Source organism: Lonchura striata, chromosome 28 (assembly GCF_050655825.1).
Source record: "Lonchura striata isolate lonStrDom1 chromosome 28, ASM5065582v1, whole genome shotgun sequence".
Taxonomy (NCBI): Eukaryota; Metazoa; Chordata; class Aves; order Passeriformes; family Estrildidae; genus Lonchura; species Lonchura striata.
In genome coordinates, this window is record NC_140730.1 from 5,619,141 (window position 1) to 5,741,036 (window position 121,896).

The window sequence follows — 121,896 nt, forward strand, 5'->3', positions numbered from 1 at the left end:
GATCCCAAGGTCACCCCTGAGTCCAGCCCAGCAGGTAGGTGGTGGCCCATTTGTGAGGAGGAGGAGTGGGATGATGGCCCTCAGTGGGTGCAGGCTCAGCCTGGAGAGGCGCCCCATCACCTGGGGGTGGCACTGGCTGTTGGTGACCTCAGGAGCATCACCACTGTTGGGATCTGAGGTATTGATGATCCTGAGGTTGTAGAAAGTCTCTGTCTGTCAGCCCCGCTGCCAAAGCAGAAGCCAGAATTGGTCTGTGCTGGTTTCCAGGTTGTTTATTCTGTTTATCTCTCACATGTTCTGCTGCCCTGCCCAGCTCTGTCCTGCAGGGCAGCGTGTGGGGCTCTGCCCTCAGTGGGATGTGACAAACATTAAATACCAGAAACTCCCTGGGCTGCATTTACAATAACGTGCCAATATCTGTCACCTACGTTGGACAGTGTGTCCCCAGCCTGAACCAACAGAAAAATGCCAACACCACAGTGAGACATGGAGGGCATGAAGAAGGAGAAAAAGGACAAGGCACACCCAATTTCCTCCATCTTGTCCCCTTTGGACCCCTCATCTAGAATCCTAAAATTTTACTTTTGCACCCGTGCCACACTTAATTATTACTTCTATCAAACAGTCAGAGCTTGTAATTCATCCTGTAAGATTGAAAACTCTTTTCCATGGCCAGAGATCACAGCCAGTGTCTCTGGGGGCCCTGTCCAGGGGGGTTCCTGAGCCCTGCCAGGGTCCCAGACCTGCCAGGGGGCAGCCAGAGGGAAGCTCTGGATTCCCACAACCACTGAGCTGCTCAAAATGCTGTGTGCACATGAGCCATGTCCCTTTGCAGAAGGATGGGGACTGATGCATCCCAGAAATGCAGATTTGGGGTTAAAAGGCTGTTTGGGGCCATTTAGTGGTGCTGCAGCTATCGGATGGGATCTGTGTGATACTTTGGGGACATTTGGTTCCTCTCCAAGTCTGGGTGAAGCAGGGCAGGGATGGAGAGTCTGTCCTGCCCAAGTCATGGAGTCCCTCTGAGCATCCCTTCCCTCCCTCTCCTTTTTCCTGTTCTTCCTTCCTGGCCTGTGGGGTTTTTGCCTGTTTTTCCAGCTGGAGCACAGGGACAGTGGGTGGTGCAGCCCCCTTGGTTCAGTGTTGGAGGGTGCCAGAAGCAGCTTAATGAATTTTGGTTGGATGGGGATGCACTTATTCCTCCTTGGCATTTTCATTTCCAGGTGTGAAAAACACATTTTCCTGTGAAAATTTAAAGTTTAATATAGAACAATAGTAGACAAAGACAAGTAAAGCAAAAATTATGGTGTGTATCTTGGCACTCAGTACCTTTGGGGGCACCCCGTAAATACCTTTTCCTTTACATCAGCCTGTTGCATATTCATAGATACTTATGCATAGTAAGCTTTTTCCCCAAACTAGTTTACATATTCCAAGAACTGTTTAGCCTGGCTCCTCCTTGGGTCTGCCTTTTTAGAACATGCACATTCCTTGGTTGTGGTTTTAGTCCTTTTTTTATCACCTCCAGTTTGGGCCTTGGTGCTCACTGTCTTCAGACAGTGAGTGCTGATGGTTGGCAGATCTGTACAGGTGTCCTCATCCTGTGTTCATGGGATGTTATCCCATCCCAGCAGGCACTTTAACACAAGCACACTTCTATCAGCTATTTCACTAAGCTCAATTAACAACAGAAATAAAAACTATGTCTTTATAACAAAGTTACTTTAACATTACACATATAAAATCCATTTTAATATTTGTGAAAAGCCAATATTACAATATGCATCTATAGCACAGGGAAAGGCTGTGGGCTGTGCCCAGCTGATCCTCTGCTGCCCCTGGGCACAGCCCTGGTATCACCCAGGCCCAGATTTTGTGTGATTCCCCCTCAGTCCCTGCTGAGGAGCAGATTTCCTCCATCTCTGCACCTCCTGGAAATCTTCAGTTGCTGCTTTCCCAAGGCCCGGTGCTTTTTCTTTCCCCACTTTTCCCAAGGCCCATCACTTTTCCCAAGGCTCGATGCTTTTCCTTGACTGCTTTTCCTTTTCCCATGGCTTGGTGCTTTTCCTTTTGCCAGGCCCCATTTTTGCTTTTCCCAGGGCTCAGTGCTTTTCATTTTTCCCAAGGCTCAGTGCTTTTCCTTGCTGGCTTTTCCTTTTCCCAAGGCTCAATGCTTTTCCTTTTGCCAGGCCCCATTTTCCTTTTCCCAAGGCCCAGTGCTTTTCCTTGCCCTTGTGAAAAATGCATATTTTATGATTGGCTTTTCACAAATCTTACAATGAATATTATATGTGTAATGTTAGAAAGTGAAGCTGTATTAATTCTCTTACGTAGTGTGTTAAATGTAGTTTTAGGTTACAACATAATGTTAAAATAGAAACTCTGTGATGTAGGATTTGTTACAAGCTCAAGCCGGAAGATGAGATAATCAAGAAACTCCTCACAAAAAGATGGCAGCAAAGGGGGCCCATAAAAAGTTACAACCTCCTTATCAGAAAAGATGTTCTTCCACCTTCTCTCCGTCTTTGTAGAACCAACAGGATTAAGGAGAAGTTGACAAAAACCAGAAAAGTTCTAAATTTGCAAGGAATTTATGCATTGTGTATGAGATATATGAATATGCAACAGGCTGTTGCTTTTAAGGCTATTCCTTTGTTCACAAGGTGTGCTTTTCATGACTTAAGTGTCTGAGAGCATCCAGATGTCCATAATTCTTTGCTTTTTATTATCTTGTAATTGTCCTAACTCTGAACTTTATTACTCTACTTGTATTACTAACCATTTTATTATTATTATTAAACTTTAAAAATTTTAAAAACCAAGTGATTGGCGTTTTCCACACCCTGCTTTTCCTTTTCCCAGGGCTGGGTGTTTTTCCTTTTCCCAAGGCCCCACTTTTCCTTTTCCCTTTTCTCCTGCTTTTCCTGGCCACGTTTCCCTGCCCCTCTTGCAGAGCAGAGGGTTGGGATGGTGGAACCCCACAGGATGTGGATCCCAGAGCTGGGCTCTGCTCCCTCCTGACCTCCTGGGTCTGTCTGGTCTCGGTGGCTCTGAGGTGCCACCAACGCTGGCCCTGTGAAAAGTGCCAATCATTTGGTTTTAAAATTTTCAAAGTTTAATAAAAATAAAATGCTTTAAAAATATTAATACTAATAAAGCTTAGAGTTAGGACAATTACAAGACAATAAAAAGTAAAGAATTATGGACGTCTGGATGCTCTTGGACACTAAGTCACAAAAAGCATCCCTTGTGAACAAAGGAATCACCCTTCAACCAATACACTTGTTGCATATTCATACACCTTCATGGTTATACATACATTCTATTCTAAACAAGAAACTCTGTCTGTTGTATGGGAACTGTTCCTTTAATCCCCATGGGGTCTTCAAGTCTGAGCAAGGCCTGAAGAAATTAGCTTCTCATAAGAAGCCATAAATTCCTCTCCTTTGGAAGATTTAGGTGTTCCTCAAAGCAAGTATCTCATTCCTAAAAAAAAACTTCCCCCACATACATAGTCTCTATTTTAACATTATTTTGGAACCTAAAACTACATTTAACACACTACTTAAGAGAATTAATACAGCATCACTTTCTAATGTTACACATATAATATTCATTGTAACATTTGTGAAAAGCCAATCATAAAATATGCATTTTTCACAGCCCTGTGTCCTCGGCAAGGGCCACCAGAGAGCCAGGCAGGTGCTGTGGCAGGATGGGAAGGAGAGAAAAGGAGAGGTTAATGGGGACAAGGAGATGAGTGGGGACCTTGAGGGAGCCTGAGGGATGAGCAGAGGTGACCCTGACAGTCAGGGAGCAGCGAGGACACGTGGCCCAAGCAGCCTGCGAAGGGCTCAGACCTGTGCTGAGGGAGCTGTGTGGGAAACAAATGGCTTAATTGAGGCAAAAGCGATCATAATTAGCATGAACAAATCCAATTAGAAGCCGGTGGCGGGTTACCCTGGGCCTGGCATGGGCAGCAGGGAGGGCTGGGGGTCCCAGGGCTGGGACAGGGGGTCCCAGGGGTCCCCTGGGGCTCCTTAGCATCTTCTCCTCCTCGGGGGGCTGGCTCTGTGCCCTGGCCATAATTAGGCTGGAGTTTGGATTAGGCAGGCTGTGCTCAGCCAGGGGGGAGCAGCAATCGCTGGTAATGGAGAAGGGCAGGAGCCCCATTCCAACCCTGCCCCAGGGCTGGAAGGAGCATTTTCCTCTTTCCTATGAGGAGCAGAGGACAAACTGCTCCAGTCTGTCCTTTCAGGTGATGCTGGGGTCTGAGGGGGGATGTGCTCAGCTGCAGCCCTGGCACGCTGGAAATAGTGAGGTTAAATATTAACTGCGAGATCTGATGTTACAGCAGGAATTTCTTTTTTTTCCTAGCAAAAAGTGATCCAAAGGGTTCATTTCCAGCAAAATCATCTTCATGGGTCATGATTTTAATTAGAAAATTTTCCCTTGTTTTGGGAAAATATGAAACCACAACACTTGTCACTGGGTTTCTCTTTCCTTTTCAGTCTCCTGCTCCTCTAGGAGTTACTCCTGGAGGAATTCATCCTCAAATCCCCCATTCCAGGAGTGAGGGGCAGGCACTGAGCACCCCCTGAACCCAACCCCGAATCTTCCAGCCCCACCTTCTGTGCCCGACTGCTCCCACAATGTGGAAAGCAAAACAGGAGAGTGGGAACCTCTGTGCCTGGTGTGGTCCCAGTAAAACCAGTAGAGCCACCAGCAGGAGGAGCAGGCAGATGCTTCTGTCATTCCTCAAAAGCTTTGGGAGCTTTCAGAGCCAGGGAGCTCCATCCTCACGGGATTGGGGTAATTTGGGGTCTCTCTGTGTGTCCTGCTCAGCCTCTGGTGCTGTCACCTGTGTGAGGTTCCTGCCTGCAGCTGGTGACAGCTCCCAGTGATAATCCCAGCTTTATCTTCCCCCGTGACAGCAGCAGGAATGAGGGAGGCTGTGATGTGTCCCTGGGGAGCCCAGCCTGTGGGGAGCTCCAGCTGCCCCAAGCCCAGCAGGTTTTACAGCTGCAGGGGACAAACATCTGTCCCCATATCTGCTCCTCTCCCAAAGTATCACAGGTTCAGGGTGAGGTGCCCAGTCCTGGGTGCATGGGGAATGATGTTGTGCCTTTCTGGGGACACAGCACGGGGGTGGGCAGGGACAGGGCAGGTGCTGGCTCTGCTTCACTCAGGGACGTGCAGGAAGGACCAGCCCTGTGTCTCAAGCTGGCCTTTGGGGTTTTGCACATGCCAGGGAGGGATTTGCATCAGGGCTGACCCTGCTCCCTGGGGGTATCTGGATCTGGGAGCCCAAATACGCCTTGGACCAGCTAAGCAGCGTTTTACCCCTGAGGAGGGCTCCAGCCATGTGTGTAACTGGGAGCAGATGGTGCCCACAGTGACAGAGCACTCTGGCCATCCCCAGCATCTCTGAACATGGAGCCATCCCCTCAGAGGTGCACAGTTCCCAGCCCAGATATTTTTGGCCGGTGAGAGCTGTGGATGTTGATGTTTTCCAAAGGCTCTGAGCCCATATTTGTGTTGCTGCCCTCGTTGGCATCTCCAAGCTGTTGGTCACAGTTGGGTGGCAGGGAGGAACTGGTGCTACAGCAGATGCCACGGCTGGGCTGGCGTCCAGCTGAGGCCTGGAGATTTGTTGTGTCACACTGTGGGAAAAGTGAGGGAAAAAAGGATGGAAAAATGAGGGAAAAGTGGTATCCAGCAGGCCAGACCCCCCCTCCCCTGCAAACAGTCCTGCTGAGCAGAGCTGGGAGCTGAGCTGTGCCTCTCTCCCAGTGCCTTCCCAGCTCAAGCCCAGTGAAAGCTCTTGGAAGCACAGCTGGGAAGGGCAGCATTAACATGCACATACATTAGGTGTGACTCAGCCCACAAAGCAGAGTCATTTTCAAGTCTGATTACCCTCAGCCCTGCACTCCCCAAAACTCGCTGGTTTTGTTCATATTTCATTTAAAGATGCTGCAAGATATTCGCTTAGAAAAATGGGAGGTGACAGGAGAGCCTGGGAGCTATGGATGGTTCCCATCCCCACCCCACAGAGGGAAGGAGGGATGAGGTCAGTGCCATGGAGTCGAGCTGCTGGTGCCAGTGTGGGACCTCCTGGTACCTGTGCCCTCGAGGGGCCTTCAGGTGGGGGTGCAGAGGAGCCCCCAGGGGTCAAGGATGAGCCAGTCTGGAGAAAGGTTATTTATAAGAGTATGTAGTGACAGGGAATGGTTTTAAATGGAAAGAGGGGAAGTTTAGATGGGATATTGGGAAGGAATTTTTCCTTGGGAGGGTGGAGAGGCCAGAGCAGCTGTGGCTGCCCCTGGATCCCTAGCAGTGCCCAAGGCCAGGCTGAAGGTGTCTCTGCCATGGCAGGGGTGGAACGAGGTGGTTTTAAAAGTCCCCTCCCACCCAAACCATTCCATGATTGCACTGAGTTTCTTGGCCCTGGATCTGCCTGCAAGGGAAGAGGCACCTGTGGCTGGTTCAGGACACCAAAAAGGGTGGGTATGTGGATTGTCACCTGTCCCCTCCTTGCTGTGACACCCCCATCTCCCCAGGGACCTCCCTGAGAGCTGTGGATGCTTCCCTGCCCAGAGGAGGTGACTCGTGGTGAGTCCCCACATCCCAGCCCTGGGAAGGGGAACCCAGGCAGTGTGGAGAGGCTGCAGGTCACTGCTCTGTCCCCGAGGGACCCTGGCTGGCCCAGCATCCTCCCCTCAATGCCATTGCTGCTTCCAGGAGCTCCCAGCAGCTGCCCCATCCCTGCAGAGCTCAGTGGGCACTGCTGGGACCTCGGGGACTGCTGGCAAATGAGCAGAGGTGTGGCATTTGGTGACACAGGTGGGCATGGCAGTGCTTTGACTCAATATCTCAGAGGGTTTGCCAACCTTTCAGATTCTGTGACTTCTAGCCCCCAGCTTTATCACCAAAAATGCCTTTTCAGGAGCAGCCCCCCAGCTAAGGAGGCTTCATACCAGCCATGGAACTGTCCAGGTTTAAATCCTCTGCTGCACTTCCCAGCCAGGCCCCTCACAGGCTCCAGGGTTTCCAAGAGAAGGAATCCAAGGCCCACCTCCATCAGCAGCAAAGAGCAGCTCCTCCCACCTGGTTTCAGGTTTTTGATGCAGTTCCCAGCAGAGCAGAACATGATCTGCTGACACCAAGCCCAGCCCTCCCGCGCCCCCGGGAAGGAGGGGGCTCCTCTTTTGCTGCTTTCACTCAGGAGTGAGTTCTGTCCTTGGCTGTAACTCACTGGGGGATCAAAGGCTTTGCACAAAGGATTGAAACAATCCCATCCCTGATGTTGATCAGTCATGGAAGCTCCTACAAGGGAAGGGACCCCCAGGGATCATCAATCCTGCCCAGACCCCCCAACACCCCACCCTGAGCAGCCCTGAGAGCGCTGTCCAAACGCTCCTGCAGCTCTGGCAGCCTCGGGGCCGGGACCATTCCCTGGGGAGCCTGGGCAGTGCCAGCACCCTCGGGGGGAAGAACCTTTCCCTGAGCTCCATGCCAAGGCCTGGCACAGCTCCAGCCCTCCCTGGGCTCCAGGAGCTGTCCCAGAGCAGAGGTTGGAGCTGCCCCTGAGGACATTTTCATCTCCCAAGAGAGGCCACAACGAAGCCCTGTGACAGCTGAATGACCTGAGGGACCTTGTTGGTCCCCAGAACTTTGTAAATAAATGTCCAGGTGCTGCCTCTGGAGAACAGAATTGCTGAGGCTGAGCAGGAGCTGCTGTGGCAGTGTTGGAGGTTCAGAATGAGACAGAGTGGAAATTTAACAGGGTAAAAATCTATTTGGATTTAAGTGAAATGTGCCACTTGAAGCTTGCTAAATATGCTGTTTAGTCTGGTGACTGCAGCCCTAGAAAAACTACCCCAGCTAAGGAGAAAGAATGCAAATTTTCACATTGTGGGGTTTGATTTTAAATCGGCGTTTCAAGACCCTTCTTGATGTCACTGCGGCTGCTCTGCCCTGTTTTGGCTGCCCCTGCTCCTCCTGAGACTTGTAAAATCTTCCCAGAGCCGTGGAAAAAGGAGAGATTCCACTCTGGGCTGTGCATCTCCATGGGGCTGGGACTATTCCCTGTTCAGTGCCCAGCACCCTCTGGGGGAAGATCCTTTCCCTGGGATCTGGGAAGCCAGGGGGTGTCTCAGGGATTGGGATTTCATCCTCGGCTTGGAGAGGCTGAGGTGCACAGCGGGCTGGGGGAGGGAGCAGCCCCCATGCATTTCCCCTCCATGCAGGCAGCCCAGAGCAGATGTCCTCCCACCAGCCGTGCATCATTCATGCAAGAGTGCTCCCTCTCTGATAAATCATGTTGGAGAGACAAGACACAATGGGGCTTTTAATTATAGAAACAATTAGCAAGGATTAATGACAGCGGTGGTGTGACAGTGTTGTTACTCGCAAAGTTTAACCAAGTTAAACAGTTTTTGTCAGCTGTGGGGAGCACTGAGATGCTGCCTTGGGTGTTGGATGATGACTTCAGCACTCACCTCTCTTCCTCTCAGTGAGAGACACCTGGGGGCTTCCAGGGGCTTCAGTGGATGAAGCCTTGGGGGGGTTTTGGGAAGGGACCAGGCTGAGTGAGGGGACTGTTGCTACAGGACACGGGAAAGCATAACGTGAGCTGCTGCTATTTGCAAAGTAAAAAAGGAGACCGTTCATTTTCTGACTTCAACTTTTGTGCTTTTTCAAAGGTGACAGTGGATTGGAGAGTGAATGTGCCACCTCTCTAAAGACATTGGGTAAACTACTAGTACATCAAGTTTCTCTACACCTATGAAGGAATGCAAAACAACATGTTGTTTACAGAAAGTTGTGTGAGAAAGTTTTCTAACAGAATGTAAACTCAGAAGGCTTTAGAAAATCTTAAGAATCAGGGCAACAGGGGATGTTGTTCATGAGGGGACACCAAGGTGGAGCAGAGCTTGGAGGTGGCCCCGGCCCTGTGAGGGGGAGCAGGGACACTCAGCTCAATGTCACCAGCCCGTGGCCACTGTGGATGATGTGGATGTGTCCCCAGGCTCCTGTGATCTGAGCAGAGGTGCTGCTCCCCACAAACACCTTCAACACCCATGGTGGGCCCTGGTACAGCTCCAGCACCAGCATCTCTGCACCTTTCAGAGCCAAGGATCAGATCCCTGCTAATCATGGAAATTTTGGGTTGGAAAGGACATTAGAGATCATCCCATTCCACCCCTGCCATGGCCAGGGACACCTTCTGCTACCCCAGGGTGCTCCAAGCCCAGTGTCCAGCCTGGCCTTGGACACTTCCAGAGTCCAGGGGTAGACACAGCTTCCCTGGACCACCTGTGCCTCCCTATCCCCAGCATACAAAATTCCCACCTGCTTCCCAGACTCAGAAAAGCTCCCCAAAACCCCTTTTCTGCCTCCCAGTAGCTCCATCAGCTGATCTTCAGGCTGGGATCCAAGTTTAATCTGTTTAGAAGACACCACCAGACCCAATGGCTTGGGAAAACACAAAAGTCAGCAGTAGCTTCCCTTTGCCTGCAGCCCTGGCTGTTCCCCACAGAGGAGGCTGGGAGCAGGGACACAAACACAGAGTGACAGGAGGACAGCAGACACATTGGGGTCACCAGGGTGGCCACAGCTGTCACTGGAGGTGAGGTGGCACAAGCCGCACCAGCCTGGAGCCTCGAGCTGCCCTCCCTCCTCCCTCCTCTGCAGGATGCTGGGGTGGGATGCTGGAGGGGAATACTCACGGGGTGCTTGGATAGTGCAGGTGAGGCTGGGGGCTGGCAGGGGCTGCTCCAAGGGTTTGGCTGCTGGGAGGGGAGAGCATTGGCATGAGGGGGAGGCATTGTGAAGGCTGATCTAGAACAGACTAGATGGAATTAAAGAATAAAGTAGGGATTTATTAGGAAGCCTCAATAGATCCACCTTGGGCAGCACAAGAGCCCAGCCAGGGCTGCACCCAAGATGAACCAAAATGGTCACAAAATGCACAACTGCTCACGGGGTCTCTCACTTGTATAAGTTCTGCTCTATTTACATGTTTGCATTAATTGTCCAATTCCAGCTCCAGCCCAGGCAGTCCCATCCTGCTTGTTTTTCTCTCTTCATTCCACGTTGTTTGTGCTCTTGGGCTGAGATTTGGGTCATTTTTCCTTGGTCCCCAGCTGGAGCAGGAATTGTTTTGTCTCCCTGCTCTGTGCAGAGAGCTCACCATCCCCTCATGTGAAGCCCAGACCCGCACACTAAAGCAGCACAGAATGTGAAAAATACAAAATCTCAAACCTGAGGCTTCATTTCTTGAGTCTATCTCTGCCCTGCTGAATCCCCCTGGTACCTGCCCCACGCCAGGACCCCGTGCTGGGAGCTGGGCTTGGGTCCCCTGGGAGCACCCTCTGCTCTGCAGCACCCCCACCCTGTGCTCAGGCCTTTCCCAGGAGGACCCCAAGGTTTGGTGCAGGATTTACCCCCGGGCAGAGCAGAGAAACTGGAGCAGGGCAAGGGCAGCCCTGAATTCCACGTGGCTCGAGGGTGGAGCAGACAGGCTGGACCACGCTTGGCCCAGGTGCCTCAACCCCTGGCCAGTCCACCCAGCACAGCCTGGAAAGCCCATTCCCAGTGCTCCTGCCTGCTGGGGGATGGCTGGTGGGGAAGGTTTCCCAGTCCAAGCTGTCTCCTGCTGGATTAATAATTCACAGAGCGAGGCAGGGAGCAGCGACCTCCACCCCTCTCGCATATCCACGGATCCGGGAGCTGCTGCTGAAATGATGAGCAGGGACAGGATGATGGGGACCCTTGGACACTGCTGCCCATCCTGCCAAGGCCATGGGGTGCAGGGAGATGCACCAGGAGAGCGTCTCTGGATCCCTGTGCCAGGTACAGTTCTTGTTTCCAAACATTTTTTCCTTCCATGGAGGACGTGGGTGGATTTGTTGCCTGTGGAAGTGAGACACTAATAATGCTGGCTGGGTGCCAGGCCTGTTCTCACCTCCAGCACTGACAGCTCCCAAAAATCCTCCTTCCAGCCCCATTCCATGACAGTGCCCCCACCCCAGAGCTCCCCTGGGGATGTGGGAACAGCCAGGAGTGCCCAGAGCCCAGCCCTGAGTGTCTCCTCAAACCCCAAAGGCTGCCAGAGGGGCTGGAATTGCCTGCCTGGCAGCTGCCAGCCTGAGCCAGTTCCCACAACATCAAGCTGGAGAAATTCCTTCATGTTCCACAGCCACCTCCAGCCACATCCAACCCTGTTCAGCATCAGGGCAGCCAGAGCATTCCGGAACTTGCTCCTGGTCCCTGTGGAGAGCTCAAGGAATAAGGGTTCTTCTGGCAGGTAAAGCATGTCCAGCACTGTGGAGCTTCAGAAGAGGCTCTCAATATCTGGCAGCAGCTGGATTCCCTAGGAGAGAAACCATCATCTTCATCCTGGTGTTGGCCAAAGCCCCCAGAGGCTTTGGAACCATGGAACCACTGAGGCTGGAAAAGATCTGTGAGATCACCCAGTCCAACAATGAATGACGACCCAGAAAATTTGAAGCTGTTTCCTGAGAACACATTTCCTGTTTAAAACCTTTTCCCTAACCATGGCAGCCTCCCCATCCCAGCTCTTGGATGGGCGGGGAAATTAATGATGTGTTCAGCCAGGAAAAGTTTCCCAAGTCTTCCTGGTTACTGAATGATTCGTCAGCGATCCTCCCTCCCAAATTAGACCTTGTAGACCCCCCCGGCTGATGAATCAGCTCTGCCATCACTGCATCCCAGCATAATTTGTCTTTCAACCTAACAGCTCCCATCCCACTCCAAGGACAAGGAGCAAGAGTAGGCAGCAAAAAAAAGAAACCAGTACCCCATGTGTTGGACTGGGGAGAGCAGGAAAAGATGGGGACAGGGGGAACTTCTTCCCTTGCTGTTTGAGTTCATATGCTGGGTATGATCCATGTGAGGACAGGGAAGAAGCAGAATTTTAGGGACTGGCACCTCCTTGCCTCAGCACGGCCCTGAAGCAGGAAAGGAACTGGGAAGGGCACATCCCTCAAAGCAGAGGGATGGGAAAACCTTGAGAGCCTCCAGCAGGCAAAGGGACAGTGTGTTGTCACCTGGGCACAGCTGAGGGGCTGGGCAGCTCCTGCTGGGAGGTGACTGAGCCCGTGCTGGGGTGCAGGTGCTCTTCTCCAGTTTGCTGCTGTGGGTCTCCTCCTTCCCAACATGGGGACAATCCTGCTGGTGACGGGGGATGTGGCCCTGAGCCACTCGTGCCAAGTGGCAGCTTTTTTTCCCCAAGACAGCGACTGATGGGTCAGACACGCTGCCAGCTGGGAGGGAGCCACCAGGAGAGGCTGAGGGGGATGTCCCTGGCTGGTGGCCCCAGTGAGATCCCTCCTGCCCTGAGTCCAGCCTGAGCCATCCCTGAGCCATCCCTGGATGAGAACCTGGCCAGAGACAGGCACGGATTTGGGGGTTTTCAGGTGCAATCCTGTTCAGATTCCCTGGGGACAAGGAGCATTGCAGAATGGCCCCATCCCTGAGCAGGAACCAGCAGCTCCCAGAGCTGGGAGCTGATGAGGCCAAGCAGATGAATGAAGGGGATTAGAACGTGCTCTGTCTGCGGGTCAGTGCCACAGGGACGTGGGGACACGGGGACATTTCCATCTGGAAGGTGCAAATGCCGTGTTTGCCCTCGGTGGCACCGCAGTGCCTGGAATTCTAATTGCTCTAATGGTATTTGGAAAGGAGCTGGGAGCTGCTGGAGGGATGCGATGGCACTCGCAGAGAGAGGCAGGAGGGAGACGGGGGTGGCAGCGCGTTCCTTCGCACGCTGCGGCTCGGGGAGCGTGGGCTGGATTCCATCAGGAGCAATTTCCTCGCGGGGAGGCAGCGGAGTGGCCGCCCCCAGCTCCCCAGGAGTGGGGGAGCGCTGGGATCCCACCGGGAACGGCAGCACACGGATCCAGCCCTGAGCTTGCTGAGGGATGGGGAGGCGACCTGGGACCTGGTGAGGCAGGAATCGCCTGGAAAAAAAACCACAGCTCACTGTTCTCATCAGAGGAGAGACTGAGGGGAGGCTCCTGGGGGCTGCAGCTCCTCCCGAGGGGAGGCAGAGGGGCAGGGGCTGAGCTCTGCTCTGGGACAGCTCCTGGAGCCCAGCGAGGGCTGGAGCTGTGCCAGGCCTTGGCATGGAGCTCAGGGAAAGGTTCTTCCCCCCGAGGGTGCTGGCACTGCCCAGGCTCCCCAGGGAATGTGGGGTGTCTGGGTAGGGACAGGAGCTGGATTTGATGATCCCTGGGGGTCCCTTCCAGCTCAGGATATTCAGGATTTATTCCCCACACCTGATGATTTATTCCCCTCGACCAGCAGGGCCAGCATTGCCCAGTTATTTTCCCATCCTGGCAGCTGCGTAGTTTCTGTTTGCTCTGCCAATCCAGGAAGGTGCTGCAGGTACCAGGATCCACTGGCAGAGGAGCCGCTGCCAGCCCAGGTTCCCCCTCCCCACGGTGATCCTTGGCTCCACAGCAGGGTTTGCTGCTGCTGCCCAGCCAGGCAGGGTGGCAGTGCCACCTGTGTCCCCAGGGGTCCCCTGCCAGGCTGAGAGCAGCCCGGGGACAGTGCAGTGACAGGATTGGGGCTGGGGGAGTCCCTGGGGTGGGAAAGCCTCGCATTGGGACCCTGCTCCAGCCAAAAGCAGTGGGGAGCTGAACATTTCAGGCTCCAAATGCAGCTGCCCCAGACTGCCTGAGCTCAGGGGTTTTGGGGAGCGAGTGGCTGGGCTGTGGGGTGCACTCTACAGATGAACACCTCAGATTTTACCCCTAACATTTTCCCTTCTTGTCCACGTAATCTAGGACATCCACTTATTAATATCTTATTTTTATCAGGGCTGAGGTGTGCTTGGCACAGTAATGGGGACATCCTCGTGTGGATGGGCAGGACAGTCACAGAACCACTGAATCACAGAATCACTGAATCACAGAATAAGATGAGCTGGAAGGGACCCAGGGGATCATCAGCCCAGCCCCTGTCCCTGCCCAGACCCCCCAACAGCCCCACCCTGAGCAGCCCTGAGAGCGCTGTCCAAACGCTCCTGCAGCTCTGGCAGCCTCGGGGCCGGGACCATTCCCTGGGGAGCCTGGGCAGTGCCAGCACCCTCGGGGGGAAGAACCTTTCCCTGAGCTCCATGCCAAGGCCTGGCACAGCTCCAGCCCTCGCTGGGCTCCAGGAGCTGTCCCAGAGCAGAGCTCAGCCCCTGCCCCTCTGCCTCCCCTCGGGAGGAGCTGCAGCCCCGAGGAGCCTCCCCTCATCTCCTGTGCTCCAGCTGAACGAGCCAAGTGCCCTCAGCCACTCCTCACATGGCTTCCCCTCCAGCCCTTCCTCATCTTCCTTGCCCTCCTTTGGACACTCTCATGGCTCAATATCTTTCTTATCTGGGCAGTGAACCCTCAGCCATGGGCTCTGTGGGGCCGGGCAACCCTGGAGGGTGACACGAGCTCCATGTCTGGCCGTGCCCAGCTCCATGCCCGTGATCTGGGTGCTGTGCAAGCCCCCCTGATCCCCAGCAAAGCAGGGGTGGCCTTGCAAATGGGACCTGGGGTGGCCTAATTTGTGCAGCAGGAGAAATGCAGCCTGTGCTGGGCAACCAGAGATAATTTGCTTGATCCTTCTCTGAGCAGGGAAATGCTAGGCCGGGTTTGAGGGCTGCTGAGCCTTGCAAAGCTCCTGCTGAAGCCGGCTGGGGCTGGATGTTTCTGCAAAACTGGCCCTTAAAAAAGGGAGGAAATCCTTCTTTGGTGGAGTTTGTCACCTTGGGGTGACTTCAGTGCCAGAAGGGACAGCTGGACCCAGACATGAGGGCTCACTTAGGGGTTGCAGTGGGAGGAAGGGCAGGTGAAATTCCAGCACTGCTGTCGCTTGAAGCCCAGCAGTGAGGGAGGGGAAAGGTCCCTTTCCCTCCTGCTTGGATGAAAACCCTTCACCTGATGGTGCTTCTGCCTGGCACAGCTCAGAACAGCAGGTTCCTGGCCAAAGAAACTTCCATTGTTATTACCAAATATTTATTAAAAGTAACTGGGCTTAGTCACGGGCTCAGGCCGCTCACCCGGGGCTCTGGCAGGGAACACGAGGTGGGACTGTCCCCCCTCAGGGGTTCCTGCTCAGAATGAACAGACCTAAAGTGCAGACACACAGACTTTGGGGTCAGGGCAGAGAGGGAGGGAAGTAATGGGCTTTGGAGGGGGAACAAGAGGGTTTGCAGGGGGAACCTGGGACTTTGGAGGAGGAACAAGAGTTTGGAGGGGGAATCCAGGGCTTTGGAGGAGGAACAAGAGGGTTTGCAGGGGAACAGCCCCAGTTGCAGGGGAACAACCCCAGCTCTGTGCGCAGCAGGTCACGGATGTCACTCGTGGTGTGGCAGCCACTCTTCCCTGTGTCCCCCAAAGCCCACAGTGGGGCTGTGCCCCCCAACTTTCCATGCTTGACTCCTGCCAGAGTGCACAGCTGAGGAGAAGCTGCGTTTTTGGGTGTGGTGGGTGACCAGGCCAGAGTGAGCCCATGGGACCTCCTGGGCCCACCTCACCCTGTGAGAGGGTGGCTCCAGGCTGGATGGAGAGGACAACAAAGGGCGGTGTCCCTGGTGCCCTCCAGCTGTGCGATGTCACCCTCCAGTGATGTTTGGAGCACTGCAAAGCCTCTGGTCAGCACAGAATAAACCCCCAGCTCAGCCCTGGGGGCCAAATCCTGGGGACAGTGCTGTCCCCAGTCCCTGTGGTGTGGCTGGCTCTGCTCAAGGGCATTTGGGGCTGGGGGGTCTGGGCTGCCAAGCCAGGACTGGCTCCCTGGCACCCCCAAACCCTCGTGGCATCAGCCCAGCACCAAAGTGGGCTCCCCAAAACCCCAATTCTGCAGGACCACGTGGAGTGGGAGCAGCCAGCTGGATCCTTCGAGGAGCCCATCGAGGTTCCCATTAGGCAAAATGAATGGGCTCCAGGAGCCTGCTGTCAGCACGTGGCTCCCACTGCTGCATCCTGAATGGGGACAAAAACCTCTCGGGCTGTCACTGGAGCTGGCAGTGCTGGAATGCTGCATTTGGGCTGGCAGGGGACCAGGCAGGAGGGGCTGGCAGGGACCTGCAGGCAAGGAGAGGCTCTGGATCCTGGGATCAGCAGGGAAAGATCCCTCACTTCCCCACGGAGGGAAAACTGGGGGCAAAAGGGACTTTACTTCTCACTTTGTTGGAATTATTTTTCTCCCCTTGGCACGTTTCACTCAAAAACTCTTTGGGATTTTGAGCGTGTGCCAGAGCAGCTGTGATTTTTTTATTTCTCTCACACTTCTTTTTTTTTTTTTTTTTTTTTTTCCCTAAATCTTTTTGCTGAGTCTGTGTGAAAATGCCCCAGAAAGCAGCAAAACTTGTCAAGACACTCCCAGAGCTGGGTCACTTGGAACAGCATCTCCAAAGGCAGGGACCCTCCCTGGAGCAGGGGCAGCCCCAGGGTCCTGCAACTTCTGTGTGTCCCCCCAAACTGGGGCACAGTTGCACTGGGTGGTCTTGAAAGTCTCTTCCCACTATGATGATTATATGATTCCATGATATTTGTGTTCCCAGCTGGCCCCGTTCATCCCAATCCCGATGGTCAGCAAGATTTTGGAGATTTTTGGTGATTTATGGGTCCCCATCCTCATTTGTGGGGCTGCTGTCTTTGTTTAGGGCCAGGCTCTTGGGACAGAGGTGACAGATGGAGGTAAAGCTCCCTAAGGTGGGGTCTGGGTCCCATCTCAGCACCCCAAATGCCACAGCCCCTGGCAGGGACCTCCTCCCCATCCTGTCCCTGGCTCCTGGCCTAAGATCCCTTTGGATCTATGCTCATATTGAAGCCAATTTGAATTAATTGGAGCACAAGATCAAGGGCCCCATGGGATTCTGCAATGTCCTGTGCTGGACTCTGGCTTGGGGAAGCAGAACTGGTCACCTCAGCCCGGTGTTCTTCCTCCACAGCTTTGTCCTGTTCCTTCCTCAAAGCCCAAAATAATGCCAGAAAGGCACTGGAGTTAATGGGTGGGGAGAGAGCCCAGAGGGGGAGCAGGGCTGAGCCAAAACCTACAGCCCAGGCTTGAACCACAACCTGCCCACTCCCTTATCCAAGTTTGTGCCTTGGCTTCCCCCAGAATAAAATAATGCCACAAAGGGGGCACAGTAAGACACAAATAATTTGATTTTCTGGTGAGGTGCTTGGGGAGGGGACAAAGCAGCCTGCTCCAACCTGGGGCTCCTCCAGTGCATTTGTCAGCAGTCTGCTCCCCCAAAATCACCTCTAACCCCTGCCAGCAGGCAGGAGAGCATCTTCCACCAGGCAAAATCAGCTCCCAGCACCGGGATCAGGAGCTGTGGGGAAGCAGCAGCAATTCCCCCATCCTTGATTAAAACAGCGCAGCCTGAGGGGCCAGGGCAGGGGGGGACGCTGCTTAATTGACTTTGTTCTTTTGATACAGCAGCTTAATGATTGTGTTCAAATTAGCCAGAATCACCTTCCATCCTGGGGAATGGAAATGAGACGTGGATTGCTCCGGCACACCCTCCCCCCACGCCAGCCTCTTAAAAATCCATCCCCAACTAAACCGGCCACAGAAGATTTTTCATCTTTTCCTAAGGAGATAAGTTGATATTGTTTAAAACAGCAATGAAATTCCTTCCCAGCCACATAAATCTCCTGGTTTTAACCGCAGATCCAGGGCTGAGGCTGGGGCTGAAGCTCAAATGGGAAAGCCCGAGCTGCGTGTGCCTGCAATGAAATTATAAATCCACATCCCGGAGCAAGCGAGCAGCAGGAGGCACCAGGAACCTCCATCAGCAGAAGCGCTGGGCTGCAGCAAGGGATGGGAGTTGGGAGTGGAACTGACAGGCTGGGAGAGCTGTTGGCATTTCTCCTGACAAAATCCCGCACAACAGAGCCAGTCCAGGTGAAACCACGGCGCTGGACCCGCCTGGTGCTCAGTGCTGAGCCCCGTTCCTTCCCCCTGAGCTCTGCCCTCAGTTTCCTCAGCTGTAAAGTGAAGAAGATGCTGCCAAACCCTGCTTGAAAAGCGCTGTCAGACGCAGCAAATGTCACCGAATGGCTCAGGTGGTGCTTGGTCAGCTGGCACACAGCACATCAAGGGCACAGGACGCTCTGCATCAGCTGCCCACAGCCCCTGAGGCCAGGGACCAGCAAGGCTAAGGCCAGCCTGGACTGAGCGGTGATGGGAGAGGAGCAACAATTCCACCCTGGAAGTCAGAGCCAAGGAGGGAATTGGCCTCTGCCATCCTCAAAGCCCAATTACCCAAATCACCACAGCTCAGGAGGCTCCGGCAGGAGCGAAGGGGATCAAGAGGAGAACTCCAAGGAGGAGTAGCAATGGTGAGTGCTGTTCCCATGGGGAATGGGGATGCTGTGGGGGGCTCCAGGTCATTGTCCTGTGAGCCTGGCATCTCCCTGGCACTGCTGCAAGGGACAGTGGAGCTCAGTGTGGGGGCACAAACGCAGGAGCCCTGCTTGGGCTGGGGGCTGCGCTCATTCCTGGGGTCACGGCTCTGTTTGTGCCCCGATTGCCCCAGCTTCACATGGGATGGAGGGGAAATGGCTGTGTTCATCCACAACCACCTCCACCTCCAGTGCAGAGGGCAGCTCAAGGTGAGGTGGCCCCCAGACCCTGCCCTGGGAAAGGCAGGGGACACTGGACAGAGGGATGCAAACAGGTTCTCATGGGGATGGGATGGGATGGGATGGGAGGGTATTTGGGGGTGCTGCTAGGGGGCTGAGGGCCCCAGGCAGGGTGGCAGGTGGGTACCTGTGGGTGGAAGAAGCCCAGGCAGGGCGGTGTGGGGGTACCCAGGTGTGCGGAGTGGGGCTGGGGGAGCCCAGGCACGGTGGCCGGGGGTACCCCACGGTGCTGGCATGAGGTTGTGTACCCCAGGCGGGATGCTCGGGGGTACCCCACGGTGCTGACATGGGGTCAGGGACTTCAGGAAGGGCACTCGAGGCTTGAACACCCCAGGCTGCCCGGGGGAACCCCTCCCCTTTGCCCACGGCGGCGCGGGGAGGAGACCCCCGTGCCCTTCCCTGCGCTCTCTGCCCGGGGCCGCGCATCGCCCCCGGCCCCGTCCCTCCCCCGGCCGGGCGGGGGGCGCGGGGGGCGGCTCCGCGCAGCCCGGCGCGGCTGGAGAGGCGCTGCCGCCGCCGCGCCGCCCCCGGGGCCGGGCCGGGGCCGGGCCGGGGTCCGTCCGGAGCCGCCGCCGCGCCGCCCCCGGGGCTGCGGCTCTGCCCGCGCCGCCGCCGCGCCACGGGCAGCCCCGCCGCGGCCGCCGAGCGGTGAGTGCGGGGTCCCGGGCCGGGGAGGGTCGTGCCGAGCCGCACACGTGGCGCCGGGGGGCGGCCGCCGAGCCCCCGCCGCCCCTGGGGACGCGCAGCCTCCTCCATCCCTCCCTCCATCCCTCCCCGGCTGCCCGGCTGTGCCCACCGCCCGCGGCCGCCAGGCCCTCCGCAGCCCCCGGCCGTGCCCGGGGAGGGGGCTCGGCACGGCGGGCGGCGCCGGTGCCCCCGGGCAGGCTCGCACCGGGGGTGGCGGCGGTGTCGCCTCGGCGCCGGCTCCATCCCGCCCTTGCTCCGCTCCATCCCCGGCGCTCCCGGGGGTCCGGTACCCGCAGTCCCCCCCCGCCCCGGTAGGGCTGGGGCCGCCGCTCGCAGCCCCGCTCCCCGGCACAGCCCAGCGGGTCCGAGCATCGCCGGGCGTCGGGAAAGCTTTTCCCTTCTCCTCCCGCTCGCGTTTTCCCCCCGGCGCTGCAGGTCCGCACTCCTCGCCACCCCAGGGCCCTTCCTGCCTCTTCCCCGAGCATCCCGGATTTTAGCGGATTCTCCTGTCGAAAATTCCCAGGGTTGGTTTAGCCGCGGATGTTACCGGGTTGTGTTTCTCGGGGAAATGGAGCAGGCAGCAAGCGCAGCATTCCTGGCTCCTATTGCCGTGCTGGAATAGCAGCTTTTTCCTCTTCCCACTCTCCATCCAGAGTACTTTTGTGCCAGTTCCTTAATCCACTTGCAAAGTGGATTTCAGCTAAAACCTGACAAAAGGTGCTCCAATTCCCCCGGCGTTCACACAGGCAGCGGTTGCAGAGGAGCAGCTGCTTTTTCTGTTCCTACCCTGAAATGAGGTTTTTGGGAAGGAGAAAAGAGCAACCAGGAAGGGATGTGATGGCAGGAGAAGGCAGAGTGCCTGTGAAATAGATGGAGAGTGGAGCCGTGCCGGGCTCCTCAGCCTGGCAGCACCCAGAGCACGACCCCAGCCCTTGGGAGTGAGGAGAACTGGAGCCAGAGCGGCTGGAGAGGGAAGTGACCGGGATTGGGAATGTCTGGTGGCCTGGGGAACACCAGCCCGGGCCTAGCAGAGCTCCTGGCTGCTGCTTGGTTTTATGGATGGTCTCTCATGCACCCTCACCCTGCCTGGGGATTTGCAGCCTGCAGGATGGAGACCCCAAAACCCAATGCCAGTCCCACTGCAGGGGTGGGAAAAGCCTCATCCAGGCAGGGAGAGATCCTACAATCCTCTCCATCAAAACACGAGGCATTAAAACCAAAAAGCCTTCCAAGAGCAGAGTTGCCCAGCAGTGATGTGGTTGTGTGTGGGTTAAAATCCCAAATGCAGGTGTTGACCTGCATGGGAAATGTGAGGCCCTTGGGGTTCTCTGCACCCCAAAGCTCCATCACCCCTTGCAGGATGGAGATGGGATAAAATCCTGGCACCCTGGGGCATGGCAGGGAATGTGCTGCACATCCCTTAAATGGGAGAATAATTGAAAATGAGCAGGGGCCCAGCTGGGCAGCCTAGGGTGATCTGGTTTAATTTTGTGCTGATGTTTTTATCACCCCTGGTTGTGTGGCACTCGTGGAGAAGAGGCAGTGGAGCTGCTGCCTCGGGCTGCTGGAGGACAGGTGGAGCCGGCTGGGTTTTGGCCAGAGCGGCTTGGAGAGGTGGTTTTTGGTCCACCCAAGATTTCTGACAGTTTTCACATTGCAAAAACCCCACTCAGGTGTCTGCAGCCTTTCCCAAAGCACTTGGGTTTTGTGCTGATCTTGGGGGAAGATGCTCTCCCATGCCCATCCTCCAAAACAGCTGGAGGAGCGTCCCGAGGGCAGGGAGCAGGAGGCAGAGCAGCTTCAAAATCAGACGATTTTGCTTTTATTCTGCCCTGTTGGAGGAGGGAGCAGGAGGACAGGCGGAACAGGGGCTGGGTCGCGTTTCACCCATCCAGGGCATCGATGCTGAGGGTGGGATGTGGCTGTGCTGGGCAGGGCTGGGGCATGTCCCAGGCTCAGCCTTTTCTGCCAGGCTCAGCCTTTCGGGGGGGATGCGCTTTTGCTGATCGCTGGCTGAAGATAGCAGGGCCAGGGGCTTTTTTCCTGTTTTGTAGTGTTTAGAGCTCAGGAATGTCTGCTTTTATTAGCTGAGCTAATCCTGCCTCACCAGAGAACTCATTCCTGGCTCCAAGACCCAAACCTAGTCCCTGCTCTTCCCTCCTGGGCCCGAATTCCACTCTGGACTCACAGCCCGGTGGTGCAGACAGACTCGGCGCCGGCCACACTCAGCGTTTAAAGGTTTTCAGTCCACGTGTTTGGGATGGATTTTTCCCAACTCCTGGCTGTTGGATCACTCCTGTTAGGATGGATTTTTGGCTGTTGGCTCGCTCCTGCTTTCCCCCACCACAGCATCCCACCAGGGAGCAGGTGGCTCCTCATCTCTCGCTGAGGAGCCGGAGCTGCCATAAGGCAGAGGAGCTGGGCTGCTCCGGCAGCTCGGAGCCGTGCTGCTGCTGCGTTCACATCCCTGGGATGGGATGGGATGGGATGGGATGGGATGGGATGGGATGGGATGGGATGGGATGGGATGGGGAAGCCCCGGGGATAACGCTGGGAATGTGAAGCACGCGGCGATTCCCGTGGGCAGCCCGGTGGGATTCCTGGCACCAGCAACATCTCCCCACGCTCCCAAAGGCACAGCCCCGAGGGAAGGGAAGTGGGAGCCAAGTGAGGCCATCCCTGGGCTTGTCCCCAGTGGCACTGATTCGCCACGAGGCTCCAAAAGCCTTCGGTGTGCATGCCGTGCCTCAGTTTCCCTGGCTGCACAGAGTTGTGGTGTGGAGCCTGGCTTTGGAGGGTGGCACAGACCCTCAGGCAGCCAAACTCCTGCTGCCTGCATGTGGCTGTGGAGCAGTGGTGGGATCGTCTGAGCAGGCAGAGGGAGCATCCTGCAGGGTGTCTCTGGTGCGTGGGGCTGCAGGGAGGGTGGGAGGTGCTGCCTGAGCCCAAAGGGCCGCTCTGGGAGTCCTGGAAAAGCCCCAAAACAAACAGGCGAGGGCAGAAATGATCAGAACAGAGATGAGAGAGGAGATGAAAAGCAATAAATCCCACGAAAACACTTGGAAACGCTGCTGAGAGCCACAGTGGCTGTGGAAGGGAAATTGATTGGGCTTTGGGCACCCTCAGCTGACAAAGCTTCTGGTTGAAGTTTTTGTAGGGTTCACCTTGAAGCACAAAGCAGCTGCTTCCACGAGGTTTGGCTCAGGGGTTATGGGACCAGGGATAAGGAGTGGGACAGAGCTTTGCTCAGCCATTGGCAATGGAATGTGCTGGAATCTCCTTCGGATCCCATTTGAGCCGTGGTGTTTGGGGCTGCAGCTGGAACCCCGTGGGTGCCCCAGGTCTGTGGGGTGTCAGAGGGGCTGAGGCTGGGCAGGACAGGGGGGCAAAGTGGGGAAATGGCCCTGGTGGTGGGAGCAGAGCCCTCCCCAGGCTGGGCAGCAGCTGCCATTCCCTCTTTTCTGTGTAAAATGGGCATGCTGGGGACAGCACCAAATTCCCCCCAGAACAACCAAACAGCAGAGATTGGGGTGGAGAATTTGGGCAAACAGAAAGAGCTTTACCAGGGATGGCTTAAAAACAAAGCACAGAGGGTCTGGGCTGTGATCCCCAGGCTGCTGTGGTGCCTTGGCATCCACATGGGCACCCCAAGGCCGGGGCATGCCGGGGGCAGAGGCAGGATCCGTCTCTCCGAGCGTGCCCTTCTCCTTCCTCTGCCTCAGCCCAGCTCTTCCCTTGCTTCCCTGCCTTCCTCCCCCTGGAATTTTCATGCCACCACGAGCTCGACTGCGGCTTGCAGCCCCATCCATCAGGAGGGTTTGGTTTTCAAAGCTGTCCCAGCTCTGCCCAGCTCGGATCTGGAGCGCCGGGGCTCCTTGTTCAGCTCCCGATGTGCCAACCAAAATAGCAGCGGCCACATAGTGGAGTGGGGAGGAACAAGTGTTACTGGGAATTAAAATGACAGATCTCAGCATCAAGGTCTCCGAGGGTTTGTGCTTTATTAAGCAACAGTGAGTTCATGGGAAAGGACTTTGACTCAGAGCACCGGTTGTGTCTACAAGAAAAGAGAACCAGGGACTATATTTAGGCTCAGGCTGTGGTGGGGAGCCAGGGCCAGGCACCAAGGGAGGGGAGCTGGGCATCCTCAGCCCCGTGGGGATGAGCCCTGGCCCTGCAGAGCAGAGTGGGGAGCAGGAGGTGGGCACACCTCACCTTTGGGATCATGGAATCCCCAATGATTTGGGTTGGGAGGGACCTTAAAGCCCATCCAGCCCTGGGCAGGGACACCTCCCACTGTCCCAGGCAGCTCCAAGCCCCATCCAGCCCGGCCTGGGACACTGCCAGGGATCCAGGGGCAGCCACAGCTGCTCTGGATGACCTGTGCCAGGGCCTGCCCACCCTGCCAGGGAAGGTGGAAAAACCCTGTTTCTCCTCCCTGTGCCAGGGGCTGCTTGGGGGTCCTGCACCCGCAGCACCACATCAGCCATGGCCAGGGGTGTGTGGGGTGGCTGGGAGAGCTCCTCTGAGCAGGATTCACCCTGGCTGGGACTTGTACAGCATCCACTGGGTTCAGAGAAAAGGGGGACCACGACCCAGCTGTGTGGTCCTCACGTGGCTCCCTCTCCCTTAAATGTGGTTTTCCTGCTGATGATGGGGGTGATTTAACAGATCAATGTTTTCTCTTCTTGCCTCAGGGTCTGCCTCTTCCCACCGCCCCCTCCTATTAAAAATTCATTGTTTCTCCCAGATACTGTTGCTAGAGGGAGACAGGGAGAAATAAAGGAAGTTCTTGGAAAGGAGAAGAGAAAATATTCAGTGGGAAGGGAATTGAGGAAAAATTTAAGCCAAATATTGTCCTTCCCTCGGCGTATTTGAGCCCAAGCACTGTCCCTGTCATGGCACAGGACCCTGATGTTCCCAGGGAACTGGGGGGAGTTTGGGTGCTGGGGACAGTCCTGCTCCTGCCAGGGAGGTGGTGAAGTGTCACAGCACATGTTGTGATTGAGACAGCCACGATACACAGAGGATCATCAGACAATTTCAGAAATGTTCAACCCATCCAGAATAAAATCACATCGCTTCAGGGGGCTGCAAGCATCTGCCCTTCTTGTTCTTCAGCCCATCCTTTTATCCCCCTCATGTTCATGCATTGCTCCTGTGTGCCCTTAGTGATCAGCACCCCTGGGCACTCCATGGCTCATTGCTGGCAGTGCTGCTCACCTGCTTCTCACAGCTGCACCCACTGGGATGGGGCTCAGCCACAGCCCCATCCCAGTACCCCAAATTCTGTCCCTGCAGTGTCCTCGGTTTAAACGCTTTAAAGCTTTTAAAGGTTTTCAGTCCACGTGTTTGGGATGGATTTCTCCCAACTCCTGGCTGTTGGATCTCTCCTGTGTCCTTGCAATGAAGCTCTGCTGGTTTCAGGGCTGGGAGTGTGGGACATCCTGGCTGTTTCACCCAGCAAATCCCAGCAGGCACGGGAGGGAAGAAGGAGCAGGAACAGTGACCTGCAGCGGGGCTGTGCCTGATCTCCGACTCAGTTCCCATCCTTGGCATCTCCAGAAAGCTCCAGCAAGGCCTGGGCTGCTTTTCCTCTCCATTTGGCTGCTGTTTCAGTGCAGGATGAGGGGGTTTGTCTGTAGACTGAAGTAGCCACCAGGGCTGATGGCTCTGTGGGATCAGCTGCCCTGAGCACCCAGAGCTGTGGCTGTGACACGGAGCTGCCTGGCCAGGTGCCACCAGTGGGGATGGAGCAGGGACTGAGGGGGATTCAGGCAGCCTTGGGAAGGCTTTTTTCCATCTTCTGAAGCCTCCTGAGCATGCTCCTCACTGTGCTCCTCGCAGGGCAGCAGCAGCAGAGGTTTACAGGGCAGGGGAGCTAAAGGTGCTCTCCCAAGCATCCGAACTCCCTCAGCCACACTCCGTGGTGGAACACCTCACCTTAGGTGAGAGGATTTGTTTTCCCTCAGGAAATGATGCCTCAGGTTTGAGCTTTTCTATGTTTCAGGTTCTGTGCTGCTTTAGTGTGTGGGTCTGGGCTTCATATTTAAGGGATGGTGAACTCTCTGCACAGAGCAGGGAGACAAAACAATTCCTGCTCCAGCTGGGCACCAAGGACAAATGATCCAAATCTCAGCCCAAGAGCACAAACAACGTGGAATGAAGAGAGAAAAACAAGGATGGGACTTCATGCTTTAGCTGGAATTGGACAATGAACTCCAACGTGCAAATGGAGCAGAACTGATCAAAGTGAGAGGCCCCGTGAGCAGTTGTGCATTTTGGGACCATTTTGGTTCATCTTGGGTGCAGCCCTGGCTGGGCTCTTGTACTGCCCAAGGTGGATCCATTGAGGCCTTTTAATAAATCCCTGCTTTATTCTTTAGCTCTGTCAGTCTCTGTTCTAGAGCAGCCTTCACAAGGCATCAGAAGAGTTCAAGGAATCATTTCCAGCCCCTTCTCAGTGGTGCAGCCAGAGGAGCAAACCGTGAGGGTGTTTGATGCTTTTGGCCTCTTTTTCCAGAGGGTCACCTGGGCTGACCTTCCCCGTGCTCAGGACAGCTGGACACCAACCCTTCAATATTGGCACAAGGAGCTAGTTTGTGTTTTTCCATTTAAATCTCATTTGAAGGAAAGTCCATCTGGTTCCCTCTGTGCTGCCAGAGGAAAAAAGGGCTGTTCTTGGGTCAGTTTTCCACAGGGAGACCCAGCAGAGGCAGCGTGGCCCCGGACTTGTGCCTGGTGGGGGGCTGGGGCAGGGCCCCTGTAATTGAACTAATTAGGGATGGAAAAGGAGCAGAACCCTGCAATTGCAAATAAAGGTGGAGTGACATAAACGAGAGAGAAACTGTGACCTTTTTTCCATAAGCAGGAATATTAACCACGTGTGACTGATGGAGTGGGGAAAAAGAATCCTGCCTTCATTAGTCCTTACTGCTGGGCCTGATGAGGAGTAGGAGCCTTGGGCTGCTCCAGGGCAGTGCAGTGGGTGATGCCAACATCCCTGCCAGCCATGCCCAGTGCTCTGGAAGTCATTCCAGGAGTTATTGTGGGGTTGGACCCTCCAGCCCAGCCAGGGCAACACCCGCAATGAGCTAAAATGATCACAAAATGCACAACTGCTCACAGGGTCTCTCACTTGTATAAGTTCTGCTTCATTTACATATTGCAGTTAATTGTCCAATTCCAGCTCCAACCCCTGCAGTCCCATCCTTCTTGTTTTTCTCTCTTCATTCCACATTGTTTGTGCTCTTGGGCTGAGATTTGGATCATTTGTCCTTGGTGCCCAGCTGGAGCAGGAATTGTTTTGTCTCCCTGCTCCGTGCAGAGAGTTCACCATCCCTTAAATGTGAAGCCCAGACCCACACACTAAAGCAGCACAGAACCTGAAACATAAAAAGCTCAAACCTGAGGCATCATTTCCTGAGAGAAAACAAATTTCAGGGTCTTACCTCTTACCTTCAGGGTCACTTTTACATCAAGCACCAGCCTTGTGGCAAAGCAATTTGGCACTGCTGCCTTCTCTTACCTTGCTCAGCCTGCACCAACATCTGGAAACCTCTGGAAATCCGGGTCCAGGTTGTTGCTGTTGCAGTGACAAATGGGGCTGTGATCTGTTGGGTCAGGCTCATCCAGCATCAGACATTGCTGCCAGGTTTTTGGGGTTTCTTTCCATGCCCTGAGGTTCTCTCTGGCTCAGGGTGCTGCTGCCCCTGACTTTGTGCTGGGCAGAGCTGTCCTCGTTCAGGGATCACTCCATGGCCTGGGGACCTGGCCCTGCTGCCTCAGTCCTGGCTCTGCTGTCTCCACCTCAGTGACATTCCCAAGACTCCTAAGAAACAGATCTTTTATTCTCTCTGTTTGATTTTTTACAGCTCTGCCTCATTTCTCCTTCCATTTCTCTCCCTGCGGTCATTTCTGGCTGTGCCCCTAAAGCTGGGAGATGCTGTGTCCCTGTTGTGCTTCTGTGGAGCTGAATTCTTCCTCCTTCCTTGAACATTTTCCAAATCTTCCCATTTACTTTTGCAGAAAGAAACTCTTTGGGGGCCTGTCACTGAAAGAGGATTTCAAATGAGCAGCCTGTGACACCTCCCCGTGGTAATGTGTCATTTTTATTGTTGATATTTCAATAACTAAAGGTCAGCTGGAAGCTCAGCTGGCTGGGAAATCTGACATTAATTACACTAATGAGCAAAAGTCTCTGGCTTAATGCTCCTGGATACCAGGGCTGTGTGACACTGACCGGATCTGGGGCACTATCAGGTGTCCTGGGATCCATGGAATGATCAAATCCCAGAATATCCTGAGCTGGACCCCCAGGGATCATCAGCCCAGCCCCTGTCCCTGCCCAGACCCCCCAACAGCCCCACCCTGCCCAGCCCTGAGAGCGCTGTCCAAACGCTCCTGCAGCTCTGGCAGCCTCGGGGCCGGGACCATTCCCTGGGGAGCCTGGGCAGTGCCAGCACCCTCGGGGGGAAGAACCTTTCCCTGAGCTCCATGCCAAGGCCTGGCACAGCTCCAGCCCTCGCTGGGCTCCAGGAGCTGTCCCAGAGCAGAGCTCAGCCCCTGCCCCTCTGCCTCCCCTCGGGAGGAGCTGCAGCCCCGAGGAGCCTCCCCTCATCTCCTGTGCTCCAGCTGAACGAGCCAAGTGCCCTCAGCCGCTCCTCAGACCTTCCCCAGCTCCGTGTCCCTCCTTGGGACACTCTCCAACAGCTTTGGCTCCTTCTGACCTTGTGGTGCCCAAAGTGCCCCAGCACTGGAGCTGAGGCTGCCCCAGGGCAGAGCAGAGTGGGACAATCCCTCCCTGGCCTGCTGCCCCCAGGACAGGGCGGCCCTTTGGGCTGCCAGGACTCAGCGGTGCCTCAGATCCAACTTGCCACTGACCAGGACCCCCAGGTCCCTTTCTGCATCGCTCTGAGATGACGCAGACGTGCTGTGATGCATGGAACAGTTGCTGTGCACATCCCAAGGGATGTTCCTGCCTTAGAAGAGCTCAACTTGGGCACCTTGGTCTGGTTCTCTGGATGTCTGCTGATTTCTAGGACATCTGGGTCCTATTTGGCTTTGGGATTTGCTGCTGAATTTCTTTGTTCAAGGGGATCCCCTCTGCAGAACTGGAAGCTCCTTGATGGAGAAGCAGGTCCCATGTGGTACCCAGGGAGAGGAGAATCCTCTCCTGGCTCCTCCACTGAGTAGCCCAGAAAAGAGTTTAAATCCAAGTTTTGAGTAAAAAAACCACAAAGCACAGGAGCAGAAGGTGACAACAACCCTGGTGGCACAAGCATAGAGGGCCAGGGAGCTGTGCTGGTGTCACCACGTGGGACCAAAGGAGGCTTTAGGCACTTCACCCACGAGCTGGTGGGTCCCATTTCACAAGGATTAAAATGTATTTGCAGACAAAACCCCCGGAGGTAACCTGAGACGGAGGTTGCTAAGTGACCTGAGAGCTGCCAAAAACAAATGCCAAGACCATCAGCTCATTCCCAGGGCTGGGAATGACCGACTCACCTGACAAGCCAAGCCCAGGTGGTCTCTAAGTGAGCTTAAATTCCATCTTCCCCATGCTCAGGCAGGGCTGGGAGTGAAACCTCTCAGGGAGGGCAGGAGATGCTGCTCAGGGCCAGGAGCTGAGCACATTTGGGCTGACTGCAGTTTGCAGGTCTGCAGTAAAGACGTGGCTGTGTCCAGCCTGCTGGAAGTGGATTGAAATTTTACCTTCTCCATCCCCAGAGCTGGAGCCTGGCTGAGCTGTTGTGGGTGGGATTTTACCCTCGGGTGGGGCTGGTTCCGAGGGGAGCCTCCTCCATCCCTGCTGGAATATTTGAGTGTATGAGTCCCACACATGGTGCTGCAAGAGAACCAAACCCACTTCCCTCCCAGTTATCCCACCTCCCAGGACTGGAGCAGCCCCAGGGATCCACAGCAGGTCTGTGTGCATCAGCCCCTGGAGCCCCAGGCCCTCAGAGCACACACACTGCATCCCCTGGAGGCAAATTCCTTGTGAAATTGCACCAGCTGTCAGCTGGAGGTGCCACAAGCTCCCTCCTACAGGTGCTGAGGGTGGGTTCAGGTGTTTCTGGGTCGTTTCTGCATCTCAGAGCTTGGTTTGGGTCATTCTTGCTGTCATTTCAGGTGCTGGGTCAGAGTTACACCCAGACTGAGCTCCAGCTCCCTGTGCTGCAGGGCACGTTCCTGAGGAGATGGGATCCTGCTGGGATCCTGGGCTTGTCCATCCTTCTGGGATCCTGGGCTTGTCCATCCTTCTGGGATCCTGGGCTTGTCCATCCTTCTGGGATCCTGGGCTTTTTCATCCTGCTGGGATCCTGGGATTTCCTGTCCTGCTGGGATCCTGGGCTTTTTCATCCTGCTGGGATCCTGGGATTTCCTGTCCTGCTGGGATCCTGGGCTTTTTCATCCTGCTGGGATCCTGGGCTTTCCTGTCTTGCTGGGTTCCTGGGCTTTTTCATCCTGCTGGGATCCTGAGCTTGTCCATCCTGCTGGGATCCCTGAGCTGTCCGTGTTGTCCAAGCCCTACCTCCTGCAAGGGCTGGAGCATCCCCTGGCTCCAGCAGGAAGCTCTGGCCTGCCCAGGGCAGGGGGTTCCTATTGCTGTGGAGGGTTTAGGGCTGTTCCTTTATTTGGGAGCATCCCTGAGTTCTGTGTATCCCATGGGATTTGCATCCCTGCCACCTAGGGACTGGATGGGGTGAAGAACTCAGTGTATCCCACTGACACTGGGACATTTTGGGATCTGGAACTGTGGGTTCCTGCCTTTGCAGGGAGAAGTTTGGGTCCCTGAGGCAGAGCAGGAAGGGAAGATGTGGAGCAGGGAATGAGCTGGGCTTGCCAGGCACTGGTGGAAGTCCTGCACTGAACCCTCAGCACTGTCCCTGCACGGCAGAGCCCAAAAACCTGCAGGTTTGAAGGGAATCTCTCTGATTTTGGGGTCGTGCTGCTTTCCTGGCGGAATTTTAGCTTTTCCAGAAGCTGGGCACTGACAGTTCTCCGGGAACCCCAGAAGGGAGGATTTACCCAGCCGCAGCAGCCTGTGGACACCGCTGGGTTTTGCAGGAGCTCACGGGGATGGAGAGCTCCATCCCCGCGGCATTCGTGGCTCGGGGATGTGCCGGGGGTGTGATCCCTGTGCCCCCAGGGCCGGCTCCTCGTTCCTCTGCGTTCCCCAGCAAATCCCTGCCTGGAAAGCTCCTTTGCCTAAGGCTGCCCAAGCTCTCCCAGCAGGAGTTAACCCCTCTGCTGCCCACCCGAACCGCAGCTTCCAACCGGAGTGGGGTCCGGAGCAGGCACGGAGCTGCAGCCGCGTCTCTGCGGGGGTGTGCTGCAGACCCAGCCGGGGACGTTTGAGGGCTGTTAAGCAGGATTTCCGCACAAAAGGAGCTATTTAAATTCCCTTTTTCTTTGCAACAGGCAAATTGAGTTTGATCCAGAGAGCTCAAAGCAATTGGGTAAAGCCACAGCAAATCATTTGTTCAGCATCCGCTGCAGCAGGGCTGGGAGCATCTCCCGACCCCCCAGGTCCCCCAAAAAGCCCAGGGGGTGGGCACGGGGCTGGGGGTCCGGCCAGTGGCACTTCTGCTTCCAGGTTTGGGTGAAATCTCCCCCGAATCGAGGCCTCCTGGGCAGTGGGCACCACTGGGTGGGTTCAGTGCCCCCCTGCAGTCCCTGCACACGATTCCCCAAGGGCGGTGCCGTGTCTTCCCTGCTCCAGCCAGAGCTACCCACGGCAGGGCTGGGCTCGGGTGCTCTCCTGGTGGGGAGAGGATCCTGCAGGGCACAAAGTGTGATAGAATTTTATATTTATATAAAATATAAATCTATAATATTTATATTTTAAAATATAGAAATAATACAATGCTATATATTATATTATAATATATAATAATAATTGTAATCTATAATATTAATAGTATAGAATATACTCTATTATGTAATATAGTATATTATACATAATATATTGTATTATATATAATATATATTAAATGTGTATTATAAAATATAGATATGTAATGTTTATTAAATTATATATTAATATAAATATATATTATATATATAAATACATAATATGTATAGAGATAGAATTATTTTACATATAAAATATTTTATCCATATATAAATAAAAATATAATATTTGTATCTTTATAGATAAAACCAGTCAAGCTGCAATGGTCAAGTCACACATCCGGCTGGAGCAGCACTGAGGATGCTCCCTCTCTCTGGGAAGTGCATCCCTGGACTTTGGAGGGGTTTATTTGGGATTTCTGTGGCAGACACGGGGGGAAGGTGACTGACAGTGCTCTCCTTGTGCTCTCTGTGCAGAGGAGCCGAGGCTGCCTGTGCTGGACACTTCTCCATTTGAACATGGCCAGGCTCCAATGCCTCAGCAGATCCCAATGTCGGAGCAGCCCCAGACGTGCAGAACGGTGAGAACTCCCTGGGCTCCGGTGGGACTGGGGGTTGTGCACTGGGGCACTCAAAATCCAGCTCGTTTTTACCTCGTGGCCAGCCCTGCTTGGTGGCATTCTCCCCCTCCTCGTCCCCACCTCCTCATGCAGCAGCAGCCCTCGGCTGGACGTGGGTCCCTGGAGCAGCTGGGAGATCTCCAGCCTGTTGTCACCACGCAGAACGAGCCAGAAGTCACTCAGGCAGAGCTGTGCTGTGAAGCTCTGGGCTGCTGAGCTCAGGCACTTGCTCAGGGTTGGTGGCAGGCTGTAGTAAAAAAATGCAGCAAGCCCCGGATTCAGGGAAGAAATGATGATGTCTGGCTCCAGATCAGGAGGCTGAGGGATATTTATTTTAAATAAATATTTAAAACTATTTCAATTTTTAAACTTTATTAAAACTATGCTATATTACATTGATATACTATTTAAAGATATACTATCCTATTCTACATACTCACTTCTTACTTACCTAACTTAAACTCATTACTCTCTGCTGAGAGTCTAAGACACAGCTGGATCCCATTGGTCACTGACCCCAAACATCCTTCACCAGAATCCAGCCAGCAATCACTGCAGGTAAAAAATCTCCACACCACATTCCACATGGGGAAAACAAAGGAGCAGAAATAAAGATTGTTTTCTCTTCTTCTCTCTCTGCTTCTCCTGAGAGACAGAATTATGTCTCTGTGTCCAGAGGATGTGAATGCCACAGCAGGCAGCAGTGGGACCCCAGCCTTGGACACTGCTGGGCCCTCAGCCTTGGCCGTGCCAGGATCCGTGTGCAGCTGTGCTTTGGGGTTTGGGTGGATTTCCTGGGATTTGGGAGCTCATCAGCTCAGAGAGGAGCTCTGGAGGCTTTGCCCCTGCTCTGCTGTCCAGATGCCAGACAGGGAGTGAAGGCACATGGCCCTGCCATCCCCTTTCCCTTCCCCCGTGGAGATTTTGGCTTTTGGGATCCTCTTGGGGCTGCACATGGGAAGGGAGCTGCTCTCCAGCTGCTCCGGCCCCAGCTGATGCCCTGCAGCCGCAGATCTGGGGCCTGACGCCAGCATCTCGCTCCAAATGTCACTGCTGCCATCCTCCAGCCCGGGGGTTTTGGGGGTGGCACAGCTGGATCCCCCCAGGCTCTGCTGGGCCCCTCTGGAATCTGAGCAGCGAGGCCAGGAGGGATCTGGGGTGAATGCCCCTGTCCCCCTCCCCTCTCCGGGGTTATTTCAGGGGTTGGTCCGGCGCGGCAGGGATGGATTGGGATGTCACCCCTGTAGTGGCATTTTGCTCTCGCTGCTCCCATGATCATAATTGGGTTGGCAATAAAATCTCCAGTGAAGCAGCAGCTGTAGACAGGTCTTAAAAAATGCTCTCAGCCCGGGACTGATGCTGAGCAGAGCTGGGAGGGGGAGGGAAAGCTGTCACTCCGTGCTGCTCCTGGCTGGAATTCCAGCAGGGTTTCCAGCAGACTGGGGGCTCCACCTCTGCCCCTTTCCCCTGCAGAGCTCCGAGCCGGGTTCTGCAGAGCTGAGCAGTCCTGCTGGGACCAGGCTGATTCCCAGCCACGGCTGCCTGTCCCTGCTGGCCTCGGAGCAGGCAGCTGTCCATCAGTCTGGCCTGTCAGTCTGCTCCTCTGCCCACATGTCCAGCAGTCCAGTTGGATTAAAGCCTCTGGAATGATGGATCACCCTGCCGAGGTGCAGGGAGCAGCCAGGACTCCAGGCTGCCTCTCCTGAGGGCAGCTGGCCCTGCTGGGCACCCCTGCCATGGATGAAGGCTCCCATGGGGCTGAGCCCTCAGGAACAAGGTCTTCCCTGTGGGTCAAGGCTGCAAAGAGCCATTGTTTTATCCAGGAGCTCGGAAGGCTGGCAGGGACTGTGTCACCACAGCTCAGGTGAGGGATTAGGAGGAGATTTTGCCATCAAAGGTCCAGCACTGGCAGGCAGTGACAGCGATCAGGGGGTGATTTATGTGCCAGCCCCCCCAAGGGGCTCAGGCCAGCGTTCCTGAAGCACTGAGCTTAATGAACGAGCTGATCTAACGAGGGCTGGCATGGTTGGGCCCGCTGGACAAACGAGGTCGTGTGCTGGGCCAAAGCCCGTGGGAGGCAGCTGGCACTGAAATCACCAGGAATCACTGTCCAGCAGCAGGGCAGGGCTCTGCTGGGCACTGCTGGCCAGCCTGGGACCAGTGCTGGCACTGGGGGTGGCTGCAGTCAGCATCCCAGCGCCCTGCACGCCCCCGAGCAGCAGCATCATCCATCAGTGCTCTGAAAGGTGCCTAATGGTGCCTCTGCTTTCCTCTTCCCTCATTCATCCTCCTGCCCCAGCACCTCCATTCTTACCGAGCTGCTGGGCTGGAGCAGCAAAGGCACAGGGTCCCTTCCTGTGACAAGGTCTCACGTCCTCCCTGCTGCTCAGAGCCCCTGGGGGTGATGTGTCCCCCCAGCAGGAGGGGACACCTCCGGGGGTGCTGTGCCTGGGGATGTCCTGCCTGGCCAGACTCTGGCACAGTCCCTCTGTCCCCTCTCACATGGCTTCAGCCACGCTGCCCTCGGTTTGCTCCCAGGCTGTTTCGGTGCAGAAGGTGAGGGATGAGCTCAGGAGGGGGAGGCAGCTGCAGGGGAAGGAGCAAATTCCCCTCTCTCATTTAATGCTCTGTATTTGTGTCTCTTTGGGGGCAGGAGCCCTTGCCAGGAGCGTGGCCCTGCTTTTTCTGTGCCTGGCTGTCACATCTGTGCTGCTGGGGCTCTTGTGGGCTCGTGGTTTGTACCTCCAGCAGCAACAAATGTCACATGGACACTACAGCTGGGGTGCCAGGACAGCTGCCAGGGGTTTGGGTTCCTTGTGCCCACTCCCAGGCTGGGGAGAAACCTGAGACTGGGTAAGCTTGGCCACAGGTTGGTTTGGATGGGCACCTTTGGGCTTGGATGGGGACCTTGGCAAAGCCCAGCTTTGGTGGCAGAGGACAAAGCTGGGTTGGCAGTGGGAGTCTCCTAGACCTGGGCTGGCACCCTGCTGCTGGCTGGGTTGGTGCTCAGGGACAAGGACACCGTGGGGGCTGTGGCCAGCACCCAGTCCTGGTAACAGACTGGGATGGGACAACACCAGGAAGTCCTGGCACTGTGGGACATGGGCAGTCACCCTGCAGCTGCCTCCCAGCCCCTCCTCATCCTGCCCCTGATGTTAATGGGCTTCTGCAAATTAAAACTTCTCACTTGAACCCTCAAAAAAGGAGCCCCTGCTGTCCATGCAGGGACCACAGCCCTGTGTGGGGTTCAGCTCCAGGGTTCCTGGTGGCATTCGTGGAACAGCTTGGTGGCAGCTGGGTGGTCTGGGATGCAGCTGAAGATGGGGAGTCAAGCTCAGCCTCTGCTCTGGTCCGGCAGGTTCTGAGGCTGTTGAGATCCGGGTCAGGTTCACTCTCAGCCACCATTTCCCAGCTCTGACTGGTGGTTCAGCCAGCCCACCTTGGGTGGAAACGAGCCCAGCACCCACCTGCCCTGCCCCCCTCCCCTACTTTTAGAAGTGTTATCCACTTTGGTAGAGAAATAGAGATGCTCATGGAATATTAAACACCTCCCTAAAGCCCCTGTTGCTGATGAGTGGCTTTGGCTCCTCACAGCCTGGTGCAGGCAGTGACCTTTCAGAAATGTTGTGCGTTGTGGTCGTCTCTAAATGTCTCCTCTCCTGGGAGCATCTTGTGGAGATAGAGATTCAGACATGATGTCTGTCAAGAAGAAAAGCAGATTGCGGCCAATCTGGGGCTGCCTGTGCAGTGTTGCCTGGGCCACGTGCTCAGGAATCATAAGGTTGTCTCTAAAAATAAGCCGTGGCTTCTTTCGGGTCGTCTCCTTGGTGCCATGGCTCGTCAGGGAATCCTCGGTTCTGGGGTTTGCGAGGGCTGGGAGTTCCCACGTGGGAGAGGAGTGGGGAGTCCTGTGGCCACAGCTGCTGGGGACTCGGGATGGGATGCTGGGATGGGAAGACACCGTGGAGACACCAGGTTTGCTGGGAAGGAAGGGCAGATCCTGCCTCCCTGGGAGCTGCTCCAGCGCTGGCTTGGCTGCCCCAAGACCTGGGGCTGCTGAGCAGGAGGAGCCTCGTGAGAGGCAGCAGCTGCCACTCACCAAAATAACTCCCTTCTGTGGAAGCTTTTCATGTTCTCGAGCTGTCCCTGGAGTCACACCCGGGGACGTTCTGTGGTGACCCAGCCACCGCCTGGCTCCTGCACAGACAGCTCCTTCCACGCTCCCTCCCCATTCCCATGCTGTGCCAGCAACATCTGCTTCTGCCTGAGCAGCTTGAGAGGGACACGAGGGTGACAGCAGGAGCATGGACACCACAGGGCTCTTGGGGATGGCCACTTGGTCACCTGCTGGCCTGAGGACCCTCAAGGTGTTTGCCAGGTCCTGCGGGGTGGCAAGATGCCCTGGAGCCATTGGTTGTCCCTTTGCTCCTCCAGCCCTGCCCTCCTGCCTGCCCAGCCCAGCCCTGACCCAGAAAAGCGTGCTGAGAGCCACAGAGCCAGGAGAATTTGTTTCCCAGCCAGCCCCTGATGGGATTAGGAATAACTCTCTCTCCTGGATAATTCTCCATTAGGTCTGGTGATTGATTTCCTTCCTTCTTACTGCCAGCTCTGTCCTGCTCTCCCTGTTTCAGCTGGATTATTTATTCTCATGCTTGGCTTGCTAATTGCCTGATCACCAGAGCTGAGGCTTGGGCACATCCCTGGCCTCCTTTGACCCTCCAGTTTCTGCCTCTTTGTTTCTGTCTCAGCTCTGATTTAATCCCCTCCACACCCCAGCATAAGCCAGGATGTTTCTGCTGCCCTGTGCAGAGGGAGAAGCCTGCTGGTGTCACACCAGGAGCCAGAGAAGGTCCGAGGGATGCTCCTGAAGCTCCTCCCCATCATCTCTCTCCTCCCCATGCCCCCCTGTCTTTTCTGGGCTTTGGCCAAGCTCAGCGTGGCTCCAAACCCACTGACTTTGCAGACTCGAGACAAGGGCTAAAATAAAGCTGCAGGAGCTTTTGGTTTGTTTTTGGAGGGTGGCCCAGGTCACCTTTGGTCTTCATTTCAGTGCCCCTGGAAACCTTGCTCTGCTGTGAGCTGCAGCAACAGCTGGGAAAACACAATTGGATTCCCTGAGCTCACTTTTGGGCATCAAACTGGGCTCTGCCAGCTCTGAACGATGCCAAGGCACCCCCAGGGGATCCCCAGCACCCCTGGTGCCACCATCAGTGTGGGTGGTGTCACCAGTGAAGCTGAGCATGGAGCAGACCCCGGGGACCCTCATTTTTTTGCCATTTCAGGAGGAAGGGTGCTTTTGGAAGGTGTGACTGAGGGCTCGGGGTTTTCCAGCAGGGAAGAAGAAGCAGACGTCTGGAAGGGCTTTGGCACAGGACTGGGGCCTGGGCTCCTCTTCAGGTCTGGAGGAGCTCTGTCCTGGGGCAGCTCTGGCTGCAGTTTTCCCTTCCCCATGGGCAGAGCTTGGAGCCAGGGAATTGTTGGCATCAGATCCCGAGTGCCCCATCCTCTGCTCCGAGCCCCTGCCAGCAGCTCGGGGAGGTTCAAGCCCATGGAGCCTGCTTGATCCAGCCAAGTCCTGTTCCTGGCAATCGAGATCTCCTCCAGGTCACACCCCAGGACAGGGAAGCACAGGGGCTTGCTCTGAAGGGGAGTCCAGCAGCAATCCTGGCAAGCTGTCAGTGAGCTGGGGAGAACTGCAGGGGTGCCTGGACACTGCATCCCACCCCAACCCCAACCCCAGGCCAGGGCCGAGCAGGGTGACAGTGTCTGTGAGGATGCTGGCACAGCCCAGCATGGTTGGCATTGCCTTCCCTGGCACAGAACCAGGCTGGGGACAGCAGCCAGGGAGCGAGGATGGCGCGGGGCACTCGGCTGCCAGGCAGGGCTGGGCAGCGCTCGGGGTGTTCCCAACAGCACTTGGCTGCTGCTGGTGTTTGTAGGAGCCCTCTCCTGTCTCATGCCAAGTTTGGGACACACTGGCACAAGGCACTGGCACTGGCAGCTCCCTGATGCCCATGTGACAGAGCACTGGGGTTATCCCCCTGTTGATGTTTTCAGGGTGGACATCCCACCGTCACTTTCTGCTCCCTCCCTGCTTTGGGGTCTCCATCCTCTCCCGGGGTTCCCTGCATCCCTGGAAAAATGCAGCAGCATCCCCTGGTTGTCCCTGGCCCCCACCATGGGTCTGGAGCAGCAGCAATGGGGTGCTGGAACGAGAGGGGCTCAGCAGGAGCATTTTACATCCCACACGTCATGGGAAGGATAAAACAAGACCTTGCTCTGACTGAGATGTGTTCATGTGATGTCTGAGCAGAGGAACCTGGAAATGGCAACCGGGGCTGATTTTTTGGTCTTTATTCACAAAAAGGGAGAAATAATGGCCAATGAGGAGCAGCTGCTCTTTGAGGAGCTGGCAGGGCCAAGCTTGTGGCAGAGGAGCAGGAGCTGTTTGAAGGGCGGAGGGGGAGCCAAATCCCACCTGCAGGAGTCATGGTTTGGGATGGAAGGGACCTTAAAAACCATCTGATTCCACCAACCTTCCACTGTCCCAGGCTGCTCCAAGCCCTGTCCATCCTGGCCTTGGACACTTCCAGGGATCCAGGGGCAGCCACAGCTTCCCTGCGGAGCCCCAAGCCAGGGTGGCTGGAGAGCAGCAGTTCCTCTGTGCTGCTGGTGGCTGGGACAAAACAAGCTCAATAGTCACAAATCTTGGTGGGGAAGTAGGGAATGAAGCAGGGAAGACTCCGGGGGCTCACAAAATTGTCAAATTGTCCCAAAATTGCTCTGCTCTGTTTCCCCTGTCGCAGCCCCTCAGCCCCGGGCTTTGCTGGCTCTGTCCCCAGCGCTGCATGCAGCAAGCTTGTTATTTTTAAAAACAAATTAAATGAGGAGAAGAGCCTCTATCTAGGCCTTGCTCTGGATCCTAATTGCCCTGACTCCCCAGGGGCCGGGAGAGCCCGGAGAGCGCTGCACAATCGCCGTAATGAGCTATTAATGAAGAGCCCGGCTCCGCCCGGCTCAGAGAGGGACCGGCTGTCCCTGCGGGGACACAGGGGCTGTGCTGCTCCTCTGCAGGATGGCCGGGGGCCAGCAGAGCCAGCCTTGCTCCTGAGCTCGGGTCTGCCTGGATTTGCAGGGAATGGCTCATCCAGCTGTGGGGTTTGCTGTGGGGTCAGTGGAGCACCCATGGGTGGGGCTGGGGGGCTGCAGGGCTGGCTGATGGACAGGGAAACTGAGCCCAGGACTGGGGGCTGCAGGGCTGGCTGATGGACAGGGAAGGGGAGCCCAGGACTGACTGATGGACAGGGAAGGTGAGCCCAGGACTGGCTGATGGACAGGGAAACTGAGCCCAGGGCTGGGGGCTGCAGGGCTGGCTGATGCTCTGGCTCTGGAGAGGGAAGCTGAGCCCAGGGCTGTGGTTCCCGCTCTCCATCTGCCAGGGAAAAGCAATTCCAGTGGGGCTGGAGCTTTGCTTAGAGGATCAGGTGGCCAGAGTAGGAACCAGGAGTGGAGTTGGGTTACCCCGGGCTCATCCATAATGAACACGGGGCAGAGCCTCAGGCAGGGAGGGGAAGGGCTGGATCCCCCCAGTGCTGGCAGGGAGGGATGGTGGGCACGGGGGCACCATTAAAGGTGTACCTTTATTTAGTGTAGAGACACTGAATAGGATGGAAAAGTGTCACAATAAATGGGGAGGGTTTTGTCCTGTGGGTTTGCAGGCCATGCTTGGGGGCATCCTTCTCATGCAGCCCCAGGGCAGAGCAAGAGTGGGGCCTCCAGAACCAGGGGGACCAAGAGGAGCTGCCCCACCTCACCCCTGAACCAGCTCAGGTTCCTGGGGCCACCAGCCTGGCAGAACCTTCACAAAGTGGCTCTCCTGGAAGGCAGGGGCTGCCAAGCACCTCCAGTGTCCAGGTGGCATTTGGGGTGTCCAGTCCCCAAAGGGGGTTTGGTGCAAGCAGTGAAGCTGAGCAGTGCTGGAGAGGGGAGAAAGGGGCAAGGGCAGCAGTGGGGTCGGTGGGCCCACCCCCCTCTCCCCCAGCTGCTCATGCTGTGGTTGTGTGAAATGGTGACGCTTCCCTCTTGGTTTGATTCGTTGGAAGAAAAAGGAGAATGTGGCAAAATTAAGACACGCACAGAGAATGAAGGAAAAAGGTGTCATAGAATCAGAATAGAAATGGTGAGAGTGGAAATCCCTGTAAGATCATCGAGGTCAAGCCCAGCACTGCCAAGGACACCATTTGTCTCTCAGTGCCACATCCACACATCTACAAAAGGTCACAGAACCCTGGGATATCCTGAGAGGAAGGGACACTCAGAGATCATCAGTGCAGCCCCTGTCCCTGCACAGACACCCCAACAGCCCCACCCTGAGCAGCCCTGAGAGCGCTGTCCAAACGCTCCTTGAAGATCATCTCCCGTCCTTCCAAAATTGCACTTGAGCAATGGGTTTAATCCCAGAGATTGCTGCTCTGGGATAACAGGATCAGGACAAGAAATTATCATGGAGATTGCCTCCTTCCCCGAGACCTGAGCACACAGAGCCAGTGACAGCCCCCTGAGGCTGTGCCTATGTGCCACCAGCCCATGGGGACAGGAGGGAGGGACATCAGCCTTTGGTGTCCTTTATCAGCACAGTGGGTGTGAGGAGCAGGAGATGCTGGGCTGCTGACCCTGCTCCATCAGTGTCACCTCTCTGTGGGATCTGGGGTCCCCATCGCTCTCCTGTCACCCCCTAAACCAAGCAGCAGCCACCTCAAGATGGGCCTTTTGGGGATCTTTAGGCACTGAGGACCTGCAGTGGCACTGAGGTGGAGCACTGCTCAACCTCGACGGCCTGGAGCAGCCACAGATGTCACATCGTCCTCTTCCCTCACCCCACATCCTGCTGGGCTCCCACAGACAGGTTTGGGGTGCCCCGAGGGGCAGACGGGAGTGTGAGAGGGGCTCCCTGGAGGTCAGAAAGGCTGGAACCACCCCTCGGGGTCTGCACCCCAGTTTGTCCCAGTGCTGTGGGAGCAATGGGACAAAGCCCCCCATGCTGGAGGTGTCAGTGCCACTCCCTGCACCTCCCCAGGGGTGGCTGGAGGGGCTGGCTCTGCTCTTGGTACCCCCAATATCCTCTTGCCAGGCTCAAAAACACCCCACAGCTCCCCAACCGAGCATCTCTGCCACTTAATTAGGTTAATGACTGTGCTTCATTAAGGAAAGGTGGCTGAGGAGTTTGCGGTGGCGTTTCCAGGCAGCCTGGCAGATTTGGGGCACGGCTGGGGACAGGGAGTGGGAAAGGGGAAGCAAAGAAAAGGGAAAGCAGCAGCGAAGTGCTAATCCCTAGAAAGGAGGGCAGCCAGGGCACGGCGCCGCGGGATTAATCCTCCTCGGCAAAGATTGTGCTGGGGCCACCCTAATCTGCGGGGGCCACCCTAATCTGTGCTCCCAGACCAGAGGGCGGGGCAGGGACAGGGACAGGGACAGGGACAGGGACAGGGACAGGGACAGGGACAGGGACGGGGACAGGGACGGGGACAGGGACCAGGCCCTACATGTGGCACCGAACGTCCCCTGTCCTACAGGACCCCTCCAAGCCGGGGGCCTGGGGATAATTTGTGCCACTGGATGAGACCTCACACCAGGAGCAGAGGGAACGGGGCATCCCACCTGTGTCACCAGAGGGAATGGGACATCCCACCTGTGTCATCCCACGAGTTGGCAATGTCTCTGCCAGCACCTCCTTGCTCCTGCCCTGCCCTGGGGGTGTCTGTGCATTATCCCGGGGTGCTCACCACCCCCTCCACCCGTGCCTGCACCGTCAGGCGCACAGGGAGGGTTGAGCCAGTGGGAGCAGAGGCTCTGCAGAACTGGCTTCTCTCACAGACCTCTCCCCCTGCCTCAGTTTCCCTGTTCTGATGGAGAGTGAGGCTCGTTTATCCCGGCTTTGCGCAGGGCAGGATCCCCAGGTTGCACGGTAGGTGGAAGAGATCCAGAGGGTTTCATGGAGGGACTGGGGCCTTGTTACAGTGAGCTCATGGGCACTCTATTTCCCCTTCCCCGGGACCCTGTGGCTCTGATCAGATAACCCTGGACCCTCCGTCCTGCCCTGACAGGGCTGGTGGAGAGCCAGGGAAGCCCACCCTGTCCAAAGCCTGGATAAACCCCTGACATTTCCTGTTCGTCCTCTGCATCGCTCTCCCCATGGACATCACAGAATAAAGAGAGCTGAACCAACATATTTTGGGGTAAGAGCCTCTTTTGGGAATCTTTGCCATCTCCTGATATTCCTCCCCTCACAGCCTCAGACCTCTGGGCTAGCCTGATATTCAGGGGGCTGTGCGAGGGGGGGAACGTCAGGGCCTCCCCAGCCCCACGGGCTTGGGGAGCAGTGCCCAGTCTCAGCTCCAGGACAGGTGATCTGGGGGGCCGGGTAGGACCTTGCCCCGCTGACTCGGCTCTCTCCCTGTCACAGGCACAAGGCAGAACAGCAGTGAGCCCCTAGACCATGCCCCACACCATGACATGGTGGCTCCCGGTGCTGGCCCTGCACGTGGTCCTGCTGTCCCCGCGGGCGGGCGCCTGCCCCGCGCGCTGCGAGTGCGCCCCGCAGCTGCGCTCGGTGCTGTGCCACCGCAAGCGCCTCACCGCCATCCCCGAGGGCATCCCCACCGAGACCCGCGTCCTGGAGCTCAACAAGAACCGCATCCGCTGCCTCAACCCCGGCGACCTGGCGCCGTACCCGCTGCTGGAGGAGCTGGATTTCAGCGAGAACATCATCTCCAATGTGGAGCCCGGCGCCTTCAGCAACCTGTTCAACCTGCAGACCCTGCGGCTGCGGGGGAACCAGCTCAAGCTCATCCCCCCGGGGGTCTTCACCAAGCTGACCAACCTGACCCTGCTGGACATCAGCGAGAACAAGCTGGTCATCCTGCTGGACTACATGTTCCAGGACCTGCGCAACCTGAAGAGCCTGGAGGTGGGTGACAACGACCTGGTGTACATCTCCCAGCGCGCCTTCTCGGGGCTGCTGGGCCTGGAGCAGCTGACCATTGAGAAGTGCAACCTGACCTCCATCTCGGCCGAGTCGCTGTCCTACCTCCAGAACCTGGAGGTGCTGCGGCTCCGGCACCTCAGCATCTCTGCACTGGAGGACCAGAACTTCAAGAAGCTCTACAATCTCCTGCAGCTGGAGATCGACAACTGGCCACTGCTGGAGGAGGTGTCCCCCACCAGCTTCCAGGGCCTGAACCTCACCTCGCTTTCCATCACCTACACCAACATCACAGCCGTGCCCGCCGCTGCCTTGAGGAACTTGGTGTACCTGCGGTACCTCAACCTGTCCTACAACCCCATTAGCACTGTGCTGAAAGGCTCCTTTAAAGACCTCATCCGGCTCCAGGAGCTCCACATCGTGGGCGCTCTCCTGGTGTCCGTGGAGCCACAGGCTTTCTCCGGCCTGAGACAGATCCGGCTGCTCAACCTCTCCAGCAACTTCCTGTCCACGCTGGAGGAGAGCACCTTCCACTCGGTCAACACGCTGGAGACGCTGCGGGTGGACAGGAACCCCCTGGCCTGCGACTGCCGGCTCCTCTGGATCCTGCAGCGGCGGAAGACGCTCAACTTCGACGGGCAGCAGCCCATGTGCTCCTCGCCACCCGAAATCCAGGGCAACGCCCTGCGCGACTTCCCGGACTCGGTGCTCTTCGAGTACTTCACCTGCCAGAAGCCCAAGATCCGCGATCGGAAGCTGCAGCACGTGACGGCGCGGGAGGGGCAGTCCGTGTCCTTCCTGTGCCGGGCCGATGGAGAGCCCGACCCCTCCATCGCCTGGGTGTCCCCCCAGCACCGCATGATCACCACCCGCAGCACGGGGCGGGCCACGGTGCTGCCTGGGGGCACCCTGGAGATCCGCTTCGCCCAGGTGCAGGACAGCGGCACCTACATCTGCATCGCCAGCAACGCCGGTGGCAACGACACCTACTTCGCCACGCTGACGGTCAAGGGGCGCCCGGCCGACAGCGCCCACCACGCCAACCGGACTTTGTACCTCAGCGACTTCAATGACACCTTCCACAACAACACCCAGGTCTTCTTGAAGTTCACCTTGGACCTCAAGACCATCCTGGTCTCCACGGCCATGGGCTGCATCACTTTCCTGGGCGTGGTGCTCTTCTGCTTCCTCCTGCTCTTCGTCTGGAGCCGCGGCCGGGGGCAGCACAAGAACAACTTCTCCGTGGAATATTCCTTCCGCAAGGTGGATGGTCCCACCACCACCACCGGCCAAGGAGGGGCCAGGAAGTTCAACATGAAGATGATCTGAGCCTCTCCCAGAGGAGAACCATTTTCTGCAGCCCTGGGCACGGGGAGCGGGGCTGGGAGGGCTGTGGGAGCACCGGCCGTGTCCCGGAGCTGGCAGAGTGACTTTGCCATGCTGGGACATGGCTGGAGACAGAGGTGCCACAGCCAGCAGGGTCAGAAGCATGGGGACCTCAGGGTCAGGGAGGGATGACCCCGATGTCTCAGCCCTGTGGAGAGCCCTCAGGGCTCAGGGGCTGTCCCAGGGGCTCCTGATGTAGCGAGGTTTTTGCTACCAACTATGCATTTCTTGAGCCAAAAGATCAACAGTGTTTGGGCCTGGGAGAAAAATGCTTCCTGTTTTCCCACCATCCTTTCCCTTTTTTTGTAAGGGACTCTTCAGAAAACTTTCCTGGTAGTTGTTTGTGGTTCTTTTCTTGTTGTTGGTAGGGGTTTTCGTTCAATTTTCTTTTTTTTAATGAATTTCCAAGAGAAATGTCTTCCGGGTGATGCGGGACTGGGGAGGTTGTGCCAGGCTGGGGGGAACCCCAGCCCCTTGGCAAAGACAGACCCCCCCCACTCCCGGGCACAAATGTGCCTTGAGAGCTTTTCATCCGTGGATTTAAGATCCAGCATCTGTCAATGTGGGTGCCTGGGGACACTTCTGCACAAGCAATAACAGTCCTCCAGGGCCAGGCTCTGAGGAGGTGTCAGCAAGAAAAAAAAAGGGGGGAAAAAAGGCAAAATGAGGCCAAGATCATTAAAATCAGGAAGAGCAACCCCAGGGCAATGCAAGGTCCCCCCTGTCTCTGCATCCACCCGATGGGGGGGGTTGGGATTCCTATGGGTTCAAAAGGACTTTTGGGTTAATTTTCTTGGAGTTGCAAAGTCAGAATCTGCAGGAGAGCAGGACCTGGCTCAACCTGTGCAGGGAGGCCCTACAGCCCAGGAAAGAAGAGGAGAGAAAAGCTGGGAAGAAGCAATCCAGGAGAATGTCCTGGCTGACACCTCCATCCCAGATCCTGCACCCTCCGGCACTGAGGACCACGAGTCCATGTCCCTGGGGCTGCTCCTGCTGCCTCAGGAGGGGTTCCTGCCTTCCCATCCCACCCCTTCCCAGCCTTGCCCTGGCTTGGCCTCAGGGCGTGGATTTTTGTGTGTGGGAGAAGGAATGAAGCTGGAATGGAAGAGCCTGGATGTGACCTGGAGGATCCAGGGAATTCATTGCTTCCTCCTCCTCTTCCTCCTCCCATGTGCACCCTGGGGTTGCTGCAGGTGCCACCTCTGTCCCTATTCCTGCAGGGATATTCCCCAGCTGGATGTCCCTTCTCCAGCCAGTGATGGTCAGGCTGGGAGCTGGAGGGGGCAGCTGCCCATTCCCTGATGGGCATCCCGGGGTGGCACCGGAGCATCCGAGGGGTTGGGAGCTTTGTGGGGCACAAGTGGCTGCTCAGAACATCCCCCCAACCCTGTTCTGCTGCCACGGGGTGACCCCCATCCATCATCCATCCATCATCCATCCATCCATCATCCATCCATCCATCCATCCATCCATCATCCATCCATCCATCCATCCATCCTCCATCCATCATCCATCCATCCCTGATCTCCATCCGTCCATCCATCCATCCATCCATCCATCCATCCATCCATCCATCCATCCATTCATCTTCCATCCATCCATCCATCCATCCATCCCTCCATCCATCTGTCCTTCCATCCATCCGTCTGTCCGTCCATCCATCCATCCATCCCTCCATCCATCATCCACCCATCATCCGTCCATCCATCCATCCATCCATCCATCCATCCATCCATTCATCATCCATCCATCCATCCATCCATCCCTCCATCCATCCATCCATCCCTCCATCCATCCGTCCGTCCATCCATCCATCTGTCTGTCCGTCCGTCCATCCATCCATCCGTCTGTCCGTCCGTCCATCCATCCATCCATCCACCCATCCATCCCTCCATCCATCTGTCCTTCCATCCATCCGTCCATCCATCCATCCATCCATCCATCCATCCATCCATCCATCATCCATCCATCCATCCATCCATCCATCCATCCATCCACCCATCCATCATCCATCCATCTGTCCTTCCATCCATCCATCTGTCCGTCCATCCATCCATCCATCCATCATCCATCCATCCATCCATCCATCCATCCATCCATCCATCCATCCACCCATCCCTCCATCCATCCATCCATCCATCCACCCATCCCTCCATCCATCCATCCATCCCTCCATCCATCCACCCATCCATCCATCCATCCCTCCATCCATCCATCCATCCCTCCATCCATCCATCCATCCATCCATCCATCATCCATCCATCATCTCTGCCGTGGCCCCAGCTGTCCCCGTGGCCCTGCATGCCTGGTGCCCCTCGCCCCCAGCCGTGCATGCCGTGTCCTACCAGGGTCCTGTTTGGTGTCTGGCGTTTTTTTAACCTTGGGAAGGGGGTGGGAGTGGGGTGGGAGTGGGTCGGGCATGGACCCTCACAGTGGGAGCCAAGGGCAGTGCAGACCTGGCACAGTTTTCTATGTAACAAGCATGTGAGATGTATTTGTGAGCAAAACAAAAACAAAAAAAAAAAAAGGAAAAAAGGAAGTTCTGTGGCTCATTTGGGTTTTTATCCCCCTTCTCTTCCCCATATGCCTCAATAAGAAAAGGCAAAATCAGTGGGCAAAGCCTGAGCAGGAGCTGGAAAGGGCAGGAGCCCCCTAATTCACACCTTGGAGCTCTCCAGACCTGCTGCAAGCTGGGAAGCTCCTGGAATTCCAGCAGACCTTTCCCCCTTCCCGGAGCTCTGCTGGGATTTGCAGCCCCTGAGTCCATCCCCACCATCAGTCCCACAAACCCCACATAAACAATTTGAAACCACCTCCTCAAGGGTACCAAAGTCCATATTAATAACTAATAAATGATTAATGCACGTGTGCTAACAAACTGCTGCTGCTATTAATCAATTATTAATTATTAATTCGGTGTTTAGAAGGGTGTGCTGAAAGTGGAGGGTGCAAAGGCAGAACCTCGAGTTGTGCTGGCAGGAAAATTGGGATTTGGCGGGGTTAAAAGGAATCACATCCACCCCGGAGTGCACAGATGTGCACAGGCACACACAGGCAGCCAAATTTTTGGACGGTGCTGGAAAATTGGGCATATGCCAGGGGAAACTGAGGCACGGCGTGGGCACTGCAGTGCGGCTGTGGGGCAGGAGCCAGTGAGGAGGGGGAGGGAGGGGGTTTCTCCTCCACAGAGTGACCCTTCCAGTGCCCTGCCCATCCTCCCAGCCCCAGGGCACAGCCTGGCCCCCCAAAAGCCACCCCTGCCCTTGGCACGGCTGCCACTGCTGTCCCCACCACGGGCTCAGCCAGCCCGGGGTGCCCTTGGCCAAAGAGAAAGAGGAGCTGGAAAAAAAGTTGTGAAAACGGTGCCTTGGAGCATCCAGGGCTTCCAAGAGATTACAGAAAGTCCCGAACTCAAACTGTTCCCATGGACCAGATCACCCATTGCAACTGCAGGAACTACCAAAAAAAGCAGATTTTTTTTTTTGGTCCCTCTATATATTAACACCATTTTGCTTGGAAACTCCGAATAGGAGTACATCCACACTGAAACACAGATATTTTAAACCATTCCATCCATTGTTTTTTGGGGTAAAAACATCATTATTTTAACCTGCTACCCTTCGGAGATGCCACATCTCCGTGAGCTGCACCTGCCATGGGGTAGGGTTATGTTCGCACCAGTTTTATGTTTGAGGGGGACACGTGTCCCCCCCAAAGGGGTCACTGCCCCTCCCCAAATCCCCCCGTGTCCCTTTGCAGGCTCAGTGCCCGCCCTGTCCCCTGCCAGCCCCAGTCCCGGCTCTCGCAGGACCGGGCTGGCACTGGGAGCAAAGCAATGCCTCCATCTGCTGGGGAAAGGAGCCCTGGGCCGCTCCAGCCCGGGATCCCATCCCTCACACACCCTGGGGCCGGGGAGGCTCCCGGCTCCCTGCCCATCACACGAGGAGCGGCGGCCTTGGCTGCCAAAACCCCCGCGAGGCTGCAGCCCCCACGGGCCGGGCGAGAGCTGCCGCGGGGGGAGGGAGGAAATTGGGGTTTTGCTCTCATTTCCTGCTTCAAGATGCGTTTCGTGGCGCAGGGTCGAGGTTACACGTCCTGCCCGTGCCCGGGGTGTGGGGGCACCGTGGGAGCCGGGGCTGGACCCCCTGCTCCTTTTGGGGGTGAGCTGCAGGATGGAGATGCTGAGAGAGCGCCCGGGTGGGTTCAGTGGACCAGGGATCAGCCCAGCCCACCCTGAGCTGAGCTCGGAGCATCCCCACAGCCCCACGGGCTGCTGAGTGATGTCATGGAAAAAAAAAAAAAAAAAAGAAAAAAAAAAAAAGAAAAAAAACCCAAACAGAAAAAAAACCTCAGAAAAAAAAAATAAATAAAGGCAATTAGAAAACTGCCAGAAAATTTTCCAGTGGCTGCGTTTAAAGATCCTATCTCCCACTGGGAAGAAAATCCAATTTCCTTACAAACTAAAGAGGCTGGAGCTAAGAAAAGCTTCCCTGCATCAGTCCCCCAAAATCCAGTGGGGAAAGGGCTCAGCAGCTCCTGGACCAGTCTGCAAATGCTGTCAGTGCCATCAGGACCATGTCCTGCAGCTGATTTATCCACCTGGAACAGGCAGCAGAACCCACCAGAGGACTCAGGGATGCTCCATTAAATCCGCATTTTGCACAGTCCTGCAGAGGTTGGCAACAGGAAACGGGTGTCCTTGTTAAGGGCTTGGGTGGCTTTTCAACTTGGCATTTTCTCCTTGGTTGGAATAAGACAAATGAGGAATTTCACAGCCAAAAGGCAGTTCCTGGCTGTCCCTCTTTCCCTGGCCGCTTCTGTCCAGCTTGGCAGGGTCACAGGCATAGCAGGAATTCTAGAATTTTATTCCTACCATTTTCTGGTGCTTCTTAAAGGTAATTTTATTTATTAGGGAAAAAACAGTGATGCTTCTAACAAATTTTTTTGTGAGGGTGGGGAAGGCCTGGCACAGGGTGCCCAGAGCAGCTGTGGCTGCCCCTGGATCCCTGGCAGTGCCCAAGGCCAGGCTGGACAGGGCTGGGAGCAGCCTGGGACAGTGGGAGGTGTCCCTGCCATGGCAGGGTGGCACTGGGTGGGCTTTGAGGTCCCTCCCAACCCAAACCAGTCTGGGTTGCTGGTGCAATGTGGGGTGGACGTTGTCCCCTCCCAGAGCCCTGCTCCTCCTCCCTGAGCTGGATCCAAGCGTGACTCAGCCCCACGGAGTTTTTTATCAGCTCTCACACACGGCCTCAGCACCCAGAAACAGCCCCAGCCCCAGCCAACAGCCACAACCCCCCTGGGAAATACAGAAATAAATACAGGGGGAGGGAGCTGTGGGCTCCCGGCACCCCCCAAATCCCACCCCGGCCCCCAAAGCCCTGCTGAGGTGTCTGGATCCGGGGTCCTGCTGTTCTGGGGCTCAAGCAGTGACATTTTCCACTTTCCTCGTGGAAACCCACATTTCCCACGTTTCTCATCCCAACCTCGCTGCCCCCCAGGAGAAATCCTGCAGCTGCCTTCCCACAGCACCCACAGTGGCACCACTGATAACTCAAAAGAGTGACTAGAAGGGAGGAAATATTGAAATATTTTGGGTTTAGAGTGTTTAAAAAGTGACTTCATGACACCAATGGGACGATATTTTCCAGCTGAGTTGGGTCACTTGGTGCACTTTGAGCATCTGGGAGACAAAAATAAAGGTGTTTTCCAAGGGCTGGGCTCCTCTTGTGCAATGGCTGCAGGAAACCCCAGCAAAAAGACAGATCACAGATAAGGAATATTCTGAGTTGGAAGAGAAGCACAGGGATCATCAATTCCAACTCTAACAGGAACTGAACCCACAACCTTGGTCCGTGGAAGAAAACAAAAATATTCCTCCTTGCCAACCCACCCAGAGCAATAACCTGGAGGAAGGGGAATTAATTCTATGACTTGAGGGGGGTTTGGGGGGAAATCCCCTCCTCAGAGCAGCTGCCACCCTTAAAGCTGTCCTTGGAGCCATCCAGGAAGGAGGAGCAGCTTGAGGGACACAAGTAGCACTGATGGTGACACGGTGACCATGGCCAGGGCCGCAGCGATGCCAGGGGGCTCGGGGGGCTTCTGGGGAGTGAGGCCAAACCTCGGCTGAGCCAAACCCCAACTGAGCCAAACCCTGACTAAACCAAACCCCGGCTGAGCCAAACCCCAGCTGAGCCAAACCCTGACTAAACCAAACCCCAACTGAGCCAAACCCGGCTGAGCCAAACCCCAGCTTCCTTCAGCCACCCGAGCAGGTGTTGAAAGCACATCCTGCCCTGCCGAGCGCGGGGCGAGCCCCGAGCGCGCCATGGGCAGCGCCAGGAGGGGCTGGGATGGGCAGCGGGAGCTGCTGCGGCTCCGGGATGTGGAGCTGGAGCCCCGCGGGACCCCCTCGCTGCCAGGGACACCACACAGGTACCGGGGGGCTCTGCAAAGGGGCTCAGCACGGCTGCTGCCCCAACCCAGCGCTTCGTGGGGTCCCGGGGGCACTGGGGATGGAGTGGGGGCGCCGGCTGGGGTTGCTCAGCTGAACTTTGGACGCTCCGGCAGAACGGGGAGGTTTAGACAAAGCCACCATGGTTTCGGTATCGCTGGTGGCACCAAAGCCGGAGTCCAGCGCCAGGACAGGGAAGTGAAACCAGCGGCTCCATCCCAGTGCCCTCCTCCTTCGGGCTCCCTCTGCTCCCTCCCTGTGCCCAGACCCCTGTCCTGTCCTCCAGATTTGGCTGGGGGTGTCAAAGGCTTCTCCTGCTCTTGTCCCACACCTCTGCCAGCGTTGTGGCCTCCCTGGGGTCACCCAGCGAGGACACATCGGGCCCTGGGGACACACGGGTGTGTCCCATGCAGGTGGAAACCAGCGCGTCTGGAGCCCTCGGGCCAGCTCCCACCCCCAGGATTTCCCAGCGCAGCAACTGGAGTCACTGGGCCACCAAACTCCCCGTGTTTCTCCCCAAAACCACCCCGCCAAGGCTCCCCAGGCCGCTGCTTCCCCTTTTCTCCGCGTTCTTCCTCCGAGCCGGCACCGGAGGCAGCGGGAGCCGCGGGGGTGACGCTGCCCCCGGCTCCGTGCAGGGCCCCCGGACTGGGCACTGCCATGCCCGACACGCCGGGGGGCTGCCCCCCTCGGCCCCCCGGCTCAGCCCTCATCTACAGCAACGTGGGTGAGTGACCTCCGGACCCCGCTGTGCCCCTGCCTGCCGAGGTGTCACCTCGGCCAGTGGCACTGCTGTCCCTGTCCTCCCCCGGTGTCACCCCTCTGGCTGGTGTTGGGTGTGGCTTTGGGGCTGGAAATATGTAGGAGGCAAAGAATAACGTGGTGTACTCCCATCCCATCCCATCCCATCCCATCCCATCCCATCCCATCCCATCCCATCCCATCCCATCCCATCCCATCCCATCCCATCCCATCCCATCCCATCCCACTCGTCTCCTCTGTCCTGTCTGTCCTGTCACGTCTGTCCCTCCCTCCCCAGGAGAGCTGCGGGCCCACCTCGTTCCCCGCAAGGCCAGCCGAGGGGAAGGTGCCGGGAGACCCCTCCCCCAGCCCGGGCCGGACCCCCTGCCTCCCCCGCTGCCCAAAAAGCAGCTCCAGCGAGCCGAGTCCCTCCCGGAGCCGGGACCGTCCCAGCGCTGCCATGAGGACCCTGAGGCACGGGCTGGCAGCATCCTCTACAGCATCCCCCCGGCCCAGCTGCAGCCCGGGGAGGGGGCTCCCCCGCGGGACAGACCCTCCTGGGCACCCAAGAAGCCCCTGACCAAGTCCCAAAGCCTGGGGGAGCCGCTGGCCCGAAGCAGCCCCCAGAGAGCCCCCCCAGCCAGCCTGAAGGAGCTGACATTTGGGACAGCAGACGGGGAGCTGGGGCAGCTCCTGGAGGGCCCGGCTGGGGTCTGTGGGGTGGTTTTGGGGTGCCAGGAGGCCTCCCTGGCCCGGCTCTCGGCTCTCATGCAGGAAAAGCTGGTGGGGCCCGAGGAGAGGCAGCAGCTGCTGGAGGCAGAGCTGGTGGGGAAGCGCTGGGCAGCGCTCAGTGTCCTGGACCCCCAGCCCTGCTGCCAGAGCGGGGACGCCTGGTACTTCAGGGTGGGCTTCACCTTCGAGCACAGCCAGCTGCAGTTTGCAGCCAAGGTAAGGGGGGAATCGGGGTGAGAGGCCTGGGTGGAGCAGAGGGAGCCAGGAGACCCAGGAGCGTTGGCTTTTCCACGGAACACGACACTGGGGCCACTTCCCCTTCCTGCAGCCACTTCTGCATTTGCTGGATGACACGGTGCTGGCAGGGCATGGGTGATGAGGGTGACAGTTCCCCTGGGGTCAAGGGACACGTCAAAATCGGCCCTTCTGGGGGACATGTCCTGCCGACTCAGCCAGAGGGGCCAGCACGTGCAAAGGAGAGGCTGGAGCAGAGCTGGCTGCCCAGGAGAGCCCAGCCCATCTGGGGGCTGCCCCACCCCTCATGTCCCAGCTCTTGCTCAAAGCCATCCTGGCTCCACTCCGGGGTTCAGAGGGTGCAGGGGGACCCCAGCGCCACGTGTGGGTCACAGCAGGGCTGGTGGCCCTGAGCTGGCAGGGTGGCCCAGCGCAGATCAAGGCTCTGTCCTTGCACAGCTGGCCCTGTCCTGTGTGTCCCTGCAGGTCCCCAAGCCGTGCTGCTCCAGCCTGAGGGTGCAGAGCTCCCTGGGGACACACTGCAGCATCCAGCGCCTGCTCGGCCGCTTCACCGACCACCTCCCTCGGGAGCTGGTGCTCCCAGGAATCCCTGGAACACAGAGGCAGGGCCCTTCCAGAGAGGAAGCAGCCTATTCTGCCCCCCAGCCCGTCCTGCAGGTGCTCCTTTGTGCCGAGGTTCCTCAGCAGACCCTGGCAGATTTTGTGAAGGGCTCCCACGCTCTGCACAGGACCAGCCCTGGGCACTACGAGCGCCTGAGCTGCCTCCTCCTCCTGCAGCTCTGCATGGGGCTGGAGCACCTCCGGGGACAGAACGTGGCCCAGGGGGACCTGTGCCCCAAGAACCTGCTGCTGGTGCAGTGCCCATGTCCCCCCCAGAGCCAGAAGGAGCCGCTGGGACTGTCCCTCCCACGGCTGCTCATCAGCAGCTTCTTCAAGGTGCAAGAGAAGCAAAGACCCTGTTCCAGCAGCCAGGAGCAGGACTGGAGCCAGGCTCTCTCTGCACCCTCCCCTCCAGCAGCAGCTGAGCTGAACGTGTGCAGGCTGATCTATCAGATCTTGCACATGGACATCTCCCTGGAGAACATTTTGGGCTTCAGAAGCAAAAGGCTTCCCGAAATCCCCTCGCTGTCCATCTACTCGGCGGGACTGAAGCGCTTGGCCACGCTGCTCCTGCACAGGGAGCCTCAGCAGAGGGTGTCCATCCAGCAGGCCAGGGGCATCCTGCAGGTGCTGCTCTGGGGGCCACGCCAGGAGCTCTTTGCCAGGAGCAGGAAGAGCCTCGAGCTGCTCCGGAGCTGGCTGCAGGTCAAGAGGGCTCTGCTGCTCCTGAGGTTTGCAGAGAACTCAGCTGGGGCCAGGGTCAGCCCCAGCCTGGAGGAGTGGCTGTGCTGCCTGTACTTCCAGGGGGTCACTGAACACACGCTTTACGAGGTCACCGAGGTTCTCTATGCTCCCTAAACCAAGCCCCAGTACAGCCTACCCAAAGGTCTCCTCAAAGCCAAGAGCTCACAAGTGCCTGGCCAAACCTGTCCCTGCCCATGGCAGGGGAGTTGAAACGAAATTATTTTTAGGGTCCTTTCATAGAATCATTCCGTGATTCTATGAAATCCACGAGTTCCTAAGAAATCCCAGCAGGTCTTTGCTGGGAAAGCTCTACAAACCTAAACCCACTCCCCCCATAGGCCATGGATGATGAAGTGTGTAAAACCACTAAGTGTGGGTTTATACCCTCAAACAATTTTTGCTTGATACTCTAAGTCTGGTTTATCAGAACTGGAGAAAGGCAGCTGGATGGGAACCCCAGGCACCAATTTAGTGGCTGATAATCCCAAGTTTATGGGGTTCAGAATTTGAACAAAACCTCCTCAGAGCGTTTTTGCAGCCACCAGGTTTTTGCTGTTTTAAATAATACTCTAAACCACCCATCACAGCAGAGGAGAAACAACAGCTCCTTCAGCCTGTGCTTCCCAGAGACAATTTGTGGCACAGTCACTAATAAATACGACATTTTAAAGGGAAAAATACAGCTTCAATAAAACCTGGAGCTGAGCCTCTCAAACCCTGGTCCTTTATGTGCTTCTCTGCCAGCATTACACAGTGCAGGGATGGCTCCAGAGGGGAACACAAAGGCAAACTGCCCTTCCCGGTGGTGATTACCCAGGACAGCCTCCATGGGCTCTGGTGAACAGCTCAGGTGAGTTCATGGGCACCAAGGCAGGGCTGTGGCATCTGCTCCTTGCTGTGAAACACCTTGCAGCACATGGGACTTGGACTCAGTCCCCAAATCCACACGGATGTCGAGGGAGCAGCATGGTGAAGGTCATTTCAATTATTCCTCAGCAATTACTAATCCACTCACAGCCACCCAGGCTGGGTATCAGGAGAAATTCCTTCACTGAAAGAGTGATCAGGCATCAGCACAGGGCAGTGCTGGAGTCACCATCCCTGGAAATGTTCCAGCAGTGTGTGGTGTGGCACTTGGGGACATGGTTTAGTGTGATGGGGTGATGGTTGGACTCGATGGTCTTAGGAGGCTGAACAGTTCCATGATTCAGTGACTCCATCACCTGCCAGCAGCAGGGCTGTGCACACAGTGGGACAGAGCCTCCCCAAGTCTGCTGTGCCCACGGGACAGTCAGCAGAGCCTGGGGCATTGCTGGAGTGGGGAGGATTCCTCCTAGGAGTCCCTGAGCTCCAAGAAACAAAAACAAACCAGAGCTGGGACCCTGCAGGGAGCAGCTCAGTCCCAGCTCCAGGGTTGGTTTGCTCCCACCTGGAGCAGCACCCAAATGTCCCAGTGCAGTCTCCCTGCCCAGGCTGGAGCCCATCAACCCTGGCACGGGCACTGCCAGGCACAGAGATGGGGCTCAGATCTCATTGCAGGCGCCCCGGGAGAGCTGCCCCTGCTGTCCCAGGCTCTCCTGCAGTGTTTGCCGTGGCTCCTAGAGGGCAGTAAAGGCCACGGCACAGCCCCTCATCCCGGGGAGACAAAGCCAAACCCGCTCCCGTGGCTCCTGCCCAGCCCCAGGCCGCCAGCTCCAAGGATCCACAGCCCCCCAGTTCTGGTTTCCAGCGTGGGTGACCCCCTCCCCTTCTGCAAGGAGCATCCAAAGTCACCAAAACATCCCTTGGAGGCAGGACCAGGCACATTCCACACTCCTGTCCCTGTGGAGAGCAGAACGTGGCACAGGTACCACATCACAGAGGAGAACAGGGATTTTTCCAGATAACCAGAGCAGAAGTTCTGCCCTGCGCCAGCCTGTTGAGCAAAACAAGGACACCTTCCCTTGGTCATGCCACCACCAAGAAATCCTGGAATATCCTGAGTAGGGAGGGACCCCCAGGGATCAAATCCAGCCCCTGTCTCTGCCCAGACCCCCCAACACCCCACCCTGAGCAGCCCTGAGAGCGCTGTCCAAACGCTCCTGCAGCTCTGGCAGCCTCGGGGCCGGGACCATTCCCTGGGGAGCCTGGGCAGTGCCCAGCACCCTCGGGGGGAAGAACCTTTCCCTGAGCTCCATGCCAAACCTCCCCCAGCTCAGCTTCGTGCAGTTTCCCAGAGCCCTGTCACTGGCCTTCCAAAAAAATCCCTCCAGGATGAGCACAAATGTAGGGCCAAGAGAGAATTGGGAAGAGCCAATTAACGAGCCCAGCAAGAGCCCCCAGTTTGCACCACACCACTGCTCACACAGCCCCAGGTTACTCTGTGCTGCATCTCCACGGAGTTCCAGGGGCTATTTCAGTGTATTCCATGGGATTCTAACACTGCTGAGCCCAGGGATGGGCTGTGGGGGAAACTTTAGGGCCTTATTCATACATTTCACAGCACTCAGAGAACCTGGTGAAATAAACCCATGCCAGGGGCTCCCTGCTCCAAGGTCTTATAGAGGAAAGATTCATCAGCTCCAACAGTGCCAAACAGGCCTGCAAGCACTGAAAAACATGGAAATCATACACCTTAAAGCTCAGCCCCTTTGGAGACTTGCTGTAACTTCAGTTCAAGGTTGTTAATTCCAGCATTACAAGGAGCCCCTCTGCCCTTCTGCTCACCATCCTGAACACCAAGGGGTGTCTGTGGAGCCCCAGCACAGCCCCCTCCTCACCCTTCAACCACAAACCCCAAGAAACCTGCCCAGCCTCAATGACATTGAGCTGCAGGAGTGCCACAAACCTTCCCAGCTCACAGCCAGAATTCCTGGAGTCACCTACACACACTGGAAAGGCTGCGCTGTTAGGGAAACACTGAAATTCCAGGTATTTAAGTTGCATATTTGGTATTTAAAGCAGCCATGGGTTGAGCTGATCACATTCCACTTGAGGCTTCCCAACCAAATCACACCCTGGATATCCTACAAAACATTGGCAGAGTAGGCAACTACTGGTCCTAATTAGCACGCCTGCTAATTACTCACTAAAAGTAGACCTTTCCAGGATTGCTGGATTATTCCAAGCCCTGTCAGAGCACACCCACGAGTTCCAGTCAAGCAAAGAACAAGCAAAGCCTTTCCACACCTGCAACTTTTAATGGTTGGGGCAGTTCCAGAGCCACCTCTTCAAGAGTGCAAGTCTTTAAACAGCTTAAAACCAGCAATAAAAAGTAAAATATAAATTTTTATTTAGAATTAAAGCAAATACTTCAGTATCACAAACACAATATTAAACTTCAAGAAATATACTGCTAAATTTGGAGGGAGCATTTATTTTTGCACAACCACAACATGCGCACAAAATCCAGAGAAAGATGTGGAGTCTGAAATTTTCAACATCTCACCACCAAAGCAGCTGGGTCACACAAGGTTTCGTACAGGAGTTAAGATAGACTGGAATAAGATGTTGACAAAATTTCTACAGAATCATCTTTATAGACAACAAGAAAGCTCTAAAGAGGCAAACATTGCAATCTAGTCTTCTTCTGCTGAGTCTCTCTCAAACGTGTAGGCCATGAAGCAAGCATCTGGTCTCTTGGGGACAAGGGGATGCCCTGGTCTCACAATCTCAAAGCCCAAAAAGCTGAAAGTACGGAGCAGTGCAGCTAGAAAATAAAGCAGGAGACAGGTTTCACCCACGGGATACTGAAAAAAAACCTTTAAATTTCCACCAAAAGGTATTTTGTGTCTCTGGAGGCGCAGGGAACACCCACCTCTGTCATCTCTGTTCTTGTGGAAACAGATGAACACATGCTCAACTCGGAGCTGTTCTTCAGCAAACTCGAGAAGAACTGCAAAACTGCAAGAGAAACACCAGGGGCTCAGTGCCTGTGGAACAGGGAATGTCCTGGGATGGGAGGGGGACCACAGGGATCAGCCAGGCCAACCCCTGGCCCTGCACAGGTACCCCAACAACCCCACCCTGAGCATTGTCTGAACAATCCCAGAGTTCTTGCAGCAAGTGCTTCTTCAGAGGGAGTTAGCAAGGTCCTGAGAGCCAATCCACACAGGAATTCCTAGGGGAGGCTGGAGCCTCACACCTCCAGATCCCTGAACCCCAGGCAGAACTCAAGGGCAGACTCCTCAGTGGCACAGAAAAAGCTGAAGGAGCTGCAGTGACGGACTGGAAGCAGCCTGGAAATCTCAGTGCCTGAAATCCCAGACTCTGGGCTGGTCCTCCCTGAGACCAGGCTCACAAGAGAGCCTCAAGAACTGAAACTAAACATTCAAACTACAAAGAGCAAAGTGTTCTCCCACTGCCCTGAGAGACCTCGTGCTAACCCACAGCCAAGTTTTCCCTGACCCACCTGTCCTTGCTCCCCTCAGGCAGAGCACCACTGGGAATTTCAATGTAGAGGTTGTTGTTGTTCAGCACTGCTCTCCAACTGATGTGTTTGGCATCTGTAAGCCTTGACTGGACATTGAGAATTCTTGTCCTGTTGTTAGGTGTTAGTTCTTCTGTGACATTCAGCCGATTATCCTGCAGCAGGGAGAAGGGCAGAATTATTTTCCTGTTCATTTCCAGAGGAGGGAGTGAGGCGGGGAATGCTGCCAAGCTCACCACGAGCTGTTTGCACCTCGTACTCACCGAATAAAATAAATTAGCTGAAAGATTGTGATCCCTCTGACTATTCCCTCGCCCACCTGGGATCTTCAGGGGTGGGTGAGGGACATCAGGAGCACCACCGAGGCCCCGGACCCAGGTTACTACAGCAATTGAAGGGAACCCTGGAACTGCAAAGGGAGCATGGTTACACAGGCAGGAAGGCTTGGACAAAGCCCTGGGACTCGCAGGATTTAAAGAGTGTTAAAAAAACCAAACCTAGGCCAAAGGACTCCTCCCACTGCAAGAGGGAGGACAAAGGAAGCTCCACACCAGGGACACTGCCCAAGGAGCTGCCACTGCAGTATTTTGAGTGAAAACTCAGGTTGAGTGAGCCAGGTGTGTTTCTGTGCCAGGGCAGGCCTGCTCTGACCTCAGGAGAAGCAGCTTTCTGTAGGAATGTGCTTTTTCCTGCCCTCCTTGCTCTGAGGCAGCACAAACCCCCAGCCCAGCAAGGCAGGGATCACTTTTCCCTGGGGTATTTCCCAGACCTTCCCAGGGAATCATCTCCACCTCCAGTGTGGCCGAGGCCACACCTGAAACTCTGCAAAACCTCCAAAAACACCTCCAAACCTCTTTCCACTGAACTCCTCAGAGCGATTCCACAACGCTCAGCACTCGAGGAGAAAAATCTCGTATTTTTGAAGATTCGAGGAAGATTTTTAAGTTTCTCCCCATCCTTCCCAAGGCTGTTTCACTCCTCCCGAGGCAGAGCAGCGCTGGCCCCTCCCTCTGCACCATCCTTCACCCGCAGGCTCCACTCTTGAGTTGCGTCATCTCAGCAGATGCAGCAATCGAGGCCCTTGGGGGAATTTTCACAATCGTCCTGTCTCCGGGTGCCAGCAGCAGCCACTGCAGCCATTTGCAAATCCGAATAAACAGCTACAAAATAATCCACCATTTTGCACCCGAGTTGCGGGGTTTGGATTGGTTTGGGGTTTTCTGTTTGGTTGTTTTTTTGGCAATTTTTTTTAATGATCTTGAAACTTGTGATGAATAATCCTTATTAGAAAGGCTGGGAATGGGCAGAGGGATTAAATATTACGTGCTGGAAAGTAAATTATATTTTTATATGAAGCAAGATAATAACTGCGAAGTTTTATTAAAAAATACAAAATCTGTGCTAACTGAATGCGTTATTTTAATTAAATGAGTATCCAACCCATTATTTTAAGCTCTTTGAAAGGCATATTTTTCTTTAGTACCAACATTATTTATTTTTATCTGAGAATGACTGTGAACTGTACGTCTTTGATTTCCCTTACAAATAAACCTTAAAAAACCTTTTCCAAAAGTGTGCTGTGGCAATATTCAATTATTTCACCTTTCTTCCCCAAAAAGGTGGTGCAGAAGGAAGGCTTGCAACCATAAATATGTTTTAGCGATATTTACATGCTCTTAGGGAGGAAAAAAAACAATCTTTATCCCGCAGTTAAACAGAAAAACGGTTAAAGAACTCCTTCCACAGTCCACACACGAGGTGGAAAGGGCAGATTGATGTCCCGAGCATCCACTGCTCCACGCCAGCCACCTTAATTCAGGTATTTTCTTTCTTCCTGTGGGGGGTATTTAATCTTTTCGGCTGCGTTTTTAACCAACAGCTCTCGTAACACTCTTACCCTCGATTAGTTTTGCGAAGTATCCACGGTTACGTAAGGGGATAACAGGCTCCAATCCTTCGATATCTTTCCTTAATTGCGGTTTTCCCCTCGGGTCCCCTCCAGCCCTGCCCGGAGCCTCTCCCAGCCCGGGGGTGCCCCTCCCAGGGCCGGGACAGCGCCGGGGCCTCAAAAATCACCTTTTTTTGTGTTTTTTCCACCCTCCCCGACCGCCTTTCCCCGCGCGGCGGGGCCAGGCCGCCCCTCCCCCGCGGGCCACGCAGCGTCCCCCGCCCCTCTCCGGCCACCAGGGAGGCGACAGCGAGGACGAGGAAGAGGAAGGAGGCAGCGAGGGCCCAGCGGTGCGAGGCTGAGGGAGGCCGCGCCGCCTCACCTGCTCTGTCCGGTACTGAGGCTCAGCACAGCGGGCATGATGGTGCTTTTATTCCCCTCTTTCTCTCTAGCGAAGCAGTGGCTGTTGAGTATCCGTTGCAGGGAGGATTTCACCATCCGGCCGCTCTGGTCCGAACCCCGAAACCCTCCGCCGCCTCCGCCCCCCGCTCCCCAGGCGCTGCTTACACAAAATGGCACCGCGGCCCCACCGCCTCCTTATATAGCCTTCCTCTGCCACGCCCCCAAAGAGACCACGCCCCTCAGCGCGCGCCACACCCTCGCTGGGGAGACGGCTTCTATTGGGCAGTTTGGGTGTCTATTAGAATATCTCGCTTTCTATTGGCTGAGCGGAGCGCGGAGGGCGGGATATCGGCTAGGGATTGCCGCGCGGGAGGAGCGGGGGAGCGGCGCGTGATTGGCCGCGCGCGGCGCGGGCGGGCGGGGCCTGGCGGGGCAGCGGGCGGCGGGCGCCCCGCGAGCCCTCACTGCCCTCGGAGCCGCCGGTTCGAGTCCCGCGGCCGCGCCCCGCCCGGCTGAGGTAACCGGGGGGGCCGGGGGAGGAGCGCGGTGTGAGGGAGCACAGGGAGGGAGAGACGTGAGGAGTCATGGAAAAACACGGATGGATGCGTAGGGTGCAGCCCTGGGGCTGCAAGCGGCGGAGGGGCGGCCGCAGGACCGCCTGTGGGACGGCATCCCGCCCTCACGGAGCTGGGTGCTGAGGGAAACTTTGAATTAAAAACTAATAATAAACCCACCGCAAGTAGCGGGGAGGTTCCCTGAAAAGTCAGGGTGGGGGTTGTGAGCTGGTTTTGTCGGGGGTCCCCTCTGGCCTCGCTGTGGTTTATGGATTTATAGGGAAATAGGGATGGGGAGGAGTTGGTTTGTGGATTTGGAATGGAATAAGGATGGGAAAGAGCTGGTTAATGGATTTATAAAGGAACAGGGATGGGGAATAGTTAGGTCAAGGATTTATAGGGGAATAGGGATGGGTAACAGTTGGTTTATGGGTTTATAGTGGAAAAGGGATAAGGAATGGATGGTTTATGGATTGACAGGGGAATAGGGATGGGGAATGGTTGATTCGTGGATTTATAGTGAAATAGGGATGAGGACAGATTGGTTCATGGATTTATAGTGAAATAGGGAAGAGGAAGGGTTGGTTTATGGATTTATAAGGGAGTAGGCATGAGGAATGGGGAATTGATTTATTGGGGAATAGGGATGGGGAATGGTTGGATTGTGGATTTATAGGGGAATAGGGATGGGGAATGGTTGGATTGTGGATTTATAGGGGAATAGGGATGGGGAATGGTTGAATTGTGGATTTATAGGGGAATAAGGATGGGGAACAGTTGGTTAATGGATCAGTCAGGGACTAGGGATAGGGAATGGTTGACGGTGATGATCTTTTAGGCTAAAAAGGATTTTTTGCTGTGCCTTCATGAAGAAGTGGGTAAAATCTGGTTATTTGCACAGCAGAAGTTGGGCTTATCCCTGTAAACCCATGCCCTCTGCTTTCCATCTCCTGCCAGGGGCTTGGAAATCCGAGGCTTGGGGATGTGGTTGGGTCTTTCTGCAGTCTCACGACAAGAACAGTCTGGAGGAAAGGATGGGAATTTGGAAACAGGACATCCCCACTGCTCTTCTGGATGGGACTGATGGAAACAGAGCTTCATGCCTTGGGGGTGAGGGTCAGTCTTCAAAATCCATCTTAAAGTAGAAAATGTGCACAAAAATAGGTCGTCATTCCCTTGGGTTTGGGAACTAAATCTTTGGTTGAGCTATTTCTGATGGTTTCAGCCTGAAAATCGAGGCAGAGGCACATCCAGGGCACATCCTGAGCTATGGATTTTATCCTGTATGGAAAGAGAGCTCAAAATAATGGTGCAAGTGATGGTGTTTGCAGGCAGGGATGCCTTGTAAGTTAAATGGGGAAAGGTGTTTCTAGAACAAAATAAAACTGCTAAAGAGACATTGTAATGGTTTAAAAAAATCATAGTTTTCCATTAAAAGAACTTGTAGATGGCTGCATTTCTTTTTTTCTTCATCAACTCGTGCCACAACACACCTGTTTTATTGCCTGCAGCTACCAGAGCTGCATTTGGTTACTTCTGAGGGACTTTTATTACTACCTTATTTTTATTTGCTTGAAAATATCCTCATCCAGGAGCTCTGAGCACAATGGATTGATCAGCTCCTCTTTGCAGAGGGGTCATTGTCTAAAATCTCCACCCACCTTTTGTGTCCCAAAACTGCTGGGATAACCCAGGATGGAACAAAATGTCAAATAATAAAGTGCCAAAATAAAAGAGTGTTTGCTCTCCTGCAGCTCAGAGGAGAAGGCTGGCCTGGCCAGCAGCCAGGGAAAAAATCTGGGAGTCCTGGAAAGTAAAAGGGATGAGAAGAAAGTCCTTTTCCTGCTGCAGGCATCTGCCCTTAGCTCCCAGAACACGACATAAACGGAGCTTGTGCTCACCTCACCCTCGAGGGTGATGATTTATGGAGGGGAAGCTCTTCTGTTTAATGCATTGCCCAGAGTCCAGCCTGAAACAATGGGATAGCTGCAATTCCGGAATATCCGGACCACACAGAACACAGCCGAGGGGATTTAACAATTCCTGGTTTGTGTGTTGTGTCAGGAAGGTTTTCCTGCTGGGCGCTGAAGGTGTCAGGGGGTGGAAGGGCCACATTAGCATTCGGTGACAGATTTCATTATTTCCAATAATGGCATTTATTATTCTTGTAATAATCCTGTAGTAACTTCTTATAACGGCTCTGTGTGAGTGGAATCAGCACTGCAGCTGTTTCCTCTTCCCTAAGAACTGGGAACAGCTTTGCCCTTCGAATCCCTGTCACCTCCATGGTCCATCACTCCATTTCACAGCTGAGTGCCTGGAGAGCTCCAGGAGCTCTGCAAAAGCCCAGCCAACCTGTGCTGGGTTTGTGTTAAACACCACGGGGGATTAGTTCCAGCTGCAGTTTTGCTGAGATAGCCCAACTTCCACTTTAGCACGGACACTGATTCAGAAATCCTCACACAGAAGCCTCTGACTCACAATTTCGGGATTAGGCTGAGGGATGTTGCCATCCCCAGCTGGTTTTTGCCATGACTGCCCCTCCTGTGGCAGGATAACTCTGCAGCAGTGTTGTTGCTCCAGCTGCATTCCCAGTTTGGCATCGCAGTCCCTGGAATTACCTAATTCAGGGGGCACTGAACCCTGACAGTCTGAGCAGCCCAGCACAGCAGCTTTCAACACACAGGGGGGATTCACAGAATCCCAGAATATCCTGAGCTGGATCCCCCTGCCCCTCTGCCTCCCCTCGGGAGGAGCTGCAGCCCCGAGGAGCCTCCCCTCATCTCCTGTGCTCCAGCTGAACGAGCCAAGCGCCCTCAGCCGCTCCTCAGACCTTCCCCAGCTCCGTGTCCCTCCTTGGGACACTCTCCAACAGCTTTGCATCCTTCTTTATTTCTTTATTACATTGCATTTTTACAACCATTGCAAATAGAATCTCATCCATCACCTTCATCCCAAATCCTGTGCAGGTGTCCTCAAACACACAAAGTCCTCCTCATTCCATCTACCACAGCCTTCCCCTCTCCAACAAGTGCATTTCCAAGGACTCTCCCAGTCCCACAGCCAGGAGCTGGTGTCAGTTCTCAGCTGTTGAGGGATCTCTCCAGAGAGCCCCAGCAGGTCCCAGTTGCTCTGTGCTCTTACCCCAAGCAGGTCACAGCAACTGGGCTGCCTGAAACCTCCTGGGAAAGAATCTTGTACAGCCTGAGTTACTCAATAACCAGAGCAGTTACTGAGGAAAGGACAGAAGAACCAACAAACTGATCTCTGTTAGCGATCTAAGTTGAAATTGTTTCAGGCTGAGAAAAGCCAAGGTGTTGATTTTCCAAGATTCTCCTTTCTTAGTTTGTTTCCTTCTGCTTTTTACCCTCTTTTCACAAAAGAGGTCTCAAACAATAGCTCAACTCACCAGTCAGTGATTCTTTGTCAAGCTTTTATGGGTTTTACTTTGTGAAATAGACTGAAAGATGAATTTTATGGCAGCACAGGAAGTAAAGCAGATTCAAAACTGTTGTTTTTATTGGAGCAAGAAATGGGTGTGGGATAAGTAACTGTCTTCCCTCTTCCCTGTGTTTTCAGGTGTGCAAGTGTTTGTGATCAGATTGCACAAGATCAGTGCTTAGAAAGATGTTCAGGAGCTGAAACACTCATAAATCTAAGGTTCTGAAATCCTGCACGTTGGAACCACAGCTCTGTAACATCATTTATTCCAAGAAGGAAAGATAAACCCTTCAGTCATTCAGGTGATTAAAGCAGGATTAAATCACGCAGCTGCGAAAACTGCTGCTTCTGCCTGGTTTTCTGCCACTGCTGGAGCTTAGGCTGCTCCTGCATCTGTGTTCTAGAGGAGCAGCAAAGCTCCAGGGAGGGGGAATGGGACAAAAATCCTTTGTGAGAGTAGCAGAAAGCCCTGTGTGTTTTGTGCTTTGCTGCCTCACGCTCTCAGGGCTCTCCTGGAAGGTGGAAATGGATGTTTGTGGCATTTAGCAGCATCAGGGGAATTCATCCTGCTTCAATTTGCTGACGAGGGAAGAACATGAGAGAAAAACATGAGCTCCCTTCCAAAGCATGTGCACTCCATGCATAGCAGTGCCCATTTAGTACCTCCCCCAAAATGGGAATAAAATATATTAATTTATTGATTTATTGAAGCAGCCTTTAAAATCAAGTAGATCTGATCGCCTTCTCTCTCTATTCCACTGCAAGAAAACTCTGCTTATTCTTTGTTTTGAGAGGTGTCTGGAGATGCAGACAAGCACCAAAACAGGACAGAGATGTCCATCAGGACATGTTTTCATAGAAATCATTGTCTGTGATGACTTCACCCTCTCATTTAGTCATGGAATAATTTAACTGTTCCTGTTGGTCAGCTCTCTGTGGAGACAAAAGACAGCAAAAGCTTGTGAGGCTTTATCAAAACACTGGAGAGTAATATTTCTACACTTATCAGACCTATATTTTATAAGTCTTAATAAAAAAAATGGCTCTTAAATCTGCCCCTCTCCTTCCTTAATACTCTGGTTCATCTCCTCACAGGTAACAGTTAAGTATCAGTTATCTAATTTTAAATACTCCCCCACTAAATCACTCTTTAGTGTGTCAGAATCTATTCTGATCTTTGTGGGACAAGTAATTAGAACACCTTTTCTAGCTGGAAATTCTAGCTGAAAATTATCATCCCTGTGAGAATGATTTCATTTGAAGGTCAGGTTTTCTGCAGACCCACTTGTGCTGGAAAGAGACTCTGCCAAATGAAGCCAAAATTTTCAGGTGTTTACCAGCACAGGGAAGAATTTGTTTTTCCAAGATCTTTGTGAGATACTGAACTAGAACAAAACAGTCATCAGGCCAACAAAAAAAGTCTGTGCTCTCACCAAGAAAAAAAAAAAACAAAACACCAAACCTTTGGATCTCTGTTTTTCCACTTCAAAACAGCTGGCATGAAGAGAGATTGAATGCAGATGAGGTAATAGATGTTTAAAATGCTGTAAATTCTCATTTATCTGAATTAAGGGTGGAATCCAACATCACCTGGGCACCTGGGAAAGACTGAGTTGTTCTTTTTGAGTTTGCAGGATCCAATGGACCAGTTTCCACATAAAAATAATGTGGGGGGAGAGGGGGGAGGTTGAAGTGGGACCAGGAAATCAGCTGGAAAGGGCCTTGGCCAAGAGCAGGAGCCACAAGGAGGGCAGCACCCTATGATTTCTGGGAAGCGTGCTGGGGCACTTTGATGTTATGGTTCTGCAGTTTAGGGATAATGTTCCACACCACTGATTCCTGTATTGATTTTTCTCTAGCTGTTGCTGCCAGTTATGAACAAATGGCTCAGAGGAATTTGGAGGTGGTTGCAACACAATCGAGTGAAAGACGTTGCAACAGCCTCCCTTCCCCACCCCATTTTCTGTTTCGTTTCTGCTGGGCCAGAGGCAGCTCGGCTTCAACCCCTCTCTTGAGTTACCCAGAGGTGATGAATGTTGGATGATGCCCTTTTCTGAGATTTTTTCAGATTTTTCTGAGATTTTTCATGCCCTTTTCTTAGTTGCCCAGAGATGGGGCATCTGAGAGGCGTTTTAAAAACTTTTATTCCATTTTCAGTCTCATTTGAAAGGTGAGACAATAGAGGTGTTATAATTCACAGCATCACAATGAGAACTTAACTATTTCCTAATTACAAGAAGTGTTTCTTGGTCTATCTGCTACACCATGCTGTAAATGCCTTAAGGCCAGTCATCTAAAATTACCCTTTGTGGGTAAATTTCTTCATTCTAAGATTTTTTTACAAATCCGTTTCCCACATTGGAGCTCTGGTTCTTGCTGAGGAGTCACAGAGGGGAATTAATTCAGGGAGGGGGTGAAGCCTTGTCCCTCCTGTTTGCATGGAGGGGGCACTGGGGTCCTGAGCAAACCCTGTGCAAACCCTTCCACAATCGATCCCATCATAATCAGCATTTCAGCTTCCCTGGAATTCCTCCATGAACATTTTCCTTCCCCTCTCTTGCTTGCTGGAGCCTGTGTGGTGGATTTAGGAGTTTATTTTTTGTTTCCATTCCCCCCCTCCCAGAATCCAGCACCATCCCAGGTTTCCCAGCAGGACAATCCCCTTGCCCAGCCCGTGCTGGGAAGGGGAAGGGGATTGGGGCAGCCTGGCTTGTTTTCCTCCAGTTCCTCTTGTGCTTGGCTCAGGCAGCCTCAGGGATGAGGAAGCGCACGGTGCAGCTCTGCTTTTGTAACCCCTAATTTCGTTTGGAAATGTTATCCAAACAAACAGCTGCCAGCAGGATGAGCGTTAAGACCTGTGCAGAGGCTGCTCTGTCAGAGCTCAGAGTGAGCTTTGCCTGCTGGAACATCTCACCCAGCAGCTCATTAACGTGGAGATACTCAAAGGAGACTTCCCCCACCCCCCCACCCCCCGCCCCCGATTAGATCCTGCCCGTGATAAGAGCATTAATGAGCATATTTTCCCATAAATAAAATGAGCAGGCCTGGAGGGCAGGGAAGGTTATTTTGCCTGGAATCAGTTCTGTCTCACGCTCACCCCTTGGAGAGTTGGGGCTGAGGGAAGCAGTTCACCCTGAGAGCCAGCCAGAGACCAACGGGCAATGTGATTTTTTCCACCTCTCTGTGCTCCACACTGCTTTATTTTGGGGATAATCCACGTGGATTCTGTCACTGGCCAGAAATCCCTGTGCTCGGGGCTAGGGCAGCCCTTGGGGTGCTGCAGGAGGAAGAGGAAGGTCCAACTTTGGTGAAAAGTTTATTTTGCCAGGCTGGTTTTTGGGCTGCAGGAGGGACAGGAAGGTGCAGCCTGGGGAAAGCTGCTTTGGCCGGGCTGTTTGTTGAGCTGCAGGCGGCCTCGTGCTCTCTGCATCCGTGTCTGAACCAATATTTACTCAGGGCTCTGTGTGCTGGGATTGTCAGCAATCCCTGCAGTGAGAGCAGGGCTGGAGCCTGCCCAGCTGAGCAGCTTCCCTTGTTTACATCTTTTTTAAAAACACTCCTGACTTCCAGTATGGGGAGAGGTGGCAGCGTGACAGGTCTGGTGAGCACGAGCCCTCCCTGCAGCAACCTGCCCACCCAGAGCCTCTGCAGCCAAAAATCCCCTCTGGAAGGGGGTGGGCAGCAGACCCTCAGCCTGGACAGGCCTTGGCATCTCCCCAGGAAGTGACAAACCTCCTCTGGAAGTGACAAACCAAAGTCCAAAGACTTGGTGCTCCCTAAGGGACTGGCAGCAAACTGCCACCAAAGAAGCCCCCAGGCTGCCACCACACTCAGGAGTGGAGGCTTTGAAATGAAAGCAGCTCTAGTTCAGTGCCAGAATTTTCCAGTTTTATTTATGGAGCTGTTCTAGATACAGATTAACTTCCCCTGCCTCCTGTTGGCCATTAACTCTGGGAGAAGCTGAGGTTTGAAGGGTTCATTGCTCAAGGAGAGGGGTGAGCAGTGCAGTGTTTCACAGCCACACTCCTGTGGTGCCTGTCCTGCTATTTCCAGAGGAACCAGACTTAGGGAGCTGTTTATTCCCATGTGTCCTGCTGTGTGTGTCACACACAGACACCCTGACTCCTCTTTGGGAGGGCAAAACCCCACTTCCAACAGAGCTGAGCACGTGCCCCGAGCTCTTAATGAGACCAGCAGATTTCCTGAGGTGCTGGAAGATAAAGAGGTGGCATAAGGAAGGTAAAGACCCTTGAAATTACTGCTCAGGCTTTGAGCTGTGACCTACTCAGTTTGATTTCCTGCTCATGGTGACTTTTGCCAGCTACATCAGTTGATGAGCTGAAAATCTCCCTCCTCAGAGCTGTATGGAAGACTGGGAATGGCTGTGAGTATTGGAAATAAACTGGACAGGAGCTGAGATTTCGTTGTGAAATCTGTTTTCTGGGGTATTTAGCACATTTCTGATTCCCCTTATAAATGTTTGTCTGGTTTTGGGTCAGAGTTTCCCTGTTGGATTGTCCAGTGAGTAAATCCTTCCAGATTCCAGTGGTGCTCTGCCTTTCCACTGCTTCCCTGCTCTTTTGTCCCACAGCACTTTCATTTCTCAGCTCTCAGTTCCTCCTTCCCCTCAACGTTCCTGTGTTTGTTTGGCTTCACACACAGCCTCATCCCCGGTCCAGAACCATGGACTGGGCACTCTCAGCCCATCTTCAGCCTCGCTGGGCTCTTTAGGGAGGAAAATGTCACCAGGAATCCTTGAAGGAATGGGATGTGGAAGAAGCAATGGGAGTCAGCAGCTCAGGCCGTAGCAATGTGCCCAGGGCCACCACTCTGCAGCTCTGCTAAACCCAGGCTTGGGCTTGACATTAAACCTGATCTCTGCAGGGTGGATCCCACAGCATCCCTGGGGCCTCGGGATTGTTTTTTGTTTTTGTTTTTTTGTTTTGTTTTTTTTTTCTGGTTGGTTGGTTTTTGGTTTTTTGGGGTTGTTTTTGTTTGTTTTGTGGGGTTTTTTTTGGTTTTTTGAGGTTGGAAGAGACCTTAAAGATCATGGAGTCCAACCTGAGACAGGGAGCCTAGGTTTGTGTGTTTAGGCTCTCCCTGTGGCACCCTGCCACCCCTTTGGAGCTGTCACCACCCTGTGTCCCTGGGGATTGGGAAGCTGAGGGTGGGAGAAGGCAGAGCTGAGGTGGGAGCTGATCTCACTCTGCTGCTCCCCCCCTTCTCTGTGGAAGATGGGCTGGGAGCAGTTCTGGAAAGTCTCCCTTGTAAACAATATTCCAAAGCAAAATGTTCCTTTCAACCTAAATTATCTGTCCTAATCCTACCTCAACTCTCCTTTTTTTTTTTTTTTTTTTTTAATTTATCTCTTGTCGACTTTAAAAGTATGGGAGATCACTTTGGCAGTGATAATCATGTTTAATTCTCTTTTCTATCATACTTGCCTTATTTTCCCGTAGTTTCCCTGCTGTTTGGCATTGTCAGGTTTATGTTCTGCAATTTTAAGGTTTTAACTGTGGTCAGGGATATTGCTGCTGGGAGCAACTGGATGCTTTTCCCCATGTTATGGATGTGGCTGCAGGTTATCAGTTTATAGAAAAATTGATTTATTTTATCATTCTCAATGATGGACAGGAGCCACTCCTGTCATTGCCACATGACACAATGGCACCAAAACTCTGGTTATTTCTATCATTGCTCTCAGTGTCCCTGGGATTTAGAAAACTGAATTTTAACAACAAGCCTTTCTTGAAGCTTCCATGCAAAGCAATGCAAATAAAGTTAATTAATATGATTAAGCCTTTATCATTCTGGTGCAAACTGTGATCCCAAGGCTGGGACCAGAGTGTTCCAGCTGCTTCGGGAATGGTGGGATGGGGAGGGTCCCTGCTGGCAGCCAGCAGCAGTTCAGTGTCCAGCTTTGGACAGAGGGGATCAGAGGAGCCCATTTTGGCTCACAGGTGGTGTTAGTTGCCATTGTAGGATAAATAACCCAGATCCTACCCTAAAAAAGGAAGGGATTTTCAGGAACCCTTCCTGACAAAGCTGTTCAGAAAACCCTTTAGAGAGAGGGAGGCCAACCTTTCCCTGCACAATCCCTTCCAATACTTTGCTGTTTTTACCAGTACAAAGCACTTGGGGTTTTCCCCCTTCAGCCCATGGCTGCTGTTCATCCCTCACTTCCCACAGGCAGGAGCAGTTTCTCTCCAGTCTGTCCTCACTGGATTCAGCCAGGACACATCCAGAGTCTTTTCTTTCATCCAAAATACTTACTAGTTCCAATGAGGCCTTTTTTTCCATGACTTTTTTTTTCCCCTGACCTCCAGGTAGAACAGCTCTGACGCATTGGGAGGAAACTGGGATTTGGGAAAACAAGTTGTCCTTCATTTTTCTTGGAAATCAGCTATTGTTGTGGCTCTCCCAGATCCTTGCTTGTTAGAATGTTGTGAAAAGCTCCTATTCCCAGGCATTCCCAGTCCTTGGACTGACTTTTCATCTGAGAAGGTTTCAAGAGCTCTTGGTGCAGCTTTATGAGGACATTGAGCATTCTCCACCTGCAAGGTTTGGCTTCCCAGTTTGGAGACCTGGATGTGGAATGTGTTTGCTGTTGGAGGCATAGGGCAGGGAGGGACCTTCTGAGCCCAATTCTGCTGTCCACGTATGGTCCAAGGATTCATAAAGGCACAGAGCTCCCCCTTCAGCCCCCAGTGTGTCCCTTGCACATGCTGGGAGCTCTCAGAGTTACAAAGCTCCATTTAATTCCAGTTTTATTTATTTTAGCCTTTTTTTTTTCACCAGTTGGTTTCATGCCAGCATTGTCTTTATGCTTAAATTGGCATCTTGGCTCTCTCTTGGTGCTTTTGTGTGTAGCAATCCAACCCTTTTGTTTTGGTAGGCAAAGCAAACTGAGACTTTCCTCTGTAAATCTTCCTTTCTTCTTTCCCTGCTTCTTGTCAAGGAAGCCTCTCAGCCATCCAGAATCGTTCCCACACAAGTTATTTACAGAAAGCTTCTCTCCACGACCACCTAAGCGCCATCACCTCTTAGGTAAAACCCAAATGTTTCTAAATTCATTTGCTGGATGTTGGAAACAGAGCTAAAAAAGCACAAACACCAAGCAGAGCAAGGAGGGAAGTGTTTGGTACATCTACATGGTAGGGTTATGATTTGACAAGGATCATGGAATCATGGAATGCTTTGGGGTGGAGGGACCTTAAAGCCCATCCCATCCCATCCCATCCCACCCCTGCCATGGCAGGGACACCTCCCACTGTCCCAGGCTGCTCCCAGCCCTGTCCAGCCTGGCCTTGGGCACTGCCAGGGATCCAGGGGCAGCCACAGCTGCTCTGGGCACCCTGTGCCAGGGCCTGCCCACCCTGCCAGGGAACAATTCTGCCCAATCTCCCATCTAAATGTTGCTATTGGATCCTCACACTGGATCCTGTGATCCCTGTGGGTCTCTGCTTTGATGTTCTGTTGGAAGCTCCTCCAGTGCTCTGGCAAAGGGATCCAAACCAGCCCTGGCTGAGCCCCTGGCTCGGGAGGATGGAGGTGGAAGGAGTTTGGTGGAAGGAAAACCTCACTCTGCACCACAAAAATGCTGCTTAGAGATCTCCCAGCAGGAGTCTGAGTCTGTTTAGCTCCTCTGCACTGATCTTTGATAAGGAACTAAGAATTCTTGTGGGTTTTTTTGTGGAAAATTAGTGCTTTTCATATTTCTTCACAGCCAGCACTAAGGATCCTCTCGACAGGATTCCCACAAGACCAGAGGTGTTGTCCCTTCAGCCCTGAGTGCTCCCAGAGGGTTTAACAGGCACACTCCAGGGAAGAGGAGCCAAAAGGGGCTCAGAAATGGTGCCATGATTTGATGTGCAAGAGCACCAAAGCTGCCACACCAAACCAGGCCCTCTCCTGTCCTGCAGGCCCCAGAGATGGACATTTCACAGTTCTTTTTGGTTCAGAAGTTCTGAAGCTCTTACTTGGGGCAGGTCTGGGCTATAAAAGTTGATCTTTTCACAGGCTTGACACATGGGGAGGGGATTTCTGAGGACCCTTCCTCCTGGGGGGACTGAGAGTGCTGTTTGGAGCCAGAGATGAAATTCCTCCCTCCTTTTACTGCCAGAGGGCAGAGCTAGATGGGATATCAGATGGGTGAGGGTGGGCAGGCCCTGGCACAGGGTGCCAAGAGCAGCTGTGGCTGCCCCTGGATCCCTGGCAGTGCCCAAGGCCAGGCTGGGCAGGGCTGGGAGCAGCCTGGGACAGTGAAGATGTCCCTGCCATGGCAGGGTTGGCACTGGATGGGCTTTGAGGTCCCTTCCAACACAGACCATTCCAGGATTCTTTGAAAGGAGTCGGGATGGGAAGAGAATCAGAGACCAAGGAGAAAAAGGATCCTGGCATGGCTTTGCTTGGCTTGGAGTTCACCCCACTGTCCTTCAGGACTTGAGCCCACTCCCAGGTCCTGCCTGCACCCCGCCATTGTCCAGCCCCTTTGGGCTGTCGGGGATGGTGCTGAGGCTGCCCAGGGCTCCTTGCTCCCCTCTAAATCCTCCCCCCAGGTGGTGCCAGGATCCATCCTCAGCACCAGCACCCCCTGTCCCCAGGGAGCAGCCCTCGGATGGGGCAGGGAGTCTCCGTGTGAGTGGGGGGGCTGGATCCCAGGGGAAATCGGGCACAAGGCTGAAGCAAAAGCCGCTGTGAAGTCACAGTGGCCTCCTTCCTCCCCCAGACTCTCTCTGCACCAAGAAGATGCCCCTAAACCGCAAACCCTAAACCCACGGGTGCCTCCTCAGTGTGCCCCGTCCCCTGTGCCGTCGCTGGGCCGGGCAGGGGCCGTGCCCGGCCTGCCTGAGGCTGACTCAGAGCCGGCTCCAGCCATCCCCTGCCCAGGGAGCCGAGCTGGAGCATCTCCCCCGCTCCTCCCGTCCCCCGCACCTCGGCACCGGCGGCTGGAGCAAGACACGACCGGTCCCTGCATGCGCATCGCCTTTGTGTGCCGGGGATGAGCGCGAAGTGCTGCAGGGAAGCATCTGAACCAGAAAAACCATGCGGGGCTCGATTGTTCCCTGCATCCGTGGAAAATTACTCCTGTTCGCTCTCCCCTTTGCTCCAGCAGCTCCAAAACATGCGGGGAGGGGAGGGGGAGGAGGAGGAGGGAGGTGTCTGTGCCTTTGGGGTCGGAGCTGCTGCTTTTTTCTCTCTCTGCCTCTAAATGATTTATTCTGCAAGGCTCCTGCCTTGGTGTCACTGGGGCAAGCAGAGCAATCAGAAAGCGTTTTGGGGCCAGATGCTTAAATGGCACTGGGAAAAGAATGGGAAGAAATGAATCCCCGCCATCCCAGCGATGCGGCTCCATCCCCCATCCCTCCCTCCCTCCCTCCTCCCCTGCCCATCTGGCACAAGGAAAAGCAGATGGGAGAGGTGCCCGTGGCTGGTCCCACTCCCGCGGGGGCTCTGCTCCATCCCTGAGCTCCTCTGGAGCTTTGGGGACACTTCCCTGGGCAGGGGAAGGCAGGGATGGACAGGGACAGGGACAGGGACACACTCCAGCTCCCAGTCGCCATCCTGCAGACTGTGGGTCGGTTCTCCAAGGCTGCCTGGGCTGCTTCTTCCCCAGGGTTTTTTTGTTTTGTTTTGGTTTGTTTTTTTCTGGGCTGCTCCGTTTTCCGTTCATTGCCTTTTGCAGACCCTGCTTTTTTAACCCGAAGTTTTGGCTCGTTTGCTCGCCCACGTCCCCGATTCTTTTCCTTCTTCCTTTTGCATTCCTTCCTCCCTCTGCTCCCAGTGCTGCCCAGCTTTTCTCTTTACCTCCCACTCTCACCCTCGTTGTATTTTCTTGGTGGTCCTGCCAACAACATTCTGGGATGTAAGAAAAGAAAAATCTCAGGTCTACACAGCTGAGAAGCTTCCTTAGGAACTGATGCTGGCTGGGATGACTTTTTAACTCCCTTTTCTTAAATTCTTTTTAAATTATGCCTTCCCTCGCCCCTGCATTCCCAGCTCAATCCCTGGTGCTGTGGGACACACCCCGACCCCAGCTGCACTGCAGGGATGGAGGTGGGAAAGCTCAGGGCAGAAACAGGAGCTGGCTCTGTCCTGGACCTGGTTTTGTCCCTAAAAACAAGGGAAAATGAGATATTGAAGTTTTGACTGAGCAGTTGTTGACAAAGCCAGGCACTTGCAAAGGAGGAAGGCAGAGGCTTGGCTGGAGTGCTGTGAAAGAGATGAAGGTAAAGGAATGGAGTTACAGGCTGGGTGGATCAAGGATAACTCTTGCTTGTGGGAATGCAAACACTGGATCGAGGATGATTCCTGGTTGTGGGAATGTGAAAGTGGATCATGCTCAGTCTGGCTCCTGCAACATTTTTGCACCTGAGGAACTTGGGTTGGGCTTTATTTCCTTGTATTTGCCTTTCTGATTTTTTTTCTTCTGCTTTGAAATCCTTCTTGTGCCCCCTGGTATCTCTGAAACTTGGTGAGAGCCTCTTCCCAAGGAGGTGGAACATCCCAGGTCCTCAGCTGGGGCTGTGGGATGCTCCAGGGATGTGACAGGAGCCACCTGATGCCATGGCAATTCCCTACACTCAAAGCTTTGTTGCAAAATCCTGACTCTGACAGCAACCAAAGGAAGGAGGAATTGTAGAATCATGGAATGTCCTGAGCTGGAAGAGACCCACAAGGATCATCCAAGGAGCTGGAGGCATCTGCTTGAACAATCAGGGAGCTGCTGCTGACATTCTTCTATATTTGTTCACCCTTTTTTCCCAAAACCTTGAGCTTTGAGCTTCCTCTGCAGTGCCCAGGCCTGGTCAGGCCATCAGGGAATGGTGTTGAAAGTGTTTTATTTCAAGTTCTTTAAAGCATTTGTGAAACTGCTGCTGAACTGGAGGAGCTCTGCGGTGACCTCCTCTCCCTCCTGGCCTTTGAATTCCTCATTTCCCTCTTTTCCCTGGTAGTGGGGAGCTGCTCCATTTAGTGGCTGGTGAATTCCTCATCAGAGGCATCCCCAGCAGAAGGTTTCTGTGGCTCTTGGGGTCCCAATTCCCTGAATTCCCAATTTGCTCTGGAATGGTGTGGGGAGCCAGGCTCAGCTGAGCTCTCTCCAAGCCAATCTCGTTTCCCAGCAATCTCTCACTGCAGCCTCCCTGCTCCCTTCTGCACAAACCCAGCAGCCTCTCCCTCCTCACTTTTGGAAATTCTTCCACTCAGGGATCAAGAATCGTGAGCTGAGCTCATGGGACCAGTTAGTTCCGGGACTGAAGCAATCCCACAGCATTTTTTCCATGTGAATAACACCGAGAATCCCTTTCTGGGCACACGTTGCCTCCCACCGTGGGCACTGTTACACTGAGGGAGATGAGCAGGGCAGGGAAACCTCAGCAAAACTGGAGGAAGGTTCCCCTGGCAATGGGAGGGGTGGAAATGTGTCAGTCCAGAGTCATTGTGTCAGTCCCACCAGAGTCAGAGCTGTGACACTTTTCCATGTGGGATTCCAGCCTGAAGGACACAGGTCATTTTAGCAATAGGGAATTTCCTGGCAGTGACCTTCATGCCAAGAGGAAGAACTGAGGGTAGGAGCAAAGAGCAGTTGGAGGCTGGATCCTCCTATCCTGTGCCCAGGAGTTTATTCCCTGTTTTCTTGCTGCACTTCCACCTTTGCCTTACTTAGTTTGTAAATCCCCTTCCCTTGGCACATCTCTGTATCCCAAATTGGCAGAAGTTCCTCGACTTTACCACTTATGCCATTTTCTGGTCTGTTTATGCCCCATAAATCAAGTCAGGGATGAGCTTGGCATGGGGTCAAGAAGATTTTCACAGCGAGATCAGTTTCTCCCCTTTAATTAAATATTACAGGTTCCTCATGAATCTTTCCCCTGTGAAACTTTTATGAAAAGCCTTAACAGAGTAATTTATGGGGAATCTGTTTTGATGTGCAGATCTGGGCCCCAGTTCTAACCTTGCACACAATTCCAGAGCTCCTGTAAACCTTCTGCCTTTGCTGGATCTGCCCTGGAGTCAGGGAGTAAGGCTGGGCTGGGCAGAAGAGTGACCAGCTTTCCCAGCTTTGGGATCTGGAGTCTGAATTTGGGCTCTCAAGTACAAATTTGGTGGTGAGTTGATGGTTGGACTTGATCTTAAAAATCTTCTCCCACCATAATGATTCCATGGTTCTCCAGTCCTGGTTGCTGTGGGACAGAAGATCCCAATGCTGAAGATCCCATCAATCTGCAGACCAGATCCCAGAGTCTGATTTCACAGAGCCTTCCTCCAGGTGGGTTTTTAACCCTTTCCCAAAGTATGGAACACTTGGCTCCAGCCACATCCCACAGCAGTGGGACCCAGGAGTCTTGCTATAGGACACGTGAAAGCACAATGCAAGCCGCTGCTATTGCAAGGTGAAAAAGAAAGAGTTTATTTTCTGACTCCAGCATTTATACTTTTTTAAAGGTAACAGTGGATTGGAGGGTGCAAGTGCCACCTCTCCAATGACATTGGACAAACTACTAGTACATCAGGTTTCTCCACCTCTATGAAGGAATGCAAAACAATAGGTTGTTTATAGAAAGTTGTGTGAGAAAATTCTTTAACAGAATGTAAACTCAGAAGGCTTTAGAAAATTTTAAGAATCAGGGTGACACAGGAGTCCCTTCTGCAGGCACTGAACTCTCTGGGACAGCTCCTGGAGCCCAGCGAGGGCTGGAGCTGTGCCAGGCCTTGGCATGGAGCTCAGGGAAAGGTTCTTCCCCCCGAGGGTGCTGGCACTGCCCAGGCTCCCCAGGGAATGGTCCCGGCCCCGAGGCTGCCAGAGCTGCAGGAGCGTTTGGACAGCGCTCTCAGGGCTGGGCAGGGTGGGGCTGTTGGGGGGTCTGGGCAGGGACAGGGGCTGGGCTGATGATCCCTTCCCATTCAGGATACTCCAGGATTCTATGAAGAGACCTTTGCTGGATTTCAGCCTGTCGCTTTCCAGTTACATCTGGACCCAAATTTCCGTACTTTGTGGATTAGAGGGAAACTGCTCCTTCTCCAGAGCTCCCTGGGGTTGTTGTTTCTCTTCCAAGCTGACATTTCCCTCTCTTCAGCCTTTCCTCCTGGGGAAGCTTTTCCACTTACACCATGTGCTCCCACTCCCATCCCTTTTTCTTCCTTTTCTGTCCCTTTCTGAGGTGACCAAGAGCTGCTGGCAGAGATGTGAGGGTGCAGGGGCTTCCTGCAAACACAGCATGATCTTTCCAAGCATCAGCCCTGCACCACAGCAATTCCCTGGCAAGGCTTTTTGCTGCCTTAAGCCCCGAGCTGACATTTGCACAGTGACATCCTCTGAGGCCTCTGAGCAGCTTTGGCTCCTTTACAGCCCAGTTCTGCACAAAAGTTTGTCTTTCTTAAAGAACCAGAGTGGTTGTGGTTATAAATTGTGCTGTGACTTCACCCTTCCTTCTGATAAATGTAGCAGGTAAACTGGAAGGAAGGATAAACATCCCTGGGAGGGATGACTTTCCCATGGGAGTGGAAGAGGGAGATGCAGGGTCTGTGCCACATTGGCAGCAAGGCCATGTCCCAGGGACATGGGAATGGGGGACAAAAATGGGAAAGGAAACTCCTCCAGTTCCCTTGGGCACAGAAGAAGTTGTCCCATGTGATGGAAACCCCAAATTGCACCTCCTGTCCTGCTGCTGCCTTGTCCCAGCCACAACATCCAGGGACAAATCCCACATTGCAGCAGCTCCCAACAGGCACAAGATGCCCCCTGAGGGGTGCACCGAATTTGTTTTTTAATAAAACCCCAAAATGCTGACACATGTATAGGATCTGTTCTGCAGAGCCAGCCCATGTCCAATCCCACCATGGGTGTCAGATCCTTCCCAACCCTTTTCCACATCAGGTTTTTTTGCCTGTTATTCCCACTGCTCTGCCCACTTCATCCTATTTATAGAGCGCCTTTCATTGGAGTCTCCAGGCTTTTAACCTTTATTCTTGGAATATTATTCACTTCTTGGACCTGCCACGGAGCAATTACTCACCCAGGCTCCTCCCCAGCCTGAGTTTAAAAGGAATTCCCACGGGGCAGCTCAGGGTGTCGAGCTCCCCACAGTCAAAATGCCAGCTCTTCCTTGTGCCACGGCCTGTCCTGGCATGTCCCAGCCTGGCTCTGCTGCTCATTCACCTGCAGAGAGGCTTTGGTGCTTCTCTGGTGAGATCATTCACCTCCCAGTGCAGGAGCAAAACACTCCCAGGGGGATTCTGGCGCTGCTTTCTCCAGGTTTCTTCCTCATTCTCCGGGTTTCTTCCTCATTCTCTTCTGTCTTGGTTTGAAAAGACAGGTGTCTGCTAAGGAAGGCAGGAGCCTTCCTTGAAATGGAAAATGTAAACCCCCTCCCTCCAAATTATTATAATTTTAAAATTCAGGGGCTCTCAGGCAAAGATATGGAAATAGGAATAACAGTTCTTTATTAGGGAAAACTGAAAATACAAATGTAATAGTAAAAAAAAAAGAAAACAAACCACTAACAGGGTCAAAATAGGACCCAACACCCTGTGGGTCAGGGAGGTGGCTCAGCCCCATCCCAGGGGGGCTCAGCCCTCCTGCAGTGCCAGCTGTGCTTCTGCTGGAGCAGGATCCTGCACAAGGGGGGAGTTTTCCTTGGAGCTCCAGGGCTGGGGGAGATGGGCCTGGGCTCCTCTGGGAATGCAGGGGGAAGAAAGCTGCTCCTCTGGGAATGCAGGGGGAAGGAAGCTGCTCCTCTGGGAATGCAGGGGGAAGGAAGCTGCTCCTCTGGGAATGCAGGGGGAAGGAAGCTGCTCCTCTGGGAATGCAGTGGGAAGAAATCTGCTCCTCTGGGAATGCAGGGGGCAAAGGTTGCTGTGCTGTTCCCAAGTCAGATTGGATCCAGGTAGGAATGCTTGGTTCCTTCCCTGGGCGGAGCCTCTCCCAGTGGGATGATGGAATTTTATCAGCCATGCAGGGGCACTCACTGCCATGAACAGAAGATAATTAACAATTAATGGCTCATTAACAGAAGAGATCTCCTGGAGGGAGGATTGGTTGTGGAAGAGATAAAGAAACCTGCCCAATGAACAGAAGAGAACTGCTCCTCCTCTGCCAGATAGGAATCAAATACAGAGCCCCATTTCCAACCTGAGACACCTTCTCATCACCTTCTGGGCCAGCACAGTGTCTGCCTGGGAGTGTTCCAAAAAAGTGTGGATATGGCATTTGGGGACGTGGCTCAGTGGTGGCCATGGTGGTGGCTTGATGGTTGGACTTGATCTTAAAAATCTTCTCCCACCATAATGATTCCATGGTTCTCTGGTCCTGGTCGCTGTGGGACAGAAAATCCCAATGCTGAAGATCCGAGAGATCTACAGACCAGATCCCGGCAATTTGTGGGGATTTTCTCCCCCAGCTGGGTTTGGATTTTGTCCCAGCCATCTGGGGATGGCTTCTGTGAGTATGGAAAGGAAGAATTGCCCCTTTCCCCACAAATTCCTGCAGCACCTTCCTGGCATTGTGGAGGGTGGGAATAACCAGCAGGCTGTTGGAGACGGGCGGTGTTTGGCATCCACCAGCACCACAAGGGGCTGGTGGGGATGGAGAGATCTCATGCCCCACTTCTTTGTAGGGCAGAGGAGAGTGGGGGGAGGTGATTTCTCCTCTCCTTACTTTTGCTGTTGAAATCCTTGGATATCTAGAGCAGGAAACCACCTGCTGCACTGCAGGGATCTGAGCGTGGCTCGGGGACCGTGTCCTGCAGGACCTGGCTTCTCCCTGAACCTGGCAGATGTGGGGTTTGGATTTGGGGGATGCTGATGCCCGAGACTCCTGCTGCGTTTCCTATGGAAAAACCTCCTCGTGGATTTCAGGCTCTCATTTGGGGCCTGGCTTGGGCCTCAAGGAGGGAATTCTTTCAGGCTGTGGTGGATATTTTAGTGAAGCAGTCAAAGAAAACAGCAGAAGGGTTCTGCTGGTTTTGGTCTGGTCCCCCCCAGCTGAGGCAGACTGGGCACAGGGGGGAGAGGAGGGAATGGGGGAAGTGTGGGTAGTGATGCCTAAACACTGATCTTGGAGACTTAATGTCCCTTAATGTCCCTTAAAGAGCTTCACTGGAGCCCCACTCGAGGGCAGCTGAGCCAAAGTGGGGCTGGGACAGGACACAGAACTCCTGCCAAGCCCTGCCAAACCCCTTCCAGCTGCTCTGCCTCCATTTCCTTCCCAGGATGGAGCCTATACCTGGATCCAGGTCCTTGCTCCTCTCCTTGGGATCTACAAAGTCATGGAATCTTCACTGGTCACTTGAGGAGTCTGAAGACAAGAGATCACAGCAACCAAAATGGTTTGGGCTGGGATGGACCTTAAATCCCATCCTATTCCACTCCTGCCATGGCAGGGACACCCTCCACTGTCCCAGGCTGCTCCCAGCCCTGTCCAGCCTGGCCTTGGGCACTGCCAGGGATCCAGGGTGGGCACCCTGTGCCAGGGCCTGCCCACCCTGCCAGGAACAATTCCTGCCCAATCTCCCATCCAGCCCTGCCCTCTGGCACTGGGAGCCATTCCCTGTGTCCTGTCCCTCCAGGCCTTGTCCCCAGTCCCTCTCCAGCTCTCCTGGAGCCCCTTCAGGCCCTGCCAGGGGCTCTGAGCTCTCCCTGGAGCTTCTCCTCTCCAGGTGAGCCCCCCCAGCTCTCCCAGCCTGGCTCCCCAGGGATGTGAGGGTTCTCTCAGGGACAGATCCTGGCTGGCAGGGGCACTGCCCACCTTTCTGCTGGGAGAAGCCTGGGCAGCAGCAGCTCCTCTCCTGCTCTTCTGCCCACTCCTACACCCGTGTTTCCATGTTTTAATAATTCCATCATCACTTTCAGGATTGTTTCCACCAGAGCCTGCAGGCTCCTGTCTCAGCTCCTGGGCACGCTGCCCTTCTCCTGCATGTCTCTGCACCTTCCTGCCCCATCCTGGGGCACATTTCATTCCTTTGTGCCTTTCTGCCAACAAATACCAGACTGGTGTCGTATCTGATCATGGGAACCACTTCAGTCTGTGTTGAACTCTGTGATCCAAGGTGTGATCACAGCCCTGCCCAAAGTGCAGCACAGGCTGTGTGGGAGCGAGGGTGTTTGGGCAGGAAGGAGAAGAGAAGGCTCAGAACTCACATCTCCATGTGGCATTGGTGAGAACACAGCCTAAAAACCAGGCCAGTGCTCCAGGCTGGATGATTGCTGAACTTGGGAGCTGCCTGGGTGGGGGTGCTTGTCCAAATCCCTTGGATCACCTTCCCCCAGCCAGGTGGGCAGAGCCACTCGAGGTTCATCCCTGAAACCTCTTCTCTGTCACTCAGTGAAAGATTCCACTTGATTTTGTATTAATCCCAAGTTGGTGGATGCACCCTGGCTTTTGTAGGACATTTGCTTTCCCCTGGTGCTGGCAGGGAGCTGAGGAGGAGGAACAGTCCTAAAGCTGGGCCTTTTTGATGCCTGTGAGCTCTGTGATTCCATTCTAAATCTCCTGTAACCCCCTGGAGAGCTGGGGGTGCTCCCCTGGAGAGGAGAAGCTCCAGGGAGAGCTCCGAGCCCCTGGCAGGGCCTGAAGGGGCTCCAGGAGAGCTGGAGAGGGACTGGGGACAAGTCCTGGAGGGACAGGACACAGGGAATGGCTCCCAGTGCCAGAGGGCAGGGCTGGATGGGAGATTGGGCAGGAATTGTTCCTGGCAGGGTGGGCAGGCCCTGGCACAGGGTGCCCACCCTGGATCCCTGGCAGTGCCCAAGGCCAGGCTGGACAGGGCTGGGAGCAGCCTGGGATGGTGGAAGGTGTCCCTGCCATGGCAGGGGTAGAATGGGATGAGTTTTAAGGTCCATCCCAACCCAAACTCTGAGTCCCTGACTCAGTGGAGCTGCCTCAGATGTACCCAGCACCAGTCCAGCACCCAGAGCACAGCCCTGGCACCCGTGGGTGTTAGAGTGACCCTGACATCAGACACAGCCACGTCCCTGCCCTCAGTGCCACACGGATGGGCCCTGCCCAGCTCTCCCAAGGGTTTGTGTTTGTGCTCCAGGGTGGAGGAGACATTTCACTGCTTGGCTGCTGCTCCAGCCCAAACCGTGCTGTCCCTGGTGTGGTGGAGCTGGCTCCTGATGTGTGGCCAGGCTGATGGCAATCCAGGATCCGGGGTCATGGCAAGGAGGGTGAGCCTCTGTCCATCTCTCCCTTCCCTTCCAGTCATACCCTGGCTTTCCTGCAGGTCACTGGTGCCTTGAGGAGGCTCAAGCTTTATTTTAAACACAAATCTTGTGGTTTGAGCAGGACATGTCTTAGGAACAGGTGTCCAGCAAGGACATATTGGGGAAGAACTGGAAAACATTAAAGATCCTGAGCTGTGGCATCTCCTCATTGCACTGGAATGGCCAGCACTGGACAAAGCTTGGTCTTAAAGGGTGGTGAGCAAAAATGGAAGAAAACTGACTCATTAAGAATGTGGCTTTGGAAAGGGAGTTTCCTGCTGTTTGGAGTCCTTGCTGGTTTGGTTCTTGCTTGTTCCCATTACATAATATATTACATTTGGCATTGCTGTGTGAAAGTAAGAAGAGGGAAAGCTGGAGCAGAAGGGGCTTCAGTGGAAAACCTCATCCCCAGGACCCAGCCCTTTCTGTCCCACAATAAATACAGGAGTTTGGATGCCAGCTACAATTTTGGAGAGGTAAAGTCATCATCAAAGTTTCCAGACCTCAGAGAGATGACAAAGCCCCTCCATGAGGACCCCAGCAAGTGCCTTAGAGGGACAAAGAGGCCCAGAGCACAGGCCTGGTCTTGGAAAGGGCATAAAGAGGGAACCCAAACCCCTCCAGCCTTCCTAGACTGTCCCAAAGGAACTGAGAAATCCATGGTGTGAGGCAGGGAGGGGACAGCAGAGGGTGAAATCTCTGCCCCTGGTTTTTGGAGGCTGCTAAGTTTTAATTTGGGAATTTCTGGTCTGATAACAGAGGAACAGGGTGGGAGGCCCAGAGAAACTGAGAAACCCCAGCTGAGGTCTGGAGGTGGGTAGGAAGTTCCTGCTATTTCTGCTGTCCCTGCAGGACTTTCTGCTGTACTTTATGGTGAATTTTGTACTTTTATGACCCTTTTAAGATGGGAAGCCTGCCTGGAACATCTCCTCCCTCCCCATGTCCCACAGCCCAGCAGCTCCCAGCGCAGCTGCCAAGTCTGGGAGCATCCCCACGGCACAGGGATGTTTCTCTGGACATGGATTTGTTGCTTCAGAACTGGCTCCTCAGGCCTGTGGGGCCAACCTGGAGCCCTGGGAAAGGTGTTAAATCCACCAGGACCTGCTCTCCAGTGGGTGCCATCATCCCAAAGAGGCTGGTGGCTCTGTGGGAGGAGCTGAGGAGCAGCTTCTTATTTTCACAGGAGGCAGAGCCCTCTCATTCCTGCTGCCCTGGGTTGTTTCCAGGTCTGTTCAGAGCAGAGGGAAGCAGCTCCTTCGCTGGGAATGATTTGGGATCTGCAGCCCCCAGTGCCAGAACCCGTCTGGGTAAATGCACCAACGCTCCATCCCTCAGAAAAGCCAAAAAAGGGGAGGATTTGTGATCATTGGGATATTCAATATTGCCAGGCTGTTCCACCCAAAGCTTCACTTCCCCTAAATCTCCCCTTGCCTCAGTTTCCCGTGGCATGGCTGCTCCAGACTGAGTGTGCCACAGCCCCCAGCCCTTGGTGGGACAAATATCGTGGCCACTTTCCCAATCCCCAGTGGCACTTCCAGGAGTAATTCCTTGGAGTGGAGTCATGTCCTGGGAGTGACAGACAGCTGTAAATCTTTAAGGAGAGCAGTGATCAACCCTGAGTGGTGCTGAGCTGTGAGAACAGGGATCATGGAACAATTATGGAAAGGAGCTGAGGCTAAAAGTAGGATTTCACAGGATCTGGATCTTCTGTCCCCGCTGACCTGAATGAGCTCCTTCTGCCAGGGAAAAGGAGCAAAACCTCTGAGATTTGTGAATTGGAGTTTTTAGGGCACACGTGGATTCCAGGGTGGGCAGAGTGGCTTTAATGTGGAGCTGCTCCAGATAGCTGCGGGTCATTCCAGGGGGTGATGGGATGAGCCCATGGAAGGCTCTCCCTCCACTGTCACTGTGGTGTTCTGCCCTGGCTGGTGGCTTGGGGGTGTCTCTCACCCCTGTGTGGTCCCAGGGACATCCACAAGCTGCAGGAGGTCCTGGAGCCATCCCCGGGGCAGGATCCTGTGCTGTGCTCAGGCTCAGACACCGATGTCACAGCAGGATGTCCCTCTCTGTCACCTCTCTGCTCTTCGCAGAGCCCTGCCAAGCTCATTTCACCCAACAGCACATCCACAGCTCCTGACCGGTGACAAAGGTGTTCCATGTGTGGTTTGTGTCATCGCCAGCCTGATCTTGTCACCATGCTGGGTGACAAGAGCTCCAGCCAGTCCTGGGACTGAGATCTGCAGCTGGACCACCGTGACCTTCAGGGACCAGGACCAGGGAGCAGGACCTTGTCCGCTCCTTGTCCTGCCCAGCTCTGCCAAACCTGTCCCCAGCAGGATTCCTCCATCACTGGGGGGGATTGTGAGACAGCCCCGACCCTGAAGGTGACCAGGACACTGCTGCCAGGGGTGGGCGTGTGTCCAGCAGCACTGCTCCAAGGATGGATGGAGGGATGATGGATGGATGATAGATGGATGGATGGATGGATGGATGGATGGATGGATGGATGGATGGATGATGGATGGATGATGGATGGATAGATGGATGGATGATGGATGGATGATGGATGGATGGATGGATGGATGGATGGATGGATGGATGGATGATGGATGGATGATGGATGGATGGATGGATGGATGGATGGATGGATGGATGGAGGGTGGATGGATGGATGGATGGATGGATGGATGGATGGATGGATGGATTGATGGATAGATAGATGGATGATGGATGGATGATGGATAGATGGATGGATGGATGGATGGATGATGGATGGATGATGGATGGATGGATGATGGATGGATGGATGATGGATGGATGGATGGATGGATGGATGGATGGATGGATGGATGGATGGATTGATGGATAGATAGATGGATGATGGATGGATGATGGATAGATGGATGGATGGATGGATGGATGGATGGATGGATGGATGGATGGATGATGGATGGATGGATGGATGGATGGATGGATGGATGGATGGATGGATGAATCCAGCTTGGGGCTGGGAAGCCAGAGGTGACATGGGAGAGTTTTTCTAAGAGATGTTTCCCCTTTTCCATGCTCAGCTGGTGGAATGTTTAGTTCCAGCATCTGCTCCCAAAATCCTGTGGTGGGGTGTCCTCCCTACCTGGGCCCCTTCCCTTTAAACAAAGAGCCATCATTTCTCTGGTTGCATACCCTCCAGGCTAAAAGGGTAAAAGGAAGAAGATCCTCCAAGATCCCAGAATTCCAGACTCATTTAGGTTGGAAAAGACCTCTGAGACCATTGAGTGCAACCTGTGCCCGATCCCTGCTTTGTCACCAGCCCAGAGCACTGAGTACCACCTCCAGGTTTCCTTGGTGACTCTACCACCTCCCTGGACACCCCCTTCCAATGCCTGACCACCCTTTCCATGAAGAAATTCCTCCTGATGTCCAGCCTGAACCTCTCCTGGAGCAGTTTGAGGCCATTTCCTCTTGTCCCATTGATGCTCCAAGGTGTGGTTCATTAAACCGAGGTGGTACCAGCCCAGAGAGCTCCCATCTTCCCTCACCAGTTCCACACCACCTGAAACCCAGGAGAGGAGACAGAAGATCCCCTTGGCTGTATTTTCCATCTTAACCAAATCCCTGAAGCCATGAGGAAGGTCTGAGATCTTGATCAGAACTGGCATCAGAAGCTTTGCCAGGCCCATGATGTGCAGTCAGCCCTCCTGGACACATGGAGCCTGTCCAGGTATCAGCTGTGGGAATCAGCTCATGCAGAGGATGCTCCATCTCCTCCTGGCTCCCTCCAGCCCTGCTGCAACACCTGGGGATGTGGAGCCACAGGAACATCCAGCATCCAAACTGCTCCAGGCCTTCCATTATCCACACCTCTGCAAGGAGATGGCTCAGCTTGGCAGATCTGAAATCTCCGTGCTGACAGATGGGATCTGACAGGAGCAGCACAGCTGCCAGAGAGGAGACATTCCTTCCTTTCCTGAAACTCCCAAGTGCTCCTCAATAACCCCAGTGCTCAGAAAGCTCTGTGGCTCCTGCAGGAGTCATCTCCCAGGTGGACGTTTTGTTCCTCAGAGGAAGGAGGCAGCAGCTTTGTGTCAGCACACACACACATTGCACAGCCCACTCCCCCCCAGCTGGAGATGATAGATCCAGCTGAAAGAGGAATTTTGCTGTCAGCACTGGGCTGTGCCCAGGTTGCCATGGGGACACCCATGCCTTTGGGGTTTGGGTTGTGCAGGGAATCAAGGTGCTCTTTCACCCCATTTCCTGGAGAATTTGGTGTTTCTGTGATCCTCTCTTCCACCAGCCCTGCTCTGGATGCATCCCCAACCACATCTGAGGGCAGGGTGGAGGGCTGGGAGACACCAAGCTCCTCCAACAAGTCCATGCAGCACCTGGGTGAGCTCCACGTGCATCTCCAGCGGGTCGTTGGTGCCAGCAGGGGACCTGCTCTGTGCAGCCTCAGACCTGTGGCCCCCAAGGGACAATGCCAGCGTGGGGGTGACACAGCTGGAGCTGGGCATTACCTGCAGAGCTGTGCTGTGCCCAGGGCACTTGGCTTGGCAGACAACATCCAAATTCCCATCTCTAAAATCAGGCCCAGAGCCCAGCTCTGCCCAGGGTAAGGGCTCCAAAGGCTGGGAAGTGTTTTGGAGTCACAAACCATGGGAGCATGGTCAGGCAGGTTCTGATGGAGCCAGGGATGAAATCCAAGGGGAAACCTGCAGGCAGCCTGGTGAGCAGTGGGAAAGCCACCTGAGCAGCCAGCTTGAGCATCTGCCACCCCTCGTACCTGTGGCAGGAGGAGACAGTGTCAGGCAGGGGCTGGGAGCTCTGGGGAGAGAGGGAATTGTGAGAATTGAGAGAAGATTCATCCCCAGAACCAACCTGTGCCAAAAATACTCAGTGACTAATTTTATGCTTTTCTGATTGCCTTTTAACTGTGAGTTATTAAAAACGGGGAGAAGGGAGATGATGTCTGGGTGGGAGGAGAAGTGAGCGTTGCCATGGCAGTGAGGGGATGCTGCAGCACAGCCCGGACCACAACTGGTGAGGACAGAGGCTAGGGGACAGCCCGGGAAGCCGGGGAAGAGGGGCTGTGTCATCCAGCCGAGTCCAAGGCCGCTGTTTGGCCTGGACGCTGCTCCACTGCCCTCCCCAGCTCTCCCACCTGGCTCTCTCCTCTGCTCGCCCAGCCGGATCGGGTTTCCCCCTCCTCGAGCTCACCCCTTCCCAGAGACATTTTTACCAGGCTCCGGGCACGGAAGAAGCCGGGATTTGGGGGGGGTTCAAGAGATTAGGAAAGAATTTTCCTCCCGGAATCTCTTTCCTCCATCTGCCCGGGATAAATTGTGCCATTGAGGTGGAGGCTTTGCAGCTCCGCGGGGATCTGCTCCGAGCTACGCGTGTGGAGGCAGAACCGCTGCCGGTCCCTCCCCGCTGCGGGAACGGGGTGTTGAAAGGTCCTGGGGAGGCTGAGGAGCGATCTCTATCCTGCGGCTCCATGTAAGGATGAAGTGGGAGGGTGTTTTGCCGGAGCTCTGCGAGTGCAGACGATGCCTGCTCAGCCCCTGGCATCTTTCCTGGAAGGACCAGCTCACCCACGGGAGGCAGGAGCAGGGAACAGACCCGGGGGCAGCATGGGAAACGTGATTAACTGAGAGGAAAAGGGATTTTATTTGGCCTGTTTATGATTTTCTTCTTTCATCACCTCCCTATAAAGCAAATGCCGTGCCAGTGAACAGCTCTGACCCTGCTGGAATGGGAATACAACCAGGAAAACTCTCCTGAGGGTGTGCCCACCGCTCTGGCCGGTGTGGGGGCTGTGTGCAGCCCCATCCCTCCTCCATCCATCCGGCTTCCACGGCACATTGTTCTTCCCTCCGTGTGCTCAGTCCTGTCCCTGCCGGAGAGGGCAAATCCCTGCCCTGGGGAGCAGGGGCTGCTCCTGAGCCCATGTGCTGAGAGCTCCTAAAGCAGGACCTGGCTCCAGCCCGGGGAAAGGCAGCGCCTGGTTTATTCCTCCCTTAGGTCTTGCTAAAGAAAAATGTCACTATCACAGGTGTGAAATGTTGCAATTTCAGGGCTTGGGGGCTTTTTGAGCCTGAAGCCTCTCCGTAAGAGCGATGTCCTCAAGGTGGGGTGTGCCAAACTGGTCCCAGGCACTGCTGCACCACATGCCTGGCACAGGAGCTTCTGCCTGAGGCTGTTCCTGCCCGTGCTGAGCTGGGGGCTCAGGATAACCCCCGCAGGCAGGGCCAGAGCCCGAGGGTCTTTTGCGGCTCCCCAGATGGGATTCTGACCCTGCTGGAATGGGAATACAACCAGGAAAACTCTCCTGAGGGTGTGCCCACTGCTCTGGCCGGTGCGGGGGCTCCCCAGATGGGATTCTTCATCTGGGGAGCAGATGAAGAAGATCTGGATACATTCTCTGTATCCTGGGAGTGGGCGGGATGGGACATCCCCTCTCCCACCTGCCCAGGAGGTGCCTGTGGTACCTGGGGACAGGAACGGGGACATCAGAGGGGTGGGAGGGCAATGGGCCTCTCCAAACTCTGCAAAACGGGGTTTTCACTGGGGTTGTCTGAGCGCTGCTGCCCCCAGGGGGATTTCTCGTCCTCTCTCTTTACCTGTGCCTGGCTCCACCTCTGCACCCCCAGCACCCACGTCCGTCCATCCATCCGTCCGTCCGTCCGTCCGCCCATCCATCCCTCCCGCAGCTGCCTCAGACACCCGGGGCCGGGGTCCTGTCCTCTCCCCGAGCTCGCCGGGAGTGTCACGGAGGGACAAAGCCCCTCGCAGGTGCTCGGGGCCGGGGCCGAGCTGCCTTTTGCGGAGCTCGGCCCGCGGTGATTGGGCGCTATTTTGCTCCGGCTCCCTCCGGCAGCTGTTGCTGTTCTTTACCCGGCAGAGCCGGGGCCGCCCGGGGGCTGCAGCCGAGGAGGAGGCGGCGGCCGAGCCCAGGTACGGAGTTTGTGCCTTTTAAGCCCAGGTGTGGGGCAGCCCCCGGGCAGCCCTGGCCGCAGCCCGGCTCTGTGCGGCCGCGAGGGAGCGGGAGCCACGGGGCCCGTCCCGGGGCGAGGGTGGCAGGGAGAGCGGGGCAGGCAGGGGACTATTTTTGGAAGTGTCTTTGATGTGAGTCAGCGGTGAAAGCGACCTCGGGAGCCCGTGCAGGAGAGCCCAGCGGCAGCAGAGCGGAGCTGATTATTTGTTAAGTGCCTGCGATTTTGAGCCTTTACGGGCGGATCTGGCGTGCGGGGCGTGAGTGCCCGGAGCGGGATGAGCGGGCAGGAGGGACGGATGATGGATGGATGGATGGATGGATGGATGGATGGATGGATGGATGGATGGATGGATGGATGGATGGATGGATGGATGGATGGATGGATGGAAGCACTCCTGGGCAGAGGCACTGCGAGCAAGGACTTGGGGGCTGCAGGTGACCAGCCTTGCCATGGGCAAAGTGTCCCTGGCATTTGTTGGCCATCCCTGGCATTGACGGCTACCCGTGGCACTGTGGCCACCCCTGCCCTGCTTGGCCTGGGCAGTGGCCGTGCCTGGATCACCAGCCCAGGACGGCTGTTCCTGCAGGTGACACGGCCCATCCTGCCTGGGGACAAGGATCCTGCGTGGGCTGTGGAGCCCTGGAGTGCATCCACCTCCTCCCAGGGCATCTCCTGCCCAGAGGGGACAGAGCTGGACATGGATCTGGTCAGCTCTGGGGCCGAGTTAATGCCTTTGAGGCACTTGACAGGGAAGGACACCTGCCTGCCCCCAGGTCTGGAGGCTCTTCAGGCTCCTCCATCAGGGTGAAGCCCAAGGGGTGGAGATGTGGAAGAGCCTGGCACTCTGTGACAGGGCACTGGGCCCAGCTGAGGGCTGGGGAGCCCAGCAGGGGTGTGCTGTGGGCACAGTGTTCGATCCCTCTTCATTTAGTGAGGGTGCCTCGAGGTGACATGGTCCCTGTGCAGCATTGGAGAAAGACTTGGGATGCCCTGAGGCCACCAAAGGGCTGTCCAGGTGGGCAGGGAGAGCTCAGAGGTGGCCAAGGAAGGACAGGAGAAGAGGTTCCTTGTTCTCACCGTGAGCCATGGCCACTGGTGAGGTGTGTGAGACTCTGCAGGACACAGCTCAGCCTGGCAGAGATGGTTCTTAGTGGTGGTGTCACTTCACAGGGTGACCTCGTGCACTGAGGGACACCTGTGTGACACCAGCTCCATGGGAATGTGATCATGGCCAGGGAGAAGAGGAGCAGAGGCTCAGGCCCTCCTCCACCTTCCTGGTGCTCATCTGTGCCCAAACCCAGGGTGAATGATTGAGAAGCTCAAACACAGGGCAAGCACGTGGGGGGGAACACTTTGAGGAAAAGTTCTCCACCTTTTGCTTCCCCTGGGTCTGGAACCTCCCCAGGGCCCATGAGAGTCCTGGGGCAGCTCCGTCCCTTCCCGGCACAGAAAGGATCAGACTTACATCACTTAAACAAACCAAAGACTCATTTTATTTCCTCTTGAGAGCAAAGATCTTTCAGATCACGGTCAAAAGGTTTCCTCTTATTTGTCTGTTTTGCTTCCAACATTGAGTTGTAGGTTTCATCCTGGGTACTGGTATCTTTTTCTCAGTGTTCCACAGGGGGGAAATAAGCTAAATCTGGCTCTCAGGGGGCAAAAATTCTTCCTTCTGGGGAGGATGTGGCACCTGAGGCACTGGAGTCAGAGCTGCCAAGAGGGCTGAGGCCAGAGCTGCTGGGGCCTTGTGCTGCCTTCCCACCCCTGGAGCTCTCCCAGGACAGAGAAACCCCTGGACCCCAAGAGCCCAACGCCTCCCCAGCCCTTCCTGGTGCCAGAGCCCTGGGCTTCCATTTGCTCTCTCACTTCCCAGCTGGGACAAGGTCTGGAGTCCTCCCTGAGCTCCCTTGAGTTCCTTTTGGGGGTCTGGTTGCTCCATGGTACCTGGGATTTCTCCTGCTGATTTCTCCTGGCCTTCCAGTGCCCAACCTTGTGTTTTTGGGGTGTCTGAGCACACCCTGGGCTGTTGGACCCCCACGTGCCTTGGCAGGGAGGTCACTGTCCCTTTGGCTGCCACTCCCCTGGGACATCCAGGCTGGTGACATTTTGGGGCTCAGAGCTCCCATTGCACCCCTCGATGCCTGGGGGGGGGTTTGCCTGACTTGGGACACCTCTCTCCATCCACGGGTGACACGGCAACACCAGCGGGGGGACCAGGGCCAGATGTCCCCTCTCTGCAGGCTGGGGGTGTCACTGAGGGCCCCCAGTCCTGGCAATTCCCACCTGCCCAGGTTTGTCACCGCAGGAGCTGTGCCGTGCTGGTCTGTGACAGACGCCAACGCTCCGGCGAGCAGCGACAGCCTCGGGGAGAGCCGTGGAGCCCATGTGAGTGCCAGGGCAGGGCGGGGGTGCCAGGGGATCCCTGTGCCAGGGCAGGGTGGGGGTGCCTGGGGGGATCCCTGTGCCAGGGCAGGGGGTGCCAGGGATGGATCCCTGTTCAGAGCAGGGGGTGCTGGGTTTGGATCCCTGTGCCAGGGCAGGGGGTGCTGGGTTTGGATCCCTGTGCCAGACAGGGGGTGCAGGGGATGGATCCCTGTGCCAGAGGAGGGCAGGGGGTGCCTGGGGGGATCCCTGTACTGGGGCAGGGGGGGCCAGGGATGGATCCCTGTGCCAGGGCAGGGGGTGCAGGGGATGGATTCCTGTGCCAGGGCAGGGCAGGGGGTGCCTGGGGGGATCCCTGTGCCAGGGCAGGGGGTGCTGGGTTGGGATCCCTGTTCAGAGCAGGGGGTGCCAGGGATGGATCCCTGTTCAGAGCAGGGGGTGCAGGGGATGGATCCCTGTGCCAGAGGAGGGCAGGGGGTGCCTGGGGGGATCCCTGTACCGGGGCAAGGGGTGCCAGGGATGGATCCCTGTGCCAGGGCAGGACAGGGGGGTGCCAGAGATGGATCTCTGTGCCGGGCCAGGGGCCGGGGGCCGGGCTGGGGCTGTCCCGCAGTGACATTCCGCCCGGCAGTGCTGCAGCACGTCCATCCCGGGGCAGCCCAAGGTCCCCCAGCTGTCGCTGTCACTGATCCGTGCCGGTGGGCAGCTCTCTCTGCTCTCTCTGGTGGCACTGACCAACGCCCAGCCCGGCCACCAAGCCGCGCTCAGCCCCGAGCCCGGAGCGCAGCGCGGCTCCCGGCGCTCCCCGCAGCCCGAGCCTGCCCTCAGCGGGTGCTGCAGCCCCGGTCCAGCCCCGAGGGCTGCCCCGGGGGCATCCCCAGCACGGCCCGGGAGCCTCAGTCCCAGCCCGCCCGCGTGTGCCGGGGCTAACTCGTGGCTAAATCCAGCTTAAATAGCGTAAAATACACCCCACTTTTAAGGCTGTTGAGGTGAACACTCAGCCCAGGTGCTGCGGAAGCCGGGCTGGTGCCTCTCGCTGGGGCAGCACCGGCTCAGCCCCGGGGCACCGCAGCAGCGTGTCCCCGTGCCCCGGCCACGCTCTGTGCCCTCCCCGCAGGGAATAGAGGAGAGTCCCCGGCGCGGTGTCTCCAGCAGGACCCGGAGCAGCCCGAGGCAGGGACAGGAGCCGGACATGCCCGAGCCAGCCCCGCTCGGCGGGGACAGGAAAGCGGCGGAGAAGAAGCGGGGGGAGAAGGTGGGAGCCAAGGGCAGCGCTGCCGGGCCGCCAGGTGGGTGTGTGGGGAGCCCTTCCCTGCCCCAGAATGGTCACCTGGCCCCAGGTGGCCACAGAGGCACAATCCCGTGTGTCCGGGAGGCGCTGTCTGGCCATGGAGCAGTGACAGGAGGAGCTGGGGGGAAATCAGGGACACGGGGATGGAGATGGGGCTCCTCAGCCGCCTGCCAGATCCTCCATCTCCTCCTCCTCCTCCTCCTCCTCCTCTCCACCCTGCTCAGATTAGCTGCTGGAGGAGGAGCACGGGCAGCGCTTTTCCCAGCTTGATCGCCAGGATACTCTAATGCCACCATGGCCCAAACCCGGAACACTCTTGTCCCCACTCCTGCAGTGCAAAACGTGGCAGGAGCAGCTCCTGCCCCTGCCCTTGTCCCTGTCCCTGTTCCTGACCCTGCCCCTACCCCCATCCCCGTCCCTGTCCCCGTCCCTGTCCCCGTCCGTGCCCCTGTCCCTGTCCCTGTCCCTGTCCCTGTCCCTGTCCCCTGTCCCTGTCCTGTCCCTGTCCTGAGTGGGCGGTGCAGGAGGATGTTAAGAGCTCTTCCCACCCCCCAGCTCAGAGCCCTTTGCCTCTTCCCAGTTCCCTCCAGTAACATTTTTCCCTGGGGGTCCCAGTCCCCAGGACCCTCCCGGTGCAGAGCAAGGTGGAGCCGCCCAGCCTGGACCCTGCGGAGGAGCCGCTGCTCTGGGAAGGGCTCACCCTCAACAAGTGCATCCTGGTGGCCTCCGTGGTCGCCCTGCTCAGCGTCACCTTCCAGGTGCTCCAAGGTGAGTCGGGAGGCGGACGGAGCGGGAAGGGGAGGCCAGACCGCGCTGCCAGCCCCTGGCTCCTGTCCCCTCCTCTCTTGCAGCTCCATGCTCCAAGGAGGGACTGGCCCGCGGCCGGCAGGAGCCTCCGCCCCCTCCCGTTCCCGGTGGGTCCGACCCTCCCCGATCCCCCGGGCCCAGCCTGCGACAGAGCCACATCCCAGGCTGGGGTGGCCCTGGGAGCCCCCGGCTGGGATATGCCACAGCTGACAGTGGCCTGTCCCTGTCCCTGTCCCCTCCCAGAGGCTGTGAGCCCCAAGGCGGAGATCCCAGAGGCGGTGACCGCCCAGGCTGAGCCGCCACCGGAGAGCAGCGCGGTGGAGGATGATGGTGATGATGAAGACGGTGACGATTACGATGACAGCGAAGCTGACAGCAACCTGGTACGGGTCAGGGTGGCACCTCCCGGGGCAGGGAGCATCTTGTCCCCAGGGCAGGGCTGGACAGGGGTCCCAGTCCCCTGGGCTGCACCATCAGCTCCCGGTCCCCTCTGTCCCCACAGGCAGAACCCTGGATCTTCAAGAAGTGGTTTGGCCGCGCAACACCAGAGGATGAGGACAAAGATGAGGACAAGAATGGGGACAAGGATGAGGACAAGGATGAGGACAAGGATGAGGATAAGGATGAGGATGAGGATGAGGACAAGGATGAAGAACCTGCAGCTGTCCTCGAGGTGCCAGTGGCTGTGATGGAGGGGAAGAAGAGCCAGGAGAAGAAAGTGGAGAAGGAGGAGGAGGAAGAGGAAGAAAAAGAGGAGAAGGAGAAAGAAAAAGAGGAGAATGAGGAGGAGGAGGAGAATGAGAAGAAGGAGGAGGAAGCGGAGGAGGAGAAGGAGGAGAAGAAGAAGGAGGGGAAGAAGGAGAAAGCCCGGGAAGGCCGTGCTGTCCATGTGGAGCGGAGCAGCAGGAGGGAGGCACGAGCCAAGGACAGGACAGCGGGGGACAAACCTGGCAGAGCCCCCAGGGCCCCCAGGGAAGCCGAGCAGCAGCCCCAGAAGAAGCGAGACCGGGAGAGGAAGGAGAGGAAGGAGAGACGGCGGGAGAGGGATGAGTCCAGGAGGGACGGGTGGAGGGGCCGTCCCGGCAGGGCTGAGGGTGGCCGGGAGAGCCCGAGGGAGAGCCCGAGGCGGGACTGGAAGCAGCAGAAGGGCAGGAGGCCCTGGGAGCCGGCGCCGGGCAGGGACGGCAGGGCCAGGGAGGGCAAGAGGCGCGACTGAGGCCGGGGTGGGCGTGGGGCTCGATGGCGCTGGATCCAGGGGGATCCAATCCCACCACTGCCCCCGGCAAGGGACCCCCGGCCCTGCCTGCTCTCCAGAGACACCCCTGGGCACGGGCAGCACACCAGGACCCCCGAGCAGCAGCAGAGCAGCCCAGGAGCCTGGCATGAGCCTCCCTGGGGACTTTGGGCCCCCCTGGATCAAAGGCGACCTGAAAGGACTCATGGAAGGAGCTTCTTCGGGACTCCTTACTTCTCCATCCCCACCCAAAACCCCTCTGCAGCTCTCCTCCACTCGTGGTTCCAGGGTGAACAGAGTTGTGTCCAGACTGTGCAGCTCTTGGTTAATGGTTTTATTGAAAGCAAATCAGGAGAGAAGAATATTCTGGGTTACGGAAGCAGGCTGCAGCCTCCTCCGAGGGACACCAGGGACAGACCCCTGACCTCACCCAGCCCAGTGCCATAGCTGCGGGGTGGCCCAGAAGGTGACAGAGCAGGGCTGGAGCCCTTCACCCGGGGATCCCTGCGGGCCTCGCCTTCTCCGAGTCGCTTTTAGGAAGGAAACACAAGAGCAATATCACACAGCCAGAGTTCACAGCCCCGACCCATGGCAGGTTTCAGTATTTGCTAAATCAACAGCGGTTAAAATAAACTATTTTCATTTTTAATAAGGTATTCAACTGAATGCTTTTTAAAAATAGCGGGGGAAAAGGAAAATGAGAAAAGCCCTTGTCCCTGGTTATGTGTTTTGTCCCTTGTTATGTGTGTGTGTGGTTTCAGGGTTAATCCTGCAGGGCTGTGAGATGGGACTGGTGGGTACCAGCCTCCAGCCGTGCCTCCCGTGGGGACACTGCAAAACCCGAGGAGGTGTAGGCAGGACAAGCCCAGGAGCTGCTCCCAAGGGCTTGGCTCCCCGCTGAGGGCCGGGCTCAGCTGGAAGATGATCTGGGGCAGGCGGACGGAGCTGACGCCGGCGGGGACGTGGAGCAGGTGCTCTGGCAGCCGGTTGCTCCCGCTCCCATTAATGGTGTGAGCAGCCCGGGAGGTGTAACGGGATCGCTCCCACCCCTGGCAGGGTCAGCGCGGGGTGACGCAGATGTGACCTGGCCGGGAGCCCCAGAACACGGCCAGCGGCTCCTCACAGCCACAGCTCACACAGAGACGTGTCCCCAGGGCAAGGCTGGTCTCTGCGAGGGGATTTGGCCTCTTGCTCTGCTGTCACAGGGGGTCCCCGTGATGGGCCGTGGGCTGAATAGCCAGAGGATGCTGCAAGGCTTGGAGGAAGCAGCAGCTGCCCTTCCCAGCCACTACAGGAGCAGAGAGTGAGCGATAAATAAGAATGGTCCTGCCTGGATCTGCCAAGTTTTGTCCTCGACCCACGGCCCTGCCGTGCCCGTACCCAGCCGAGTCAGAGCCCGCGGGCACCTCGGGCACCCTCAGCAGCGGCAGGGGCACATCCCCAGTGGAACACGGAGCAGCCCCAGGGACAGGCATGGATGAACCCAGAACCAGAGCGATGCTAACGAGCCAAACCATGGGGAAAGGACACACGGGAGCTCCCGTCTCGGGAGAAGCACCAGATCCCGAGCCGGGAGGGCAAACCGGGAGAGGGGCCGGGGTGGGGCGAGCGGGGAGGCCGGCGGGAGCCTCACCGGCAGCCGCACTCCTCTGCCACCATGTTGGGGAACTTGCGGATCTCCAGCCCGTCCGAGGAGAGGCTGATGATGAGCTGGTCCGAGTAGCGCACGGGCACGCAGCACGGAGCCCTGCGCAGCGGCGAGCCCTGGTCCTGCATGCCCAGCAGCAGCACCGTGTGCGAGAAGTAGCTGGGGATGCGTGCGGAGAGCGGCAGCCGGCAGGGCCCCTCGCAGTTGTTGGCCGCGTACATGGTGGGCATGATGATGAAGTGGCGGTCGCGCAGGTCGATGGTGAGCTCCTGCAGCCGGCAGTGCGCCTGGTGCCGGGCGCTGCGGTTCTGCCGCTGCACCTTCCTGCGCTCCTGCCAGCGCGCCCGCACCGACTGCAGCGCCTTCAGCAGCAGCAGCGTGCGCAGCTTCCGAGAGCCAGGCCCCCGCTCGGCCGCCTCGGCCTGCCCCGGCTCTGCTGGGTAGTAGCAGAAGGTCAGGAGGTGCTGGAAAAGCGCCGCGTTGGCTTGGAAAGCCGGGACGTCCCTGAGCTCCTGGATGACCACCTGCAGTTTGCCCAGCAGCAGCTGCAGCACGGTGCCCTCCGGCTGCCAGTCCCCCAGGTGCTGCTCCAGCACGGCCCCGCTGTCCTGGGGCAGCAGCAGCACCGAGGGCTCCTCCGACTGCACCAACCGCTCCAGCGCCGCCTCCTCCGACAGGTTGAGCAGCTGGTGAGGGAGGTTCTCCATCACCTCGAAGTCCAGCCAGTGGTGGGCACTGGGCTGGGGTGGCAGCTCGCTGGAGGAGCTCAGGAGCTGCCGGATGAACCGGGTCAGCGTTGCCAGGAACTGGGCGCTGCCACCGGGCGCTGGGGACGAGGTGTTGCCGTGGCTCAGGGCAGTGGGGGTCGGCAGCTCCTCGGTGCCAGCCTGGGGTGGGCTGCAAGGAGAACACAGGGAGAGTCACGGGGCCCCCGTGTAGCCCGGGGGTCCCACCAGGCTGTGCCCTACAGCCATCCATGGTCCCACAGCTGGGGCTGTCCCTCTCCCACTTCATCTCCCAACCCCTGTGTTTTCCCGTGCCCGCAGTGAAGGCCACGGACCTGAGCTGTGGGTACGGAGCCGTGTCCACCACCCCCTCAGCAGAGAGGTAGGAGGATGGGGCCAAAGCCTCCTCTTCCTCCTCCTGCTGCCGTGACTTTGCCAGCAGCAGCAGCACCGGGGTCATCCGGGTGAAACATTTGTCATCAGAGCCGAACAGGAGCTGCTGCACCTCCGTGCGGGGCAGGGGGGCACCTGCTGCGGCCACGAGAGGGGAGAACGTCGGTCTGGGGTTTCCAGCATGTCCCCAGCACCTCCTGTGGGCCCAAGCGAGGACACGAGGGCAGGGATGCTGCTGTCCCCAGGGCGTCCCCCCGTTCCTACCTCCCGCTCCGCCGTGGATGGCGAGGGAAGCCGAGAAGCGGAGCCGCTCCGCGCTGCGGGTGACGGAGGCTGCGGCGGCTGCCAGGGCCAGGTACTGCGTGTCCCTGGAGAGGCAGAGCCTCTGCACCGAGGCAGAAACCGCAGAAGCCCCGAGGGCGTGGGTGAGACTTCAGTGGGGGAACACACTCACCTCAGCCCCCGCTGTGGTCCCTGCGGGCTCCGGCTCGCCCAGCCCGCGGTGGCCCAGGGAGCAGCGACAGGGAGGGTGGGGAGCACTGTGAGCTTCGCCCTCAGCCCCAGAGCTGCTCCGGGGGGTGCAGGAAGCCCCGTGAACCCCCGAGGGGCAGGCGGGGGATCCCAGCCCGGTACCCGGGTGGCCCCGCTGGCAGCTGCGGACAGGGTGAGAGCTCCATCTTCAGGCACGGCGGGAGCGGGAGACGGGCGGAGCTGCTGGGAGGGGACGGCAGAGGGACCGGGAGGGGTGACAAAGGGGCTGGGAGGGGATGCTGAATGGATGGGGAGGCGATGCTGAATGGACTGGGAGGGGATTGTGAATGGACTGGGGGGAAGGATGAATGAATTGGGAACGGATAGCAAAGGGAGCTGTTGAGTGGACTGGGAGGGATGACAGTGGCACTGGGCAGCAGAGCCGGGACACCCCTCCCGCCCCCTGCGCCCACCGAGGCCCGGACCCACCTGGTCCCGCGCCAGCCCCGGGCCGGTGGCCAGCAGCTCCTGCGGGGACCCGGAGCCCCGGCCCTCCCGGCGGCCCAGGTAGAACAGCATCACGGCCGCCTGCAGCTCTCCCACAGCCCGTCCCACCTCCGCCTGGAAAACCAGCTGGAACCGCAGCTTCACCTGCGCCTCCCACTGCACTGGAACGGGGGAGACACGGCCGTGAATCCCCTCGGGCGCCGCGGGGCCCCGGGGGGTGAGGAAGGGGCTTCGGGCGAGCCCTGTGCCCGTGAAGGGACCAGAGCACCGGGACAGGAGCAAATGGGGAGAAGCGACGCAGCAAAGCCCCGGCTCCAGAGAGATGGAGAGCGGGACACACCCTGCACCCGGCGAGCTGCCTCCCCCCGGCCCCATGGGAATCTGCTCTCCAGGGGCTCGGGGACGTCGTGGCCGCTGCCCGGGGAAGCGCCACTTCCCCGCCGGCCGGCACTGCTGAGTCCAGCTGAAAACCCAAACCGCGGAGAGGCGGAGGATTTCAGTTCGAAAGAAGCAATCACCGTCCTCTCGTTATGGATTCAATTGGAGAGTGTAACTCCCTCTCCAGAACCGGGATCGCCCCCGGGATGGACAGGGGAATGCGTGGTGAGGTTTTCCCATAAGGCTGAAGCTACAGGAGCAGCCCAGGACCCGGGGCTGTTCCACAGCCCTGAGTGGAGATCAGCACCTGCCGGGCTCCCGGCACAGCGGCAGCAGCTGGGTCCGAGCCCCTCCTTCCTCCCCAGAGCTGGGATGGGACCCAAACCCATCTGCCGTGTGAAGGCAGGAAGTGAGAAACACTGATGAGAACAGAGCAGAAGCCACCAAGAATCACAGAAATGTCCTGAGCTGGAAGGGAGCCTCAAGAATCACCAGCCCTGCACAGACACCCCAACAATCCCACCCAGTGCACCCTGAGAGCGTTGCCCAACGCTGCTGGAATGTGGCACCTGGGGGTTGGTCAGAGGTGGGGACAGATGGCAGAGCCACGCTGCCATCCTCACCTCCTTAAAAACATGCCCAGAAACACTTCACTCCATCACTTCACTGTTTTTAATGGGAAACCCAACCCCCAAATTTAATTCTGTGTTTAAAACCCTGACTTCAGGCCAGCAAACAGCATCACCACCCTGAGCCCTGCATCCTTCCCCTCCCTGTTCCACCTCGGAGCCTGCGGGGCTCTCCCACCAACCTTCCTCCAGGTGCAGGACGAGGAATCTCTCCAGCCCCGGCTCCAGCACGTGCTCGTGGATCCTCTGCAGGGGATGGGGAGCAGCCCCGGCCTCCCCGGGCCGGCACAGCCCGAAGGTGCCCGGCAAATTCCCGTCCCAGCTCCGGCGCCGTCTCAGCAGTTTGATGAAGCTGCTCTCGTAGTGGCTGAGCACACCCACCACCTCCAGCTGCCTCGGGGTGGCCCCGTCCTGCTCCATCCTCACCCTGCACACGGGCCCTTCCAGGCCCCCGAGGGGCCAGGGCTGCGGGCCAGAGCGGGACCAGCCCGGGCCCCCCTCCTCAGCCACCCCCTGCGGGCACTTGGCTCCCGGCTCAGCCTTGGAGAAGAGGCGAGCGGCAGCAGCCCTCCTGGACCTGGGTGTCTCCTGTAGACTTCCATTTCCCACCCTTCTCCCTTCTGCTTCCAGCAGGCTCAGCTCCATCAGGGAATCCCTTCCCTCCTTCCTGGGCAGAGCTGCAGAGGGGAGCAGCAGCACCAGGCACAGCAGGAGCCCCCTGAGAGCGCTCATGGTCCCACCTCAGCTTTCCCTGGAGCAGCTCAAGCATCCCAAGCCCTCGGCAGGAAGAGGGAGGACAGCTCTCCCTTTTAACCACGGGTGGCCTTGAGTGGCCGAGGCACAACAACCTCCCCTGAGCCGCCCTGGGGCTGTCGCGCTGCAGAGGAGGAGGGAGGTGGCAAAGAAACATTTTTTTTGTTCTATTTTTGGGCCTGCAGCTCGTTTTGGAAATGTGCAAAGATCGAAACTGTTGCGCTCGCTCGTAGGGATGCACGGCCTTGACTTTGGATGTTTTCTAAAGGAGGATGAGTGTCTGGAATGGGATCCTCGTGGGGACTGGCACGTACGACCCCATCAGCACCGAAACACCGGGAGGGGAGAGCGAGCCAGAGCAGGAGGAGGGGGACAGGGGCAGATATTAGGTTGAAATAAGTAAATGTATGGAAAGCATTCATTCTTTGGCTGGAAAACCTTCACCATGCAGCCCACCAGGCTGCCTTGGAATAGGGCTTCATCCTGGGAATGAGAATCACAAGGGGCAGCAGCAGCCTGAGGACTTTGAGCACTCAGAACTTCCCTCAGACAGTCTCACACACACCATTGTAAAGACTTGTCCCTCCATGAGATGCCTGGACTCACTGAACAGCTGGAATTGCCAATGCCATCTGCCTAAACCATCCTGGAAACCCATCCCAAGAGAGTTCCTGATTTTGGCAAGGGGGAAGGTCTCAACAAAAAAAGGTCCAGACCCTTCAATGAGTTTCCAAGTATTTGCAGCCTGGAGCTCAGGATCATCAGAAAAGGATGGAGCACCCAAACTGGACCAGGACATGGACACCACAGCAAGTGCTGGAGGAGCCCGAGGTCACTTCTACAGCAGCTGACAGAGGCCACAGAGCTGCTCCAGGGCTGGAGCCAGGCTGGGAGAGCTGGGGGTGCTCCCCTGGAGAGGAGAAGCTCCAGGGAGAGCTCAGAGCCCCTGGCAGGGCCTGAAGGGGCTCCAGGAGAGCTGGAGAGGGACTGGGGACAAGGATGGAGGGACAGGACACAGGGAATGGCTCCCAGTGGCAGAGGGCAGGGCTGGATGGGAGATTGGGCAGGAATTGTTCCCTGGCAGGGTGGGCAGGCCCTGGCACAGGGTGCCCAGAGCAGCTGTGGCTGCCCCTGGATCCCTGGCAGTGCCAAGGCCAGGCTGGACAGGGCTGGGAGCAGCGTGGGACAGTGGGAGGTGTCCCTGCCATGGCAGGGGTGGCACAAGATGGGATTTCATGTCCCTCCCAATTAAACCAGTCTGGGATTCTGTGACTGACTGGGACCATCTCAGCCCAGCAGCAGAGAGGAAGGCTTTGATTCCCCCATCAAGGGGGTACAGCTGGAGGGCTCCTGTGGGCCCTCAAACAACCAGAACTGGTCAGGAACCCCAGCCCTAGCCATGCCCTCACCCACTGAGCCCCCCAGGATCCCCCACTGACCCCCCAGTTCAGGGACAGGAACATGGGAAAGGGCAGAGAAATGGCAGAACTGCTGCTGCTTTTTAGTGGAACCAAGTGATGGCTGCAAGGAAACATTCAGGATAAACAAACACAGAGAACTAAAAACTTGCCTGAACAGAGCTGTCAGTGGGAGGAGGGCACACAATAAAATCCTGTGACAGCAGGTGCTATCCCATGGTACTGACACTTAATGAATTATAATAATAAACTAAGATTAAATATCAGTAACAGGAGCCTTTCTGTGTCCCCCCTCAGTGAATGAACAGAGATGAAGGGCTTTGGTTGAATCAAAACTGATTAATGGGGGGTAATTAATGGGACACTCATCAGGCAGCCTGGGGGGGATAGGCAAGCCAGCTGATGGAGACACCCAGTCAGGAGGGGAATGCCTTGAGATTCCCAATCTTTTGCCTGCTATTTGGAGAATTTCCAAAATACAACCAGCCTGGGAATGTTTCCTGTACCTAAAGGGTAAGGAAAGTACAGCACAGGGAGCCAGAGGCCAAGGAGAATCAAAACCCTTTTAATGAACCTACAGAACTCAGTCAGGTTTGCAGACATACAAAAAGGATCTGTTCCGGGATCGGGGGCGAGCTGCAGTTAAAAAGCCACAAATCCCACGGGATGGAGCCCATGAGGGGCTTCAGTTGGAGGGAGGGGGAGGGGGGATGGTGCCCGGCCCCTCCGTGGGGAGCGGCGGCCGCATCATGGGGGGCAGGGGGGCAGGGGGGGGCACCCCGGGCGCTGGGGGCAGCTGGGGGGGCACTGGCGGGGGTGGCACCGGCCCGGAGGGGGGCATGGGGGGCAGGGCCATGCCCCCAGGGGGAGGGGGGGGCATGGAGTCGGGCAGGGGGGGCCGCGGGGGCAGCCCGTTCATCAGGGGAGGGGGCGGCGGCCGCTTGACGGTCGGGGGCCCTGGGGGGAGGTTCGGGGGCGCCGGGGGCTTCTCCATCTTGAAGTGGAATTGGAGGAAGAACTGGGAATGGGAGGAAAGCAGAGAAAAGGGAACAATTAATGAGAGATTGACAGAATCCTGGAGTACCCTGAGCTGGGAGGGACCCTCAGGATCATCAGTGCAGCCCCTGGCCCTGCAGAGACCCCCAACAACCCCACCCTGAGCATCCCTGAGAGCTCCTGCAGCTCTGGCAGCCCTGGGGCTGGGGCCATTCCCTGGGGAGCCCGGGCAGTGCCAGCACCTGGTGACAGCTCTGCCAGCACACAGGAGCTGCTCTCAGCCCCAGAGCACAGCTCAGGCCTCTCCTGTTACCTGCAGATGTCCCAACCCTGGCAGTATCTGTGATTGGCACAGTCCTGCCCCAGATTTTAACTCCTCTGAACTCTGAGGGGTGAGGGGTGACTGGACTCTGAACTGTGAGGGGTGGGAACCCCCCAGGCACTGTCCCCTGGACACAGGGGAGCACCCCCAGCCCCAGGCTCCCTCAGCCAGGCGTGTGCAGGGAACACAGAGCCAGGGAGAGGACATGGTGCTGCACTTTTATCATGGAATCATCAAGATGGGAAAATCCAAACCTAACCCTAAGATCAACAAGTCCAGCCACCAGCCCAGCAGCAACGACACATTCAGCACTAAACCATGCCCACAAATGCCACAACCACTTTTTTGAACACTTCCAGGTGTGTGGTGTGCCCTGGGCAGTCTGTTCCAATGCCTGACAATGTTTCAGTGAAGGAATTTTCCCAATATCCAACCTAAACCTCCTCTGGCACAGCTTGAGGCCGTTCCCCTCTGGTCTTTTCTCCTGTTCCCTGCGAGCAGAGCCCAACTCCCCTCTGGCTGCACCCTCCTGTCAGGGAGTTAGAAGAGCAAGAACATTCCCCCTGGGCCTCCTTTCCTCTGGGTACTTATGTCCCATCCTGCTGCCAGAAACTGAATCCCCTCCAAGATCCCACACAGGAGGATCTCTGTCAGCTCTCACTGCACAGGTGCATTGAGAGAATGGAGATTTGAACAGCAGAGGCAGCAGGACAGAACTGATGCCACTGTCTCCAGTTGCTCTGCTCTCCTTGAGGACAGACATTACAAAACCTCAGTTACCTGTTTGGTTTCTCTGTTCCAGTGAGTCCAGAACTTTCCCTCTGCTTTATCAATTTCTCTGCTTGGCACCTGCACCAAAGGAGAACACAGAGCTATTCTCAGCAGCACCAGATTAGCTCAAAGGCCCTTTTTAGCCCCAGAGCCTGTGAGATAAGCACAGTTATTCCAGGCCTTGCAGGGCTGTTATTAGACAGAGGTGGAGGCAGGAAAGAATTAAGTTACTTCCCTATCGGTCAAGGACAACCAGCAAAAATCCCTCCCTGAACATCTGCACAGAAGCTGAGGAGTGAAGCCCAGAAGGCTCCTGCCTGTGCCAGACACTGGGAATTCACAGCTCCCCAGAGCTCAGCACAGTCTGGTTTTCATGCCAGAGTCCTCCACCAAACCTCACCGGGGTTTAATGACTTCCAGCCTGACACCCCTTCCACTCCATTAACCCATGAGGGTAGCGCAGACATCAGAGAGTTCATTAGGATCTAATTACAGAATATCCTGAGCTGGAAGGGACCCACAGGGATCAAATCCATCCCCTGTCCCTGCCCAGACCCCCCAACAGCCCCACCCTGAGCAGCCCTGAGAGCGCTGTCCAAACGCTCCTGCAGCTCTGGCAGCCTCGGGGCCGGGACCATTCCCTGGGGAGCCTGGGCAGTGCCAGCACCCTCGGGGGGAAGAACCTTTCCCTGAGCTCCATGCCAAGGCCTGGCACAGCTCCAGCCCTCGCTGGGCTCCAGGGGCTGTCCCAGAGCAGAGCTCAGCCCCGGCCCCTCTGCCTCCCCTCGGGAGGAGCTGCAGCCCCGAGGAGCCTCCCCTCATCTCCTGTGCTCCAGCTGAAGGAGCCAAGTGCCCTCAGCCGCTCCTCAGACCTTCCCCAGCTCCGTGTCCCTCCTTGGGACACTCTCCAACAGCTTTGGCTCCTTCTGACCTTGTGGTGCCCAAAGTGCCCCCAGCACTGGAGCTGAGGCTGCCCCAGGGCAGAGCAGAGTGGGACAATCCCTCCCTGGCCTGCTGCCCCCAGGACAGGGCGGCCCTTTGGGCTGCCAGGACTCAGCGGTGCCTCAGATCCAACTTGCCACTGACCAGGACCCCCAGGTCCCTCTCTGCATCGCTCTGAGATGACGCAGACGTGCTGTGATGCATGGAACAGTTGCTGTGCACATCCCAAGGGATGCTCCTGCCTTAGAAGAGCTCAACTTGGGCACCTTGGTCTGGTTCTCTGGATGTCTGCTGATTTCTAGGACATCTGGGTCCTGTTTGGCTTTGGGATTTGCTGCTGAATTTCTTTTTTCCTCAGACCCTTCCCCAGCTCCATGTCTCTTCTTTGGACACTCTCTAATGGCTCGGTATCTTCCTCATATCACAGTGAGCACACATAACATTGATGGTGAAGCAACCCCAGTGCAGAGCAGGCAGGGACAGTCCCCTCCCCTGACCTGGCAAAGGCAGGAAGGGAACTCTCCCAGATTTCCAGGACTCCTCTCTGTCTTAGGTTGGAAACAGGGGTATCCTGTTCCTATCTGTTAGGGGTGGGGCAGTTCTCTTCTGTTCATTAGGCAGTTTTCTTTATTTCTCCCACAGCCAATCCTCCCTCCAGGAGATCTCTTCTGTTAATAAGCCATTAATTAACTTATGTTCATGGGCCAGTGAGTGTCCCTACATGCCTGATAAAATTCCATCATCCCACTGGGAGATGCTCCGCCCAGGCGAGGAACCAAACATTCCTACCTGGATCCAATCTGACCTGGGAACAGCACAGCAGCCTTTGCCCCCTGCATTCCCAGAGGAGCAGCTTTCTTCCCCACTGCATTCCCAGAGGAGCAGCTTTCTTCCCCACTGCATTCCCAGAGGAGCAGCTTCCTTCCCCCTGCATTCCCAGAGGAGCAGCTTTCTTCCCCCCTGCATTCCCAGAGGAGCAGCTTTCTTCCCCCTGCATTCCCAGAGGAGCCCAGGCCCATCTCCCCCAGCCCTGGAGCTCCAGAGGAAAACTCCCCCCTTGTGCAGGATCCTGCTCCAGCAGAAGCACAGCTGGCACTGCAGGAGGGCTGAGCCCCCCTGGGATGGGGCTGAGCCACTCCCTGACCCACAGGCCGCGATGGCCTGCTCTGACTCTGGCAGTGGTTTTTTGTTTGTTTGTACTATTACATTTGTATTTTCAGTTTTCCTGTTAAAGAACTGTTATTCCTACTCCCATATCTTTGCCCGAGAGCCCCTTAATTTCAAAATTATAATAATTCAGAGGGAGGAGGTTTGCATTTTCCATTTCAGGGGAGGCTGCTGCCTTCCTTAGCAGACAGCTGTCTGTTCAAACCAAGGCACTGTCCCAGGGGTTTGCCAGGTCTCACCTTGAAGGCGATGGTCTCGTAGGGCTCAGCTGCCATCAGCAGGTACTGCCAGCGCCGGTCCGGAGGCTCGATGCGCTGCTCGTAGGCCGACATGAAGCGGTGCCGGGGCATGATGCTCTCAGCTATCTCTGGGTAATCGATCTGGGGGGGCAGGGCAGCATTAACAACCCCCCCTCTGCACCCCCACCTCTGCTCCAAACACATCCCTCAGTGTGGAGCACACCCAGAGCGATCCACAATACAAAGGAAACAGACAGCGGAGGTAAGGGCTGAGAATCCCAGAATGGTGTGGGATTAAAGACCCCACACTGAAATAGGGGACATTTAGGAGAGATGGGGGAAGGAATTGTTCCCTGGCACGGTGGGGAGGCCCTGGCACAGGCTGTCCAGAGAAGCTGTGGCTGCTCCATCCCTGGAAATGTTCCAGGCCAGGTTAGAGCAACCTGGTCTCATGGAAGGTGTCCCTGCCCATCACAGGGGGTTGGAAATAGATAATTTTTTAAGGTCCCTTCCAGCCCAAACTATCCTGTGATTCTCATTTAAATCCACCTCAGACTCCACATTCCTCTCCTACGACACAGCCTGATAGCTTAGCTCAGAGATTTGCTCAACACAATCAGCTGCAGCAACTAGGAAGATAAGGCCTCATTATTATTATTGATTTCATGGATCCTGCAAAGAAGTGCTCATGTAGCAGCAGTGTTACCTGGAAAACCCTGACAAGGAGAGTTTTAACCCTGCCCTTACCTGGAAGAGAAGGCTCTGCTGGCCTGTTTCTGGGTCCCTCTGTTTGGTCACTGTGAAAAAAAAAATAAGAAAGCTGAGAACATCCCCTGGCAGGATGAGAGCAGCATTAATCTGCCCTGGGAAACACACAAAGTTTCTAAGAATTAAATATTACAAGATTTTTCTCCTATTTATCAAACAAAATGTCATATTATCTTTAACCAAAGCTACTTCTGTGAGGATGAGCAGGCCCTGGCACAGGGTGCCCAGAGCAGCTGTGGGTACCCCTGGATCCCTGGAAGTGTCCAAAGCCAGGCTGGATAGGGCTTGGAGTGAGTTGGGATGGTGGAAGGTGTCCCTGCCATGACAGGGGTGGGGTGGGGTGGGCTTTAAGGTCCCTCCCAACCCAAACCATTCTGGGATTGTGTCACTGCCATGGGCAGGTTTGGGCCCCTCAACCCAAGAATGACACTGAGGGGCTGGAGCGTGTCCAGGGCAGGGGCAGAGCTGGGGAAGGGTCTGGAGCACCAGGAGAGGCTGAGGGAGCTGGGAAGGGGCTCAGCCTGGAGAAAAGGAGGCTCAGGGGGGACCTTGTGGCTCTGCACAGCTCCTGACAGGAGGGGACAGCCGGGGAGGTCGGGATCTGCTCCAGAGAACAGGGACAGGAGGAGAGGGAACAGCCTCGAACTGTGCCAGATTTAGGTTGGATATTGGGAAAATTCCTTCCCTGAAGGGACTGGAAAGCATTGGAAGGGGCTGTCCAGGAATCACCATCCCTGGAAGTGTTAAAACACCTGTAGATGTGGCACCTGGGTACATGGTTTAGTTGTGGCCTTGGCAGTGCTAAGTTTACTGTTGGACTCAATGATCTTAAAGGTATTTTCCAACTTAAAGTATTCCATGATTCTCCTCTACTGAAGTTCAGCTGCTGTGGACCAAACCACTGGTGAGATTAAAAACCCAAATTTTCTACTGAAGGCCAAAAAAACAGAAAAAACCCCATGAGCTCTGCATGGAGTGAGTGATTTACAGCATTAATGAAAGGTGCTGCAGCACAAGAGAAGGAGGAGAGATGAAATGCCATCATCTCCCTGGCAGCCTGAGACACACCCATCTATTATTGACGTGGTTCTCCCTGCCTGTCAGCCATAAAGAGATGTTCCATGAGCAATTTAAACAATAAAGACTTCAGGAGAGAGCCCATATCTTATTCATGGGCAGAACTGTGGTATTCACATTGCCTCTGAACAGAGAGAGACTTAGCTCTCTAAGGATTTCTCCTGAGAGAGGCTGTGGGAGAAGCAGAGAAAGAGAATCAAAACAATTCTTATCTCATTTGCTACGCCTGTGTTTATGTACATCTAGAATGTGTTATAGAAATTGTTAAGAAGCTGATTTCTTAATTAAATACTAGTAATACTGTTTTAAATTAATTAACCAATTAGTATACAACTGTGTCAGGACTCAGCAGAGTCACAAGTTTTCTAGTTAGTTAGTAATAGTTCTTATTAGTGTAATACAGTGTTTTAATATAATATAGCATAATAGTATATAATATAGTACAATAAAGTAATTAATTAACCTTCTAATATCATGAAGTTCTACACATCATTCTTCCTGAATTGAGGATCATAGCACCAATTCAGAGCTGATACAGAGCTGCTCAAAAGCCTAATGAATAATTCACATCCCAGCCAGGCAGGCACTGCCCATCAGGGACCCCTGACTCACCCTTGTAGCCTGGGCGCCCAATTTTGACAAATTTCTTCACTTCCACTTTGACCTTCTCTGGGGCAGGCTGGGCAGGGGCTTCCTTGGCTTCCTTGGCAGCTCGTCGGGCCCTGGGGATTAATTTAAAATTTAAGGGTTACCTGCCCTTGTTTCTGAAGGAAAGCCAGGAGCAGTTTGAATCCCTCAGCACAGCATTCCACAGGAATCATGCCAGGAAATCCTATTTCCCTTCCCCAGCTGCATCCATTCTCCCCCCAGCTAAAGGCTGTCACTCAACCATCTGATCCACCCTCATGATGACCTTGAGGCCAGGCTCCACAGATGGATTTGGAAAGACTTTAATTCTTGAAATCAAAATGAAAAAAAAAAAGCAAAAAAAAAGAAAAAAAAAAAGCCAAACCTATAGGTCATGCAAAGCAAACTGGATTCCTTAAAACAAAACTTACAAATTTCTCCAAACATGTATTAACAAATCCAGATCACAGAATTTTAGAATCTCCTGAGTTGGAAGGACCCACAGGGATCATCAAATCCAACCCCTGGCCCTGAACAGAGACTCCAGTAATCCCACCTGAGCATCCCTGAGAGGACTGTCCAAATGCTCCTGGAGCTCTGGCAGACAGAGATCCTCCTAACTAGACTCACACAATTTGCTTTTAAAACTCTCTCTCTCTCTTCATTCAGCAATTTCACAACTGGATTTGAACTTTAGCTTAAAATAGAGATCTTCAGCACCATTTTCCAAGCAGATCCAGGCTGTGCCTCCTGGCTGCATGAGGAACCACAGTAAAATAACAATCAGGCAGAGTGCAATGGAGTTAAAGGACTACAGACACCCAACATCATAATATTAAAGTGCTTCCGTAATGGAGAACAAAGTTATGGTAGAGGATAACTTACAAATTGGTCTGATGCTTCTTCCCCTGGGTATGTGCCAAGTAACTCCCCTGAAATAAAAACCAAGGTAGAAGTTAAATGAATCTGTGACTGAAACATTCCTGTCACAGGAAGATTGCATCACTCCCTGACAAGGGTGTTTTAATCCTCAGCACAGAGGAATCTCACTCCAAAAGTGCAGATTGCTCTCAGCTGCTGAGCTGTCATCATGTCTTGGGTTATAAATGTGTATTTTGTTTCTTATATAAGTGGGGCAGTTATTTTTTGTTATTGGGTAGCTTACTTTATCTCTTCTACAACTAATCTTCCCTCTGGGGAGATATCTCTTGTTAATGGGCCATGGAATCTCACTACATAACTGATAAAATTACATCATCTCATTGTGAGATGTTCTGCTCAGGGGGAGGAGCTAAGTATTCTTACTTAGATATAATCTGAGATTTAGAACACCAGGAGCAGTCCTTCTCTACCAGATTCTAAGAAGAACAGCTTTCTTTTTTACTAGATTCTCAGAAGAAGACTAAGCTCATCTACACTACTCCTGAACCTTCAGAAGAAAATCACTCTTCAACAAGATCTTGGTGCACACTGTCAGGTTTAACCACCCCTCAGGTCTCAGCAGTCACTGCCCACGTGCTGAAGCTCCTGTTATTCCCAAATTGCTGCTGCTAGGATCAGGACAGGCAGGTGCTCCCCTCACCTCATTGTTGTGGAGCGTCAGGCAAAGCTTGCACTCGTAGGAGCCCAAATGATTTTTCATAAAATAGGGGTCCTGGGAAAAGAATGACAGACGAGTTATGAGCAAAATCCATTGGCAAAATAAGAGAATAACCAAAATACTGCAGAGTTCTGCACTGGAAGAAAGGTTCTTCCCCCTGAGGGTGCTGGCACTGCCCAGGCTCCCCAGGGAATGGTCCCGGCCCCGAGGCTGCCAGAGCTGCAGGAGCGTTTGGACAGCGCTCTCAGGGCTGCTCAGGGTGGGGCTGTTGGGGGGTCTGTGCAGGGACAGAAGCTGGACTGATGATCCCTGAGGGTCCCTCCCAGCTCAGGATACCCTAGGATCCTGTAGCTGAGTTCAGATTTTAAATTAACAGCACAAGAGAGGTTTAGGAGGAGGAAACAAGAGAGAACCAACAGCAGCTATGTGTGCAGTGGTGACAGAATTCCCAACTGTAGCAGGAAACACCACAACCCAAACCAGCCCTGGGGAGACTGGAAATAGATGGATACACAAGAGCTGGCACCTCCTTGTCACTCTGTCCTAAATATTCCTTATTCAACCCCCACATGCCCAGAAACAGATGTATTTAAACCCAATCCACACCTCAGCCTGGAAACAAGGAGGCTCTGGGGTGACCATAAAGCCTAAAGGGGCTCCAAGAGAACTGGAGGAATGTCGCCCTGATTCTTAAGATTTTCTAAAGCCTTCTGAGTTTCCATTCTGTTAGAGAACTTTCTCACACAACTTTCTGTAAACAACTTATTGTTCTGCATTCCTTCATAGAGGTGGAGAAACTTGATGTACTAGTAGTTTGTCCAATGTCATTGGAGAGGTGGCACTTGCACCCTCCAATCCACTGTTACCTTTAAAAAAGTATAAATGCTGGAGTCAGAAAATAAACTCTTTCTTTTTCACCTTTGCAATAGTAGCAGCTTGTGTCATGCTTTCATGTGTCCTATACCGACAGAGGAAAACTTTGGAAAAGGGCCTGGAAGGACAGGACAAAGGGAAATGGCTTCAAAGAGACCAAGAGTAGGTTTAGATGGGAGACTGGGGAAAAATTCTTGGCTGTGAGGGTGGGCAGCTGGCATGGATTTCCCAGAGCAGCTGTGGCTGCCCCTGGATCCCTGGAAGTGTCCAAGTCTAGGCTGGACAGGGCTTGGAGAAACCTGAGATGTCCCTGGATGAGCTTTAATGCTCCCTTCAACCCAAAGCACTGCAGGATGCCATGAATGTGACTGTGCCCGGTGTCCCCCGGGCTGCGGGGGCTCCCCTGCACCTTGTTGATGTCGATGGTCTCCAGGGCCAGCTGCCGCAGCCGCTCCCGCCGGTCCCGGTTGCTCTCGGAGGCCGAGGCCACGCCCCCGCTGCCCGTTTTACCCCCGGGCCGGTGCTGGAAATCCATGCTGGGGATTTCTGGGCTTCAGCTCCTCCTGGAGAAATGGAGTCTGCCAAGAGGAAGGAGTGTCAGGGACAACTGAGCCACAGGACTCTTCAGCCGCAGCAGCGAGGGTGGGGGTGACACCCAGGCATGCCCCAGGCACACAGCACGGGATGCAATCCCACATGGAGCACATCCGGCACCACCGACCTGGGAAAGCCGAGTACGGATCCAGAAAATCCCCCCGGAGCCCTTCCCATCACCTCAGCCACTCCAAGCCCAGCTGGGCCCCACCAGAGGAGCCTTCCCCCCTCACCTGAGGTACCAACAGCCCCAGAGCTCCTCCCTGACCACCACCAGGTCTATGCTCCCCCACCACCCCCAAAGCCCCAGGGCCACCCCCAACACCAAGGGAGGGTCAGAGCCCCCCAAGCCCCCCAACAAGGTCAGGGGTTCTGAGCAATGTCCCCAAGCCCCAGGTGAGGTCCTGGAGTCCCCCCTGCCCTCAGCAAGGTCAGAGCCCTGCCTAGACCTCCCCACAGGGAGCCCAAACACTGGAAAGACCTTTGAGGAACCCCAAATCCTTCCCCACAGAGCACCCAGTTCTCCAGTGTCTCGTCCCCAGTCCCTCTCCAGCCACATCCCCCTGTAGCTTCAGTCCTGATTCAGCCAGTCAAGGCCCACTGACTCCCACTCAGGTGCTCTTCCCCATCCTCCCCACACTCCCCTGGCCCTACCCCAGTTTCCCACTCGTGATTCTCCAGCTCCCCCAGCCCCACCACCCCAGTTCTCCTAGTCCCTCCATTTCCAGCACCCTCAGTTTCTCCAGCACCCCCAGTCCTCCCACCCAGGGCACCCAGTTTCCCCAGTACTTTTCCAGTAGCTCCATCCCAGTTCTGCATTCGGCAACCTCCAGGTGCCTCCGTTCCTGCCCCGCTGATCCTCCCAGTAACCCAAATCCTGCCCTGGTGCTACCCTGGTTTCCCACTCGTGATTCTCCAGTTCCCCCAGCCTCACCACCCAGACCACCCAGCACTCCCAGTCCCTCCTCACCCAGTTCTCTCAATTCTTCCTTACCCAGCTCTCCCAGTCCCTCCTTCCCAGCTCTCCAGTCCCTCCTCACTCAGCATGCCAAGTCTCTCCATACTCCAAACTCCCAGTCCTTCTTCACCCAGTTCTCTCAATTCCTCCTCACCAAGCTCTCCTAGTCTCTCCATACCCAGATCTCCCAGTCTCTTCTCCCCCAGTTCTCTGAATCCTCCTCACCCAGCACTCCCAGTCCCTCCTCACCCAGTTCTCTCAATTCCCCTTCACCCAGCATTCCACATCTCTCCATACCCAGCTCTCCCAGTCTCTCCATACCCAGCATTTCCAGTCCCTCTTTCCCAGCTTTCCAGTCCCTCCTCACCCAGCATTTCCAGTTCCTCCTTTCCCAGTTCTCCCAGTCTCTTCTCTCCCAGCTTTTGCAATCCCTCCTTTCCCAGCTCTCCAGTCCTTCCTCACCCAGTTCTCAATTCCTGCTTCCCAGCTCTCCCAGTCTCTCCATACCCAGCATTCCCAGTCCCTCTCTTCCAGCTCTCCCAGTCTCTCCTCACGCAGCACTCCCAGTTGCCCAGCCCCGACTCCCCAGTTCCCCCAGTCCTGCCCCGTTCCCCCTCAGTCCCCCTCTCCCCTCAGTTCCCCCTCTCCCCTCACGGCCCCTCTTCAGTCCCCCTCTCCCCTCATGGCCCCTCTCCCCTCAGCTCCCCTCTCCCCCCTCTCCCCTCAGGGTCTCTCCCCGCTCCGAACCTGCGCGCGGCCGCGCTCCCGCCCCGGCGCCTGCGCGCTCCCGCGGCTCCGCGGTGTTTCCGGCCCGCCGAGGCCGTTCCGGCTCCGAAGCCGTTCCGGGCCCGCCGAAGCCGTTCCGGGCCCTGGAGCCGTTCCGGCCCCGAAGCCGTTCCGGGCCCCGAAGCCGTTCCGGCCCCGAAGCCGTTCCGGGCCCTGGAGCCGTTCCGGGCCCGCCGAGGCCGTTCCGGGCTCCGAAGCCGTTCCGGGCTCTGAAGCCGTTCCGGGCCCCGAAGCCGTTCCGGCCCGCCGAGGCCGTTCCGGGCTCCGAAGCCGTTCCGGCCCCGGAGCCGTTCCGGGCGCTCTGAGGGCGCTTCCGGCGGCGCTGGGGCGGCCCGGGCGGGGCCGTGGCCGGGGCCGGGGCCCGCCATGCGCTACAACGAGCGGGAGCTGCTGTCCCTGGCCCGGCAGCCGGCCGAGAAAGCGGCCGAGATCCGCATGAGTGTCCCCAAGAAGGGCAGCGGTGAGCGGGATCCGCGCGGGGCGCAGCCGGGGCTGGGGTACCGGGGCGGGAGCGCGGGGGGATCGGCGCTGCCTGAGGGGCCCCGAGCGGGGAGGCAGGGCTGGGACAGCGGGAGCGGTGTGCGAGGGGAGCTGCGGCGGTGGGGCTGAGGATACTGGGGAAACTGGGGCGGCTCCGAGCCGGGACTGGGCGAACTGGGAGTGCTGGGGGAGGCAGGGGAAGGTGGGACAGGACCGGCGGTACCTGGGGGGCAGAGTCGGGACTGGGGATACTGGGAGGGACTGGGAAGGTGCCGTGGGTGGTGGGGCTGGGGGAACTGGAGAATCACGAGTGGGAAACTGGGGTAGGACCAGGGAAGGGCTGAGGGTACTTGAGGGGCCCCGACTGCAGAATCAGAACTGGAGCTGCTGGGGGAAGAGGCTGGAGAGGGTCTGGGGGAGCTGGGTGGGAGGATTGAGGGTACTGGAGAATCCAGGCTGGGAAACCAGGGCAGGACTGGGAGTGCTGGGAGGCAGGGCTGGGGACAGGCAGGCTGGGAGGGCTGGAGTGTGGCAGTGGGGAGCACGAGTGCTGGGCTCCAGTATGGGCGTGCAGGGAGGTTCTGGGGCTGGGCTGGGGCCAGGGAGATCCCCCATTTCCAGGGGATCTGGGGAAGAAGGTCTTCCCTGAAATCTCCTAGAAAATTCCCCTGCAAACAAGCAGTGTTGTGCTCACTCCCTTGTCCTGAGCCTTTCGTCCTCTGAGCACCTGCTGGACTTTGTCCCGTGGGGGTGACGCCCGTGCTGGCAGCTCCAGGCAGGGCTCCCAGGATCCGGAGCTTTTCCTGGAGTGCCTGGAGCCCCGTGGTGCTGCTGCTGTGAGCTCTGACTGCCCGGGAGCTGCTCAGGGGCTTTGTCACCCTGAGGCCACTCAGACACTGTCACCCTGAGGGAGCAGCCTCGGGGGGTGCCTTGGTGGGGTCAGCGCCACGCTGGGCCCTGGCAGGGTGGGCAGGGCTCCCCTGCTCCCCGTGCCCCTGCCTCAGCCCTGCCCTGCTCCCTTGTGCCCCTGCAGTGCTGAAGAAGCGCCTGGTGAAGCTCGTGGTGAACTTTCTCTTCTACTTCCGCACCGATGAGGCTGAGGTAGGGATTGGGCCTCTGCGTGGGGTTTGTTCCCCTCCTCCTTTCTTCTTTTTCTATGCCTGGATTGTGTGGGCTGGGAAAATGGTGCATGGCAGAGCTGGAGCAGGGTCCACCTTCCATCAGTTCAGCAGGGCTCCAGGAGAGCTGGAGAGGGACTGGGGACAAGGCCTGGAGGGACAGGACACAGGGAATGGCTCCCAGTGCCAGAGGGCAGGGCTGGATGGGAGATTGGGCAGGAATTGTTCCTGGCAGGGTGGGCAGGCCCTGGCACAGGGTGCCCACCCTGGATCCCTGGCAGTGCCCAAGGCCAGGCTGGACAGGGCTTGGAGCAGCCTGGGATGGTGGAAGGTGTCCCTGCCATGGCAGGAGTGGCACTGGATGGGCTTTGAGATCTCTTCCAACCCAAAGAGTTGTATGAAATGCAAGATAAATCAGGTCTGCAATCCCTTCCCTGCTGCCTGATTTGCTTCTGACATGTTGGTTCACTTGGACAAGGATTTCTTGTGGTTGCTTTTGTTCATGGCCAATGTCACCTGCTGTCCCCGTGTCCCTGAGTAGTACCAGGTGGTTTTTTGGTCATCCTCAGCTGCTGCAGCTCTGCTCACACTTGCAAGGCTCCAGGACAGCCCTTGCATAGCTCAGTGTTGGTTATTCTGGGTGTCACAGTAAATGTTTCATCTTTGATTTTAAAAGCAAATGTTTTTCTCTGGTATCACAGAGTGGTTAAGACCAGGCTGAAACTGAGCCAGTAGAGATGATTGACACCTAATTAACAAATGCAAAGTGTTGCAGGTGAGACTGGCATGAAAAGGTGATTAAAGGAACATGAAATATGGTGCAATCAGAATGAATTATTCAAAAGCAGCACCAGCTTGTGAAAGTTGCTTAAAAGGCTCCAGGGAAGTACCGTGGGTTGAGCCCTCGTGGTGTTGGGGCCCCTGTGGGTTAAACCTTCTCTCCATGTGTTTTCAGCCCATTGGAGCTCTGCTGCTGGAGCACTGCAAGATCACCAAAGAGGAGGAGAACGTCTTCTCCATCAGTGAGTGCTGCCTGTGCACCCCTTTGCCTTCCCCTGGTGGGAAAGGGAATGCTGAATGCTCAGTTCTGCTTTCCCCTGTTTCCCTGGTGCAGTGGGGTCAGCTCAGCCCTTCCCCTCCTCAGTGGGGTCACTGCCCCCAGCCCTTCTCCTCTCCCTCAGTGGGGTCAGGGCCCTTCAGGTGGGGGTCAGGCTCTGCTCCCAGGGAACAGAGGACAAGACAAGAAGAAATGTCCTCCAGTTGTGCCCAGGACAGGTTTAGATTGGATACTGGGGAAAATTTACTCACCAAAAAGGTTTGGAAGTACTGGCACGGACTGCCCAGGGCAGTGGTGGAGTCCCCATCCCTGGGAGTGTTCAGGAGATCTGTGGATGTGGCACCTGGGGACAGGGGTGAGTGGTGAACCTGGTGGTGCTGAGCTGATGGTTGGACTTGATGGTCTTAAAGGCCATTTCCAACTTTACCAATTCCTCAACCTTTCCCCTCCTCAGGTGCCAGCTGTTCCTCACTGTGCCTGTGGCCATCCCGAGGAAAGCTCAGGGATATTCCATGGCACAGCCTGAGGGACTTGCACAGCTGCACGTGCAGAGCAGCACTAAGAGCAGCCAGGCCCCACTGCCTGCCTGTGGAATCTCTGGCAGGGGGAGCTTGGTTATTGACAGATCTGCTCTGTGCTGCTGCATTTTATCCAAAAAACACCCTAGAGAGGCTCAGATAAAGCTGCTCCAGCCCCATCCTCCCCTCTGTGCGTCCTTGTGCAGCGGCAGCTGGGCCAGCTCCCCTGGGAGCAGCCTTTCATCCCGCAGCTCTCCCCTCTGCCAGAGGTATGTGGCCACAATAACAGGATGTTTCTCCAAGGCCATCCCTGTATCTTTTGGCCTGGCTGCCAGGCACAGCTGTGGTTCTGCTCTGTGCTTCCAAAGGACCCACAAACTGCCTGAACACACTGAGCCTGGAGCACCATGTGCTGGATTTTGGGGCTTTAGGGATTTTGGGAGCTCTGGTGGAGGAGGATTCCTGAGCAGGGTTAAACCCAGCGGTACCTGGTGTTGGGATGTGTCCACAGCCCATCCCGAGGTGCTGGTGCAGCCTGACCCAGGTGCTTGGCAGCAGCAGCCCTGAGGGTCTGCTCAGCAGAGCTTTGGGGACAGGAACTGGTGGCATGTCCTGGCTCTGTCCTGGTCAAGAACTGGAGTGGCACCAGGACCTGCTCTCCATGGTGGGAGTACCATGTGAATACCACGTTCCCAAAAGCTTCCAGCAAAGGCAGCTCAGGGCCTTCTCCCAGTGCAGTTTAACTCCTCTGTTGGCTGCTCCCTGCAGGTATCCCAGTTCCTCTCTCAGGGCTGTTCCCACTTGGATTTAAATTCCTGGTGTCTTTGCAAGGGGCCTCAGGGAGTCAGTCCTGGATCTGGCCGTGTGGTCCAGTTCAATTCACCCTCAGTTTGGGAAGCTGCTCTTCCCAAGGTCTCTGGCTGCTGTAAGCTGGGAAATGCTGTGGGCAGCTGCCCCAGGCACCCAGAGCCACCCAGGCAATGGGAGAGGGGCTGGAGGTGGGGGCTGCAGACTCATTCCCACCTCATCTTCGTTAACAGAGCTGCTAATTGTGGCCTGGCAGAGTCTGGGGAGCACCAGCAGCTCTGCCAGGACCTGCCTGGAGCCTTTTCCTTGTCCCTGGCAGGTTTCATCGAGGAGCCAGAGAGGAAATACTGCTTTGAGTGTGCCACGGAGGAGCAGTGCCAGGAGTGGGTTGAGGCACTCAAGAGAGCCAGGTGGGCTGAGCCCTCGGAGCCAGGGCAGTGCTGGGGGCTCTGGGCTGTGTTCTGGGATCAGGAACTGGGAGGGCAGTGCTTGTCTCCTCCCAGACAAGCTTCCCTCCAGCTCGAAATAGCATCTGAAACTTCCCCACATCCTTCTCTGCTCAGCCCTTCCCGTGCTCTGTTCCTGTCTTGCAGCTACGAGTTCCTGAGGAGGAGCCTGATTTTCTACAGGAACGAGATCCAGAAGATGACAGGGAAGGTGAGTGAGTCCCTGCAGCTCAGGTGTGGCTGATGGCTCTGGCTGGCAGCAGGGGCTGTTGCTGCCAGTCCTGCCCAGGCTGTGTGTGGGAAGGAGATTCCAGATCCCATAGGGAGCCATGGTCTCCACAGCCAGACCTGAAGACCTTCTCCTGGGTGCTCACCTAACTCTGATACACACTCTGATGCTGGAGTGGCCCAAGGTTTGGAGCTGGACAGGCGCAGAGCTGGAACAGTTCACACCTGGGCAGATCCATGGGTGGAGATGCTGCTCACCCCCTGCTCCAGGGAGGGACGTGACTGTGGCTCCCCTGGACCTTGGCTCCCTGCTGTGTCCCGTGTGTCCCAAGGGCTGCTGGGCTTTGTCTGCATCTCACTGGTGCCTCCCTGTGCTCCCCCACAGGACCCCCTGGAGCAGTATGGGATCTCTGAGGAAGCTCGTTTCCAGCTGGGAGCACACAGGCAGTGACCTCACCTGGCTCCTGGCTCCATCCCAGCAGGACAGCAGCTCCCCACTGTGACCACGTGACTTTTTTATTTATTACCCCAATGTTTTGTATTTTTTTTTAAGGGAATTCGTTGCACATTCCTGGTGCCCCAGCCTGGGGGGCTGAGCTGCTCCATGGATGCTGCAGTGGGAGCAGAGCCCCCAGCCCTGGCATGGGCAGGGGCAGGGGCTGACACAGCTCCCAGCACCTGCTCTCCTCCAGGCTGTGCTGGGGCCACCCGGGCCAGCTCCACCCTTCTGCTCAGCTTCCCTGGCTCAGGATCCTCTGCAGTCTCCCAGGAGCCATCCCAGGCTCATCCCTGGCTGTAAGAGGATGTGACTGATGCATTTCTAGCTCCAAATTAACCCCCTCCTGCCCCTCCAGAGAAGAGCCAGCTCAGCCACAGCTCCAGCTGATGGAGAGGGACATCAGCCCTGTGCAGCCACAGCCTCTTGGGGTCTTCTTTTCCCTCCACTGGGCAGGTGCTGGCATTCCTGGGGGCTGGATAAGCCCATCCAAAAGAACAAAGCTGCAGAGCACGAGGGAACAAAGACAGGGAGAGATCCCTGTGTGATCCTGCCTGTCTGCAGAGCTCTGCAGTGATCCAGCTTCCCAGGGAGGAGAGGCAGATGGAGAAGCTGGCAAAGGCAGGAGCTGCTCCCTTTGGCTGGAGGATGGAGCTGCACGACATGCACCAGCTCAGCCAGGCATTAACCCTTCATTCCCTGAGCCACTGCTGCAGCTTTTCTCCCCTCTGTGTGTCCCCTTTGTCCAAAGGGACAGACCAAAAAACTGCCAAGGTCACAGTGAGCTGCCAGGGAACCAGGGCTGCCTGTCCTGGAGCTCCTGCAGGGAAGAGATAAGGATTAGGAACAACACCCCCACAGGACCCGCCCTGGCTCTGGCTGCACCAAGGAAAACTGCCCAGACATGGGGCATGGAGGACACTCCCCACACCCAGGGCTGCAGCAGACCCAGATTCTTGACTGCCAGAGCAGCTTCCCTGGAACCAGCCTGGGAAAACTCCCAGGAAAGGCCTCGGGGAAGGTCCCAGGAGCCACTGTCAGAGGCTGCTGGCAGCAGGAATGGGGCTGGGGCTGGGGCAGGGCAGGGGCTTGGCCCAGGCTTTGGGGGCTGCAGCTCTGGATGTTGTTCCCCTCCAGCTGCCCAGCCCAGGGAAGGGGTGGAGCAGCCTCTGAGCTGGATTTGAAGGGAATTTTGGGGTCTTTTTCTCCTTGGCTGAGAATTAATGTCCAAACCAGAGGCTACACTGCAGCCTTTGGCATCCTGATGGTTCCCTCTTTACCTCATGCAGCTAAGTACCAATAGTGACAACTGTCACTGATGCTTTAGTTTTTATCTCAAAGCTGAGATTTTTCCATTTTTCCTCCCCAAATACTCCCTTTTCCTTGAATCATTCCAGGTGCTTGCTCCAGAAATTACCAAAATCAGCTGTCCTGGGGGATCAGCCGAGGGCAGCAGGGAGGGAGCAGAATCCAGGGGGGGTTGCAGACAGATGGCAACTCCAGGGGAAGCAGCAGCAAGGGATTAAGAGCAGGAACACACAGGACCTGTGCTTTAGGGAATCAGTATCCTTGGATGACTCCAAAGGGCATTTTAATCCTGCCCAGCCTGCAGTTTTACAAAGCAGAGCTGAGTTCTCAGCTGGGCACCACCACTGTAGCAAATGTGTCACCTGTGCCTTGCAGGACTCGGTGGCCTCCTCGCTGGACACCTTTCCCCAGGTGGAGCTGCCACCCTCCAGTGTCACTGTGCAGAAAATGGTGTTTTATTTGCTGTTCCAGGGAACAGTTGGGTGAGCAAGAGCAAAGCCCAACACGGATTTGAATGTTCATCACCAATGACATTTCCTAACTGAATGTACAACAAAAGCTGTGAAGAGTTGCCAGGGCCAGGCCAGGCCCAGGGACTCAGATCCATGTAGGGCAGGGCTGGGACACAGGGTGGGATTTAGGGAGGGAGGATGGTACTTTGTAGATACTTTGAAATTTGCATCAACTGTCGGCGATTTACAGACAATTGCTCATTTTTCACATTCTGATGACTTTGCTTGTTGTGTTTCAGCTAGAGACAGCTCTAGGCTCCCTGAAAGCCATTCTGTGTTGTACAGTGAACATTCCCAATAAATCCTGTTTTAATCTTTGTGATGGTCAGAATTGTTCTACAACACCAAAACCTCCCTGGGAGGGGTGGCTGGAGCCAGCTCAGGGCCTGCCCAGGGGCACCAGGGGTGGTTCCTGCTCAGGACCCTGCTGGAGATGGCTCCACCAGGGGCTTTGGAGAGGCTTTTTCAGACAATCAGAGAATAATCTGGGTTGGAAGGAACCTTTAAAGGTCAGCTAATCCAGCTGGTGCTGGAGCCAGGCCAGTGGCAGGTGACAAACCTGTGTAGGAAGAGGAGCTGGGTCAGGCTGTGGCCCGGCAGAGCCAGGGGCTGGGGGCTCTGGGTGAACCTGGGGCTGTGTCTCATTTAAATTCCAGCAGGGAATTGGCTCAGGAAGTGTTTGTGGCATCCAGCTCTGAGGTTTAAACACATCCCTGGATGCCTGTGGAGTTGCTGCACTGATGCCACTGCTGGCTAAAAGGGAGCAAAGCTTGGATGGGTTGGGAATCATGGAAGTTGGTCGGAAAAGACCTTTAAAAAGATCAAGTCCAACATGACCCAGCACTGCCATGGCCATCGCCGCCCTTGTCCCCAGGTGCCACATCCAACACTCCAGGGGCTGGTGACTCCAGCACTGCCCTGGGCAGCCCCTTCCAGTGCCTCACAAACCTTTCTGTGAGGAAA

General features: G+C 55.8%; 7 protein-coding genes and 1 long non-coding RNA gene across 33 annotated transcripts; 4 read left to right on the forward strand and 4 right to left on the reverse strand.

Annotated features, from left to right (window-relative positions):
* Positions 1-9,859: 9,859 nt before the first annotated feature.
* Positions 9,860-21,736, reverse strand: LOC146765066 (uncharacterized). Its single transcript, XR_014950296.1, has 2 exons — positions 19,900-21,736; positions 9,860-11,377 (listed from the first exon to the last, which is right to left on the reverse strand). It is a non-coding gene; the product is annotated as an uncharacterized LOC146765066 (long non-coding RNA).
* Positions 17,485-46,731, forward strand: LINGO3 (leucine rich repeat and Ig domain containing 3). Of its 7 annotated transcripts, XM_085562591.1 has the most exons (5): positions 19,229-19,313; positions 27,378-27,446; positions 31,683-31,786; positions 41,929-42,060; positions 42,288-46,731. In XM_085562591.1, exon 5 carries the CDS (start codon positions 42,321-42,323, stop codon positions 44,133-44,135), a length of 1,815 nt encoding a protein of 604 aa, XP_085418717.1. In that variant the 5' UTR covers positions 19,229-19,313; positions 27,378-27,446; positions 31,683-31,786; positions 41,929-42,060; positions 42,288-42,320; the 3' UTR covers positions 44,136-46,731. The 7 variants fall into 7 exon arrangements, with proteins under 7 accessions (XP_085418716.1, XP_085418715.1, XP_021383937.2 ...); XM_085562590.1 differs by lacking the exons at positions 19,229-19,313; positions 27,378-27,446 and adding an exon at positions 17,485-18,362; XM_085562589.1 differs by lacking the exons at positions 19,229-19,313; positions 41,929-42,060 and adding an exon at positions 17,486-18,362.
* Positions 46,732-46,866: 135 nt separating this feature from the next.
* PEAK3 (PEAK family member 3) lies at positions 46,867-57,400 on the forward strand. Its single transcript, XM_085562569.1, has 4 exons — positions 46,867-50,624; positions 51,057-51,370; positions 51,683-52,332; positions 52,837-57,400. The coding sequence occupies exons 1-4, from the start codon at positions 50,518-50,520 to the stop codon at positions 53,827-53,829; spliced, it is 2,064 nt and encodes a 687-aa protein (XP_085418695.1). The 5' UTR covers positions 46,867-50,517; the 3' UTR covers positions 53,830-57,400.
* Positions 56,872-60,580, reverse strand: OAZ1 (ornithine decarboxylase antizyme 1). The gene is given in 6 exon segments (XM_021528261.3): positions 56,872-57,403; positions 57,512-57,597; positions 58,106-58,278; positions 58,387-58,473; positions 58,475-58,532; positions 60,394-60,580. Coding segments are annotated over 6 exon segments (651 nt in total). The 5' UTR covers positions 60,510-60,580; the 3' UTR covers positions 56,872-57,272.
* Positions 60,581-60,832: 252 nt separating this feature from the next.
* Positions 60,833-95,977, forward strand: JSRP1 (junctional sarcoplasmic reticulum protein 1). Of its 17 annotated transcripts, none has more exons than XM_085562581.1 (7): positions 60,833-60,930; positions 91,913-91,992; positions 93,145-93,278; positions 93,896-94,048; positions 94,132-94,194; positions 94,331-94,470; positions 94,590-95,977. In XM_085562581.1, coding segments are annotated over exons 2-7 (1,206 nt in total). In that variant the 5' UTR covers positions 60,833-60,930; positions 91,913-91,990; the 3' UTR covers positions 95,304-95,977. The 17 variants fall into 17 exon arrangements, 16 of the variants coding, with proteins under 16 accessions (XP_085418707.1, XP_085418708.1, XP_085418712.1 ...); XM_085562582.1 differs by having other exon boundaries at positions 60,849-60,930; positions 91,899-91,992; XM_085562584.1 differs by having other exon boundaries at positions 60,880-60,930; positions 93,107-93,278.
* AMH (anti-Mullerian hormone) lies at positions 95,641-101,749 on the reverse strand. Of its 3 annotated transcripts, none has more exons than XM_085562570.1 (5): positions 100,255-101,749; positions 99,048-99,226; positions 98,352-98,472; positions 98,030-98,228; positions 95,641-97,866 (listed from the first exon to the last, which is right to left on the reverse strand). In XM_085562570.1, the coding sequence occupies exons 1-5, from the start codon at positions 100,802-100,804 to the stop codon at positions 96,951-96,953; spliced, it is 1,965 nt and encodes a 654-aa protein (XP_085418696.1). In that variant the 5' UTR covers positions 100,805-101,749; the 3' UTR covers positions 95,641-96,950. The 3 variants fall into 3 exon arrangements, with proteins under 3 accessions (XP_085418696.1, XP_021383979.2, XP_085418697.1); XM_021528304.3 differs by having other exon boundaries at positions 98,030-98,222; positions 100,255-101,748; XM_085562571.1 differs by having other exon boundaries at positions 98,030-98,225; positions 100,255-101,748.
* A 1,037-nt stretch (positions 101,750-102,786) lies between these two features.
* On the reverse strand, positions 102,787-114,058 carry SF3A2 (splicing factor 3a subunit 2). Of its 2 annotated transcripts, none has more exons than XM_077788784.2 (9): positions 113,925-114,058; positions 112,035-112,203; positions 110,735-110,806; positions 110,038-110,084; positions 109,138-109,247; positions 107,428-107,477; positions 106,681-106,821; positions 104,342-104,410; positions 102,787-103,261 (listed from the first exon to the last, which is right to left on the reverse strand). In XM_077788784.2, exons 2-9 carry the CDS (start codon positions 112,158-112,160, stop codon positions 102,929-102,931), a joined length of 948 nt encoding a protein of 315 aa, XP_077644910.1. In that variant the 5' UTR covers positions 112,161-112,203; positions 113,925-114,058; the 3' UTR covers positions 102,787-102,928. The 2 variants fall into 2 exon arrangements, with proteins under 2 accessions (XP_077644910.1, XP_085418719.1); XM_085562593.1 differs by lacking the exon at positions 113,925-114,058 and adding an exon at positions 113,009-113,161.
* A 234-nt stretch (positions 114,059-114,292) lies between these two features.
* PLEKHJ1 (pleckstrin homology domain containing J1) lies at positions 114,293-121,250 on the forward strand. The gene is made up of 6 exons (XM_021528302.3): positions 114,293-114,423; positions 115,477-115,544; positions 116,517-116,583; positions 118,263-118,353; positions 118,537-118,600; positions 119,003-121,250. The coding sequence occupies exons 1-6, from the start codon at positions 114,330-114,332 to the stop codon at positions 119,066-119,068; spliced, it is 450 nt and encodes a 149-aa protein (XP_021383977.1). The 5' UTR covers positions 114,293-114,329; the 3' UTR covers positions 119,069-121,250.
* The last annotated feature ends 646 nt before the right edge of the window (positions 121,251-121,896 follow it).

Coding starts and splice junctions, on each gene's coding strand:
- LINGO3 (XM_085562590.1), top strand. CDS start 42,321: ATGCCCCACACCATGACATGGTGGCTCCCGGTGCTGGCCCTGCACGTG.
- PEAK3 (XM_085562569.1), top strand. CDS start 50,518: ATGGGCAGCGCCAGGAGGGGCTGGGATGGGCAGCGGGAGCTGCTGCGG. Junction 50,625..51,056: donor CTGCCAGGGACACCACACAG/GTACCGGGGGGC, acceptor TGTCCCATGCAG/GTGGAAACCAGCGCGTCTGG. Junction 51,371..51,682: donor CCTCATCTACAGCAACGTGG/GTGAGTGACCTC, acceptor CTCCCTCCCCAG/GAGAGCTGCGGGCCCACCTC.
- JSRP1 (XM_085562573.1), top strand. CDS start 89,010: ATGAAGAAGATCTGGATACATTCTCTGTATCCTGGGAGTGGGCGGGAT. Junction 91,993..93,106: donor GGGAGAGCCGTGGAGCCCAT/GTGAGTGCCAGG, acceptor CCCTCCCCGCAG/GGAATAGAGGAGAGTCCCCG. Junction 94,195..94,330: donor TCCGCCCCCTCCCGTTCCCG/GTGGGTCCGACC, acceptor GTCCCCTCCCAG/AGGCTGTGAGCCCCAAGGCG.
- AMH (XM_085562570.1), bottom strand. CDS start 100,804: ATGAGCGCTCTCAGGGGGCTCCTGCTGTGCCTGGTGCTGCTGCTCCCC. Junction 99,227..100,254: donor CGTCCTGCACCTGGAGGAAG/GTTGGTGGGAGA, acceptor CCCCCGTTCCAG/TGCAGTGGGAGGCGCAGGTG. Junction 98,229..98,351: donor CATCCACGGCGGAGCGGGAG/GTAGGAACGGGG, acceptor CTCTCGTGGCCG/CAGCAGGTGCCCCCCTGCCC.
- SF3A2 (XM_077788784.2), bottom strand. CDS start 112,160: ATGGATTTCCAGCACCGGCCCGGGGGTAAAACGGGCAGCGGGGGCGTG. Junction 110,807..112,034: donor AGACCATCGACATCAACAAG/GTGCAGGGGAGC, acceptor TTCTTTTCCCAG/GACCCCTATTTTATGAAAAA. Junction 104,411..106,680: donor ACGAGACCATCGCCTTCAAG/GTGAGACCTGGC, acceptor CCTTTGGTGCAG/GTGCCAAGCAGAGAAATTGA.
- PLEKHJ1 (XM_021528302.3), top strand. CDS start 114,330: ATGCGCTACAACGAGCGGGAGCTGCTGTCCCTGGCCCGGCAGCCGGCC. Junction 114,424..115,476: donor TGTCCCCAAGAAGGGCAGCG/GTGAGCGGGATC, acceptor GTGCCCCTGCAG/TGCTGAAGAAGCGCCTGGTG. Junction 115,545..116,516: donor TCCGCACCGATGAGGCTGAG/GTAGGGATTGGG, acceptor ATGTGTTTTCAG/CCCATTGGAGCTCTGCTGCT.